The sequence below is a fragment of the Malaclemys terrapin genome, chromosome 3 (genome assembly GCF_027887155.1).
Source record: "Malaclemys terrapin pileata isolate rMalTer1 chromosome 3, rMalTer1.hap1, whole genome shotgun sequence".
Lineage (NCBI taxonomy): Eukaryota > Metazoa > Chordata > Testudines > Emydidae > Malaclemys > Malaclemys terrapin.
The window spans coordinates 28,393,139-28,537,317 of NC_071507.1; the positions used below are offsets into that span (position 1 = coordinate 28,393,139).

Below are 144,179 nucleotides of genomic sequence, written 5' to 3' on the forward strand. Positions count from 1 at the left end.
AGCACTGCTGGGATGTTCTGCCATTATCAAAGGGAGGAAAGAGCTGAGGGCTGTGTGAGCAAATTGCACTGAATAATTTATTCAACCAATGTTGCCTCTTTTTCTGTTCTTGAATTGGCTATGAACAAACTGGAAATCTGTAGAATTGATTCATTATTCTGTATTATTTGGAAAGTTCTACTGCAAATACTTTTTGGTATCCAGTTTGCTCATAAGCAGTTAATAGCAGACATTCAAAGTCTGTGTTGTATTGGTTAGTAACACTAGTGGGTTGCTGTGACATTCTATACCTTGGGGGAGTATGCTGTAACCCCCATAATCCTCATTTTCATATAATCACGATCTTACATATAAAGCATGCCTTGTACGGTATCAGGGGAAAGGTTATGATCTCCTGAAAGTCATTTCTCTATCCATATACACCTCTACCCCGATATAAAACGACCTGATATAACACAAATTTGGATATTTGAACGTGGTAAAGCAGTGCTCTGGGCGGGCGGCGCTGCACACTCCGGCGGATCAAAGCAAGTTCGATATAACGCGGTTTCACCTATAACGCGGTAAGATTTTTGGCTCCCGAGGACAGCGTTATATCGGGGTAGAGGTGTATGTATATCATGAATGCATATGAAGTTATGAGAATTGTGTAGTATGGTTATGTGGCACCTTTAAGACTAACAGAAGTATTGGGAGCATAAGCTTTCGTGGGTAAGAACCTCACTTCTTCAGATGCAAGTCAAGTGAGGTTCTTACCCACGAAAGCTTATGCTCCCAATACTTCTGTTAGTCTTAAAGGTGCCACAGGACCCTCTGTTGCTTTTTACAGATTCAGACTAACACAGCTACCCCTCTGATACTTGTAGTATGGTTGTCATTGAAACTGGCTGTAAGTTGGGGGAATCAGCCAGATATTAGCTCCCCAAAGGCAACAGCAAGGAAAGTAACTAACACCTGGGCAAGGTGTCAATCAACCCATCAACAGCCATTGTCCAGCAAGGGAGCTACAATTCAATGACTCATCTGCATGAGGCCACACCAGGGGAATTGCTCAACCTTGCTTGGAGAGACTCAGTAATGCTCACCTGACCCTGAAGGGGTGGGGGTAGGCAAACCCAAGAGGGAGGAAAGGACATGATAAAAGGAAGAGACATTTGCCATGCTCGTCCTCTCTCTCTTCCACCTACATCTACAGACACCACACCAAGCGACTGAAGCTCTGATCAAAGGGAAGAGCAACCAGCCAGCTTGTGGTGAGAAACATCTAAGTTTGTAAGGGCATTGAAAGTGTTAAGATCAGCTTAGAATGTGTTTTGCTTTTTATTTCATTTGACTAAATCTGATTTGTTATGCTTTGACTTATAATCACTTAAAATATATCTTTATAGTTAATAAATTTGTTTATTCTACCTGAAGCAGCGTGTTTGGTTTGAAGCGTGTCAGACACTTGTTTTGGGATAACAAGCCTGGTACATATAAATTTCTTTGTTAAACTGATGAACTCATATAAGCTTGCAGCATCCACTGGGCATAACTGGACACTGCAAGACAGAGGTTCCTAGGGTTCTGTCTGGGAACGGAGATATTGGCTAGTGTCATTTGGTTGCAAGTAGCTGGGAGCAGCTTATATGCCAGAGACTGTGCGTGAACAGCCCAGGAGTGGGGGTTCTCACAGAAGAGCAGGGTAAGGCTGGCTCCCAGAGTCCAGGATTGGAGTGACCTAGCAGATCACTGGTCCAGATAACACCAGAGGGGAATGTCACAGTTGCACACTTTGTAGCTTGTGTAGGATGATCTCATTTCATGCCCCAGGAGTCCCTTGCACCTCTCCATCAATAAAGTGAATTTCAAATAGTGTATTTGAGAGTAAAATCTGCCATTTGAAATTCACAGATCTAGGCTAGGTAAAGAATTCAAAACTCTTTTCTGATGACTTCTGAGCACTTTCTAACTCAGGAACCAATCCATTCAACAAACCTTGATGCCAACTCTGCCCACATATTTACACCAGGGACACCATCACAGGACCTAACCAGATCAGCCACAACATCACTGGTTCATTCACCTGCACATCCACCAATGTAATATACGTCAACATGTGCCAGCAATGCCCCTCTGCTATGTACATCGGCCAAACTGGACAATCCCTACGTAAAAGGATAAATGGACACAAGTCAGATATTAGGAATGGCAATATACAAAAACCTGTAGGAGAACACTTCAACCTCCCTGGACACACAATAGGAGATTTATAGGTAGCCATCATAGAATCATAGAATATCAGGGTTGGAAGGGACCTCAAGAGGTCATCTAGTCCAACTCCCTGCTCAAAGCAGGACCAATTCCCAACTAAATCATCCCAGCCAGGGCTTTTTCAAGCCAGGACTTAAAAACCTCCAAGGAAGGAGACTCCACCACCTCCCTACGTAACGCATTCCAGTGCTTCACCACCCTTCTAGTGAAATAGTGTTTCCTAATCTCCAACCTGGACCTCCCCCACTGCAACTTGAGACCACTGCTCCTTGTTCTGTCATCTGCCACCACTGAGAACAGCCGAGCTCCATCCTCTTTGGAACCCCCCTTCAGGTAGTTGAAGGCTCCTGAAGCAAAAAAACTTCAGGACCAGACTTCAAAGAGAAACTGCTGAGCTTCAGTTCATCTGCAAATTTGACACCATCAGCTCAGGATTAAACAAGGACTGTGAATGGCTAGCCAACTACAAAAGCAGTTTCTCCTCCCTTGGTGTTCACACCTCAACTGCTAGAAGAGGGCCTCATCCTCCCTGATTGAACTAACCTTGTTATCTCTAGACTAATTCTTGCCTGCATATTTATACCTGCCTCTGGAAATTTCCACTACATGCGTCTGACGAAGTGGGTGTTCACCCACGAAAGCTTATGCTCCAATATGTCTGTGAAATTTACTAGTTACCCCCCTTAACAGCTAGCAGCCGTTATGTCAGGCAGTGGCCATTAGGGGGAAGCAGACACCTCAAGTACACAGTAGCCTGAACTTTTCAACTGTGTTCCCTTTCAAGGCCTTAAGGTAGTTGGAGCTGGTCCCAAGCCGGTTTTCACTGACCAGATTGCAAAAGCACGGGTCTGACAACCACCAATCAAGTGTTAACACGGCAAGGGCCTTTGTCTGAATGTGTATAAAGGATCTGTGAAATTTGTGTAAGACCGAGTTTTTGTACCAAGGTGCAAAGCTCTCCTTTCTTCTGCAGAATAAAGCAACTCTTCCTTATCCCTGTCTAGCTGTTATTGGCTCTCAGCTAGGTGGACCTGATATTTTGGTGACAGTTTCTGGTGATTCCACCAGGACTCTCCTAGCTCAGACATTGGACTCCGGACGGCTGTGGCGAACTGGGAACGGCGCCAATGTGGTGTTTCGCCCCTTTTCTCTGCTTCACCGCGGCCCCTGGGGTTCGTGTTCCGATAAGGTGAGTCCTAATAGGATAAGGAGACACTGTCTGGTTCTGGTTCTGGTCTGGTTCTGTTCTGGTTAACCGGTTAATGAATTTCTGTCTTATACATTTGGGCGTTAGGTGTGTGGATGGAACTGAGCCTCTCATTAGTAATTCCTCAGAGTGGAAGCCATCGCGTGCTATGAAGCTTTAAGGTCAAATTGGGATCCTTCTGTCCCGTGCCCTGTAGCGGTCAGTATTAGTAGAAATTCCTGTAATAGGATCCTATTAGGCCATAATTCCCTCTGTTCTCTGTGTAATTCTCTGTTAGAGTGTCGGCAGGCAGATGGGTGGGTCTCTGGTAAAACCCTCTAAGGATAGTCCTTTGGATTATATGTTAAGCAAATGGCCCTTACCCGGTGTTCAAAAAGCGATGTCAAGGAAGCGTTTTTTACAACTTTGCACCCAGGATTGGCCAGCCCTGGGACTGCATGGCCCGAGTATGGCTTCTTTGATATTCCTACCCATTTAACTCCCTTGCGCCTGATATTGGAAAACCAAGCGCCGGGGAAAATGGATTATTGGTTTTTGTGGGATCTGTGTTTTATAAGTTTGAGATGAATTGGTATTGTTTAAAGTTGCAAAAACCGAGAATGCTTTTGCCAGACACAGGAAACTAGTGTTGTTTAATATGGTATTTAGCCTTTAATCCTTAAGGTGACTTAATGCTTTACAAGGTTTAAAATGTTTTAAATAAAGACCAAAGGTTGTGGCTGCAGCAGGGTAGTCAAAGCCAGGAGAATAAACTATTTGAATTTGTTTTTCCGTAACAAAATAGCAGATGAAAGATCTGGTAAAGAGAAAGAAGGACAGTGCCTCTGGCTCTATGTGGTAGAACTGTCTTACTAGGGGTGCATGGAGATTTTGTAAGCACAAAAGAAATAGTTACACCTTGTGTAAAAATTGACGTGGCTATGACGTGGCTAGTGTTGTGGAAATTGAATTGTGGAGAGGATGTGCATTTTCCCCAGAACATGTGCAGTGTATACTGTAGTAGAGGTAAAAGAAATGCAAACCTACCAATATTGGTTGTGTTGTCTTTTTCAGATCACTGTGTGTTTGAAAGCAGAAGTTAGAAGTAAAAGGCAATCAAAAGTCTGGGAAAGTTAATTGTGTTCCTTTTTAAGTAAGAATCTTTAAGCTGTGGATATCTTTGGATCTGGAAGCAAGGCAGAAAGCATCTGTATTAATGCAATTTTCTAACTAATAAGGTAGAAGCCACTGAAACCTGGGCTCCCTATGAAACAAATACAAGGAAATATGGGGTAATTCCTCTGTTTTGCCTAAAATCAACAAGAGTATGTGTATATAAAGGAAATATTTTAAGCAACGACTGACTGTCCAGAAAGGGTAGACCTCTGTTCTTTTGTCTTTCAGATCATCAGAGAAAACGGATGCCAGCTGAATAGCATTCAACGTACCATGCATTTACTGGCACAATAGAAATTATTTTTGTGTTCTATAGCCAAAATTGTTGTTAAATTTTGCATACCAACAGTCTTTGGAAGCAAGGACATGGAAGGCTAACCCACTCCCCATATTGCCCATGGGATCCTTCTGGCTACCTCAGATTTCTAGCCAGAGGACTGGGGAGGGAGGAAAGCTATTGGACACCAGAGGTTGTACCGAGTGGACTCCTCAAAAGTGGGTGTGCTTGTCCTGGTTTGTTGCTCCAAAGCTCTGTAATAAAGTTATTTTACTGGAAGGGTGTACATGGCATACATTGAATAATAAGACTAATGTACTGTATAATGGCAATGTGTATGTGTTCATTGTTGGGAAAAGGTGTATGAGTGAAGAGTGGAAGTTTCCTTTGTAGGTTAAAAAAAACCAAGAAGGGGAGAAGGAAAAAGAACAGAACAAGTTAACTGGAAAAAAATAGCTAGCAAGCTCAGTCCAAAGATAAGATGCTGGCCCCATCCAAGGACACTGCCCACAGCTAAGACTTGGCTGACAGCCAAGAAAAGGGGGGTCTGAATGTGTCCAAGCAACTATGAGATCTGCAAAACACTGCCACACATTAATGAAATGTGTTAGGTTTCTTTTCTCACAGATAGAAGAAGTGCTACCCAAAGACCCTAGTAGCCCTGCCGTTCATTGAAACAAGGAGACTGAGTCTATGTAAAGATCCACCAACAAAAGACTGCTTTGGCTCCATGCTGGAAAGGCCCTTTCCAAGTCCTGTTAACCACCAACACCGCTGTGAAGTGCCAAGGACTGCCTACCTGGACCCATGCTTCTCACTGTAAAAAGACCCCTCCACCTCGGGAGGACTCTCCGACTGATAAGCCTATTTCTCCTTCTAGCTCTGCTGTGCCTTCTGGACAGCAGGAAAAAGGAAAAAAAGACAAGGTGAAGTGCTAGTAACCTCTCCCTTGTCCACTGACAGACCTACTGTGCCTTTGAATTTTTTTAGAAGACACAAAACCATTACGGGGTGATGTGCTAGTAACCTCTCCCCTGTATGATGCTGAACCATGACTGTTTCAGGAAAAGAGAAGAAGGAACACTTGCTCCATTGAAACCACCAAAGTCCAGGTATTCCTGCCTACAAGAGACATTAAGAGGAGGTGCCGGGGGGAGGGGGAGGAGCAGGGGGCCAGGCAAGCTCAGGGAAGGGATGGAATGAGGCGGGAAGAGGTGGGGAACAGCAGGGGTGGGAAGAGGTGGGGTGGGGGTGAGGCCTTGGGGGAAGGAGTGGAGTGGGGGAGGGGCCTGGGGTGGAGCCAGGGGGAGCAACCCCCAACACAAACTTGGTGTGTATGCTATAAGGCTACATTTCTCCCTCCCCATGCATCACTGAAGAACTGGCCAAGTGCACCGGGTGCCACCATCTCCCAGATATGGAGTCGGAGGGAGTCAGGTAGGGATTTTGTGTCCTGTGGCACAGGCCTCTCCCAGTTCCTCCTAAGGCAGTCCATACCATCCATAACATGGTCCAGTCCTCTGAATGGTCAAAGGAAGCCTTAGGAAAAAGACTGTTTTACAGCTCTGTTGTCTTCATCACTTATGTAGACAATCTGCCATCTCCATTCCGTTCCTCATCATAATATTTCAGAAGAGAAATATTCTTTTAGGATTCTGCCTTCAAACATTACATTTAAAGAATCCTGTATTGCTAGATGAGAAATTCTCTGCAAATTGACATTCAGTATTTTTTTTTTAATCCTCTCATTATTTTTACTTGCTTTGGCTTATTTTTATAGCTCTGCCTTTCTTCCTCCTCACCAGATTGTTTATATTTAAAAAAAAAAGCCTTCTGCTTGTTGCACATTCAACTCTTCAAATTTTTCTTAAGTTTCCATTAGTTTCTGTTGTCCTTTTCCATGTTTAGACATAACCAGGATAAATTTCAATGATAGTCTTTCCAACTGTTTCTTAAATATTTCTCACTTTTTTGCAGATAAATTTCCATATGTTATGACATTTAAAGCAAAGTTCCATAAGGTGTTTCATGATCCCTCAAGCCATCTTTTCAACAGCCAAAGGGCTCAGTTTGCTCAGGTGGAACCCAGTTTCTATGCCCACGGAGCCAGTAAATCTGTTAGGAGTAGGAGTTCAGTGGAGCAAGCCACCCACTAACACCTGCTGTGCCAGTGGGCCTAGAGCATGGTGCCAACATTGGGAAGAACCAGCCCAGGGTGGAGGAGATGCATGGATTTCATGCCTTTCCTGGGTAGCCTCTGCTGGTGGAGCCCTAGTGAAGATCCAGTCCAATTGTAAAGATGTTATCATGGCAATTTGTACCGCTCTCGCCCGCAGACATGGATCTGACCTCAAAGTTTAGGCCTGGGCTACACATAATTTTTGTTAGGTAGCTCTGTGATTTCTTTTTCTAAAATAGTTACACCCCACCCCCACCCCCCCACACACACTCCAGTGTGGTTATAATGATAACAGTATAAAGATGTCTTATACCAGTGTAGTTTATTCTCTTCCCATATGGGAATAAGTCATACCATATAAGCACATATATACTGGTATAACTGGGTCCACACTAGGGGCTTGTATCCCCCTAACTTATACTGGCATATTTAAAGGAGTACAACTTTTGTGTGTAGATAAGGCCTTAGGTGATGTGTCATCAGGTACTTATCCTCACAATAATTTCAAATCTGTGTGAAAACTGATCCTACAATCTCCCAAATCACACTTTATTTATCATTCCACTCCTGACTTGTTTCCTCGAATTAGGCTGAGAAACTCAGACTGTTCTAGCTTTTCAGCTAAATTGACTTATCCTGCAGTGCTTTCACACGCAAAAAGCCGTTGGATAGGAATCCACTTCTAATAGAGCTGCCAGAACAGTACCAAACTGTGGGTATTTCAGAAATCCTGAAATCCATTCGTGGCAACCAGGGCTTCTCAGCCTGGCATTTGTGTATGGATTGCAGAAGGTTACAGGCATCCTGCCCTTCCCCTGTCACTAAATGGTAGGTGGACCCCATATGGAAAGGGTTGAGACTCTTTAGGTAGAACAAGGGTCACCTATTTATTTTTTTTTGCAAATGTTAATATCCTACTGGATAACTGAGAAGTTAAGATTTCATGATCTGACATTTTTATTGATCTTCCTAACCTACAGAATGTTAGGACCTTATCAAAACATGCATTTAGTCTAATGGAAACTTTTCCAGTGACTTCAGTTAATATTGGATCAGGCTCTTACTCACTTAGGGATCTGTAGCAATGTTTTAGACCTGTCTGGCCATTCACATTTTTTCTCCTCAGTTTCCTTCCACATTGTCTCTTTGAGGTCAACCAAAAGAAGTGGTCAATTTTACAAAGGTGTTTTATGAGCATTCTTTACAATTGGTATATTTTTAACAGTTTTCTGTTTCTAAAATGTTCATACAAATTGTGGATAATGTGTTGCCTATATAGTGGGTGACATGAAGACCTTAAAAGGAGGTACAGCATCTAAAGATTAGCATGAATTTACATATATTTAGGCTGTAAAGATACTAATGGCTCATGGTTTGCAACTCCTCATTTTCCCGACAATTGCTGGTGATAATGTGATCATTTTGCACTGCCTTCTATTTTCATTACTTTCTTTGTAACATAAATAAGGTGTCAGAGTATTAATATTTTGTGAATGGCATTCTGTAAATTATAGTAATGTACTGTACTTTTTTGACCTTGGCAATACTGTGTCATTTGGTTGACTGGTCATTCTATTTATAGCCCTGATGAGTTGTGTGGAAGGATGGAATGGCTACCAGCTAATGAAAATATAGACTATTGAAAAAGTCAAATGATAGTACTGTCTTACAGCATACTATAATATTTCACAAAATATACAGCATTAATCCTTACAATAAATCATTCTTGTGACAAAATGTATAATGAGATTAGAAAATTGCAACAAAAAGTTAATCCTTTCTAATGACAAAGATTGTATCTAGGCTGGGAAATGGTGTGAATTTAACTTGATCTCATTATAGTCCTAAATTTGTAATCTTATTTTCCTCTTCAGATTCTGTATTTACGTAGACATTAGATTACTTTTGTGGTGATACAGTCTACATTTGGAAAAGTTACTTAAAAAACTTGAACATCCAACTTTTCAACTTCAATGCACCAGGAACAATAAGTAATATTATACATAGGTTAGCCTGATTTAGGGTGTAGTGATAATATTAATTTGGATAATATGAGAATTTAATGTATGAATGTAATTGGGGGAGGGATAGCTCAGTGGTTTGAGCATTGACCTCCTAAACCCACAATAGTGAGTTCAATCCTTGAGGGTGCCACTTAGGGATCTGGGGCAAAATCAGTACTTGGTCCTGCTAGTGAAGGCAAGGGGCTGTACCTATGCAGCTGCACTGTTGTATGATTTCCTGTGTACCCGCACTATGCCGATGGGAGATTGTTCTCCTCTTGACATAATTAAACTACCCCCAACAAGATCTCCCTCCAAGATAGTGCTGTGCACACTAACACTTATGCCAGCTAAATTTACGTTGCTCGGGAAGGGTTTTTTCACACCCCTGAGTGACATAAGTTTTGCTGACATAAGTGGTAGCATAGACATGGCCTTAGTCAGAAACACCCTTTGGGTCATTATTCCTCACCTGCTTCCACCTTATTCCAATGAGGTGTGGATTAGGATGGTGATGGAGGGGAGGCGGCAAAATAAAGCAACAGCAAATTATACAACCTCTTTCAAGCAGAAGGATACCTGGGCTAAGTATGGGATCTAGAAGGAAGGACCAAGATTGCAGAGAGTGGGAAACCCTGCTGTCTTTCCACAACCCCCAGACATAAGGATCCAGGTCACTGTTACCGGAGAGCTCTCTATCCGTGTATCAAACTGAAACTAAGATTAATTGCAGTTAAGTTTTCTAGCAGAAGCCGTCCCTAAAACCTTAAGAGTGGGAATCAGTGGATAAAGGGAAAGACTTACATGCCTTTCCACTTTAATATTGCACCAACACTGTCAATAATGCCCTCCAATGTTCAATAAGGCTTTCACTTCTATCTCCGGTAGACATCCAAAAGCAATACAAAACCCAGTTTCATCAAATTGGCAGTAATGCAAAACCTTAACAGTGACCTCAGCAGTTTTAAGGCAGAATAACTTCCAAAGTCATGAAATGTGGGACAGTGAGATCTCCCAGTCTGGTGATCTAACTGATATGATGGCACTGTTGTTAAGGTTTTGTGTTAATGTAAAGTTCAGTGAAATTTTGGAAGTTTTTGGTTTTGACATTTAAATGAGATTTCTACAAAATAATGGTTGGAAGTTCCTGTTAAGCTGAACTTTGTAATGTAACGTTAGCTATGGTGGAGCTAAATACTTCCAAAATATGGAACAGTTGCTCAGTGGGTGAGCACCATCCTTCATGTACACCGAATGAGACAGGGGTCCAGTGGAAACAACTGAAAGTGGTCATGCAGTTAGAGTGTATCATAATGCATATGCCCAAGGGAGCTGAATTAAGGTTGAAACCTTAACTCTGGCATTTCTTAAACTCTGAGCATTTAACTTTGCAACCTTAATGTTCGTTTAACATATGTGTGTGCGTGTGTCTGGGTGTGTGTGCATGCATGTGCATGTGCATAATTTCCTAGATTTTTTAAAAAGCAAATGTTTAAAAAAATTCTATCATATAGTATTGTAATGACACCCACATGGGTCATCAGCATGGTTGGAACCTTGAACTAATTGAGTGACAGATAGCAATATCAGGTTGTCATCTTTTGTGTTGATTCTCACTAGATGATGCTGAGATACTTTTCCAGTGAACTTCACAAATATTTGCTGACAACAGAGGAATGGTGAGACTCAGGAATCTTGATCTTCATTATAGGCACTGGAGGGGAGTGTTCTTTAGTGGGCACAGATACTTCTGCCATACTTGATCCTTTCTACTCCATCTCCTCCAACCTGTCTTTGCTCCAATCATGTCTTTTCCTCACCCATTGCTCCTCATTCTAGTCCCAATCTCCTTGCCTACCCAGTCCCGATCTCTGTTCCTTAGGTTTCTCATCCCAGTCTCCTTGTCCAGCTAGTTTCAGTTCCCTTCTCCTGGCTCTTGCTCTCTCCTTCCCCATTAGCTTCATGTCTCACCCCCCTATATTCACATTCCCCAATCTCGCTGGCTCCCAGGTCCAGTCTCCCTCCCCAGCTCCTTGTCCAAATTTCAGTGCCCTCTTTCTGCCCCTCCACCATCCCCTTGTCCCAGCTATGTCTACACTTAAACTGCTACAGCAGCTCAGCTGTAGACACTCACGACAGTGACAAGAGATATTCTCAAAATTGCCATAATTAATCCACCTCCCTGAGAGGCAGTAGCTAGGTCAACAGAAGAATCCTTCCATTGACCTTGTGGTGTCAACACGGGGCGATAGGTCAGCATAGGTACATCTCTCAGGGGTGTGAATTTTTTCAGTGTAGACCAGCCCCCAGTCTCTTTGCTCAGCCAATCCCAGATCTCATCACCCTGGCTCCTTGTCAGCTCTATCTCCCTTCTTACGATCTCATGAGAAGTTCCTGCCAGTACAGAATTTGTGGCTGAGCTAGAACTAAATGTTTCTCTTTTTAGTATTTTTACTAATTCTTAAAAAAATTCTGAAGAGTGGGAAGGAGTATTGGTAGCTCAGAGGCAGTGGTGCAAGTAGAATTCATTTCTTACCGGTATGCTGCACCAGCTAAAGAGGGGGGAGGGCACATGACTCCTCACATGACCCCGCCCCATCCCCAGCCCAGGCCCTGCGCTCTCCCCATTCCCTCCCCATGAATCATCCCATGTTACCTGGGGGAGGGTGGGGCTGTCCTACTCCTGCTGTGCCAGAGACTTCTCAACCACAGGGCTCTCTAGAACTGCCGGGGCGAAAGGAGCAGATTGTGGGGTTGCCAGGCGGCCTCCATGCCGGCATGGAGGTACTGCCACAGCCCTTCTAGGCAGCTGTGTCTCCTGAGTCCTGTCTGGGGTCTGTACAGCAGCCACACCGGAGGACAGGGCTGGGGGTGGAGGGGGTCTAGGCTGAGGGCAGTACAGCCGGGCCAGAGGAGCTACCAGCATGGGATTCTGCTCCTTTTGCTGCTGCAGTTCCTGGGAACCTCAGGGCTCTCCTGGAAACCGCAGCAGGAAGAGGAATGTCAGGCGGCCCCATGCCGGCAGCTCCTCCGGCGTGGCTGTACCGGCCCTAGCCCCACCCCCAGAACTGTCCTTTGGCAGTGCTGCTGTACAGATCCCAGACAGGAGACACAGGAACGCAGCTGTGTGGAAGGGTTGGGGGTAGGGTAGGGTTACCATATTTCCACAAGCAAAAAAGAGGACACTTGGGGGGAGGAGCCCCGGTCTAGCCCCATCCCTGCCCTGCCCCCATCCACTCCCTCCCACTTCCCATCCCCTGATTGCCCCCCTCAGAACCTCTCACCCCCCCCTGCTCCTTGTCCCCTGACTGCCCCCTCCTGGAACCCCTGCCACTAACTGCCCCCTAGGACTCCACCCTGCTTCTTGTCCCCTGACTGCCCCCTCCTGAGAACCCCCCACCCTCACTGCCCCCCTACGACCCTACCTGTCCCCTGACTGGCCCGACCCTTATCCTCACCCCCACCCCATATTCACACCTCCATCCCCAGACAGACCCCCGGGGACTCCCATGCCCTATCCAACTGCTCCCCACCCCCGACAGGACTCCCAGAACTCCCGACCCATCCAATCCCCTCTGTTACTTGCCTGTCTCGACCCATCTCCACACCCCTGCCCCCCTGACAGCTCCCCCAAACTCCCAACCCATCCAACACCCCCCCGTCCCCTGACCAGGGCCACTTTAAAGAGCCCAGGAATCGGGCTGCACTCCGGCCGGCGCCGCTGGGGACTGAGCCGCTGGGGCCAGCGCTGCCGAGCCGCTGGAGCCGGGTCGGCGCTGCTGGGGCCCAAGCTGGCTGGGCCCGAGACGGGAGTGCTCAGCCAGCGCCGGGGGCGCGGCACTGGGGCCAGAACCGGGGCCACTGCCCTGGGGCCCGAGCCGGGCTGGAGCCGCCGGGTGCTGCTCGGCCCGTGCCGGAGAGAGCCCCTCGGCCAGGGCCGCGCCTCCCCGGAGCTCTCCTCCTCGCGCGCCCCACCCCACCCCAGCTTACCTGCGGCTGCCTCCCACCTGCCCCTGCTTCTTTTCAGACTTCCCGCAAAGATCTGATTCGCGGGAAGCAGGGGAGGGGGAGGAGCAGGTGGGCGGAGCATTCAGGGGAGGGGAGGAGGGGGAAGACAGCTGCGGGGCCGGCGGCGTGGTAAGGCTGCAGGGGATGTGGGGAGCCGGGAAGGGGCTTTGGCTGCCCAGCGGCGCTTGGCCGCCGCTTTTCTGTCTATAAATAGCTGACCGGGGAGAAATCCTGGACATTTTTAGATTTTTAAAAATCCCCCCCGGATGGCTATTTATAGATCAAAAAGCCGGACATGTCCGGGGAAATCCGGACATATGGTAGCCCTAGGGTAGGGGTTGGGGTGGTACAGCTGCACCGGATCTGCTACGTGTTCTGCTCCTTTCGCCACTGCGGTTTCCGGGAAAGTCCTGAGGTTCAGGGTTCTCCCGGGAACTGCAGCTGCAAAAGGAGCAGAATGTGGGGCCACCAGGTGGCCCCACACTGTCTGCTCCTCCTGCATGGCTGTACTGCCCCCAGCCCTGTTCTCCAGTGGGGCTGCTGTACAGATGCCAGACAGGAGACACAGGCACACAGCTGTGTGGAAGGGCTGGGGGCAGTTCAGCTGCACCAGAGGAGCTGCCGGCATGGGGCCACCGAGATGCCCCACATTTTGCTTCCCCTGTGTCTTTCTGGTATGCCATACCCGCTATAAATAGCTTAATGGTACGGCATACTGTACCATACTGCCCTACTTGCACCACTGCTCAGAGGATTCCTAGAGCATTACTGCCAATCCAACCCTGGTAGGTGGTAACACAAAGTTATCATATGGGAATGATTTGGTGGCCTATGTGAAATGTGTACTCTGGTCTCAGCCCTTAAACTCCTCCTGTGCAGGAAGGGATTTCCTCTATTAGGGGATGTGTGTGTGTGTGGGGGGGGGGTGTCCAATGAATTTAAAACATTCCTTTCCTGCAGAACAAGTGAAATGTTAAGGTTCCAAGCAGACCAGGGTCCCTATCACCAAAAAAACCCAAACCAAACCAAAACAAAAAAAAACAGCTCCAACTGGCACCCTTTCTGGCATTCTCAGCAGTGGTCATGGCACCTGAAATAGCCACTTGCCCCCAGAAGCTGTCAGTCCAGGTCAGAGTTGAAAGATACATCGTAGGAAAGATCACTTTACTGCTGCCACTGCCAGACTTGTTCTGTGAATAGAAGACTTCAGTCTCCAGGGCTGTTAATTATGCATATGTCAAAAACATAAAATTCATAAGTACACAAAAATCTGCGTACTAGCTCCAAAGGAAAAAGGTGAGGATGCTGTGGCAATGAATTAGCAGACAGGGTTTCCATATATGAATTTCTTCATTTTGTCAGATTGTGTTACTGTCTTACTATTATTTAAATACAGCATTTAGTCTGGGCACATGTTAAAAGGCAGATAAGCTCTTGAATTGAAGTCCCTCCTAATTTGTCATGATATGTTGCTACATGGTTGAGCAATCATAATTAATACAGTGACCTGACTCATTTAGTAGCCGTGACTTCTAAGTCTGAACTCCCAGCAGAGACACACCAATACATCATCTGACCCCCAAAGATTTGTAGAAACAGTGCCCCTCACACCTTTATTATAATCCCAACATTTTATGCATTATAAATCAGGTGTGTTTGCTTCACTTAATCTGGGTTGCAAAATCCTTCAGCCTGCATTTAAGACACAATGGTGACTTGCTCTGTTATCCAAGTTCACATTCAATTAGCCACTAAAAATTCCAAGTTCAAATAGCTTTAGGGAAATCATAATCTCTTTAGAAGATATGAGACAAGTTAAGCATGATTTATATGAACAGCAACTGCTTAGTTTAATCAAACATTGCATCTGTTATGTTATCAGATATACTGCAATGTAAGAGCAAATACTGTGTACCTGCAGAGAAGAGAGGTGATAACATGCAATAGAAGTGCACATTAAAAATCAATCTATATGTCGTTATTTAAAGAGGGGTCCCTTGCCACACTTTTTGGACTTGGTCCAAAGTGTTCTAGTTCAGCTCTGTGAGCAACTGGAGTTCCCAACCTGCTCTGAGCACAAGATGCATACACTATATATAGGCCAAATTTACCTCCTTCCTGAGGTTTGGATTTATTAGTAATTTAAATAGTGTAACCCTTCTGCCAGGTGGAGCAGCAGCAACAAGGGCCGGGTTCAGTATCTAGGGGCTCCTTTTCAACAATACAACACAAAACCAGCTTGAGCCCCCACTCAGTGCCATGAGACAATTACACACCACCCCTTGGGGCCTCTAAGAGGCAATACTTCCCCTCTCATAAGCACAGAGTCTGAGAGTAGCAAAAACTTTTAATAAAAGGAGGGAAATAACTAAGCATTAATTTGAGAAAACACTGCAACTAGGGTTCATAAACAGAAATCATGAGCAAAAGTAAAAGTAAATTGGGCAGTGTCCTTTTCCCCTCAGGTTCTTAAGTCCAGCAACCCAAAAGTCCCTTTAATGTGCCCAACCCTTCTCTGCACCCCACTCACAGTTGCTGTCCTGGGCCAGTTCAGCCCCAGAGTTCAGAGGTTCATCTTCAGAGTTCACCTCCCACCCTGTGTGGAAAGGGGGGTAAAGAGGAACCTTACATGCTCCACTATTCAGGCACCCATTTATCGCCGCAATGGCCGATTGCCGTGCCTCTCTGCGGGGCTCTGTTCTGGCCCTCTCCACCAGCTGCCCTGCTGGCTGCACCTGTCCACCAGCCTCCCTGCTGGCCACTTGCCACACCTCTCCACCGGCTGCCCTGCCTCTCTGCCAGCTGCCCTCCTGGTTACGCCTCTCCACCAGCCACCCAGCTGGGTGCTTGCCTTGCCTCTCTGCCAGCCGCCCTGCTGGCGCACCTCTCCACCAGCCTCTCTGATGGCCTGATGGCCACGCCTCTCCACCAGCCACCCTATTGACTGCGCCTCTCCGCCAGCCTCCCTGCTGGCCACTTGCTGCACTTCTCTGCCAGCTGCCCTGCTAGCCATACCTCTCCGCCAGCTGCACCTCTGTCAGTGATTTCAGTTGCTAGTGCAGAAGCCTCACTGCTGGTGCACACTGGGCAGTTTCTTGCAATAGAGATACTATCCCAAAGTAAATTAAATACTTAGATTTAGATATCAGTGATTTCAGCTCAGCAGTATGTTACAAGACTCTCAATTGAATTTAAACTAGCTCTTTTATTATACCATGAAGAGAGAAAGGATCAAATGGTGTGTGGGACCCTGAAACAAGTCCCAGATACAAGTATCTATCCCAACCCTCTCTCAATTCATTGGGCTTTGGAACCCATGTCCCTGCCTAGCGAGTGCCATTCAGTTGAGGGTGAGTCCCTCCATCAGGATATGCCAGGTACAGTTCTGCTGCCCTTGGTTCACACAACAAGGATAACAACACTTTATTACTGCTGCCCCAATAACAAGGAGATTGGGGATCCAACCCCAGCCACAAGTGATCATTTGGGCAAGAAATCCCATCATGCTGAGCAGCTAGGCAGGGTGGGTGAGTCCATGCAAATGAGATGAGCTGCTGAAGTCTTTTTCCACAGCTCATCACTAGATGTCCGGGGAGAACTCATTCAGACTCTGCTTACATCAGCAATTGCAAAACACAAACTTGATCCTAAGATTTTTCACTAAACTTGGTTGTTCATGGGGTTTTCCTTGAAGGACTATTGGAGAGAGACAGCAAAGCCTTTTGGATTCAGCAAAGAAGACATATCTGTTTGGAATTACACTGGTCTACAATTTTTGAGAAGTCGTCTGCTTTAGAGATAAAATGTGCTATTTATTATGTATTTTGATGTGCTGAATTCAAATATGACAATTAAAACAACTGATTGGCTACTGTTTCTAAGATATTTAAGTTTTTACATTTTATGTCTATGTATATTGTGTAGATAGTAGAGTTTTAATCATAAATTGTAAACCTAGGTCTTTTCATGTGTTTATAGGTGCTTTACATGATAATATTTCACCTGTCCTGTTTATGTAACACTTTAAAAATCAGCAAAAGGGTTATATAAATACAATTTATTATGAAACAAAAGGCAAAAAACTATTATGTACATAGTTTAGTCCTATTCAGTGTCTACTCAGTGCTTCTTGGCTTGTCTCTTGTATTCATTAAATGGAGCATCTCTTGTCACTGTCCAGCAATAGTCTGCAAGCATTGATGGGCTCCATTTGCCCTGATAGCGTTTCTCCATTGTTGCGATGCTCTGGTGAAATCGCTCGCCGTGCTCGTTGCTCACTGCTCTGCAGTTCGGTGGAAAAAAATCTAGATGAGAGTGCAAAAAATGTATCTTTAGTGACATGTTGCAACCAAGACTTTTGTATGCCTTGTGGAGGTTTTCCACCTACAACCTGTAGTTGTCTGCCTTGCTGTTTCCGAGAAAATTTATTGCCACTAATTGGAAGGCTTTCCATGACTTCTGGTGCAATTCATATCATGTATGACGCAATACCAGCTTCAGCTTGCATCATTCATTGTTTTGCCTAAAAAGCAAGTACTGTCCAAACCCAGTCACAGATTTATTCATAGATCCAGTCAAAGATGTATTTTAGTCATTTCTGGTTGAAATTGAGATCCTTTATAACTCACTTATCCTCCGCCATTCCCAAGTCAAGGGTCATATATATTGACCCAATAGCATATCTTGAAAACTAGAGCCAATCAACAATTTTAAGCATCATTTTCATTCTCAGTGACCCAGAATTAGTAAAGTTTGACTACATTTATTTCAGAAGCATTTTGGCTGTAGAGCAGTGTTATTAGTGAAAGGAACACACACCTGAAAAACTGAAACAAATGTTGATACCTTATTAAGCATCAGTTTCCAGATTCAGAAAATAAGCTGATAACCTGTGGGAGTCAGGAAGGAATTTTTCTGTGCCCAGCCTCTCATGTTCATTGCAGAATTGCACATTGTATGGACTTTTTACTTTCCTCTAAAGAATCAGGTATATATGAATTGTTAGAAGTGGGATGGATGAGGGTAGATGGACTATTGGACTGTGCCAAAGTAGATGAACTCTGTTCTAGATTTTAGGTTCTTAGACTCACATTGATGTTAAGTTATAGATTTCATTTTACTACCAATGTACTATAGAACAGATAATATGCCGTAAAAGAAAGACCAGTTTTGGACTCAGAGACACAGTCTGGAAATCCATTTGACCTAATTTATGTATGAGACAGAACTAGTCTGAAAATAGTTCTTTTTCCATGGAAAATTTTTAAAAAATTGGTGAATATTTGAAAGCTTTTGGCTAAAAACTAAAAATTTCTATTTGGAAATGCTGCTGGAGTGTCTTATGTCCACATTTTCCCCTATGAGCTGGAGTCCCTGGCCAGACTACATGTACCATAGTGCACCATGTTTCCCTCTTGCCAAGATGCTGTGTTGCATCACAAGTGTTCAATGGCTGCAGTGCACCCTGGGTGACGTAGTCCAGCCCAGAGGGGAAGCATGAGACACCCAAATTACAAAGCCCACATGGCATTGCAGTGGCATTTCTGAATATTTTTTTTTCAGTTTTCAGCCCAAAGTTTTCAGTTTGCGGACGTTCATTTTTTCAACAAGAAGTCAAAATTTTCCATAGACAGCCACTTTTTGAGGAAAAATTGTTTAGTTGAAAACTTAATTTTTCATTGAAAAACAGTCTTGATGGACATTTTTCAACCAGCCCCAGTATTACACTTCTAAAATAATTTTTCCGCCTTCTCCCTCCAAAAATGTGTTTCCTCTTTACTTTCTGTTAATGAATAAGGAGGATTATTGCATTAGCATTATGATGTGAGAATAAAATGAAACTAATTCCACAAAAAGGAACTAAGCTATTTCTTTCCCACCCTTATTTCCTTTGTGTTATGGGCATGTTACTTCTGTGTTATCTTTCATCAATATGGATTGGTGTTGTGAAATGAAATCAATAACCATTGTGTCTAAATTGACCTCTGGGGGAAAACCCCCCCACAAGTATTATTATTGCTTTCATTTCTTATTTACTTTGCCTTGCCCACATGTTGAAATTTCCACCTGGACCAAATGAGTGCAAATGAATATAAAGCACTATCACAGCAGAACAGCTGTGTTTGGTTGGTTGGTTGGCTGTTTTTTTTATAGCCATTTTGCAGTCACTTGGTACAGGTGTAAATGACTAAACAAGACAGAAGATAGTAAAGAATCACATCCTTTGCACTGTGAATTTGTGACTTTGCTATGAGAGAAGCATGATATTTTAAGGAAGAAGGGAGGATGCTAAAGGTGCAAATACTACCGCTCCTTGAGACTGTCTCTATTAGTTTATTTTCTGGCAGATAGTCAACTGTGTAAGTTTTAAAGTAAAAAATAAAACATCTAGACTATGGGCATTCATGTAGCCAGTGACATCACAAAAGTGCAGTTTAAGGTGAGCAAATTTCAAAATGATCATTGAGAACATCTCATTTTTGCTCATAGAATGATTGATCTCAGCTGGAGTTTGCACAGAGCTATACTAGGCATCAGATTTGTAGTTACCATTGTGCTGCCTAGGCTCAGCAGGAACAAAGATCCAGCTGATAGTGTATATCCTGGGTATTGAATAGTCTGGATATTTTGGCTGTCCTCCTTTGCATTCACCTTCCCTTCCTTCCTCACCCCCTTCCTACCATAATGTTTATTTTCCTTTAGCAAAAATGTTAGGCTTGGATAGATGAAAATAAAATTGGACAGAAACATAGGTTAAATAAAACAAAAGTGGAAAGAATCCTGATAAAATACTGTCTCCTGTTTATATCATATTCCAAAACATTAAAGGAATATACAGGCACAAGAGTTCACAGTACATACTGGTGGGGTGTTTTTGCTATTGGAAGGTACTATGCACCTTGAAGCAAAATGAATTATTAAATAGAACCTTAGGCAGTTCTTGCTTATGTCCTGAGCTTACAGAACATTTCACTATATGTATTTGTGTATTGCTTGTTATTGACTTTATTCAATACAAAAATTTAGCTAATTTTGTAAAGCGACTATCTCATAGTACTTTAGGTAACGCTGTTAACCCCATAGTAACGCTTTACTACAGTTAACTTCTATGTGTTTTCCCTGGGCAAAAGCTTCCATTTTTTTCTTTATTCTATTCCTGACGTGAGAACTATAATGATGCCTCCAATGTTATTGTTCAGTAAATGTTCAGGGGACAAATGGTTTGGTGAGAAGTGGAAAATTGGACAAATGACCATGGAGGAGTATAAAAATATTGCTCAGGGATGCAGGAGTGAAATCAGGAAGGCCAAATCACACTTGGAGTTGCAGCTAGCAAGGGATGTTAAGAGTAACAAGAAGGGTTTCTTCAGGTATGTTAGCAACAAGAAGAAGGTGAAGGAAAGTGTGGGCTGAATGAGGGAGGCAACATAGTGACAGAGGATGTGGAAAATCCTAATGTACTCAATGCTTTTTTTGCCTGTGTCTTCACGAACAAGGTCAGTTCCCAGACTACTGCACTGGGCAGCACAATATGGGGAGGAGGTGACCAGCCCTCTGTAGAGAGAGAAGTGGTTCAGGACTACTTAGAAAAACTGGATGAGAACAAGTCCATCGGGCCAGATGCACTGCATCCGAGGGTACTAAAGGAGTTGGTGGATGTGACTGCAGAGCCATTGACCATTATCTCTGAAAACTAATGGTGATTGGGGGAGGTCCTGGATGACTGGAAAAAGGCTAATATAGTGCCCATCTTTAAAAAAGGAGGATCCAGGGAACTACAAGCCAGCCAGCCTCACCTGAGTCCCTGGAAAACTCATGGAGCAGGTCCTCAAGGAATCAATTCTGAAGCACTTAGAGGAGAGGAAAGTGATCAGGAACATGGATTCATCATGGGCAAGTCGTGCCTGTCTAACCTAATTGACGTCTATGAGAAGATAACTGGCTCTGTGGATAAGGGGAAAACAGTGGATGTGTTATTCCTTGACTTTAGCAAAGCTTTTGATACAGCCTCCCACAGTATTCTTGCCAGCAAGTTAAAGAAGTATGGGCTGGATGAATGGACCATAAGGTGGATAGAAAGCTGGCTAGATCATTGGGCTCAAAGGGTAGCGATCAATTGCTCCATGTCTAGTTGGCAGCCAGTATCAAGCGGAGTGCCCCAAGGATTGGTTCTGGGGCCGGTTTTGTTCAATATCTTCATTAGTGATCTGGAGGATGCCATGGACTGCACTCTCAGCAGATTGAGGGACGTGATTATTCCCCTCTATTCGGCATTGGTGAGGCCTCATCTGGAGTACTGTGTCCAGTTTTGGGCCCCACACTACAAGAAAGATGTGGAAAAATTGGAAAGAGTCCAGTGGACGGCAACAAAAATGATTAGAGGTCTGGAGCACATGACTTATGAGGAGAGGCTGAAGGAACTGGGGTTATTTAGTCTGCAGAAGAGAAGAATGAGGGGGGATTTGATAGCAGCCTTCAACTACCTGAAAGGGGGTTCCAAAGAGGATGGATCTAGACTGTTCTCAGTGGTAGCAGATGACAGAACAAGGAATAATGCTCTCAAGTTGCAGTTGGGGGAGGTTTAGGTTGGATATTAGGAAAATCTTTTTCACTAGGAGGGTGGTGAAGCACTGGAATGGGTTACCTAGGGAGGTGGTGGGATCTCCTTCCTTAGAGGTTTTTAAGGTCAGGCTTGACAAAGCCCTGGCTGGGATGATTTAGTTGGGGGTTTGTCCTGCTTTGAGCAGTGGGTTGGACTAGATGATCTCCTGAGGTTCATTCCAACATTGATATTCTATGATTCTATGATTTTTTTTCACCCTCCTAGCTGACATAGCTATGCTGGCAAAGCTTTATAGTGTAGACTAAGCCGAAATAAAATAACAGATAGCTAAGTAAAGGAGAAGGCACACACACACAAAGCTTTGACCATGCCAAGATCAGGAGCATAGGTCTTGAAAACAATGGCCTAGCTCTCCACTACCTGTACAAAGTGGTTGCAGCATACACCTGCTCACATGGAGGGTGATAGTTTACAGTCTCTCTGCACAGGTGTAAATGGATACACAGGGTTAAAGGAAGTAAGGAATCAGGCCCAACATGCCCTAACTCTGACCAATAGTGGCCATATTCTTTTCCATTATAGTAGCTTATATTAAAAATTGCCTGGCCTTCGATTTGAGTTCTTATTCTGAACTGACACAGCCCCTGATGCAAAGAACAGGTCAGGTATTGTTTTAAAAGAAAGGGGAACAGGGAAAGAGAACTCATGCAGATGGAGGAAGCTAGATGGCAAATGATGGGACAGAATGAATGTGCTGCTCAGTTTTATCTCTCTTGAATTAAAAAGAAAATAGGGGGTGGGAGAGGAAATGAACTGTAACTGTAACTGGAGGTCTCTTGGGAGAGGGTATTTCAGGTCTCCTGATCATGTTCATATGGGGGACAAAAGTTGGCACAAACTTGCTCTCAGTTCAGGAATCATTTTTCACAAAATTAAAAAAAAATCATAATTGATTAACGTTTTAAATACTCTGTTATTGGCATTAGTCTCTTCCACAGTTCCTTCTAATGCTGAGTCCCTGGAATGCTACCTGTCTGTTAAGGCTACCTATATAGTCAGATTCTGCGGCTGTCTCAGTCCTTAGATTCAAGCACAGATCTAAACTCTGGCCCTCTCACTTCCTCTGTTGGCTGTTTTCCTTGATTCCCCTCACCCAATTGTGATCTGATGTTGTGTGGGAGCACAAAGGGTGATGGGAAAATTTAAAAAAAGAGTTCTGGAAACTGCTTCCTTCTACCATCTCTCTCATCTGTCTAGGTAAGCTTTCATACCAGGCTCATTACCATGATATATTGGAGCATCTACACAGCACCATAGTGGGCTAGGTTCCTATCTAGCACTGAAGACAGAACTATGGGCTTTTAGGCTTAGCTAATGCACTTGATGGGGCTACACTGTCCTAATGGGCGTCTGGTCTGCAGTTTAGGGGGAGTGGTCTTTTGGCTAGTGAGTAATCCTGGCCTGCTCCAGCAGGATGGATCTAGTGCCGGACATGAAGCTATGGAGCATCACTCCCCATGCCCCTTCCTGCTCTGCAATGTCACTTATGGACAAGATTTTATCCTTCATTTTTTAATAAGCTGTGTACTTATATATCCTGTTATTATTACTTATTATTTGTATTTTTGTACTGCCTAGAGGCCCCAGTTAGGAATCAGGGCTCCATTGTGCTAAGCACTGTACACACAGGTAATGAAAAGAGGGTTACTGCCCCAAATAACTTGCAATCTATGTGCAGATTAGTAAGTGGTTCTTCTTATTATTATTGTTATGTTGGAAGGTGTTAATGGCTGCTATCAGTCACAGGTCTGAGGGAAGTTTATGGGTGTACTAAGCAACTTTCATTCAGAATAAATTGAAAGAGCAATTAAATGTCCCATTGTATAGCAATAGCTAAACAATTAGAGCCACAGCTTAAGGTACTGGCCAGCAATGGCAAGGCCCTGGCAGAAGCTAAGCCATGAGGGCTGAGGGATTTCTCTGGAGGCTGATTACAAAAGCAAGGTCTGCAGAATCGATTAGTAGCAGATATATGTATTTGGGTGAAAGAGAGGCAGAAAGCCAGCAGACAGAGTGACAAGAAGTAGAGCAGGGGTGAGCAACCTATGGCACACGTGCCGAAGGTGGCATGTGAGCTGATTTTCAGTGGCACTCAAACTGCCCGGGTCCTGGCCACTGGTCCAGGGGGCTCTGCATTTTAATTTAATTTTAAATGAAGCTTCTTAAATATTTTAAAAACCTTATTTACTTTACATACAATAGTTTAGTTATATATTATAGACTTATAGAAAGAGCCCTTCTAAAAAGGTTAAAATGTATTACTGGCATGCAAAACCTTAAATTAGAGTGAATAAATGAAGACTCGGCACACCACTTCTGAAAGGTTGCCGACCCCTGCAGTAGAGAATGTGGCTCTGAGGCAGAATAGAGACAGAGTTCCTTGGAGCACAGGACCATGGGTGATGGGTATCAAAGGCAGAAGAATGCTGAGCCTTCCCAAATTGCCTGCATGGCCCCACCCACACTCCATCGCTAGGCCCCCTCCAGCTTCCTGCCACACTCTGCTGTGGCTCTTCCTTCCCCTGTGGCTGGGGCACTGGATCAGTGGCACTGAAACTGTGGAGGAGGGGCATGGGACCATAGCCCTCCCACTTTTTGAAAGTGGACGGGCCTAGCTCCAGCCATACTGGATCAGACTAATGGTCCATCCCGTCCAGTATCCCGTCTTCTGACATTGGCCATGCCTGGTGCTTCAGAGGGAATAAACTGCCAGCTTCTGGAAAACAGAGGATAGGGACACTTCAGAGCTTGGTAATGCATCCTTGCACATCCTGGCTAATAGCCATTGATGACCTATCCTCCATGAACTTGTCTAGTTCTTTTTTGAACCTTTTGGCCTTCACAACATCCTCTGGCAAAGTGTTCCATAGGTTGACTATGTGTTGTGTGAAGAAATACTTCCTTTTGTTTGTTTTAAACCTGCTGCCTATTAATTTCATTTGGTGACCCCTAGTTCTTGTGTAATGAGAAGGAGTAAAGAACACTTCTTTATTTACTTTCTCCACACCAGTCATGATTTTATAGATCTCTATTATATCACCTTTAGTCGTCTCTTTTCCAAGCTGAAAAGTCCCAATCTTATTAATCTCTCCTCATATGGAAGCTGTTCCTTATCCCTAACCATTTTTGTTGCCCTTCTCTGCACCTTTTTCAATTCCAATATATCTTTTTTGAGATGGGTCAACCGGATCTGCACTCAGTATTCAAGATGGGGCATTCCATGGATTTATATGGAGGCAATATGATATTTTCTTATTATCTATCCCTTTCCTAAATGATTCCCAACATTCTGTTAGCTTTTTTTGAATGCCTCTGCACATTGAGCAGATGTTTTCAAAGAACTATTCACAATGACTCCAAGATCTCTTTCTTGAGAAGTAACAGTTAATTTAGACCCCAACATTTTATATGTATAGTTCGTTTTATGTTTTCCAATGTGCATTACTTTGCATTTATCAACATGAAATTCATCTGCCATTTTATTGGCAAGTCACCCAGTTTTGTGAGATCCTTTTGTAACTCTTTGCAGTCTGCTTTGGACTTTTCCTCAGATTTTTCAGCTAAGAAGAATGAATCAGGTTTGGGAATCTCCCTTACATCCTCATCCATGGAGACTGATGCAAACAATTCATTTAGTTTCTCTGCAATGATCTTATCGTCCTTTAGTGCTCCTTTAGCATCTCAATCGTCCAGTGGCCCCACTGGTTGTTTAGCAGGCTTCCTACTTCTGATGTATTTAATTATTATTTTTTTGCTGTTACTTTTTGAGTCTTTGGCCAGCTGTTCTTTAAATTATTTTTTGGCCTTCCTAATTATATTTTAACACTTCACTTGCCAGAGTTTATGCTCCTTTCTATTTTCCTCAATAGGATTTAACCTCCATTTCTTAATGGATGTCTTTTTACCTGTAACTGCTTCTTTTACTTTGTTGTTTGGTCACGGTGGCACTTTTTTGGTCTTCTTACTATGTTTTTTAATTTGGGGTATACATTTAAATTGAGCCTCTCTTATAATGTCTTTCAAAAGTTCTATTCAGCTTGCAGGGATTTCACTTTTGACACTGTACCTTTTAATTTCGTTTTAAGTAACTTCCTCATTTTTGTGTAGTTCCTCTTTCGGACATTAAATGTTACCATGGTGGTCTGCTTTGGTGTTTTCCCCACCACAGGGATGTTACATTTTATTATGTGACTCTCACTATCACCAAGCAGTTCAGCTATATTCACCTTTTGGACCAGATCCTGTGCTCCAGTTAGGATTAAATCAAGAATTGCCTCTCCGCTTGTGGGTTCCAGAACTAGTTGCTCCAAGAAGTAGTCATTTAAGGATTCAAGAAACTTTATCTCTGCATCCCATCCTGAGGTGATATGTAACAAGTCAATATGGGAATAGTTGAAAACCCCCATTATTACTGAGTTTTTAATTTTTATAGCCTTTCTAATCTCCCTAAGCATTTCACAGTCACTGTCACCATCCTGGTCAGGTAGTCAGTGGTATATCCTTACTACTATATTCTTATTATTCAAGCATGGAAGATATGTCATTGGGTATTTGGGGGGTGTGAGGTGGGAGATAAATAAAAAAAACAATCAAAGGTTATATTTAGAAAACAGCTTCTATACATATACGTGCTTCTCATTTTCAAATGAAAGTTTCATACATATTTTCTGCACGGGGGCCAAGCATGATCTGCAGATTTTAAGAGTTCCCAAGTATGGTACCACCAATAGATCCCTCACAATCTATCAGCACCAAATCTTGTCATTCAAAAGATCATGAACATCTAATGGGAGCTGTTAGGGTATAAATATAATATAGGGTATAAATATAATGTGTTTTAAAGGTTATTAACTGTCACATTAATCTAATAAACCTGGAGGGCAGCTTCAAAGCCAATTAAGAGTTATTTTTAAAAGACCATAAAGACACATCAGAAGTGGAGCCAAAGGATATGCTTATTGTCTATTACAGGAATAATAGGTTAAAAAATCTCTGGACTCCCAGACAGTACAATTCCATAAATAAGATTGCATTTAGGCTAACAGCTAGGTGTAAGTGAACTAGTTTGGGCAAAAAAAAACTTTGTCCTCAAAACTCAGCCTGTGAGGTTCAAAACAATTGCATTGGACCTGTGCTCTTGTACATACACACACACCACACACAAAGACAGAACTTTCCTCCATCTACCCACTCCCTCCACTTCCCCACCAGTGTCCTAATTTTTCATAGATGATAATTTGGTCAAACAGCAGGGGAGGTTGGAGGTAGTGAAGGAGGTTGAGTATGAAATGCCAGCACTTATCTTGGGCCTCAGCTGCGACTGCTTTAGCACCATCTAGCTGATTCCTATGGCTACCACATTATTCCCTCTCTAAAAATCTATTTCTCTCAGCAGGAGCATGACATAGTAATTGTAAAAAGTTGTGTGCCATAAAAATTAACCAAAAGAGTTTCTAGTGTTAAAGCATATACCGGAAATAATATGAATACAGTAAATCATTCAGAAAGTTCATATATATATACACAGCATATGGCACATAATATACTGTCTGGTTCATACAAGTGTCTTCTGTTTCAAAGTTACGCTAACCTGGCAATAGTTCAGTCTATTGGGGAACATGTGTAGAAAACAAGTGAACATCAGAGTCAAGGTTCAGGTGTACACTTCCTCTATACCAGTGTTTTCAACCTGTGGTCCCCAGATCCCTGGGGGTCCGCAGACTATGTCTAAGATTTTAAAAGGGGTCCGCACCCCTTGAAATTTTTTTATGGATCTGCAAATTAAAAAAGATTGAAAACTACTGCTCTATACCATATACTAAATAGATGGAAGAGGTATATAATTCCTTGTGCTCCTGTTTGATGGTTTATACATATAAACCTTTACATCAAGGCAGGAATGTAGAGGAATGTGCACAAGACTGGGAGTCTGGAACTCTTGAATTCTAACCCCTCCCTTCTGCCATTATGTGGCATTGGGTAAGTCATAAATACTCTGTGTTTCCCTACCTGAAAAATAGGAATGAGAAGACTTATTTACTATACTTTCTCAGAATTGTGCTATGAGCATGAATTAGTTAATTCTGGTATAGCACCTAGAAGATGAAAAGGTTTTTTTTTTTTTTTTTAAACAATTAGAAGGGCTTTTCTGCCCTTCCTTGAAGTGGAACTCTAAACTCATTGTATTGTGCTTTTTTTTTTTTTTTTAAATCCAGGCTTGCAAATTCTTACAAAAGAAGCACCCTTGAATTCTGGCTTAGAGAATGTTAAGACTGCATTATTTATTTATTTATTTGATTTGATTTATATTGTGGTAGTCCCTGTAGGCCAGGTGCTGTGCAAACATATAATAATGAGATGGTCTCTGCTCCAAACAGCTTTAAATCTAAGTAGGGCCCTAACAGTGGTGGAACGCTCCGCCACTGGGTCAGTGGGGAATCCGGCACAACACACTGACCTGGATTCAGGCAGCAATGCAGCCAGACTACAGTCGTCTGTCCCTGGGCTTCTTCCTACCTCCATTTAGGGTGTACCTGGATCTTGGGGTCGTCCTGTGTCTCACCAGGATATACAGACAATGGTAGTCCGAGCAGCTATTCAGTGTCTGGACTGGCTGGCAGCTCTGGAAGCTTGGGTGAGTCCTCAGGGCAGCAGAAGTACTCCTCAGCATCCCACTCCAGCAGCAGAGGAGAAGCACCTGTCTCCCTCAGCAGCTCCAGCACAACTGAGGTTCAGGGCCCACCTTTTGTACTTCCTGTTCTGTCCCTCTGCTTCTGGCAGGGTGGGCGGGACTTTACTGGCTCCTCCCACCAGGGCAAGTGCGACCACCCATCCCTGTTAGTCAGAGGGTGGCCATGCCTCCTCGCTACAGTGTCTAACCTGCTTAGGTGCTTTTGAAAATCCCAATCTGTCTAAGTACTGCCAAGCATAGGTGCCCAAATACCTCTAAAAAACTGCCCCAATGTGCCTTCATTTCAGAGGGCTAAGGGACTGCCTTTACTTGCTAAATTATCTCAATTTAGCCCATTAATCACAAAACCAGGAGGTTATTTTTTATTTAAGTGGTTATGCCAAGTCATTGTGGATTATATTGATCCTTAATCCTATGGGTTTTTACGGTGGGTTCTTTAATATACAGGAACTGCCATAGTAAGAGACATAGTTAAGGACACAGTGTAAGTTTCAGATGTGAATTTCTTGGCTTCTGTTGGTGTCATGCCAAAGCATTACTTTAGCCCAATTATTTTTATATGAATTTGAGAACTGGAGCAAACTTCTTTTTCTGATCCCACTGCTCCCTGTCTTGGCATGCTGAACTCTAAAGATGGATGGTTAAGGAACTGGCCTAAGACCCAGAAAAAAATGAGTTCTATTCTTGCCAATCCTACAGACTCCCTATCTGACCTTGGAAAAGTCACATAATCTTTCCTGCCTCAGAGCACAATGTGTGAAATAGGGATAATGCCATTTCCCTACCTCACAGGGGTGCCGTCAGGATAAATGTCATTGATATTTATGGGGTGCTCAAAAAATAAGGGACAGGAGCCCCTTAAATACCTAGCCAGAGAAGGGGAACAGTCAGTTAAATGTGCACAGGGCAAGAAGACTTTGTAGAATACCCAAACTCTGCTGAATGAATTCTTTCTAATTGTATTCCATATTGTATTTTTATGAGTATCTCTGTGAAAATGGTGCATGAACTGTAATGAATTCAAGCCTATAAGGTCCCCTCTGGATTTAAATTCTAACTATTCATATAAATACAGCTCCATAAAATTATTCGATTGGCAAATCAAAAAGCATGCACAGATGTACTCCAACAGTTTAATTTTGTAAGCAAGGTGCTGTGTTCTGATCTCAGTTATATTGCTGTAAATTTACAGCAATGCAATTGACTTCAGTGGAGTTACTCCAGATTTACACCAGTGTAACTGAGAGCAACATTTGGTCCAAGGACTCTAGTACATAAAACATATAATTAATGTCTCCTGTCCAAAAGTGCAATTTACTCAGAAAATTTACAGCTACAGTAAAAATGCTGCTCCAATCAATTCTCACTATGTCTAAACATCATGTTTTTCATTTCTTTTGTTAATTAAATAACATTTGTTATTTTCTTGCTTTCATGTCAAGGAGCAAATAGAGTCCTGCTTGTTTCACATTCAAAGGTTTAGTGCTAATTTTTATTGAAAAGGAATCAATTTAGTTTAGTGAGAGATTATGTGTAGAAAGCAATAGTCTAATCAAAGACCTGAGGGCTTTGAAATATTAAGTTACATTTTGTTTCAAGTTATTTCTGTTATCTGCTTTTTCTGTGAAAACATTCAGCAGAAAGAATACGTTATGAATGGCTTAACTGTTTTGTTAAGATCACTACAAAATTTCAGGGCTGATAAACAATGTATTGTAACTGTCAATCAAACTGTAAATGAAAATATATACATGCCATAGATTAATTACTCATCAAATAATAAGGTTAGGATAGTTCCCTTTATTCCTTGAAGAAAGTTTTGTGTTGTTCAAGCAGTATCATGCAGTCACTTGCCAAAGCCTGGATCTAAGTTATCTTCTCTTCAGTCATTTAGGGGCATTGCTACCTACCATTTTCTGACCTTCAATTTTTCTTCAAACATCACTTGCCAGGACTTAAATTTTTAATTTCTTTCACTCACTGAAGCATATATACTGCTTGGAATCAAGATGTAAAGATTAAATAAAATATATAGCAAGAATAAAAAAATAACATAAAATAAAACCACCTTTAAAACCCTAAGTTGCAATTCTTTGCGTATTTTGTTAAAATATATAGTGAGTACTGCAAGCAAACTAAAAGCACTTTGCTTAAATGCCTGTAAAGAGTCCTCGGTGGAATGAGTATGATGGCCTCATTTTCTAACATATAATATTGATATTAAACTATTATATGTACAGTACATTAGCACAATCCAAAACTAATGGTGGCCTTTGCTTTAAAGCAGCCTGTACTGAACTTGAAATAACATTTATCTCTGGAAATAAGTATTGTCTTTTGTAGGGAGGAAAAATGTTCAGGCAGCATAATGGGAGTTGCTTAGGAGCAAAGGAACAAACTTATGCCATGTTGGAGCAGAGCATGGAATAGAAAACAAATCTTAATTCTGAATGTCTGTCCAGAATCCTGACTTCAGCAATGGTCTATACCTGATGCTTTTCAGGAAGTAGACCCCTGTTCGAAAATACACCTGCTTTTGAGAGAGAAAGAGAGAGAGAGACAGACAGACAGACAGAGACAGAGAAATTCCTTTCTGAAACCTATATATGATTAGACAACACCCTGAATGTTAAGGGTTGATTTTGGGCAATTTTTTCCACATCTGTAATTATACTTCTTTATATGCTGTAAACATGGAAATTTATAAACTGATTGCACTACAGTAGATGTTGAGGGGAGAGGAGAAGGTTGAAAAATTTAGCTTCATGTGCTTCCTTTCCTGATCATTTAATACGGAAAGATGTTGATGTAGTAAAAAAATAGTTTCCTGATGGATGTTTTTATGACTGTACGTGTAACACTGAAGTTTGCATAACCCCTAGGGCAGGGGTGGGCAAACATTTTGACTCGAGGGCCACATTGGGGTTGCAAATGGAGGTCCGGGTAGGGAAGGCTGTGCCTCCTCAAACAGCCTGGCCCCCACCCCTTATCCACCCCCTCCCACTTCCTCCCCCCTCAGAACCGCCAACCCATCCAAACCCCCCTGCTCCTTGTCCCCTGACTGCCCATTCCTGGAACCTCCCACACCTAATTCCCCCCCTGGGACCCCATCCCTATCCAACCCCCCCTTCTCCCTGTCCCCTGACTTCCCTGACCCCTATCCACACCCCTGCCCCCTGACAGGCCCCCCGGGACCCCTATGCCTACCCCCCGTTCCCCAGCTCCTGATCCCTATCCACACCCCCATCCCCTGACAACCCCCCCGGGACTCCCACGCTTATCCAACCCCCCCATTCCCCATCCCCTGACTGCCCCCCCCATAACCTCTGCCCCATCCAACCGCCCCCTGCTCCCTGTCCCCTGACTGCCCTCTGGAACCCCCCGTCCCTTATACAACCCCCACCCCCGGCCCCCTTACCATGCCGCTCAGAGCAGCATGTCTGGCAGCCGTGACCCACGTGGTGACATGGCTGCTGGGGAGGGGGCACAGCAGGGGAGGGACCGGGGGCTAGCCTCCCAGGCCGGGAGCTCAAGGGCTGGGCAGGACGGTGTATACATTGCCCACCTCTGCCCTAGGGGATATTGCAGCATAGAGGGGTTTAATTATTTTGCTGATGGTCAAAGGCAGTCATTAATAGGACTGGGGTTGTCTGACTCCCAGTCCACTACTGACCACTAGAGCACCCTGTCTTTCCATATCTGTGTGGCACTCCCCAGTTAAATCTTGTCAAAGTTCATGTGGGAAGAGAGGACAAACTTTCAGGCAGGTAAGCGGTGCAGCCATACATTGAGGCTGTCTTAACAAATTTAGCAATCTTGGGTCACTGACTCTTCGCTTGTCTGACTCATTGGAGTTCTTAGCCTCCATTCCCTTTTGGCACCACTCTATTATTTCTGATTTGTGCTGGGCCTGACTCCTTCATCCATCCCTATCTACTTGTGGCAAAAACAGGAGTAAATGGAAGCTGGTGACTGGAACAGCTATAGCACAGAAGGGCCACACAATGTGAGGGTTGTGACTGTGGCACTGAACACTGTGCCAGGCTACCCTAGAAGAGCTGCTGGGAATGCACTTTGTCCACCTTTAGACAGATAATAGACCTACTGCATGATGCCCATTCCCTGGAATCAGACCAAGAAATAACCACAAACAAAGGTCGAACTAAAGCAGTATTGAGGGTTGATTTATTGCTTGCTTTCCTTATTTGCGTAATTATACTCACACACACATCCCATTCATACTGGTGACAGATTGCAGACGTCGGTGTTGTTTTTGATCTTAGGTGACTGAGACTGGCCAGGTTCCAGCTTCCCAGAGATCAAACCGCTAGGCGACAAGAGTCCCAGAAGCCCTTTCATGTCTGTGGGAGGGCTCTACTGCTTCCGGTCCGGTCCTGAGTTTTTGCTGTTGTGGGTTATATTTCTCTCTGGCCTCTACTGGCATAGGTTTATATACAGTCCCATATATACCTTGATTATCCTTACACGGTAATATTTCAGTTCAAGCCTTGCGATTGGTTTCTTACACTCATACCATCTCACTCATTCCTAATATATTGATTACATATTCATAAGCATGAATTCAATTGGTAATATAGTTTTAAGCATGAATCAGGGGAGGCATAGCTCAGTGGTTTGAGCATTGGCCTGCTAAACCCAGGGTTGTGAGCTCAACCTTGAGGGGGCCATTTAGGGATATGGGGCAAAAATTGGTTGGATGATTTAATTGGGGATTGGTCCTGCTTTGAGCAGGGGGTTGGACTAGATGATCTCCTGAGGTCCCTTCCAACCCTGATATTCTATTCTGTGTGACATCAGCTGGGACTTCTGCTGTTATTTGTGGTTCAGACAGGAAACTGTGCAAACTGCACTTTAACGACATGACAGGAAGTCTACACACAAACAGATTGCATTCGAAAAAGCAGATGCAGGGGGGCCATGGGCTGCCCCTTCTCCCCTTGGAGCTTTTGCTGTCTGGGGAAGGCCAAGCCACGGATGGGGAACGTGGCCAGCGACACTGCACACCTCAATAATAAAAGGAACACTTTACTGCAGGCATTCTGGACTGGAGCATTATGACCTGGCTTTAAATCTCATGTGTGATGATAATTTAGGGCAGTGGTCCTCAACCACAGGTACATGTGCCCCGGTGGTACACAGAGGTATTCCAGGGGGTACATCAACTTTTCTAGATATTTGCCTACTTTTACAGCAGGCTACATAAAAAGCAGTAGCAAAGTCAGTACAAACTTAAATTTCATACAGACAATGCCTTGTTTATACTGCTCTATATACTATACATTGAAATGTAAATACAATATTTATATTCCAATTGATTTATTTTATAATTATATTGTAAAAATGGAAAGTAAACAATTTTTCAGTAATAGTATGCTGTGATATTTCTATATGTTATGTCTGACTTTGTAAGCAAGTAGTTTTAAAGTGAGATGTAACTTGGGAGTACGCAAGACAAATCAGACTCCTGAAGGGGTACAATAGTCTGGAAAGGTTGAGAACCTAGAGAGGGGAAAAATGAATTGAACAAAATATGTATATTTCTTATTATAGGAGGAGGGCACATACACTATTATTCCTCACTACTTGGGTACTTTCCATAACAAAAGATTTAGCGATAATATAAAGAGCAAGATACTATGCCAAAGGTGTTTTAAGATTAACCAGCCTACTTGTACTGCCAAATGGAGAAAAGCTTAGAAACAGCCTGAGATTTTTCTGACCCTGGGGTGGTGAAGGTGATGTATTCAGTCTCTGGAAGAAGCATTTGCCTTCTTCATACAATGGCTGCATCTTTATGCCTTCCCCACTCGCCAGCTTATTGATGCAGCCATGGTATTGGCATGGCGTCTGGAGGGAGTTATTTGTCTGTTTTGTAGAGATAAGATTCCATAATGGAAGCTGCAAACCAAGGGCAAAAGAATCTAGACAGAGAAATGTGGGAATCAGACAGTAGGTAAAAATAAAGTAAAATGAGAGCTATTGTTTGCTTCAGAAATGAATCACCATGTTCTCTAACTGATTAAAAGCTGAGCTGTTTTCTTTATTGGGGTGAGGAATGGGGCAAAGTGGGACTCAGATAACACAGATAAAGATTTTTGGCTAGCTGAAAATTCAGACACGATTATTATTTTGGGAGGAACATTTAGTTCATTGCTGGGAGGTGAAAGTTAATTTTCAGAAATCCTTTTAAGTTGTCCCTTTTTCTTTCAGATAAAATGTACTTCCCTATTCACCAAACAACACCCATGTGCCCTGTAATATGTCATAATACTTGTTCCTGCAAGTGGCCTACTTTTGAGAATATTCAACATCAGACTCTTTCAACAGGTAAGAGCTTAATCCTTTATGATCAACATTTAAAATGATCTTCCTAGTAACTAATGGGCACCAGATTTAGAGTAATTGTTAAAAAAAACCCCACAGTTCCTAGAAGCTTTACTCCACTGTTTAATACCTTTTAATAGTTATTTGTAGCTCGCTGTTGATTGACTGGCACTTGCAAATTTTATCATTAGAAATGAGCACACCAATTTTTATGAGATAATGCCCTCCAGACCTCTTGCTCCGTCTTACCCCCAGGGCATATGACATATTGGCAGCTGTGTTATTTTTCTGCTCCAGCCCTTCTACAGTAAATTGCATTGTGCTACAGAATTGAAGCAATGAGACATAACAGAGATGGTGCTGGAGACTATGGTCAATAAGAGGACCTGTAAAGAAAAGGAGTTGGTGCAGGGGCCGGTGTAGCATAGAGATGGGGCTGGGAGGATTGAAAGGACTAAAACATGGAATGGATGGTTGTGAGTTCAATCGTTGAGGGGGCCATTTAGGGATCTGGGGGGAAAATCTTTCTGGGGACTGGTCCTGCTTTGAGCAGGGGGTTGGACTAGATGACCTCCTGAGGTCCCTTCCAACCCTGGTATTCTATGATGGATGGGTGATGAGTGGACTTAGAAGGAGAAGGGAATAAATATTAGGGGCATTGAGGTAAAGGCCCTGGATGATAAGTGGAAGGATTTTGTAATGGAAGTAGAAGTGGAGTTCTTGTGATTTTGATGTGAAAAGAGAAGGAGGAAAAGAAAGCCACATGGATTTAGTGAGAGGGAAGAGGGACTCCATACTGTCAGCATGTCCATTAATTTTAAATTATTCAAATTAGTGAAAACCTCATTAGATGTACTATAGAATTCCACAGAAATTGATAACTTTTCCTATAGGTGTGTTAAATTCTATAGGGTGATCCAATAGAAAAAAATATCCCTGCTATAGAATTCTACAGAATGTTTTTTAAAAAGGAAATTGTTCTTGGTTAAATTCTACAGGGTTTTATAGCATTTCCATACAAACCTTTTGTTATCCTCCCTGTCAAAAAATATATATCTTTTCCATATGGGAAAATTTACATTCCCATCCAGACTTTTAGATGCTTCTCCTAAACTTTGAAATTGTTCAAACTCTTCTCTCACTAGTGAGAGATTTGTGAGAATTTGAAAATGCCCTCCTGGTAAACAAGATCTTTCTTTTCAAAAGCTCTCCAAGCTTGAGAATTAAACCTAAAGTCAGTGAAGAAAAAGATCAATTCTAGTCCTCCACACAGACCTTGTCCTTCAGTGTAAACCATGAATTCTTTATAACAAGGTGGAGTAAAAAAAAATCATGTGCCAAAAATACCTGTAACAGCCAAACAAAACATGAGTTCTGAATGCATACAGCCATATAATTCCACCCACTGCATCTCATGGGTGTAATGATGTTATCACGACATTAAATTATTCAAAGATAAGTCCTTACACACTTTCAAAAGTACCACTTTGGAATAGACCATCTTAAAATTTGACAATCAACAATTATTTGGATTTAACCATAATACAAAATGTATACAGATTAGTGAGCATATTTTTCTTATTAAGATATTTTATTTGCATTGTAAATGCACATTGATTGTCATGTGAAAAAATCAGCATTTAATCCACAGTTACCACACAGTGGTATTACTTGTAGGGTGAAATCCTGGTTCTCATTGACTGGAATGTTGCCAGGATTTCACCCATTATAACAGGGAAGTATCTGAATTAACTCTGTAGGAATTCTGGGTAAATGTTGACCTTTTTAATGATAACCAATATATGTGTTTTTCATCACATCGCTGGGAATTCACCAATGGTAATGTTTTGTATTTGCGGTACGATTGTATTTTCTATGCCTGGATCACTGTCACCCCACAGAATTTCTGTAAAGTTAATTTATGTACATGGCATCTAACTTGCACTGATCACTAATCAATGAAAATGCAGTGGGACAAATTGCCTGTTGGTATGACTCCTTTGATTTCATTGGAGTTCTACCTACAGGGAATTCAATCCACTTGCTCTAGCTCATTTTTAAAACAGAATATATTTTGGATGTTCTCTGTGAAATATGGATCAGAAATGTAATGCTGCAATTAGACCAGAATAATTCATGATTAAATATTGACGTATCATTAGCATAGGATTTGACAAATCCCTTTAAAAAAATAAAAATAAGAAGCAAGCCAAAACTTGAACAAAACCCAAATCAACCTCCTTTTTTGTTTTGTTTTGAGTTTTAAGTCAAAAAGATTTTAGTCAACTTTTTTTTTAAGTTTCACATATCAGATTTTTCTGGATGTTTGGGCAGCACCGGAAGCAGCTAATGTACTCAATGATTTTTTTGCCTCTGTCTTCACAAACAAGGTCAGCTCCCAGACTGCTGCACTGTACAGCACAGTATGGGGAGAAGGTGACCAACCCTCTGTGGAGAAAGAAGTGGTTCGGGACTATTTAGAAAAACTGGACGAGCAGAAGTCCATGGGGCCGGAAGCGCTGCATCTGAGGGTGCTAAAGGAATTGGCGGATGTGATTGCAGAGCCATTGGCCATTATCTTTGAAAACTCATGGCGATCGGGGGAGGTCCCGGATGACTGGAAAAAGGCTAATGTAGTGCCCATCTTTAAAAAAGGGAAGAAGGAGGATCCGGGAAACTACAGGTCAGTCAGCCTTACCTCAGTCCCTGGAAAAATCATGGAGCAGGTCCTCAAGGAATCAATTATGAAACACTTAGAGGAGAGGAAAGTGATCAGGAGCAGTCAGCATGAATTCACCAAGGGGAAGTCGAGCCTGACTAATCTAATTGCCTTCTATGATGAGATAACTGGGTCTGTGGATGAGGGGAAAGCAATGGATGTGTTATTCCTTGACTTTAGCAAAGCTTTTGATACGGTCTCCCACAGTATCCTTGCCGCCAAGTTAAAGAAGTATGGGCTGGATGAGTGGACTGTAAGGTGGATAGAAAGCTGGCTAGATCGTCGGGCTCAATGGGTAGTGATCAATGGCACCATGTCTAGTTGGCAGATGGTTTCAAGCGGAGTGCCCCATGGGTTGGTCCTGGGGCCGGTTTTGTTTAATATCTTTATTAATGATCTGGAGGATGGTGTGGACTGCACTCTCAGCAAGTTTGCAGATGAAACTAAACTAGGAGGCGTGGTAGATACACTGGAGGGTAGGGATCGGATACAGAGAGACCTAGACAAATTAGAGGATTGGGCCAAAAACAACCTGATGACGTTCAAGAAGGACAAGTGCAGAGTCCTGCACTTAGGAAGAATCCTATGCACTGCTACAGACTAGGGACCGAAAGGCTAAGTAGCAGTTCTGCAGAAAAGGACCTAGGGGTTACAGTGGACGAGAAGCTGGATATGAGTCAACAGTGTGCTCTTGTTGCCAAGAAGGCTAACGGCATTTTGGGCTGTATAAGTAGGGGCATTGCCAGCAGATCGAGGAATGTGATCATTCCCCTTTATTCGACATTGGTGAGGCCTCATCTGGGGTACTGTGTCCAGTTTTGGGCCCCACACTACAAGAAGGATCTGGAAAAATTGGAAAGAGTCCAGTGGAGGGCAACAAAAATGATTAGGGGTCTGGAGCACATGACTTATGAGGAGAGGCTGAGGGAACTGGGATTGTTTAGTCTCCAGAAGAGAAGAATGAGGCGGGATTTGATAGCTGCTTTCAACTACCTGAAGGGGGGTTCCAAAGAGGATGGAGCTCGGCTGTTCTCAGTGGTGGCAGATGACAGAAGAAAGAGCAATGGTCTCAAGTTGCAGTGGGGGAGGTCTAGGTTGGATATTAGGAAACACTATTTCACTAGGAGGGTGGTGAAGCACTGGAATGTGTTACCTAGGGAGGTGGTGGAATCTCCTTCCTTGGAGGTTTTTAAGGCCCGGCTTGACAAAGCCCTGGCTGGGATGATTTAGTTGGGAATTGGTCCTGCTTTGAGCAGGGGGTTGGACTAGATGACCTCCTGAGGTCCCTTCCAACCCTGATATTCTATGATTCTATGATTCTAAGCAGAAGATACTAAATAAATGGAGAGGCTGAATATATAATTTTACTGTACACATATAAACTATACACAATACATTGTACATATATTTAGTCACAATGCTTTCTTCTATAATTCAAATATATTTGCCCTGTTTTTATATCAAATATCTTTGTTTATTCATCAATGAATGTCATGTATGGAAAATGTCAGAAAATATCAAATAATGAGGAGTGGAAAAACTATTTCGTGGGTGAATACCCACTTCTTTGGATGCATGTAGTGGAAATTTCCAGAGGCAGGTATAGATATGCAAGCAAGAGTGAGTCAGGCTAGAGATAACGAGGTTAGTTCAATCAGGGAGGATGAGGTCCTCTTCTAGCAGTTAAGGTGTGAACACCAAGGGAGGAGAAACTGCTTTTGTAGTAGGCTAGCCATTCACAGTCCTTGTTTAATCCTTGAGCTGATGGTGTCAAATTTGCAGATGAACTGAAGCTCAGCAGTTTCTCTTTGAAGTCTGGTCCTGAAGTTTGTTTGCTGCAGGATGGCTACCTTTAAATCTGCTATTGTGTGCCACACCAATACCGGTTCATTCACCTGCACGTCCACCAATGTAATATACGCCATCATATGCCAGCAATGCCCCTCTGCTATGTACATCGGCCAAACTGGACAGTCCCTACGTAAAAGGATAAATGGACACAAATCAGATATTAGGAATGGCAATATACAAAAACCTGTAGGAGAACACTTCAACCTTCCTGGACACACAATAGCAGATTTAAAGGTAGCCATCCTGCAGCAAAAAAACTTCAGGACCAGACTTCAAAGAGAAACTGCTGAGCTTCAGTTCATCTGCAAATTTGACACCATCAGCTCAGGATTAAACATAACCTCCTTTTCCAAATGCAAATGGATGGACATCATACCAAATAGACTGAAGGTGAAAAATCCAATGCTATCTACATACTACACAGACCACAGTGAGAGATTTTGCCATACTCTATCAAAGAAACTGAGGAACCACCTGATCAGCATCCTATACAGCAAACAGAAAAACATCAAGAAAGAGCTCTCCAACCTGGAGACTCTCATAAATAACCAAACTTCTACACAAACGGACTTCGCTAAAATAAGACAGGAGATCTACATTACACATTTCACCTCTCTACAAAGAAAAAAGGACTGTAAGCTAAAATCCTACCTGCCACATGGGGCCACAACAGTGGTACCCCTAACCCACGCAGCAATATTGTCAATCTATCCAACTACACAGTCAGCCCGGCAGAAGAGTCTGTCCTATCTCGGGGACTCTCTTTCTGCCCTGCCACCCCCACAAACATGATACAGTTCTGTGGCGATCTGGAAGCCTACTTTCGCCGTCTCCGACTCAAAGAATATTTTCAAGATAACATTGAACAGCACACTGATACACAGATATCCTCCCACCAACAGCACAAGAAGAAGAACTCCACATGGACTCCTCCTGAGGGTCGAAATGACAGTCTGGACCTATACATAGAATGCTTTCACCAACGTGCACAGGCAGAAATTGTGGAAAAACAACATCGCTTGCCTCATAACCTAAGTCGTGCAGAATGCAATGCCATCCACAGCCTCAGAAACCACCCTGACATTATCATCAAAGAGGCTGATAAAGGAGGTGCTGTTGTCATCATGAACAGGTCATAGTGGATCACAAGTTCATATGAGTCAACAATCAATGTAACACTGTTGCAAAAAAAGCAAACATCATTCTGGGATGTATTAGCAAGAGTGTTGTAAGCAAGACACAAAAAGTAATTCTTCCACTCTACTCCACGCTGATTAGGCCTCAACTGGAGTATTGTGTCCAGTCCTGGGCGCCACATTTTAGGAAAGATGTGGACAAATTGGAGAAAGTCCAGAGGAGAGTAACAAAACATGACCTGTGAGGGAAGCATGAAAAAATTGGGTTTGTTTAGTCTGGAGAAGAGAAGACTGAGGTAGGACATAATAACAGTTTTCAAATACATAAAAGGGTTGTTACAAGGGAGAACAATTGTTCTTGTTAACTTCTGAGGATAGGACAAGAAGCAATTGGCTTAAATTGCAGCAAGGGCAGTTTAGGTTGGACATTAGGAAAAACTTCCTATCAGGGTGTTTAAGCCCTAGACTAAATTGCCTAGGGAGGTTGTGGAATCTCCATCATTGGAGATTTTTAAGATCTGGTTACACAAACACCTGTCAGGGGTGGTCTAGATCATGAGTGCAGGGGACTGGACTAGATGACCTCTTGAGGACCCTTCCAGTCCTAAGATTCTATGATTCTAGAAGGAACTCTGCCATCCTACCACCTACAAAAAGCTCCCTTCCACCCTGTCATCATTTTCATTCATTTCTATATGGAAAGTATATGTTCATAGATAATGTGCCAGTTGACAGCACTTAAGAATATGTAACGATGTTCGTGGAGTTGCAGACCTGATAAGACTTATTGTTTTTTGTGATATTGGGGACTGACCCAGATCCCTGAAGGTATTTAGACACCAAACTCCTGCAATGGGAGTTAGATGTCTACATACCTTTGAGGATCTGTGCCTGTGCCTTTAAGAGCTGAACATTCCAGAGAGAATGTGGGTAGGGTCCTGTGTTTTGCACAGCCAGTTGGAACCAAACACAGAATAAAGCAGAGCTCTTGCAAGCACCTTAAGCACTGAATGATCACTGAACACCAGAGTTACATCCATTACAAATAGCTTGATTTTCATGCAGCTCTTAACAAGAATTAGCTATTGTGACCACCACTCATTCTGTCTCTCATGCCAACTCTTAGCTCTTTGCCCACACTCTTAAAAACAAAGCGTCCCTCCATTGTTAAGATTTCACACCTGTGTTTCCAGGGCTAGGTGTTTTGTGTGTATGTTTCCCAACAGTAACATGAAACCTAGATAAACTTGTGATTTTGTGTAGCATTTGAAAATGTATTTAATTTTCTTTTTATGTACACCGTTGACTATCTCCATGCTGCAAGAAACAAAACCCATACAAATAAAACAGCATAGCCATTTAGAGACAGATTGTGAACTACTTACTCCTGCTGGTGAGCAGTTACTCTAGGAGCAATTTTATATGAGCAGAATTGACTTCAGAGAAACTACTCCCTGTGAGGAACTGCTCATCAGTAGGTATAAAGGGCTCACAAACTGGCTTTAAATGATCTCTCATTAGCCTAAAGCCAGCCATAGTTAATACAATACATATTTAATATTACAGCCCAGTTTGCTATTAGGCTACATCACCATACAAGTGGAAATGTCTGCTTTGGGGGCTGTTGAATAGTGTGGAATGATATACTGTAGCACAGAGACATGCACTGAAAAATACTGTGCTCATCCAGGGTAAAAATTCAGGGCTCAGTAGCTTCCTTCACTGTGAAGAAGGTCTAGTGGCTATAAACTGGGCTATAGCATGGAAGAGAAAATCAAGTACCGTAATTGTTCTGCTTGTTTGTCTTTTCTATTCATATCCATTTGACCTGGATGAGATAAATCTGTTCATATGAAATGAAATTGCCAACAAACAAAATAAAGAGAAGGGGCACTTTTTATTGCTCTGTGTTATACTTCTCCAGTATGATATATTGTTCTTTATTCTTTTATTTATGGGTGTTTTTTTTACTTTAAGGAAAATGTGATGTAGAATAGCTGTCCAATAAAAGCAGTTTTTGTTAGAAGAAAAAGAACTGCAATAATTTACTGAATACTAGTCATGGCAGGATACTTTTATAGCAAGTAGACAACAAACCTAATGGTGGTTGAATACCAACGGATAGCTACTAAGGGTTTGATTCACAAACAGATATGTCTGGTTTTGTTGCTAAGAGTGCCTATAGTCCCTTTGTACAGTAGGTTAGTACTGAAAGCTCTCACTGAATTACAAAATAGTTTGATACACATCTAACTGCATGGAAGTTTGGAATGTAAATGATCTGCACCCATTTGTCTCACACTTTTTCTGATGCAGGAAGAGCAAAAGTCAGATTTTCCATTGCGTTTCAGCTCCCTTTGTGCCACCTGGCTACTGGATCTGTTCAGTTCTGAATTCCCCCCATGTGGGAAAGCTCTCAGAAGGGGCAGAGCTGTGATACCTGGCTCAGGCACCCACACTTAGTCCTGACATGAATGTCATGGCAGAGATGATTGGGAAAGAGGTGTGGCTGCAACATGCTGCACTCTGGCTATGTTCAGTGGACATATGGTCTCGTAAGAAACTTTGCCATCCTTGTATATTTTATAGCAGTCCCCATGCTGTTCTAGCCTGCTCTGGGGATTTGATGGTGCAAGTCTGCCCTCAGAATCAGGGAGCTGTAACCAGGATAACTTTGGTTCCACTGGGAACAGAAAAACAGTGCAACTGAGTAGAATCCACAGTGTCTGTTCAGTTTCTTAACACAATAACCACATTTAATATTTAATCATATAACTTTAGGTAATATATAAACAAAATCTTCCAAAATATGTTTTTTCCTTCATAGCAATATGCAAAAAGCAAGACATACAGTTAAAAGATTTTTACAATTTTTCACAATTTTTATGTATACATTGAGGGTTAATTTTTCAAAATTGTACCTCAAAATTGCATGTGTGCTCTTTGTGCATACAAAGTTTCCAAATCTTTATTTGTACAAAGTAAGAGCTTGCACCTAAGAACATGGGGAGTTAGATGAATATGTACTTGATTTATAGGCTTGACTATGGGTCTGCATGATCAAATGACAGGTTTTGATCTCAAACAGATGAATATGAAATTTTGCTGAAAAAATTTGACACCGCTTCTAAAAATTTGTCAGGCCCAGATCCTCAAAGGTATTTAGGAACCTAAGTTCCATTGCAATCAAGTGAAATCATTGGGAATTAGGCACTTAAATACCTTTAAGGATCTGGGCCTTAGTCCTCTGTATTACTGAAGAAATAGAGAATCTCTTATGCATTCTGGGCTTGGGTCTGTCTTTCCTTCTGCCATTCGGGTGTAGTACAATCTTTGTCCAAGGTGGTTAAGTAGAAAAGAATATATATTTTCATTCTTTGCCTCAATGGACTTTGTGAAATCAGTTACTGGTCTCAGTCTACTTCCCAGAGGTTAAATGTCCACATCACAAAAACCATCCCACAGTTTGCACCATTACTGGCAGCCTCAGCACAATGGTCAAGACAGAGAGTGCACAAACTTCCCCTGCACCCTTTCTTAGGGTATGTCTACACTACAAAATTAGGTCGAATTAATAGAAGCCAGTTTTATAGAAATCGGTTGTATACAGCCGATTGTATGTGTCCCCACACATTTTGTGTGTGCTCTAGTCGGCGGACCGCGTCCACAGTACCGAGGCTAGCGTCAACTTCCGGAGCATTGAACTATGGGTAGCTATCCACAGTTCCCGCAGTCTCCGCCGCCCATTGGAATTCTGGGTTGAGATCCCAATGCCCGGATGATGCAAAACAGTGTCGCGGGAGGTTCTGGGTACATGTCGTCAGGCCCCTCCCCCTCCGTCAGAGCAACTGCAGACAATAGATTCGCGCCTTTTTACCTGGGTTACCTGTGCAGACAACATACCACGGCAAGCATGGAGCCCGCTCAGCTCACCGTCACCATATGTCATCTGGGTGCCGGCAGACGTGGGACTGCATTGCTACACAGCAGCAGCTGCTAACTGCCATTTGGCGGTAGACGGTGTAGCATGACTAATAGCCCTGGGGCTGGCAGCTGTAGGGCTGCATTGCACCAGCCCCTTGCCTTTTGGTAGAAGATGATATATTATGACTGGTATCCGTCGTCGTCGTACTGCAGTGGCTGTCAATCATGGGCACCTGGGCAGACATGCTACTGTGTCGATGATGATGGCTATCAGTCGTAGTATGCTATTTTCTGCCAATTGCCCAGTATTGTCTGCTAAGCACCAAGAAGAGGCCGAGGGCGATCTGGGTGTTGGCAGACGTGGGGCTGGCAGACGTGGGGCTGCATTGCTACACAGCAGCAGCCCCTTGCCTTTTGGTAGAAGATGGTATATTACGACTGGTATCCATCGTCATCGTACTGCAGAGGCTATCAGTCATGCTGCACCATTGGCTGCCAGCTTAAGATGTAAAAAATAGATTTGTTCTGTATTCATTTGCTTCCCCTCCCTCCGTGAAATCAACGGCCTGCTAAACCCAGGGTTTTCAGTTTAATCTTTGGGGGGACCATTCTGTGTGACAGTTGTTTGTGTTTCTCTCTGATGCACAGCCACCTTTCTTGATTTTAATTCCCTGTACCTGTACGCCATGTCGTTACTTGGCCCTCCCTCCCTCCCGCCCTCCTTCTCCTGGTCCATCAGATACTAGTTTCACGCCTTTTTTCAGACCAGGCACCATAGCTAGCACTGGGATCATGGAGACCGCTCAGATCACCGCGGCAATTATGAGCACTATGAACACCACGCGCATTGTCCTGGAGTATATGCAGAGCCAGGACATGCCAAGGCGAAACCTGGACCAGCCGAGGAGGCGATTGCAGCGCGGCGAAGAGAGTGATGAGGAAATTGACATGGACATAGACCTCTCACAAGGCACAGGCCCCAGCAATGTGTAAATCATGGTGTTACTGGGGCAGGTTCATGGCGTGGAACACCGATTCTGGGCCCGGGAAACAAGCACAGACTGGTGGGACCGCATCGTGCTGCAGGTGTGGGACGATTCCCAGTGGCTGCAAAACTTTCGCATGCGTAAGGGCACTTTCATGGAACTTTGTGACTTGCTTTCCCCGCCCTGAAGCGCCAGAATATCAGGATGAGAGCAGCCCTCACAGTTGAGAAGCGAGTGGTGATAGCCCTGTGGAAGCTTGCAACGCCAGACAGCTACCGGTCAGTCGGGAATCAATTTGGATTGGGCAAATCTACTGTGGGGGCTGCTGTGATCTAAGTTGCCAGGGCAATGAAAGACCTGGTGATATCAAGGGTAGTGACTCTGGGCAATGTGCAGGCAATAGTGGATGGTTTTGCTGAAATGGGATTCCCAAACTGTGGTGGGGCCATAGACAGAACCCATATCCCTATCTTGGCACCGGAATACCAAGCCACCGAGTACATAAACCGCAAGGGGTACTTTTCAATGCTGCTGCAAGCCCTGGTGGATCACAAGGGACGTTTCACCAACATCAAGGTGGGATGGCCGGGAAAGGTACATGATGCTCGCGTCTTCAGGCACTCTGGTCTGTTTCGAAAGTTGGAGGAAGGGACTTTCTTCCCGGACCAGAAAGTAACCGTTGGGGATGTTGAAATGCCTATCGTGATCCTTGGGGACCCAGCCTACCCCTTAATGCCATGGCTCATGAAGCCGTACACAGGCAGCCTGGACAGGAGTCAGGACCTGTTCAACTATAGGCTGAGCAAGTGCCGAATGGTGGTGGAATGTGCATTTGGACATTTAAAAGTGCGCTGGAGCAGCTTACTGACTCGCTCAGACCTCAGCGAAAAGAATATCCCCATTGTTATTGCTGCTTGCTGTGCGCTCCACAATATCTGTGAGAGTAAGGGGGAGACATTTATGGCGGGGTGGGAGGTTGAGGCGACTCGCCTGGCCGCTGATTACGCGCAGCCAGACACCAGGGCGGTTAGAGGAGCACAGCAGGGCGCAGTGCGCATCAGAGAAGCTTTGAAAATGAGTTATGTGACTGGCCAGGCTACGGTGTGAAACTTCTGTTTGTTTCTCCTTGATGAACCCTCCGTCCCCTCCCCACCCGGTTCACTCTACTTCCCTGTAAACAAACCACCCCACCCTCCCCTTCCCTCTTCGAGCACCGCTTGCAAAGGCAATAAAGTCATTGTTACTTCTCATTCATGCATTCTTTATTAATTCATCACACAACTAGGGGGATAATTGCCAAGGTAGCATGGGACGGGTGGGGGAGGAGGGAAGGAAAAGGACACACTGCATTTTAAAACTTTAACTCTTATTGAAGGCCAGCCTTCTGATGCTTGGGCAATCATCTGGGGTGGAGTGACTGGGTGGCCGGAGGCCCCCCCACCATGTTCTTGGGCGTCTGGGTGAGGAGGCTATGGAACTTGGGGAGGAGGGCTGTTGGTTACACAGGGGCTGTAGCGGCGGTCTCTGCTCCTGCTGCCTTTCCTGCAGCTCAACCATACGCTGGAGCATATCAGTTTGATGCTCCAGCAGACGGAGCATTGACTCTTGCCTTCTGTCTGCAAGCTGACGCCACCTATCATCTTCAGCCTGCCACTTGCTCTTTTCATCCCGCCATTCAGCCCGCCACCTCTCCTCTCGTTCATATTGTGCTTTTCTCATGTCTGACATTGACTGCCTCCACGCATTCCGCTATGCTCTATCAGCGTGGGAGTACATCTGGAGCTCCGTGAACATATCGTCCCGCGTCCTCCGTTTTCTCTTTCTAATGTTCACTAGCCTCTGTGAAGGAGAAACATTTGCAGCTGGTGGAGGAGAAGGGAGAGGTGGTTAAAAAAGACACATTTTAGAGAACAATGGGTACACTCTTTCGTTACAAGGTCACATTTTTCCTCTGCCTGCTGGTTTGGTATGAGAGATCATTCACTCAGTGCCAGGCAACAGATTTCGGCTTGCAACCAGCCATGGTAATCCACAGTCTTTTGGCTTTTTTAACCTTCTTAACATGTGGGAATGGTTTCAAACAGCAGTGCATTTCCCATATCAAGGATGAATTGGGTTGGCCATTTAAAATGGGTTTTCAATGTAAAAGGAGGGGCTGTGGTTTCCGGGTTAACATGCAGCACAAACCCAAGTAAACCACCCCCCCCCCCCACACACACACACACGATTCTCTGGGATGATCACTTCACCCCTCCCCCCACTGCGTGGTTAACAGCGGGGAACATTTCTGTTCAGAAGAGCAGGAACGGGTACCTCTGAATGTCCCCTTAATAAAATCACCCCATTTCAACCAGGTGACCGTGAATGATATCACTCTCCTGAGGATAACAAAGAGAGATAAGGAATGGATGTTGTCTGCATGCCAGCAAACACCGGGACCATGCGCTGCCATGCTTTGTTATGCAATGATTCCAGACTACGTGCTACTGGCCTGGCATGCTAAAGTGTCCTACCATGGTGGACGGGATAAGGCAGCCCTCCCCAGAAACCTTTTGCAAAGGCTTTGGGAGTACATGAAGGAGAGCTTTCTGGAGATGTCCCTGGAGGATTTCCGCTCCATCCCCATACACGTTAACAGACTTTTCTAGTAGCTGTACTGGCCGCGATTGCCAGGGCAAATTAATCATTAATCATTAAACACGCTTGCTTTTAAACCATGTGTAATATTTACAAAGGTACACTCACCAGAGGTCTCCTGTGTGCCCTCAGGGTCTTGGGTGAGTTCGGGGGTTACTGGTTCCAGGTCCAGGGTGACAAACATATCCTGGCTGTTGGGGAAACCGGTTTCTCCGCTTCTTGCTGCTGTGAGCTACCTACATTACCTCCATCCTCATCTTCCTCATTCCCCGAACCCTCTTCCCTGTGTGTTTCTCCATTGACGGAGTCATAGCACACGGTTGGGGTAGTGGTGGCTGCACTCCCTAGAATGGCATGCAGCTCCGCGTAGAAGCGGCAAGTTTGCGGCTCTGCCCCGGACCTTCCATTTGCTTCTCTGGCTTTGTGGTAGGCTTGCCGTAGCTCCTTAATTTTCACGCGGCACTGCTGTGTGTCCCTGTTATGGCCTCGGTCCTTCATGGCCTTGGCGACTTTTTCTAATACTTTGCCATTTCTTTTACTGCTATGGAGTTCAGCTAGCACTGATTCATCTCCCCATATGTCGAGCAGATCCCGTACCTCCCGTTCGGTCCATGCTGGAGCTCTTTTGCAATCCTGGGACTCCATCACAGTTACCTGTGCTGATGAGCTCTGCGTGGTCACCTGTGCTCTCCACGCTGAGCAAACAGGAAATGAAATTCAAACGTTCGCGGGTCTTTTCCTGTCTACCTGGTCAGTGCATCTGAGTTGAGAGCGCTGTCCAGAGCGGTCACAATGAAGCACTGTGGGATAGCTCCCGGAGGCCAATAACGTCGAATTCCGTCCACACTACCCCAATTCCGACCCGCAAAGGCCGATTTTATCGCTAATCCCCTCGTCGAAGGTGGTGTAAAGAAACCGGTTTAAAGGGCCCTTTAAGTCGAAAGAAAGGGCTTCATCGTGTGAACGTGTCCAGGCTTAATTTGATTTAACGCTGCTAAAGTCGACCTAAACCCATAGTGTAGACCAGGCCTTACCAAAAGAGGTTATGTTTCCAGGTCCAGGTTGATCCACACTGGTAGGACAATGATGGGAAGCTTTGTCACTATGGCCTGGGCTGAACTTGTTGTGTGGATGCAGAATGTCATTCTCCAGGAATGTCAAGAGTGCACATTTCACTGGTATGAAATTCACACAAATATACCTTTTTTTAATTTTTTTTTTAAGTGAACGTATGGGTTGACAAATAATACCAGATCTGAAGGAATAATATGTGATCTGGGACAAATGTACTTCTAATAATCCTAAAGGAAGAACTGCATAAGATAAATTTTATTGTAAAAAGAGGAGGATTTGCTGCCTAGGTTATAAGATGGGAGCCAAAAACCTTCTGCTTTTTTATTTTAAAGAAAATTGTCCTCCTTACAGATAGGGAAAGTTTAACTTGTTCAATTCCCTGCACTACATAATGTCCCTCACTCATTGACCCATGCTACTACACTTTTGTTATAAATCATTGCCAGAGTGGCAACATCAAACTGTGATATACAGTTGTATTGAAATCATACTCTGTTTTCTACCTCTAATGAATTTGCTTGTTATAGAGATGTGTGAGTTATAAATAGGACAACACATAATAAGCTTCATTGCAAACAGATGCTAGGAAATAGTTCTCCAATGGGGAACAAGACTTTTCAAAAAGACTTTCAATTTTGGTGCCACAGTATGTACTCAGGATGGTACTCAATTGAAAATAGTAATGCCTAGTGGATGTATCAGGACATTGAGATTTAATTATTCAGGACTCCTGGGTTCTAGTGCCAATTTTGCCACTAATTGTAAGTTTAATGTGTCTTTCTCAATTTACTCATCTATACAATTCCTGAGCAAAGGAATGTAGAAATTGCCCAGGTGGACCAGACCCGTGATCCATCTAGTTTAGTATCCTGCTGCACACAGTGGACAGCCCCATCAAAGGCACACGGTGCTTCACCATTCCAGGAGCAGACCAGAGAACGAATTGTGACTCAAAGTCACAATTCTTCCCCACTCTCCCTTGCCCTGGGGAAACAGTAACATTATACTGTTTGTGAAGCAGCTTATTCCCCATCTGCATCCAGCAAGTTACTCTGGCCAGTGAGTGGGAAACGCAGAGGGTTCCTCCTACTCTCCAGTCCCCACCAAAAGTAGTCCTTGCCATCCCCACCACAGCTGGTGTCAGTCTGAGTGTGTGTAGAGGGGAATGCCTTGTTCCCCTGTGTGAGTGAATACGGTCTGTGACATTATCACCCTTAATTCATAAGGATACTGTGAGGTTTAAAACTTTGAAGCACTGTCATATCATCATAGCAAAGAAGAGGCTGGGGGGGACCAACACCTCAGGAGACAGGAACCTGCCATGTCCCTGCTGGGTGGCGTCAGGCAAGTCACTCTACCTCTTTGTGACTCTGTTTCCTCTCTCACCCTTTGTCTGTCTTGATTATTAAGAAGGTAAGCTCTTTGGGGAGAAGCTCTTAGGCTACATCTACACTTGGAGCAAGGAGTGTGATTTCCAGATTGTGTACACATACTTGCAGTAGCTCTCATCAGGCTAACAAACTATAACCAGCAATGTAACTGCAGTTGCAAGGTTGCAAGCTGCCTCGCATACAACCAGCCTGAACCCCATATATACGTGCTCGGGGTAGCCTGCTTGTGGCTACACTACTCTTTTTTAGTGAACTAACTCAATGAGAGCTAGTGTGAGAATGTCTATACGAGTTGGGAATCACACCCCTAGCTCCAAGTTTAGACACAGCCTTAGTATGTGTTGGTACATTGTACAGTGCCAGGAATAGTGGATCCCTGATCTCAGCTGGGGTTTGCAAGCACCTCTGTAATACTATCTGCTGTAATAACAGCACTATATAAAGGCACCTGATATATTATTATTGCATTAATATTAATAAATTACTTACACCATTGTTATGAGCTTGTCAAATTTTCTATATGAGAGGGCAAATAGGTGATCCCATAGGATGAAAAGCACCTTTAGTTTGGATGGAAAGTAGATTAAATGAAAGTCACAGAACAAGAAATTATTAATTTTTGAATGCTTCTCATTGTCTGCTGTTGTGATGTATGTTTTTCTTTCCCTTCCCCCTAAAGTTTTATTGGGTCTTGCTTGTTATACACTGTCTCCATTAGGAGAACATACTTTGTTGCTATAGCAATTCTTTCCCACTTTGATATTTTATTGCACTTAGAGTTGCTGCAGGCAAAAAAAAAAAAGTATGACTTGCCTCCTCACAAATGGTTGGCCAGTCTCCCTGATATCCTATTTCTGAACAACTTTTAACTATATCTCACAGCAATCTATATTCTGGTAAACACTGTGTGTTAGGCACTATCTAGAAAGGTTGATCTTTGCTCTATAAGTGTTGCACAGCATGCAGTAGGATACAATGCAGCATATTGTATATCACAGCAGATATAGATTGTTAAAATAAGTTCATCCTGTTTTGCTCCAAACCCATTCACAATCTGATGTCTTGATATCCCCCTGTCCACCTAAGGATGTTATTAAGTAAACGAAGATGTATGAAAGGCTTCCTCATTTTGCTTTCAGAATGCGTTCTAGAAAAGTAAAGGAATGTATTTATGTGGAGTGAATGTAGGGCTTGTGAAAAATGCTAGATTGAAAGCCCGGGAGACTGAAATTTTCAGTCCAAAACCAGTCACTGGATGGGAGAAACGGTGAAAGGTTTTCCACCCTGCCAAAGCAATGTATCTAAACCTAAAATGCAAGCAGGGCCGGCTCCAGGCACCAGCTTAACAAGCAGGTGCTTAGGACGGCCAAGGGAGAGGGGGGGCATGTGCAGTAATTCGGGAGCGGTAGTCCCTTACTCCCTCTAGGAGCAAAGGACCTGCCACCAAACTGCCACCGCCGATCGCGGCTTTTTTTTTTCCCCCAATTGCCGCCACTGGTCGCGATTGCGATCGAAGCTTTTTTTTTTTTTTTTTTGCTTAGGGCGGCAGAAATGCTGGAGCCGGCCCTCAATGCAAGATTTGTTAATTTTCCATGGCCATTCAGTCTTTGATCTTGTCTACTGAGAATCTAAAAAAGGGGCTAATTAGGGCCTGTCCCAAAACCTGGTGAAGTCACAGAAAAACTCAGTGGGCTTTGAATCAAGCTCTTGTTGCCAGCTATAGTGGTATTGTGATGTGGACTCTTGTACTCGTGGAGCTGGACTGAGACCACTAAACTCGTTACATAGAGGGAGATCTTTAAACATCAGACAGTCACAATTTTCAGTCAAGACCAGGTTGGGCAAGCTTTGAACTGTCTGGCTGAATATGAAATGCTGTAAACCACCAGACCCCTGAGACACCCAGTCTCCATTAAATAAAAATGCATTAATAATTGTCATTTTGATCTGTCAGAAAGTATTTACCAGAAATTTGGGGTTTTATTTTTAATATTAAAACAATTAATTCATGATTCCATTTTTAAATGTGTTGTTAGATACTGTATATAGCATAGCTGGCAGTTCACTCTATGGTTACTTCCATATAGCCCTCAATTTTTAGCTACTCATAATTTTGGCAAAAATTCCTTTGGAGTGAAATTTTGCATCCTTAGACTCAGTTCAAAGGTACAGCTTTTGGGAGTTTTTAGTAAAACTGATTCAGAACCTCTTTGTAGTAAGTCAACAATGGGTGAACTGATTTGTTTTAACTGTCTTATTCTGTAGATCTTACTGAAATCTACCAAAGTAACTAATTTTAAAGGAAATTGGTTCTGATTTTTTAAAATGAGGAGTGAACAGTCTGCAATCACTCCAAATAAATACATTCCTTTACTTTTCTAGAAAGTTTCCCCCCTACCTGCCGCAGATTGAAGTTTTTTGACTCACTAGTTTAAAAAAATTATTGTGGTGTGAAGTACTGTAGCTTGATTTTGAAATTGCAGTAATTTCTGCTCTTTGTAGAGTGTGACCCACAACACTCAGAAGCAGCCTCTACTTAAAGAACACTAGCTCTCCCTGTTGCGTGATTTGCCTTTTAGAGTGACTTTTTCACAGAATGCACTTGCAGGGATTTAAATTTGGCAGAGCCAAACAGCTGCAGTTTTAAAATGCCCATTTTGCAATAGGTAACTGTTTGCTTCTCCTCCCCTCTCTTCCACTTGGTAAGTATTTTTAACTTCTATTATTTTTCTCTTGTCATTCCTCAGAGTTGGCACACTCTCTGACCTACCAAACTTTAAATAAATAGCAGAGGTGGTGGTCATGTTCAGGAAGGTATATTCCAGAGGAATAGTAGAAGGCTGGGGGCCTAGAATGAGTTCTACTCCCACTTCTCATCCTGGTTGACCTTAATAAATACCTTTGCTCACATTCTACAGCATGCTGTATGTGTTATCCATTTCCTCATATAAAACAGGTAAATATCAGTACTCCCGATTTATTCCCCCTGAAGTGTAAGATCTCCTGCGTAAGGATTTGATTCGCTGTTAAAATAATAACAATTCCTTTGCCTCTTATCTAACCCCAAACTTTCAGTTTTTCTTTTCATATGTGTCCAGTTGCTAGTTCATTCACAGAGTCAAACTCTGTTGACAGACTCAATGCTTTTGCAAGGAGTATTGTTGCCACATGCCAAAATATCAGTTTGTTCCATTTGTGTTCTGTGGGCCTGGATGCAGTTTTTGCAAGTGCAAAACTTCAGTAGGGGCAGGGAGGGTGTGTGTGTGATTTTGCTGAAGCCCTTAAAAGTTAAAAGTGGTTTTAAAGTCTCTCAAGTTGCATTCATGGAAAGGGCTATAAATGATCCCTGTGGGTGGAATCTCCACCTGGACAGTACGAGGCTTATGCCTTACTGAAGGCATTAACTTGCATGGTTCATAAGCCTTTCACTAGCCCTCTGTAAAGGTGTGATTCCACGCCATGGAAATCAGAGACGGGCTCAAACCAGAACACTAGACCTATCCCCAACTAACTGAGAAATGTAAAAGGACACCTTGGAATCTCCTCTTCATTTCCATAATGCTTAATTTATTTGATTCAATTTATCTTCACCTACAATGCTAATCACATAATATGATGCATTTCTACTCCATTTGATCATAATCAGGATTTTGTTGCCTTCTTCAGCTTTATAAGAAGATGCACATGGGGGGCGGGTGGGGAGGAATTCTTCTCTTGGAGGCACACATCCAGTGTTCCCAACTCCCATTACTTTATCACTAGGACTGTCAAGTGATTAAAAAATTAATCATGATTAATCGTGCAATAAAAAAAATTAATCACAATTAATTGCATGATTAATCACACTATTAAACAATAATAGAATACCATTTATTTAAATATTTTTGGATGTTTTCTACATTTTCAAATATATTGACTTCAATTACAACACAGAATACAAAGTGTACAGTGCTCATTTTATATTTATTTTTGATTGCAAGTACTTGAAATGTAAAAAACCCCCAAAAGAAATGGTATTTTTCAATTCACCTAATACAATGTAGTGCAATCTATTTATCATGAAAGTTGAATTTACAAATCTAGAATTATGTAGAAAAAAACCCTGCATTTTTGAAAATAAAACAATGTAAAATTGTAGAGCCTGCAAGTCCATTCAGTCCTACTTCTTCTTCAGCCAATTGCTCAGACAAACAAGTTTGTTTACATTTGCAGGAGATAATGCTGCCTGCTTCTTGTTTACAATGTCACCTGAAAGTGAGCACAGGCATTCTCATGGCACTGTGTAACTGGCATCGCAAGATACATGTCAAATGTGCTATAGATTCATATGTCCCTTCATGCTTCACCCACCATTCCAGAGTACATGCTTCCATACTGATGACGGATACTGCTCAATAACAATCCAAAGCAGGGCGGACCGACGCATGTTCATTTTCGTTATCTGAGTCAGATGCCACCAGCAGAAAGTTGATTTTCTTTTTTGGTGATTTGGGTTCTGTAGTTTCTGCATAAGAGTGTTGCTTTTTTAAGACTTCTGAAAGAATGCTCCACACCTCATCCCTCTCAGATTTTGGAGGGCACTTCAGATTCTTAAACCTTGGGCAGAGTGCTGTAGCTATCTTTAGAAATCTCACATTGGTACCTTCTTTGCGTTTTGTCAAATCTGCAGTGAAAGTGTTCTTAAAATGAACACCATGTGCTGGGTCATCATCCGAGACTGCTATAACATGAACTATATGGCAGAATGTGGGTAAAACAGAGCAGGGGACATACAATTTGCCCCCAAGGAGTTCAGTCACAAATGTAATTAATGCATTATTTTTTTAACGAGCCTTGTCGGCATGGAAGCATGTCCTCTGGAATGGTGGCTGAACCATGAAGGGGCATATGAATGTTTAGTATATCTGGCATGTAAATACCTTGCAATGCTAGCTACGAAAGTGCTGTGCACTGTTCTCACTTTCTGCTGACTTTATAAATAAGAAGAGGGTAAACAAACTTGTTTGTCTTAGTGATTGGCTGAACAAGAAGTAGGACTGAGTGGACTTATAGGCTCTGAAGTTTTACACTGTTTTACATTGTTTTGTTTTTAGTGCAGTTATGTAACAAAAAAAATCTACATTTGTAAATTGCACTTTCATGACAAAGGGATTGCACTATAGTACTTGTATGAGGTGAATTGAAAAATACTATTTCTTTTGTTTATCATTTTTACAGTAGAAATATTTGTAATCAAAAATATTATACACTTTGATTTCAATTACAACACAGAATACAATATAGAAAATGTAGAAAAACATCCAAAATATTTAATAAATTTCAACTGGTATTTTATTAACAGTGCAATTAAAACTGTGATTAATCATGATTAATTTTTTAAAATTGCAATTAATTTTTTGAGTCAATCCTGTGAGTTAACTTTGATTAATCAGCAGCCCTATTTATCACAAGTCTCAAATAGCTGGGTTTTATTTCAAAGCTTCGCTCTTGAAGTAACGTGATTACATGAGAATCTCAGTGCTTTTTGTGAGTGTCCATTTCTATCCCCCATTGTTGCACAGAAAAGCTCAGAAATGTGAGCCCAGTGTAACCTAAAGACTCAGGAACCATAAGGCACAGGGGGTAAATCTATTTTTAAACTCATTTTTCCAGTTTTTTGAATACTTGGATATGGCAGTACCACATCTCCACTCTCATTCTTCTGGATGGGATCAGAGACTATTGAGTCTGAGCTCACTGGTAAGGAATCAAATGAGGTTTGTCCACAGAAGAGAAACAAAACACAAAGGTGTTACACTCAAGGCAACAATGATTTGTATTCACCTCTCAAGGAAAGAGTAATATTGAACATAATATTACTCAGCGAACATAGTATTAAATGTATCCATCTAGATTCATCTAATGGTGTTTTCCTAACTCCAGACAGATGCTGCTAGGTTAATATGATTATCATTTTATGGATTCTCAGCACAGGAGTCACTCACAAACAGGTGTCAAGATCTAGCATATACCCTGTCCTTTCCAAATTGTTAAAAGGTGGGAGAGGGGTCCCAGCTAGATTCTAGCTAAGGATCCTGGTAAGGAAAAGGGTGAGAACCACTATTCTATTTTCATGATTATAGAGCATACATAGTGCCTCCATGTGGTCCCATAACACAGCCTACTTTTCTCTATTTGATTCAGTCACAATCAGGGGTCAGACTGGAGGGAAGAGGAAAGCAGAGTACACTTTTAAAACTTTGTACATGATCCTATGGAGCACACCAATTAGTACGGAGTAGTTGATATTTATGTTGAATGTGTAACAACAATATCTAAAGTCTCAACATTAGGCTTCAGAGTCAATTCAGGGGCAATTCATCTTCACAGAGCTGCCATTTCAATTTCTGTAGCTCAAAATAACAGAAGTGTTTTGAGCAACAGAGGATCCTGTGGCACCTTTAAGACTAACAGAAGTATTGGGAGCATAAGCTTTCGTGGGTAAGAACCATAGGAGCTGTAGTAGGAAGAGAGCCTGAGATATGAGCCTTTGTATCAGAGGCCTTGTATGAGGCAAGATCCGCCCACAGAATCTGGCAAGAACAGGGCTGATATTGCAGAAATACACATTCCTAATAAGTGCTAGTGACAGAGTACTCACACAAACACATCCCAATATCAAGTGGTAGCAAAAAATCCAGATATCAAGGATGGTACAAAAACTTTCCCCGAGAATAACAGGAACACACTGACCCCTCCTAAAAGATAAGGTCAGATAGAGATGTTTTGATTGAACCAAGATGTACAAAGTGATAGGTGATAACTAGCCACGCCAGGGGGCAGTAACTAACTATGTCATAGGGGCATTACTAACTTGTTTGTATCGGGGTATAAAAATGTATCTCAGAGGGAGTATCTTTGTCCAGCTTAGGGAGGAACAGAAAATCCTGTCATTCACTGAGATAGTCCATTGTTATGGGCATACATGTATTAGTGGTTTGGTAGAGTCTGCAGGATGCTAGTACCGTTCTTCATCAACAATAAACCTGGCTGGGTGCCTTTGTTCCTTAACAGTTCTTGTGGTCATTGGGCGGTTTGCTCGAGGTCTGCTGTGCCAGCTGTCTGCGCAGAGCTGGGGAGGAACACACACACGTAGCCAAACATCTATCAACATCTAACCACGGGAGCCAGCCATCTACATTTTTATAGATGAAAACTTAAATTCTGAACAGGCTGATCAAACCATCAACAAAGTGCTGCTATTTCTGCATATCTGCTCAATACAATCCTTGACCTCAATGGGAAAAATTCTGCTTGCCATTTTAAACATGCATTCTCACCAAAATGGGTCCAGTGACATCCATGTACCTGAGAGCAGAATTTCTCTAATCAATTAATATCATCCATCAAAACCCAAGTACATAAGGCAGGATAACAATTTGATAACCTAGGACACAACATCTATAGATAATTAATAAAATTGCATGTTTATGTGATGCATTACTTTTCAATAGTGTAAACTATATGAATCCATTAGAAAAATGACCTGATCCTCAATATCATTAGATTGCTACCAATAAATATATTGATTACTTGCAAAGCATTAATCTGAATATTTCACAATACCATTATCTCTCCCTCCCATCTTTCTGTCACCAAACACTAATAGGTCCGGTCTAAACTACAAAATGTTACTGTGTCCAAACTCGATTGTGAACACTCATGTTAGCTGGCACAATGCTGAACATGGTTTAGCAGTCAGTGCAGGCCAGGACAAATCATATTCAGCATTGTGTCTAATTGGGATTAAAACCTCAATAAAGAGAGTTTAATTGTGGTTAGTAGGCATGCTGCTAAACATTGCTGCTAGAAAGGAAGGATGGGTCAGTGGTTTGGGCACTAACCTAGGACCTAGGAGACCTGTATTCAAATCCCTGCTCTGCCACACATTTCCTGTGTGACATTGGGCAAATCACTTAGTTTCCCTGTGCAGTTCTCCATCTGTAAAATGGGAATAATAACACTTCCCAACTTGACAGGGATGCTGTGGGGATAAATGCATTAAATTCTTATGCACTCATACTACAGTAATTGGGGCTATATAAATACCTAAAATAGATAGATCCAAACATGAATTGTCTTGGTCTGTACTCACCGCTAAACCATCTTGAACATCAGGTCAACTAATTTTTCACAACCCTGTAGAGACCTGGTTTTGTAGTGTTTACCAGTCCTAAGGTCTTTCCTCTCAGGTGGAGCTCTAGGCCAAGAGCTGGTAACTTTTAGGACACTCTTCTAGATGAAAGTCCCTTTGGCCTTGTCCTCACTAAGAAAGTTACTGCCCAAGGAGGCTTACTGCTTTCAGGACGGTGCAGTTTGTTCCTTTGGCTTTTCATGATACTGCACAGAGTATTAAATGAGGTCAACATTAAAAACACAACCAACTGATGCAAAATTTGCTACCAATTAGTTAAAAGGGGTAAACTATCTTGTAATACACCTACTACATTTCCAAATGGACGACCTACCTAATTCTCAATTACTGAGGGACAATCTCCACTCATTGATATATTTTGCTTTCCACAACCAAATCTCTGCACAACTTTTCATGAGTGATGTACCCAAGTACTTGGATTCTAATATCTAAACTGTATTGTTAAATCTTTTCACATAAATTTGGGTTATTGCTGATTATGTACTCTATGTATCATCAAAAAAAGAACAGGAGTACTTGTGGCACCTTAGAGACTAACAAATTTATTTGAGCATAAGCTTTCGTGGGCTACAGCCCACTTCTTCGGATGCATCATATGACATTTAAAAACAAACTTTGTATTTGTGGATAATCTAAACACTATACTCAGATGTACAGACACTCTTTTTCCAACCTATGTATTATATAAGTTTTTTAACATTAGCGTTAATAAAAATTTTATACCTACTACAAGGGAGCAAAATAGTTCACCATAATCCTTAAGTCAAAGCTCCTGTATTATGTGGAGATGATAAATTGACCTTATTGCCTGAATAATTAAGTCAAAGACAATTGTCATATTTTTAAAAAAACCCTAATACTCACAGCTTTGAATATTGGCCTGGCACTAGCAGCTGAGCAGCGACATCATTATCTGTATCATTTCCTGTGTAATCTTTTTTGTTTAAATGTTTTTAATTCTATTTATGTCAGAGAGTGAAGGGGAAGGGAGTCAGAGGATATGAAACACACTGTATTTTACAGCATCTATACTTCCATTTATATGTGGTTATGCCTTATAAAGATTAAGTTCCTTTCTAGCTGTTAATATACATGCTGGAATATTTGGTGTGGCGTTCTGGAAATAATGACCATATATCTTCAAATACCCATGTACTATTTATATGGAAAGCAAGATAAGATTTAACACAAAGAGCTTCCTGTTGTAGCACAGAACAGCTTGGTATAGCAGATATGTCAGGAATGCTTTAAATGCTACTTACACAAAATAAGTAGATATCTTCATCTGAAAACATACAAAATGCAAATCAGTATTGCCCTCTCTAAAATCCCTCTGCTCCAAAGAAGTGATTTCAAATGAAATTTTAGATCTCAGTTCTTTAAATTCTGTTTGGCTCTCATACCATGAGCCAGCACAGGGCTGTGCAAGATAGTTTTTTTGAGAGGTAAGGGACTATTTTCCCAGTGTAAAATATTTAAATAAACTGGGAGCATATTGCTTTAGCTTTTTAAATGAAACTATTAACCTTTTAAGCGTATGAACAAAATGAAATATACATATACAAGAATGAAATTCTCTAAGTGCCATTTGTATATGTCTTTGGAGATTTTAATACTCTATATCACATGGTGACATTGCAAGTCATCATGGTACATCAAAAGCTGTGTGTTCCCAGCACGGCCTTCTTCAGTACCAGGTTCACAAACACTGGTACTGGGATACATGACTATACAGCATCACTGACAGGCCACACAGCGCTCGTTGTGAATCTAAGTGCATTACTTTTCCCATTTTAAAACCTTTTTTTCTTGTATTTCTGAGTATTGGGGCTTGACAGAGCTTTGGGTCTCTGATCTCACTCAGCAGTGTAGTGAGGCTTTAATCATAAGTATCTGTGACATGCTCTGAGATCCTCTATGAGAAGGCACCAATAGAAGTGCAAAGTATTATTCTATTAAAGTACACCTGACTTTAGGCATGGTATTAGAGCCATGCATACTGGAGCCTGGAGCCTCCATTTGCAACAGTTGAAACTGGCCCAGCCCCTCTGGGCATGGAAGTGTAGGTTGTACAGAAACTCATCTCTAGGAAATCTCTGTAGTTGTTGCCTTCCTCTAGGCCTTGGGTTTTCAGCCTGGGGGTAGTGATCTCCAAGGGAGTAGCAAACAGGTTATCAGGGTTTGTGCTCACCCTTCACTTCCCAAACTGCTTAACAGGGGGGGTTGGAGGGTCTTAGGTAGATCCTGACTAGCTGGGAGGGATCAGAAAAGGTTGAGACCCACTACTTTAGGCTGTGTGGAGCCTCTTATTTACCTTTTGATGTCTTTACAGGTTCCTGGCAGCCTACAGTCTGCCCATTAGACTATTTCTAAAGTAGGTGGCCTCCTCCACTCTCCCCAGGAACCTCTGGGGAAGCTGAATACCTGCTGCTCCAGTTTTGTTCCGGGTGCCGAATTGTTACATTCTCCTGCCCCGAATCTATAAAGTGTTCTATAGAGCAGTGTATGAGATAGGACAATTAGGCAAACAGTACCAGCCCACATTTGGGCCCCTTTCCCTAACCTGAACTTGAGGTGAATATTAATATATAATATACTGAATTGACCTTCATTTCTGGCAGGATTTGGCTTCTATATAACCTTTTGCACCTTTGTAATTCTAACATACATTTCTTAGTAGTGCAAGTATATCATGAGGCATAAACAATAAAAACCAGAACCAAAAATAGGAGCATAAAATAACTAAAGCAAAAATGAGAGCAAGGGAAGTCAGAAAGAAAATAGAGTGCAGAAGAGCCACATATGAAAAGGGATGTGATATGAGCAACCAATATCATATCATAGGGGATTAAATGAAACTAGTTCAGTGAAACCAATGCATGAAACTGTTTCCCTTTGTCAAATTCCACTTAGTGTGTAAATTCAGAAGGGGATTCCAGATTTGTTTGCTGCTGTCTAATCTAATGATGCCCACCACCAGAGTACTTAGATCTTGTAAAGGTACATTTATTATCCCATTACTAACTTCAACAAAGAATTATGTTCTTTGGCACCTCTGTGGCCTTTCATCAGAGCCTCTCAAAGCACTTTGCAAGCATCTCCATTGCATTTCATAAAACTTCTGTGACGCAGATTAGTATCAGCCCCATTTTACAAATAGTGAAACATAAGAGAAGGGCCAGGGCTTAGGATCTTACTCTATCTCTTTGGTGTTGTTCCAACAACACAAAGGGGACTGAGAGATGACCTAAAAGACATAGGGGCGATCCATGGCTGGCATGTAGCTGACTCTATGACATTAACTCATCCGACAGGCGCAGAGGACATTCTTGAGCAGGCTGCAAGGGCCTAGAAAACCACTTTAGCTGGCATAACTTAGGCTTCTTTCAGTTATACCAAAGGCTGGTTTGGTCCCTAGGTGGCTTAAGATCAGTGGAACAGAAAGATGTCTTACAGTCACTTTACCTATATCACACTAGGTCCTGTGCTGAGCACATCACACCACAACTCAAGGGTTTGGCCCAAAGAGGTTAAGGCCAAAACTTTCCAATTTTCAGGTGCCCAACTTGAGATACCAAAGGCCTCATTTCAAAGGTGCTGTGCAGCTGCAGTTGTCATCAGCTGGAGATGAATGATCAGCGCTTCTGCAAAGTGTCTTAAATATGGCCCCACAAAGTTGAGGCAAAATAATTACTGACCACTTCTGAAAATCAGGGCCTAAATGATTTTCTCAAAGCAGCACACAAAGGGAATGATGCGGGGTGGGAATCAGTCTTGGAAATTTTCACTCCAAATTCTCTGTTCTAATCACTAGACAATCTTCAGTATTTATACTGAGCATGAACTTGGTTTTCTATCATTCTGTTATGACTTTTGTGTTTGGGGTTTTGTTTTTGGTTGTTAATGTGTCTTGGAGGAACCATTTCTTCTCTTGATAACTCATAAAGCTCTGTGGTATGCACAGAAATACAAGCTGATATAAGAGTTATATTGAAGTACAGTGCAAAATCCTTTCTAGAATTTGCCCCCAAAAGGGATTATTACCTCACCCCCCCCCCCAAAGAATTTATTTCTGTGTTCCTTGCTCTTTGGAATTCTGGTATTCTATTTTTGTGAAGGCTAGCTCTGTAGTGAGGGACGGTAGTGCCATTAGGCAGCATAGAGCCTCTGCCCTAACAGTTTTCTCTCCTTATACCTAATTTGACAAACTGGAAAGAACATCTGATTCTGTGTACCATGATGGGTCTTTTATTTGAGGCTATTAGAAACTGGGACCTTGGGGAGAAAACACAACTGGTTCAGTGAGCTGGTTGTAGTCTTTTTTTTTTTTTTAAGGTACAAATGGTTCGCTAGAGTTACCAGGTTCGCGGATATGATGAGCTTAATTAAAATTATCAGAGCATTTCAATTAGGCTCTAGTCTTTCCCACTAATGGATCGCCCTTGCAACCTATCCTAAGTGAAGCAATGTGGCATGATCTGAAGATTGATTAGTGCTGGCCTGCATACAGCTGTGCATGTCAGTCACATAGGTCTTTGATCCAGTACTTGGTAGCCAGAGCTTTGAGGGAGGCAGATACTGCCCACTGTTGCTGTTGTACAGAGAGAGTAGTCTCCTGGTACTGATAAGCTGCTGCCTTTACAATGGGCTCAATGGGGAGCCAGAGCCACTACTGCAACTTTCTGTCCTGGACTGTTTCTGTCCTGGATTGGCCACTCTCTTTTACTCAGTACTTTTGGGGAGGAAATTGTTTTGGCTGGAATTAAAAGGGAACAGGTGGTATCACCTGCTTTCCAGTTCTCTGTTTATTGTTGGTGCCACAAAAGGTTTTTGTTCTTATATTTGAACAGTTTACTCAACTGTCTGTTCACCCCCTTTGGGAGGGGAGGGATAGCTCAGTGGTTTGAGCACTGGCCTGCTAAACCCAGGGTTGTGAGTTGAATCCTTGAGGGGGCCATTTAGGGATCTGGGGCAAAAATCTGTCTGGGGATTGGTCCTGCTTTGAGCAGGGGTTTGGACTAGATAACCTTCTGAGGGTCCTTCCAACCCTGACATTCTATGATTCTATGAACACAGGCTAAAACAACACAGGGCTGTTGGCACTTCGGACTTCCCAAGTTGGCAACCACAAGCACATCACAGTGGTTGAGCTGCTTTCTAGACAATGCCTGAGCACAGAGGTGTCCAGATGACTTCAAGCCTGAATTGCCATGCAAGCTCTGTCACTGTAATGTGTTTACTCTTCCACACCATCTGCCCCAGAAAGATATTAAAGCACTTAGTGAATTTAGCCTGAAAATATCCCTGTGGTGTCAGTATCTTTATTCCCATTTCACAGATGGAGAAATTAAGGCGTAGAGAGTTTGACTTACTCTAGTTTGCATAAGTCCAGTAGCAGTAAATATGACCTGAATCAAGGCTGAAAAAGGCCTGATGCAATGGGAGGGCTTTTTGACACTAGGTGTGAGTGGCCTTTCAAATGTAGTGACTGGAGCTGTGCAAAATTTCAGGGAAGTTCAGTGACCTGTGTTATGGAGGAGATTAGACTACTCAATCGCAATGGTCCCTTCCAGCCTTGGAAATTGATGAATCTATGAAAATAGATTCTGGCACTATAGTGTCACAGACCTGTATCAAATCTCAATGTCACTTCTGTGTTGTGTGCATTGTCTTAGTATGGGATGTTGCTCTGGCAACCACACCGTTAACATCAGCACAATACCCACTGACACTCACATCACATGCAGTCTTCTGTACCTGTGGGAGTAGAACCCATTAATGGTGCCCAGGGGTATTCTGCTTCCCTATAATACTCCCACCTTCACTGGTTGAGTCTTGAGTCTGAGTAAAGTTCTGCAGACTTAGCCTGTGCAATCTGTGTATTGTGTTGTTTCTGTGACTGAGCTAAGAGATGCTAACACAGAAATAAGTTTTCAAGCAAAACCTTAGCACAGACATACTGTAATGGTAACAGTGCTCTCAAGTAGATCTTGCCCCCCGTTGCCCTTACCAAAGGCTCTTAAGCAAAATAAGCAGTCATGGGATAAGAGGGAAGGTTTTCTCATGTATTGGTAACTGATTAAAAGATCGGAAACAAAGGGTAGGAATAAATGGTTAGTTTTCAGAATGGAGAGAGGTAAATAGTGGTGTTCCCCAGGGATCTGTACTGGGCCCAGTCCTATTTAACATATTTATAAATGATCTGGAAAAAGGGGTAAATAGTGAGGTGGCAAAATTTGCAGATGATACAAAACTACTCAAGATAGTTAAGTCCCAGGCAGACTGTGAAGAGCTACAAAAGGATCTCACAAAACTGGGTGACTGGGCAACAAAATGGCAGATGAAATTTAATGTTGATAAATGCAAAGTAATGCACATTGGAAAACATAATCCTAACTATACATATACAATGAGGGGGTCTAAATTAGCTGTTACCACTCAAGAAAGAGATCTGGATTCCTTGTAGATAGTTCTCTGAAAATATCCACTCAATGTGCAGCAGCAGTCAAAAAAGTTAACAGAATGTTGGGAATCGTTTAGGAAAGGGATAGATAATAAGAGAAAATATCATATTGCCGCCATATAAATCCATGTAACACCCACATCTTGAATACTGTGTGCAGATCTGGTTGCCCCATCTCATAAAAGATATATTGGAATTGGAAAAGGTTCAGAAAAGGGCAACAAAAATGATTAAGGGTATAGAACAGCTTCCGTATGAGGAGAGATTAATAAGACTGGGACTTTTCAGCTTGGAAAAGAGGCGACTAAGGGGGGATATGATAGAGGTCTATAAAATCATGAGTGGCATAGAGAAAGTAAATAAGGAAGTGTTATTTACTCCTTCTCATAATACAAGAACAAGGAACCACCAAATGAAATTAATGGGTAGCAGGTTTAGAACGAACACAAGAAAGTATTTTTTCACACAATGCACCGTCTGGAACTCCTTGCCAGAGGATGTTGTGAAGGCCAATACTATAAAGGATTTCAAAAGGGAGCTAGATAGATTCAGGGAAGATAGGTCCGTCAATGGCTATTAGCCAGGATGGGCAGGAATGGTGTCCCTAGCCTCTGTTTGCCAGAGGCTGGGATTGGGTGACAGGGCATGGATCACTTGATGATAACCTGTCTGATCATTCCTTTTGGGGAACCTGCCATTGGCCACTGTCAGAGGACAGGATACTGGGCTTGATGGACTTTTGGTCTGACCCAGTATGGCCGTTCTTATGTTCTATTCTGCTTTTCGTATATGTGTAGAAACTCCTTTTGTGTTAATTGGATCTCTTTGCCTTTGAAAAACAAACCAGTGGAAATGACATCTTACCTCTCTCTTGCTCAGCTTTGAGCAAAAGCTTTGCATGGCTTTGATGTGCATTGAGGGGTTAAGGACTCCAGGGTTGGGCCATTAATCAGCAGACTGGAATTCTTGATGGGAGGCAACAGGCAAATGGGCAGGCCTCATTGAAAGGCTCCAGAACCATTTGCAGATAGCATGGTATTAATACAGCAATGGGAAGATTTAAAGAGACATTTTAGGAATATATTTTGTACATATCCCTTTTTATATATAGTCATTCAGTAAATACAATAGTCATTTAAAAAGTGACACTGACCCACACCTTCACAAATCTTCACCACCCACCTATTAGCTCTGCCCACAAACACCTTCACACTTCCTCCAATGTGCCTTTTACATATGGGAAAAAACTCTAATCAAATCAGTCCAGCTACCTCCTTGTCCTCCTTCAAATCCCTCCTGAAAACCCACCTTTCCTGTGATGACTACACAGGAGATTGCCAGCTAGACAGGTGGAGAGCCTTGTCACTGCCCATTTTGCTAAGACATATTTTTTTACTGTTTACCTCATCCTTCATCTATGCCACAACAGTTTTGTTTCATCTGTGTCCTCTTGTAAGAGCTTTGGAGGAAGACCATCTCTTTAATTATTGGTATAGTGCCTAATGCAAGGTGGTTGCTCCTGACTGACTTATGCACTACCATAATAAAAGGCCAGGGCATTACAAGTAATCCTTGCAATTTTCTTTTAAATAACATTGCAGTTAATTGATTGTGAAACTAGATGTCAAGATAGGGATGTAGGTGGTCCAGAGTAGCAGCCACTCAAAGTCTCTCAGCTGCTTAGACAACTTTCTGTGCTGCCTCTTGGATTAAATGGTATGATGAGGCCAACTGGGGGTGTTGGTCATCATTCCCAATTAGAATCCTGCTGGTGGAGCCTTTGGGAGGGAGAGAGCTGGGAGAGCTTGCCCATTGGTGGCCAGGATGTGAGGGCTACCTGGGAATCCATGAGCCTGTGTCTGAGACCCATGGGCCATTACACTAGACTGAAATAATAACTCATCAATAATCAATTAGCTTCATAATATGGGAGGTACAATGAGTAGATGGTAAGACAGGTACTGTAACTGACTGACTTCTCAGAGGGAAAATAAGTAGCTAAGACTTATTGAATTGTTTATTTGTTCACTAGTGGAAGATGAATTTTAGCCAGAAACTGGCCACATAGAGACACTTAAAAACACTATGATTTAATGTATGTACTACAGTTAAATCTTATGTTGATTGCAGTACTGAAGCATTGAGCATTAAACCACCACTTGACATAAACAAATTGTAGAACTGTAGGAGTCCTACTGAATAGAAGTTTTAAGCAAAAATGGAGTTTGCATGCTTGGTCATTAGCCTTGTCACTGCCCATTTTGCTAAGACATATTTTTTTACTGTTTACCTCATCCTTCATCTATGCCACAACAGTTTTGTTTCATCTGTGTCCTCTTGTAAGAGCTTTGGAGGAAGACCATCTCTTTAATTATTGGTATAGTGCCTAATGCAAGGTGGTTGCTCCTGACTGACTTATGCACTACCATAATAAAAGGCCAGGGCATTACAAGTAATCCTTGCAATTTTCTTTTAAATAACATTGCAGTTAATTGATTGTGAAACTAGATGTCAAGATAGGGATGTAGGTGGTCCAGAGTAGCAGCCACTCAAAGTCTCTCAGCTGCTTAGACAACTTTCTGTGCTGCCTCTTGGATTAAATGGTATGATGAGGCCAACTGGGGGTGTTGGTCATCATTCCCAATTAGAATCCTGCTGGTGGAGCCTTTGGGAGGGAGAGAGCTGGGAGAGCTTGCCCATTGGTGGCCAGGATGTGAGGGCTACCTGGGAATCCATGAGCCTGTGTCTGAGACCCATGGGCCATTACACTAGACTGAAATAATAACTCATCAATAATCAATTAGCTTCATAATATGGGAGGTACAATGAGTAGATGGTAAGACAGGTACTGTAACTGACTGACTTCTCAGAGGGAAAATAAGTAGCTAAGACTTATTGAATTGTTTATTTGTTCACTAGTGGAAGATGAATTTTAGCCAGAAACTGGCCACATAGAGACACTTAAAAACACTATGATTTAATGTATGTACTACAGTTAAATCTTATGTTGATTGCAGTACTGAAGCATTGAGCATTAAACCACCACTTGACATAAACAAATTGTAGAACTGTAGGAGTCCTACTGAATAGAAGTTTTAAGCAAAAATGGAGTTTGCATGCTTGGTCATTAGTACTTAATTTATCCAGTATCAACAAATAACTGCCTTCTGCCCTTGGAGAAAAGAATAAAACTGCCATTTTGTGGTCCACATAATATAACATTTGAATATATACTAAATGGAGCGATGGTTCCAGGGAGGAAGTCATTTGGAAAGTCAGCCTCCACTGGCCTTCCTGCAGTATTGCTTTTCTCTTTTCATTTCCTTTATAAACAAAAAACAAACAAACAAGCAAAAACAGCCTCCCACTCAGCGACAGATGTAAAGGAATTACAATAGAATGTCACAGTCACACATTTCTTCAAAGAAAAAGGTAACCTCAATTATGGGAAAACCTTTCTTTTTTCTTGTTTAACATCTGTTAATCAATTGTCAAAGTGCTTTCAATAAAGCAGTGAGACAAAATGGGGCAATAAAGCTGCCACTAAAACATGCTATGAAAATATCACTGTTTTCAGTTTTATTTTGGGCTTTCTGGGTTTACTTTAAAAGAGATGGGCTGCACTTGCAGCCTCAGGTCTGAATACCTTCAAAGTTCAGGTATAGGGGCAGAAGTTAAACTCTAAAATCCTAGTTTCAAAACTTCCCCCTACAATTTGGTTATAGGCCAAGTCCAGTGGTTTAATTTCCAGTTCAGATGCAGCCAAAACCTCTTTAAAGAACTGTTTGCAAGACTTAACACCAAGATCATGGAAATCTTTAGAATTTTGCAAGGTTTCTGGTATTTTGGGTCAAAATCTCAAAAAATAAGTTATGAGATTCAGTTCAGTTCAAGCACAACTTTTAATTACTGACCAAAAAATTTTAAGTGAAGGTGGATACGTGTGCACAAAAATGTGCAAACTTGCACTTGTATTTGACTGACCCAATTCCTACTTGTGCATGCAAATGGGAAAATATGTGCAAAAGGGGAATCTGAATGTGCAAAATATAGTAATTCCTCACTTAACGTTAACAACAAGGAGTCTGGTGGCACCTTAAAGACTAACAGATTTATTTGGGCATAAGCTTTCGTGGGTAAAAACCTCACTTAATGTTGTAGTTATGTTCCTGAAAAATGCTACTTGAAGCAAATGAAGCACGAATGGAGGGAGGAGACACAGCATGACAGAGAGACAGAGACACACTCTGTGTGTGTGTATGTATGTGTGTGTGTGTGTGTGTGTGTGTGAGAGAGAGAGAGAGAGAGAGAGAGAGAGAGAGAGAAAGAGAGAGAGAGACGCATTGCCCCTTTAAGTACGTTGATCACACTCTAAATACACTACCCTTTTAAGTAGATCAGCAAGTTGAGACAGCAGCTGCTGCCAGCAAGCTCCCTCCGTTCTGAGCGCTGTCATGTCCCCCAACCCTGCTCTGTGGAGATAAGTTACAGGAGTGGGGGGGCAGGAGCAGGGGGAGGGGGACACCCTGACATTAGCAGACCTATTCCCTCCCCCACACAACAAGCAGGAGGCTCCTAGGAGCAGCTCCAAGGCAGAGGGCTGGAGCAGCAAACGGCAGTGGGGGGCGGGACAGCTGAACTGCCCTGCAATTGATAGTCTGCTGGGTGGCTGCCGCACAGTGAACTTAGGGAAGCTGATAGGGGGAGCTGATAGGGGGCCTGTCGGCCCACCCTGGTTCCAAGCCCTCACCAGCTAGCTCCAATGGGTTGGTCTTCTTGCAAGCAGTGGACAAAGCAGGTGGCTGCCAAACTACATTATAAAGGAGCATTGTGCAACTTCAAAAGAGCATGTTCCCTAATTGATCAGCAATGTAACAACGAAACTACGTTAACTGGGATGATGTTAAATGAGGAGTTTCTGTACTGTATTAGCCTGAGGCTGCATGATCTGAAGCCTATTCTACAGTAGAAAATGTTAGCTGGTATAGCTGCATCAGCAAACCTTCCTAGTGTAGACTCAGCTTATACCAGCTTTTACCAGTATATCTTACATTGGTTCCATGACCAAAATAAACTATACTGGCAAAAACATTTGTATGATCATATAAGTGTCTCTACAACAGGATTTGCTGGTATTGCAACACCATAAAAAAAATCACCCCTAGCTGGTATTACAGTACCAGCAAAAGGGTCTTGTGTAGACCTGGCCAGAGATGATCAGGGTAGGTGCATGTATTCCCAGGTAATATCCACTTCAGTAAGTATGCCAAACTTTTTGAGCATTTGGCCATGCATATTTGTACAGAAAAACAAATTCCTCACCTCTACTGTTCCTTGCTCCCCACTCACCTACCCATGTAACTAGGTGCCACTTTTTATTCCGTTCACACTGGGAAGATGTGCTAGAATGATGGTTGGCTAGTAGAGTGTACATTAAATAGCACACACACACAAAACACCTTAGAAATTTGGGCTTTCTTTCCAGCTTTGAATTTATTTATTTATTTCTGCCATAATTAAAAAGATTCTGATTCTTAGAAGTGACATAAAAAGAAGCCTAAATTATATGCCACCTTTTAAAAGCAGAATTCTGGGAAGAGAATAAAACCTTCTTTATTAGATGCCAAAATAAGAATCCTCTCAGTTGGGGTGCTAGAGTCCTATGAATAGTTGCACAAGGCAATGGCAGCTATAGTCACAGAATGGGATGCATAATGACATTGACTTATCTTAGGCTGAGGACTGTTACCTAGGGGGTTCAGATCGACTGGGACCCAATTCCAAACAAACCCTGGTTTTACTTTTATAAGAGCAGATCCTGACCAAGGAAGTCCCTGTGAGAAATCATCTTTAACATGGGGATACTATGGTGCTTCGTGGAGGTAGAGGAGGTAAGGGGATATTTTGATACCAGCCCATCTCTACATGTTACAATTTGTTTGAGGTATTTATTTATTTATTTATTTGCTTAGCTGTTTTTTAGGAGTGCTTTATTAAAGATGTTATAAAAGTTGCAAAAAAAATCCATCTTCAAAGTCATGCACTGAGAACTTAAGGCTATCTATAGCTTTGCTGAGAAATGGCTCATCTGTAAAATGTATAAATCTTACGGACAAAACCTCAAATAAAATAGTTGAAAATCAGTTTAGCAATCTCCATGAAGAGGAAAATGTTGAATTCATTCAAAATCTTTATGGTCTTGCTTACTTATTTGTGGAGGGCGGGAAGTGATGGGGAAAGATTTCAAAAGCACTCTGTGTTGCCCTATCTCTGCTCTGAATGGGAGTCTTAGCACTGAGTTTCATGAGAGCAGAATGAGATCAGTGCTGAGCACTTTTGAAAACCAACCCCATGTTATACAATGTGATATGTATACACTACACTGCTCTACAGCCAAAATGCTTCTGAAATAAATGTAGTCAAACTTTACTAATTCTGGGTCACTGAGAATGAAAATGATGCTTAAAATTGTTGATTGGCTCTAGTTTTCAAGATATGCCATTGGGTCAGTATATACGACCCTTGACTTGGGAATGGCGGAGGTTAAGTGAGTTATAAAGGGAAGGGATCTCAATTTAAACCAGAAATCAATAAAATACATCTTTGACTGGATCTATGAATAAATCTATGCCTGGGTTTGGACAGTACTTGCTTTTTAGGCAAAACAATGAATGATGCAATCTGAAGCTGGTATTGTGTCATAGATGATATGAATTGCATCATGTTATTCCTAGAAGTCATGGATGATGCAATCATAATGAAGCTTACATCACTCTGCTGAACAAATTGCCCTATATCAGCTCTAGAAATCATACAGTGTCGTGCTCTCTTATTTGTCAGTGTTTGATTTTGCAAAGGGACACATTTCTGTTTAGCCAAAGTGAGCAGAGATGCCTCGTACTTGTGTGAACAGTGCAGATAACTTCTGCTAGGTTTGTGGTGAAGTGACTTTTGCATCACAAAACGCAGTATAACCACTATGGTTAAGAAAACCTATCACCTTTATTTTGGCTGCAAAATTGGAGATCAGGACAGGAGGTGGGCCCCACACATATGCTGCAACACTTGTGCAACAAATCTTTGTCAGTGGTTGAACAGGAAAAGGAAATCTATGCAGTGCCAATGATTTGGAGAGAGCCAACAAATCATACCAGCAATTGTTACTTCTGCATGGTGCCTCCAGTTGGGAAAGGTGTGTCAAAGAAGAAAAAGTGGACTGTGCATTATCCAAACATTCCATCAGCTATACGCCCAGTACCCCACGGAGAAGGACTGCCGGTTCCTGATGCACCAGAATCATTCTCACTTGAGTCAGACGAGGAAGAGGAAGAGGATGAAACTTTGGTCCAGAACCATCAATGTCACAGGACCCACATTTTCTCCCATCCTCCTCCTCTGAACCACACCTCATAACACAAGGTGAACTGAATGACCTTGTCAGGGATTTGGAACTACCCAAGAGTAAGGCAGAGCTGTTGGGCTCCAGACTACAGCAGTGGAATCTCCTGGGAGGTGATGTTAGGGTTTCCATGTTCCATGACCGTCAAAAGGATCTTGTCCCATTCTTCTTCATGGGAGGTGATCTTGTAGCCTGCAACAATATGGATGGTGTGATGGCAGCCCTCAACATTGTTCATGATCCAGATGAGTGGAGACTGTTCATTGATTCATCGAAGAGGAGTGTTAAAGCTGTTTTACTGCATAATGGCAATGTTTTGCCATCAATTCCAGTTGGTCATGCAGTCCATATGAAGGAAACCTATGACAACATGAAACAACTTTTGGGGTGTATAAACTATGACCAACATCAGTGGCAGCTTTGTGGCGATTTGAAGGTTGTTGCTCTCTTGCTTGGTCTGAAGACTGGATACACAAAGTACTGCTGTTTTCTCTGCGAATGGGATAGTCGTGCAATAGATTCCCACTAGATCAAGAAAGATTGGCCACTCCGACAGTCATTGGAGCCTGGGAGGAAAAGTGTTCAGCACTCACCACTTATTGAATCAAGGAAGATTTTGTTACCACCCTTACACATCAGGCTGGGTCTGATGAAGAACTTTGTCAAGGCCATAGACAAAACACAAGCAGCTTTCAAGTACCTCTGTGGAAAATTTCCAAGATTAAGTGAAGCTAAGATAAAGGAAGGTGTCTTTGTTGGTCCGCAGATTCGTGAACTTCTTCAAGATGATGCATTTGACCATGCACTGCATGGCAAAGAAAAGACGGCATGGAAAGCCTTCCAGTTAGTGGCAATAAATTTTCTCGGCAACAACAAGGCAGACAACTACAGGTTGTTGGTGGAAAACCTCCTCAAGGCATACAAAAGCCTTGGTTGCAATGTGTCACTAAAGATACATTTTTTGCACTCTTATCTAGATTTTTTTCCACCGAACTGCGGAGCAGTGAGCGACAAGTACGGCGAGCGATTTCACCAGGATATTGCAACAATGGAGAAACGCTATCAGGGCAAATGGAACCCATCAATGCTTGCAGACTATTGCTGGACAGTTGCAAGAGATGCTCCATTTCATGAATACAAAAGACAAGCCAAGAAGCGCCGAGTAGACACTGAATAGGACTAAACTATGTACATAATAGTTTTTTGCCTTTTGTTTCATAATAAATTGTATTTATATAACCCTTTTGCTGATTTTTAAAGTGTTACATAAACAGGACAGGTGAAATATTATTATGTAAAGCGACCATAAACACATGAAAAGACCTAGGTTTACACTTTATGATTAAAACTCTACTAACTACACAATATACATAGACATAAAATGTAAAAACTTAAATATCTTAGAAACAGTAGCCAATCAGTTGTTTTAATTGTCATATTTGAATTCAGCACATCAAAATACATAATAAATAGCACATTTTATCTCTGAAGCAGACGACTTCTCAAAAATTGTAGACCAGTGTTATTGGCAAAGACTTGTCTTATTGTTTAAAGCAATGGAGGAGTAACACTGGAATGGGTTACCTAGGGAGGTGGTGGAATCTCCTTCCTTAGAGTTTTTTAAGGTCAGGCTTGACAAAGCCCTGGCTGGGATGATTTAGTTGGGGATTGGTCCTGCTTTGAGCAGGGGGTTGGAATAGATGACCTCCTGAGGTCCCTTCCAACCCTGATATTCTATGAGTCTATGAGTCCATGAGTATGCAGACACATATCAGGTCAATAATAATAATAATGGTTGTAAGCAGAAATGGGTCAAAACTGGAAGCATTTCCTGTAGGCTGAGGGCTGTTACTTCGGGGGTTCAGATCGACTGGGACCCAATTTCAAACAAACCCTGGTTTTACTTTTATAAGAGCAGATCCTGGTCAAGGAAGTCCCTGTGAGCCTAAATCAGAACCACCCTAGTTTTGCCCATATTTGTCAATGCTAAACAATACAGGGCAGAGCCTCACATGCTTTAAATTATCATAGCTCTGTTAATTTCAATAGAGCTACAACAATTGACACAAGCTGAGGAACTGTCCTTTCATAGCTAAGTACAATCTGTCTGTACCCACAACGTAATTTACAGTATTCAATGCTAACTCCATGTGTTTGTAGTTGCTGAGCAGGAGTGAAAACTCTGGCTGAGAATGGGCAGATGCATATTTAAGTAGCATTTTTTTTTTACAGAATCACCGCATAAGGGGTTTCAAAAAATAGATTTCTGCAATAGAGTTGCATGCAGCACCTGATAGTCAAAGTATGCTATCCCCAAAATATTCCATTTAGCACAATCCATCAAGTTTTACTTGCCTAATTTGACACTATATGCTTTCTGCCAACAAACACCCACGCTATGGCAACATACAGAGTTTACAGCAGTGAAGCTGCACTGATACAGCTGCACCGCTGTAGCACTGCTAGTGCAGATGCTCTAAACCAACATGAGAGATCTCTCCCATTGACTTAATGACTCCAGCCTCCATGAGCAGTGGTACCTATGTCAGCAGGAGAAACTCTTCTGCTGACATAGCGCTGTCCACACCGGCACTTAGGTCGGTGTAACTTATGTCATTCAGAGGGGTGGCTTATTCACACCCCTGAGCAACATAACTTATACCATCTTTAGTGTACACATAGCCTCAGACAATTTTACATTATCTCTGCTAATCTCTACAATGTAACCATAAAAAAAAAAAAAAAACCATTCTTCCTAAATGATGCACTAAATGGTACATGCAGTTTTATTTTTTATAGAATATGTAAGAGACAAACTCTGCTAACTAAAGCTAAGGTTGAAGAATCCAAATTCTGCTTTGAAAAGTGTTTTGGCTGAAGCAAGGTTTGTGAAAACTTCTAGTGCCAAGGTTAAATTGCAAATGTTTTCAAAGCTCCACAGACAACCTAGTTTAAAACACAGTTTCTAATTATGTAAGAGACTGTTTCATGCTTGGGTGCAAGCTCCAAGCAGAGAAGTAAAAGTAGCCAGGGGAAGATCAGTAGCACTAAAGTAATAATTCTTTAGGAATGTGTCACTGTAAGAAATCCCACTCTGCTTTGAATGTGTGTGAAGAAGCTATGTGAAACCCTGGATTTATATTGCTTGTGATAATGGAACAAATAGGATGTTTGTCATAAAAAGTGGAAAATTTGTACCTCTACATTGTTTTGCATTAGCTTGTCTGTGACTTACTCCAAGGCACTGGAGTCTGTCACTACCACATGTTAAATGTCAATGGTGTTCAACCTTTCTGACTTGAGAAAAGTTAGAGAAAAAATCAAGGGGCCACAATCAATACTTCAGAGCAGGTTCTCTGCCCTGTTCTGTTGACTTTGCACCACCCAAGGAATGCAAAGGAAGCAGAAATCACACTCAGATTTAGGACATCATTTCCTAGGTTTTTAAAAAAGAAAAATGAAAACGATCAATTCCATGGTGTGGAACTATATTGATTCATCTCAGTCCCTGGAAAAATCATGGATCTGGTCCTCAAGGAATCCTTTTGAAGCACTTGGAGGAGCAGAAGGTGATCAGGAACAGTCAACATGGATTCACCAAGGGCAAGTCATGCCTGACCAACCTGATTGCCTTCTATATTGAGATAACTGGCTCTGTGGATGAGGGGAAAGCCATGGTCGTGTTATTTCTTGACTTTAGCAAAACTTTTGATATGGTCTCCCATAGTATTCTTCCCAGCAAGTTAAAAAAGTATGGATTGGATGAATAGACTATAAGGTGGATAGAAATCTGGCTAGATTGTCAGGCTCAATGAATAGTGATCAACAGCTCGATGTCTAGTTGGCAGCCGGTATCAAGCAGAGTGCCCCAGGGGTCGGTCCTGGGGCTGGTTTTGTTCAACATCTTCATTAATGATCTGGATAATGGGATGGATTGCACCCTCAGCAAGTTTGCAGATGATACTAAGCTGGGGGAAGAGGTAGGTACACTGGATGGTAGGGATGGGGTCCAGAGTGACCTAGGCAAATTGGAGGATTGGGCCAAAAGAAATCTGATGAGGTTCAACAAGGACAAGTGCAGAGTCCTGCACTTAGGATGGAAGAATCCAATGCACTTCTACAGGCTAGGGACTGACTGGCTAAGCAGCAGTTCCGCAGAAAAGGACCTGGGGATTACAGTGAACGAGAAGTTGGATATGAGTCAACTTGTTGGTGTCACTAGGCGTAGCTACCAGGTAACTCGGGGGGGATGGAAGGCCATAAGTGCTGATGAAACTCCCTTGCTCTGGGTCTAAGTGAGCCACAGTAACTCCATCTTGTGAACTTTCACCTACTTCCATGCTAACTGCTTACATGCTGTAGCAGAAAATGTGATGGTCAGCTTTTCTAGCAGACAGCTGCAGTTTCGCTCACACTAGCAAACGTAGTGATAAGACGGAGGAGAAAGAAGGGAGGGAAGACTGCATGCGCACAGGCCTTGCAAGGCCAAAGATAAGCAGGCAAACGGGAAACTTTTATAACAAGCCACGATTTGTACATGCTGTAACTGCTCGGGACGGGAGGGGTAGAGGGAAGAGTAACAGAACAAAGCTTACACACAAACAGCTTGGACTATAAAAGGGGAAACTTGCTTGTATGTGCTGTGCTTGATTTGAGACGTGCCTATCTCCCTGCACCACTTTGAGATCTCAAATAAACTTTGTTTGCTTCTCCACCCCTGGTGTGTCTATTGGTTAGACAAACCCTGTTGCCCGCTCGGGGCCCATCTGGGCCAGCAACAAACTGAGTGCCCTTGTTGCAAAGAAGGCATAACGGCATTAGTAGGATCACTGCCAGCAGATCGAGGGAAGTATTTATTCCCCTCTATTCGGCACTGGTAAGGCTATAGCTTGAGTATTGCATCCAGTCTTGAGCCCCCCAGTACAAAAAGGATGTGGACAAATTTGAGAGAGTTCAGTGGAGGGCAATGAAAAGTATTAGGGGCTGGGGCACATTATTTATGAGGAGAAGCTGAGGGAACTGGGCTTATTTAGTCTGCAGAAAAGAAGAGTGAGGGGGGATTTGATAGCAGCCTTCAACTACCTGAAGGAGGGTTCCCAAGATGTGGAGCTAGGCTGTTCTTAGTGGTGGCAGATGACAGAACAAGGAGCAATGGTCTCAAGTTGCAGTGGGGGAGGTCTAAGTTGGAAATTAGGAAACACTGTTGCACTAGGAGGCTGGTGAAATATTGGAATGGGTTACCTAGTGAGGTGGTGGAATCTCCATCCTTAGAGGTTTTTAAGGCCCGGCTTGACAAAGCCCTGGCTGGGATGATTTAGTTGGGGTTGGTCGTGCTTTGAGTAGGGGGTTGGAGTAGATGACCTCCTGAGGTCTCTTCCAATTCTAATCTTCTATGATTCTATGACTCCCACATGGTACATCAATGGGGTTAGAATCTTTAGATCCATAGCGCAGATCTATGCAACTCAACCAACAAAGTAACTCATAGCTATAGTGGACTGGCATCATCTGTATAGGCCAGCCACTAGAAGGAGGCATATATTTTGTCATTGTTTCACCACTATTTACTGATAGAGGAATGATGAGACTCAGGAATCCTGGGTTCTGTTCTAGATTCTAAAGGTAGTGTTCTTTCATGGTTCCAGACCCTTCTGTCCTTGGCCCTCCCAGCTAGTTGTCATCCCAGTCTGTCTCTTCCACCCCACCGCCCCCCCACCCCGTCCATTAGCTCCTCCAATTCCAGTCTTTCCCTCAAGATTTAGTTCCAGTCCCCTGCCACTCATTACTCACTCTGACAAATATGACTCTTCAGCACTCTGTGTTCCAGGCAGGTTTCCTCCTTCTCCATGCTGCCTGGGCACCAGTAGGGGGAACATGAAGAATGCATGAAATAGTTTTCTTACTCTTGGATCTTGTGCCCAGGACCTCAGCAGCCCTTGGCTTGCACAGAGGAGCAATTGCAGGAAATTCCTGATCAGCCCCTGTACTCCTGAACTGGAGCCAACATTCTTATCACTTTTGGGGATGGCACATGTACAGTCTAGTTGGCATATAAGTGCTGTGAGAAAATGGAGCATGCTTAGTGCAGATGGAATGTTCAGAACATTTAGCTGCCAAACTAACAAGTTTCTATTGTATATGTGTGAACTGAGATTTTCATAGGTTCATAATTTGACCAAATTTGGGCCAATTTTTACTAATATGGTAAAAGGAACATCTCTAATACTTGCCAAATTTCAAGTCTCTGCTTCAAAGCTTGAAGGTGCTAAAACTTCTCAACCAAATGATTGTAAGAATATAACATGGGCAAAATATATTTGTCTTAATCTCATTCTGAGAAATGGCTGAACCATTTTTGCTGAAATTTTCTGCAATAATTCAGCCTGAGGCACACACCTGGCATGGAAAATTTTAGCCAAACTGTTAGTTTGGCAAAGTTATAGGTAACTGAAATCAGGATCTTATAATGGGAAGTGTCAAGCAATCTTAAATGAAAGGTTTTGCTACCTGTACTGCCTAGATATACTTTATTTTAAATCAAGTAAATGTAGCTTTTATTTAATATCACTTGCACTTACCGCCATATACTTCAGCTGGACATAATCTGCATTCTGTGTCTCTGAGCATCACCTCTCCTATTTCTTCAGCCAGGTTACTCTCAGACCAGTCCTTCCTTGCAGAGGGAAGGTGGTGTGGAGTGCCAAATTCAAGCTTCAGGTGGAAGATTTGTGGGTTCTAGAACAGACAATAGGAAGCATCTAGTTCTAGGGCTGGGCTAATCAAGTAGGTTGGATATTCTGCGGGAGTTGTCTTGTTTGAGTGATGGGCAAAAGAAACAGCGAGTGGGAATAGAGATGAGGAGTTTGTATGTTATCTATCTTAAACTAAAATTCCCAGATATCATCTAACACAAAAATAACATTAAACAAACAAAACAATATTTATCTGAAAAATTAAAATATATACGGAAACTTGCCTTAAATCCATAATTTTCAATTGTCTTTTAAGCCAAATGAGTTTCTTCATGTCAGTTCATGTCTGTTAGCAGCAAAAATGGCAGCTGCCACAGAATAAGTATTTTTTCTCCTTTGTTAACCATGTTATTTTAGAAGCAAGACAGTTTCTATTGTTTTGATACTCCTCAATAACTTTTAAATTTTTGGAAAACAAAACAAAACATATATTTTTCTTTAAGAAAGAAACTCACAAAGCTGAATAATATGTTATTAATTCATATGGAATGTCTATATTTCAAGTCTCATTCTAATGGCTATCATACTTTGCTAGCTCACTCCATGGGTGCTTGTATTGCACAAATGTGAATCCATCAGGTGAAATCCTAGCCCCAGAAAAGTCACTTGTAAAACTCCTGTCCACATCAGTGGGATCAAGATTTCATCCACAGAGCCCTCAAAAAGAAAGGAAGTCAATTCTTTGCCTTCTTGAACCTGTCACGATTAACATGGCAGGATTTAAGAATACAGAGGTAAATGAATGAGAGGTTCTCTGACAGGGATCAAGAAAATAATTTACTGCCTGAAAGATACCTTGTAACGAAAAAGGAATAGAATTTACAGAAGAAAAGGAAGAGGCCAACTGCATTGTCAACAGTGTGAAAATAACAGCTTCTGAAAATGAGCCCAGACCTCCTAAGGACCAGAGATCAGAATCCAGGTGTTCACCTTCTTGGTCTGATTATCTCATAACACTATTAAATAAAAGAAGTCCTGACCGCTGATGATAAAGTTAAGCAACATTTGCATGCTAGCAATCTATGTAAAGAGCAATCATTTAAATGCTGTAGAAGAGCTGAAAGAAAATTAAACAGCAGAGATGAAGCATTCTGAGAATACCAAGGATGCAGAACAATTAAAGATAATTAAATTATGTAAAAATAAATTAGTTGCCGTAATGGTCAGATTAGAAAATAAAACATAAAATTATAATCCTGCCAGTTGTGTAGAGCTGGAACTTTGCTTAACTGACAACTATGAGAAGAGAGATTTATAGCTTGAGCCTGAATGTACAGGCAGCAATGAGTATGAAGCTTTTACTGTCAAACCACAAACTATACAAAACTCATCTCATTTGCAGTTCGTTACAATCCCCAGTTCAGGCCCTTTCAGCAAAGTATTACACAAATCTTCTCTGATTTATGGCTTTGACCCAAAATCGTGTTCAACTTGGTGGTTTCCATGGAATTTCACTTTGAGTTTTGGTTTAATGCAAACTCAAAACACTTTTGGGGCATGAACTCATGTGAAATACAGACTCAAAGGGTTTTCTGAACACTTGTGAATTGGAACTGCTGGGTTTTTCACGGATCTAGTAATAAGTCTCCTACACAGCCTAAGCCATTATTTTGACCTAATTACCAATGGTTTTTTAGTGTGTGTATCTTTTAAAACAACCCCCCCAAAAATATCTTAAATCAGTGAGATATTATCTTGCTTTAGCACTTCTTAAAGTCATCAGGATGAATTAAATGGCTGTATTTTCACCAGCATTCAGTTGGCTTCTCTCCAACAGGAGATAATGTAATATTTACAGAAGGAATTGTTGTAGTCTGCCAACAAGTGGCCAGACACTAGCATAGACTCAGCCAATTAGAATTGTGGCCAGATTCCTTTGTAAATGCTGCACATTACTGCCATCAAGGCTTAAAGAGCATCATTCAAAGGCAGCAGCTGTACTCTAGGTTGAACATGCCTCTGGATGAGCTTTGCTAAGCTTGCCCTAGTTGAGAGACTGAGTATTAAAGATGGGCCTGGAGGGACCCTCTGAATTTTAAACAAAGAATCTGTTTTCAAGGGACTGATTCCTGATCCAGGGTTTCATTCAAAACTACATGGACTTCTAAATCTTCAGTTCATGCTCCTCAACCTATTCCCACTGAAGTCAGTAGTTTTTCCATTGTGAGAAGAAGCAGGACCTACATTATGTGAAATGATTGGACCCTATGACTTATCCCTATATCCTATGGCTTTTTTATTAATGTTTGTGAGTTTTATTGAATTGAGGCATCTTTCTAATATCAAGGTGCAGTCTTGATCTAGGACTTTTTATACAATTTCCCTTTTTCCTAGTCAATTTTGTATTTGCATATGTTGAATGAAGCTCTTATTATAGTTTAACATTACAAATAAATACCAGTTAGGAAATGATGCTCATGTTTCATTTGCATACTAAAAATCACTCATGGAGGCTAAGTAAAATTAGCAATAAAAAGAAACTCTAGGAAGGTGTATATTATAATTCTTTAATTACAGAGTATGCAAAGTGTGCTGTACAAATTAATGGTGATGTTGGGATATAATGACATCAAGTTAGCAAGTCACCACAAAGTTCTACAAATCTTTGCACCAATGTATCCAACCTTCTCCACATGGTTCTTCCAGTACCCTTGCTACTGGAGTCCTGAGAAATTGCTAATTGTGGTGTACTTAAATGTTAGTCATGTGCTAATCATACATAGGTGGTTTTCTCTTGTTCTTTTGCAGAGTATCCTTTTCATGGTGGTAGAATGCACCTATTTGGGTTTTGAGTTTTTAGACTAATTGGAAAAAAATATAAGATCCCAATTGTTGTGTAACCCTCAATGGAAAAGATCCGCAAAGATCTCAACAGAAGCATAGTATACTATGATCCCAACTGTGATAGGTCAATGTAGAGTTGAATAAAGTGCTTCCTGTTTCGAGGGATAAATTCTGCCTTTGGATATATATGCATGATTCCCCTTTATCAATTGCATACATCCAAGGACAGAATTTACCCCTAAATTATTTTCCATAATTTACTGATATCCACAAGTAACACAGATATTTTTAAGGTGTTTGTAAGTGAGACCGATATTATTATACAGGTTTGTTCTGCATTTTTTGAGGGACAACAATTATCTTCAGCAGATGAGAAGTGCAAGATTACTGTAGGTGTCCATAGTAATTGTAAGCATTACAGGGAGATATAAGTACTTAGCTTGGAGTTCCTGGTTATTCATATTATAAATCTACACTATAGGACATTACAAGACCATTCATGGCTACTGTCTGCTTCATATTTTTTGTGTCTGTTGTAATGAACTGAGAGAGTATGTACTGTACTGCATTTGGTATTAAAATAATTTTGACAGCTATAGTAATGGAGATGTTTAACATTGCAAGTGAATGGTAGTTTTTAAAAAAATACTTATAAATAAAACATCACTTAAGCAAACAGTTGGACAGTTATCACCTCCTACACATCTGAAATTATCTGTAGTTTTCAAGAGACCAAAGTTAAATCCTGAAAGAAATAGAAATTATTCTTTCCTCAAATAATGAAAAGAGGAATGTTAAAGATAATTGTTAACTGGTTAAAAGCTAGAATTAAAAAAACATCCAAGATCTGTCACCAGGAGATTGGTATGAAAATAAATGAAATGCAAGAAAATAAAAATAAAAGCAAATGAAGGCCAGATCCTCAGCTAGTATAAATCTTTGTAGCTCCACTTGCTTCACTACAACACTAGAAAATCATTGGGACTATGGTGATCTACACTAGCTGAAAATCCAGCCCTAATGGCTGAATCCTTAGGTGCACCTAAACTGAGTTTGGTCCATCTCAAGAGGTGTTGTTATACCCAGCCTTTCTGCTCCTGGAATCTTAGGTCCAGCAGAGGGTTTATGTAACCCCCGGATTACTTAGAGAAACCTCAGAGATGCTCCAATTTGTTTAATCCAGAATGTCTCCCTATAGTTTGTTCTGCTGGCTGAAGTTGGGCAGGAGCACTGCACACTCCTGCCCTGTCCTAATGTGTCACCACCTTCATACCTCTTACATGCCTCCTGCACCAAGATTGGAGAGCAGATGGAGGCTGTATTCCACCTGAAGATTTCCCCATGCTGGGAAATCCTCAGCTATCTTTAGAGCAGCTGTAAGGTCATTTTGTGCCACTGCTGCAACACATAGTGACCCTACAAGGCCGGGGCCTGACCTTCAAACCCTAAAATTTGTCCTGTTGTAAGCTTTTATACCCTGTGTTATACTCCTGGTAGAATGCATCAAGATCAATCTCAGAAGTCTTCATTGTTTCTCAAGGGCTGCATTGTGTCAGGCTCTAACACCGGTGTGTTGAGAGGGTAGGGACACAGGGAGCTTTCTGTCTCATATGTTGCATGCATAATATGCAAAGTCCAGACAGAAGAGCAGTACTTATGCTTGGAGGAGAGAGGAATCAAAATCCTAGCCCTGCTCCTTCCTCACCACACCAGTCAATGGATCTGGCTCAGAAGAGTAGGCTGCACCATCCTAAGCAATAGTGCAGTATGAACAATCGACTTCCATTTCAGGAGTGTGGGGAGGTGATAGTGTCAGGAGATACTATCTCCTCTGGAGCTCCTCATGGGATGTGCAGTCACACACTGTCCTTAGTGCAAGTCTGCATGTATCTGGCACAACTTCATTCTATTTGTCAACCCTCTGCCATATGCTATTGTGCGCGAAAACTGTAGAACTTCAGGTTGAAAGTGCTTCATGCAGTCTCAACAATAATGGAAACTGCTGTTTAGTCAGCTCTCAAGATGGTATACCACAGACTCATAATAATGTAGGGCTATAAGAGACCTGAAGAGATTACCTAGCCCATCTCCCATGCTGACTAATTAAAGTAAAAAAGTTTCTCCAGTCATTGGAATACTGAAGAGACGAGTCACAGCTATCAAATACATTGCAAGACTTTCATCATTTTTTGGGACCTGACTCATGATTTTTGAATGCTTCTGGCTGGCAATGCTATGGCCCATTTTATGTTGTCTAAAATAGTTCGATATGGTGAAAGTCTGTGGCTAGAAGTAGTTTGAATGATCAGATATCTCCAGAAATGAATACTGTTGATTTATTTGTAATACTGCAAATACCAATTTTAAAAATATGGCATGAGACAGCGTTGGTTGCTATTTTCCATCCTAATCAATGAGCAAGCCCCCATTCAGAGAACAGTAGGTAAATCAGAGTCAAATGTATGTACATTTGAACAACAACTGTATTTAGTAATCTGCTAAGTCAACAAATCAATATTTATTTGCTGCCTATATATAACAAACATCCAGAGATGTAGAATCAGTTTCCCAGAATAAGGATGTTCAATACAGTTAGGACAATACTATCAGTGAGTAGATGATGATTCATATGGCATCAGTTTGGTAAAAGCACTATTTTGTAGAATATCAGTTTCTTTTAATGGAGAGTTCTCTCATTAGACTGTTTTTAGTCTTCAGATTTCAGCTGTTCCATTTAAAGGAACCATGCCTTCCAGAATTGTTTGGGTTATTCCCCTTAATGTCAAGGCTAATTCCCCACTCTGGCATTTCAAGTGCAGAAGGTGAGGGCCCGCAAGGACTCTAAAAATTAATACTCGCCACTCCAGGCTTGTATTAAACTCCCAAGATTACAACTTTTCCCTGATCTTGAATGGGTAGATGCTGCCACCACCCAAGTGCAAAACCCCTTTGAGAACCCACAAAGGCACACTTGGGAATTCCTTCCTGTGGGGTTCCCTCAAGACCTTTCACCCCACTCCAGGGAAGAGCTGAGAAAGCAAAAACAAAGAAAATTAGCTATTGCTACCAGCTAATAAAAAAAAAGAATGTGCACAAACCTCTTAAGACACAGCACTCCAATCCTGTTCTTAGAAAAGGTAACTTTAATTAAAAAACAAAGAAGAAAATACATCTGAAAACTCAGACTATTGCTAGATTTAAAAAGAGCAAATACAAGAATTAAGCATTAAAAATAGCTCTCTTTAGGTCCACTTTAAAGGTTACCAGCAAAACAAAAGCACCTGGGGTTAGCACAGAGGAATCTACAAGCCATACAAAAATAAACGAGATAAACCTAATTGCATCTTTCTAGACATTTCCTAATCTACTTACATATCTAGGGTTTTAGATGAGTAGTTTCTAGGTATGAAACTGATGATTTTTCATACCTGGCCCAAAGCTTCGTACAGCATCGCTGTTCCCAGTCTGTTTCTCCCCGAGAACAACAACAGACAGACAAAAGAGGAATCTTGTTTCAATTTTAAAAAGATCTAGCCTTCCCATTGGCTCTTTTGGCCAGGTGCTCACTCACTTCCTTTTACCTATGCATCACAGTGAGAGTTTTAACCCTTTACAGGTAAAGCAAGTAGAGAACAGCTATTAAAAGGGATTTTATAGTTAACTAGCCGGCTGGGTCCATAAAAGGGAGCTACCCCCCACCTTCATTTATCACAGTATGTTTGTGTGTTAACTTCACTAAACTTTTGATAATTTCATTAACTTGAATTTTCTAAGGTCATTTCACATCTGAAATTCACACTTTCAGTATATACTTTTAGGCTATTAATCCAAATGTAATAATATCTACATCTGCCTTATTATAGGCCTTATACATAGTTTATACCCAGCAAATATAACAAGGGGGTGAAGGGTACAAAATTTTCAGTCATGCTCACATACAATTCACGGGAGATTTTAGAATAGAATAGAATATCAGGGTTGGAAGGGACCTCAGGAGGTCATCTAGTACAACCCCCGGCTCAAAGCAGGACCAATCCCCAACCAAATCATCCCAGCCAGGGCTTTGTCAAGCCTGACCTTAAAAACCTCTAAGGAAGGAGATTCCACCACTGAGAACAGACTAGATCCATCCTCTTTGGAACCCCCTTTCAGGTAGTTGAAAGCAGCTACCATTTTAAATAAATGTGTTCAACACAGTTAAACAATTGCTGCTTCATCTAGTAAAACAAGTATGTCCTTTCCATAAGGTATAAAGGGATGTTGAACTGGATGCTAATAATAGCTGATCTTCAATAAAAAATTAGATTGACCCAGCTATGTCACTCTGGGGTGTAAAAAATCCACCCCCCTGAGCGACATAGTTAAGCTGATCTAACCCCTGGTATAGATAGCACTTGGTTGATGAAAGCTACCACCTCTCAGGGAGGTGGATTTATTGCAATGACAGGAGAACCTTTCCCATCGCTGTAGTAAGGGTCTACATTGAGCACGACAGTAGTGCAGCTGCAGCTATGCCACTGTAGCATTGTAAATCTAGACATAGGATCAGATTTTTCCAAAGTGCTTTGCACCCAACTGTTCCCATTGAGAACAATTCTCTCATTTCGAAATCTAGTCACTTCATTTCGGTGCCTAAACAGCACCTAACAGCTCCTGTGCAGCTTAGAAGATCTGGCCCTAAATTCTAAAATATTAAATATAACACCTATGTGTAGCTAAAAAACTGATACTAATTACAGAATTACATTAATCCCCCTAAGTCCTTATTTAGGCACTCATACTTAAATTTCACACACTTTGACATAGATAGGGATAAAACACTCAAATGGGAACCATTTTCGGTTATCAGCACATAAAAGATATTATCACATAAACAATAACCTATCCCCTCTAAAGCCATGCAAAATTTCTCCGTTGCCATGCATGTTGAGAGATGTACATTAGGAGAAGCTTTGAGAGTCTTTGCGGTAATTTGGTTGTATTAACTACCGATAATGAAATCCTTTTGAAAACTAAAGTAAGACTCTAGCTTTACATTCTGAAAACTCTTCTCTTTATTAAAGTGATAAGACCCTCCAATTAGGAAGCATTATCAGTGATCAAGTCCAGTCTAGCAAAAAAGGACCAAAGACAAAACAGTATCGTCCTTCATAATTGCTTCCATATAGAGTCCTAGTGTAAGACAACAGACTAATTGTAAATCAACATTTCCCTTTCCCTTTTACTTACTGTATAATTCAGTGTTCCATTTAGCATGTTTATTATGTGCTTCATAATATGTGACCCGGGAGGGGAGGGGGCGGATGGGATGGGACGGGAGCTTCGGGGGTGGTACCCGCAGGCGAGGGCAGCTCCTCTGCCTCCCCACTCCCCCAGAGGCTGCAGGGACGTGGTGCCAGCTGCTTCTGGAAGTGGCGCAGGGCTAGGGCAGGCAGGGAGCCAGGGCAGGCAGGGAGCCTGCCCTAGCCCTGCTGTGTGCTGCTGTGACCCCGGAACTGCTCAAGGTACCCGGGGCCAGACTGGAGCCTGAACCCCAGCCCCCTGCCCTGAGCCCCCTCCCACATCCCTCCTCCACCCCAACCCCCTGCCCTGAGCCCCCTCCCGCACTCCACACCCCCTCCTACACCCCAATCCCCTGCCCTGAGCCCCCTCCTGCACACCGCACGCCCTCCCACTCTCCGTACTCCCTCCCGTACCCCAACCCCCTGCCCCAGCCTTACATTCATGGCCCTGCATGCAATTTCCCTACCCAGATGTGGCTCTCTGGCCAAAAAGTTTGCCCACCCCTGCCTTACTGGGTTCCAACTTAATTGCATCAGTTCAGGAGGAAGTCTTGGTATCACTGTGAACTGCTCAGTGAAGGCTTCTGCTCAATTTGCAGCTATGGTCAAAAAAGCAAACACAATTATAGGGTGCATAAGGAATGGGATGGAAAATATTATATTATAAATTAATGGTTTGCTATTATGTGGAATGGTTTGCTATTTAGTTCTGGTAAAACCATATTAAAAGGATTATAGCAGAAATAGAATGGCTTTGGAAAAATGTCACAAAAATGATTTATAGATGCTGAATATGTCTCCTCTGAAGGCAGGTTAAAAAGAAGGGATTATTTATCGTAGAGAGGGGATGAATATGAAGGGACATGAGAATAGTATACAAAATAACAAATGGTATAGAGAAAGCAGTTCAGGGTCTTTTGGTTCACCGTTTCTCACAATACAATAATGAGGGGGCTTTCAGTGAAACAGAAAGGAGATAAATCCAGGCCTGATAAAAAAAGGAAATACTCTTGCATATAATACACCATTAGCCCGTGGAACTGATGGGCACAAGATATTAAGACCAAGAGCTCAACTGCCTTTTTCAGAAAAAAGGATTGGACTTTTATTTGGACAGTAAGAAAATCCAGAGTTGTAGTAAATACTAATAAAATAAGCAAGAGTTTTGGAAGGCATATAAGCCCTCAAGCTTGGGGGCACAAACCCAACCTCTAATTACTGGGGGCTAGGAGGAAACTTATGTTAAGTGAACATTATACCATAACTGCCTACTGCAGTGTTTCTTCCTCTGACGCAGCTGGTACTGGCAAGAAGCAAGAGAGTGGACTAGATGGACCACTGCTGTCATCCAGTATGGCAATTCCTTTATTACTTTGCTAACTTTAACTCGGAACAGCCTGCTTCTATCAGGTTGACTCAGAACCTTATTTTTAATTTTTCTTTTGTGACATCTGTTTTGGTGAATGCTACAGTATTTTAGGATCTTCCAATGCATGGCAAAGTGCAATGAAGCCTTTGATGAATCTTCTGTTAGAAAGAAGGGGGCGGATAAGGATAAGGAGTGGGCGGATAAGGGGTGGGGACCAGGCTATTTGGGGAAGCACAGCCTTCCCTACCCGGCCCTCCATACAGTTTTGCAACCCCAATGTGGCCCTCGGGCCAAAAAGTTTGCCCACTCCTGTCCTATATAGTAAAAATATACTGATGATTCTTAAGATGTTGACAACAATCTATACACATACATTGATATTTCTACACACAGCTATTTTTCTTATCTACATTGTTATTAACATTGTTGTCTACCACATTTATATGCTTCACAGCAAGACCCCAAGATTCCCCAAGATCAGAAAATAAGTTCCCTTGAGAATGTCCTTCTCCCATTTCCCTGGGAAGATCACAGTAACACAACTTTTTTTTTCTTTTTTTGCATGGTGCAAAAAAATTGATTATTAAAAAAAATTAAAATACAATTCCCTGATTCCCTGTTACGTTGAGCTTAACTGCATGCCTTGGGGCTGCATCATTTAAACACCCTCCAAATTACAGGATGCTTGGACCCCAGCCCCCTGCCCTGAGGGTCAAATTGTGTTTGTTGTCGGTGGTGAAATGTATGTCATCATGTTTATAAAAGAAACCCTCTTAATCCACTTTACCATATCTGCCACCTGTATTTGGCTAGAGTGCATAGGATGAGAGAGCTTTCCTTGTGACAAAGGAAATCTTGCCAGGTCCACTACCCAGATGGTGCTCCGTGAAGAAAAAAACATTCCTATCAAAACATTACACAAAAAATCAATCAATCAATCCATTCTCTAAAGGCTGGATGCTCAGAGGTGCTCTTAAAATGTGCTGAGTACCCTAAAGTTCCACTGAAGATAATCATAGAATCATAGAAGATTAGGGTTGGAAGAGACCTCAGGAGGTTATCTAGTCCAACCCCTTGCTCAAAACAGGACCAACACCAACTAAATCATCCCAGCCAGGGCTTTGCCAAGCTGGGCCTTAAAAACCTCCAAGGATGGAGATTCCATCACCTCCCTAGGTAACCCATTCCAGTGCTTCACCATACTTCTAGTGAAATAGTGTTTCCTAATATCCAACCTAGACCTCCCTCACTGCAACTTGAGACCATTGCTCTTTATTCTGTCATCTGCCACCACTGAGAACAGCCAAGCTCCATCCTCTTTGGAACCCCCTTCAGGTAGTTGAAGGCTGCTATCAAATCCCCCCTTCACTCTTCTCTTTTGCAGAATAAACAAGCCCAATTCGCTCAGCCTCTCCTCATAAGTCATGTGCCCCAGCCCCCTTATCATTTTCATTGCCCTCCTCTGGACTCTCTCCAGTTTGTCCACATCCTTTCTGTAGTGGGGGGACCAAAACTGGACACAATACTCCAGATGTGGCCTCACCAGTGCTTAATAGAGGGGAATAATCACTTCCCTCGATCTGCTGGCAATGCTCCTACTAATGCAGCCCAATATGCTGTTAGCCTTCTTGGCAAAAAGGGCACACTGCTGATTCATATCCAGCTTCTCATCCACTGTAATCCCCAGGTCCTTTTCTGCAGAACTCCTGCTTAGCCAGGCGGTCCCCAGCCTGTAGTGGTGCATGGGATTCTTCCTTCCTAAGTCCAGGAGTCTGCACTTGTCTTTGTTGAACCTCATCAGATTTCTTTTGGCTCAGTCCACCAATTTATCTAGGTTACTCTGGACCATATCCCTACCCTCCAGTATATCTATCTCTCCCCCCAGCTTAGTGTCATCCATGAACTTGCTGAAGATGTAATCCATCCTATCATCCAGATAATTAATGAAGATGTTGAACAAAACTGGTCCCAGGACCAACTCTTGGTGCACTCCGCTTGATACTGGCTGCCAGCTAGACATCACTACCCGTTGAACCCGATGAACTAACCATCTTTCTCTCCACCTTATAGTCCATTCATCTAATCCATACTTTTTTTAACTTGCTAGCAAGAATACTGTGGGACATAGGCATGTGCAGCACATTTCATTAGGGTGTGCACCTAGGGAGCCCTGCCCTAGCCCCACCCCCACCCTGCCCCATCCACTCCCTCCTACTTCCTGCCCCCTAACTGACCCCCTCAGAACTCCCAACCCTCTCTGCTCCTTGTCCCCTGACTACTCACTCCTAGGACCCCTGCCCCTAACTGTCCCTCAGAACCCCACCCCCTATCTAGGCCTCCCAGCTCCTTGTCCCCTGACCACCCGCTCCAGAGAACCCCCCACCCTAACTGCCCCCCCCCAGGACTCTCCTTGCTTCCTGTCCCCTGACTGGCCTGACCCCTATCCACCCCCTGCCCCCTGACAGACCCTGGGACTCCCATGCCCCATCCAACTCCCCCCGCTCCCTGACTGCCTCCTCCAGAGACCCCCCACCCCTAACCACCCTCCCGGGATCCCACCCCCTATCCATCCCACCCTGCTCCCTGTCCCCTGATTGCCCCAACCTGTTATCCAACCCCCCCCCCCCGGACCCGGACCCCTTACCATGAGGCTCCTAGCAGCATGTTTTGCTCTGCGCAGAGCCAGACACGCTGCCCTGTGCATGGGTGACAGGTTTGTAGAAATTTTGGTGGTGCCCAGAACCTGCCCCCCCAACTCCACTCCCCACCTGCCTAAGGCTCTGGGAGGGAGTTTGGGTGGGGGGGGGATGTCTGGGGTGCAGGTCCTGGGCTGGGGATTAGGGTGCAGGAGGGGTGCAGGATGCAAGCTCTGGGATGGAGTTTGGGTGGGGGAGGGGGTCTGGGGTGCAAGCTCTGGGATGGAGTTTGGGTGCTGGGTGCAGGTTCCGGGCTGGGGCAGGGGGTGGGGGCATAGGAGGGGTGAGGGGTGCAGGCTCTGGGAGGGAGTTTGGGGGCAGGAGGGGGTGTATGGGAAGGGGGAGGGGGTGCACGCTCTGGGAGGGAGTTTGGGGATAAGAGGGGTGCAGGGGTGAGGATGAGGGATTCATGATGCAGGAGGGAGCTCAGGGCTGGGGCAGAGGATTAGGGTGCGGGAGATGAGGGCTCTACCTGGGGCTGGGGTGGGGCTCAGGACTGGGGAAGAGGATTAGGGTGTGGGGAGATGAGGGCTGGGACTGGGGATGAGGGTTCACGATGCAGGAGGGGGCTCAGGGCTGGGGCAGAGGATTAGGGTGCAGAGGGGATGAGGGCTCTGGCTGGGGCTGGGGGGGGGGGGGGCTCATCACCTCACAGTATTGGACCCTGAGCTCCTGAATATTATTCACATCAGCTTATTGCCATGAATTTTAATATATTATCCTCATCAGATATCATAAGTCAGAACATAGTTAATGCATTGATACTAAGCAGTGTGATGTTAGTGATACCCATTAGCAGCTCTTCAAGTCAAATCAAAGGGAATTTTGCAATTCCTATCAACTTGTCTGTTAGTATATAGGTCTGTATGTTAGTACAGTGGGAACAGATAAGAGCTGTTAAAGTGTTACTTGAGAGCACACTTTAAGATTGCCTCAACCCCTATCTCAAGGCAAAATCAAGCAACCAGTTGGAAGGGGCAAAGGAGATTGGAGAGAAGGTATAAAACACTAAAAGGCCAAAGAAATGCCTGTCCTTGACAGCAGCACAACCTCACTCCTTACCCCTCCCATGGGATACAAAAGAGGTGGGACGAAGATCCCAGACACAAAATGGAACATGACCCTAAGTTGTAAGGGATGGGACTGTGAGCGTGTATTGCAGATATATTTGGGCCTGCTAAGAAGGAGGAGGGGGGGAATGGGAAATGAGAATAGGAAATAGGGAATGAGGAGGGAATAGGGAATGGGTAAACAGGCAAGGCTCTGTGGCATCAGAGATGGGAAGGGGGATACATGGTAAAGGCTCTGTGATATCAGAGCTGGGAAGGGGGACATGGGGTAAATACTTTGAAGTGTCAGAGCTGGGAACGGAACACTGGGAAACAGACTCTGCTGGTGCATAGAACTATGGATATGCTTGTTTGGAACTAATCCCAATAAACATTGCATTGTCTGAACTTTGGACTTCTGCTTTCTGTCTGTGTGACAAGAACCAGGGGAGAGGGTGAAGGGAAAGCACTCTAACATCTTGGTGTCCTGACTCAGCTACATCACACTGGACAGGTAAGTAGCAGCCAGGTAAGTTCCCCTCCCCAACATTCCATGTATCTGCTTGGAGGGGGTATGGTAGGCTTTCATGATGGCAAGCTGGGGTAACGGTATTTTTGGATAAGTGGATATAGAAGAATCAAGGCCCATTCCAGGTATGGGGTTCAACCTGGGATGACATTAAAAAGGAAATGTGGACAGTGTTATGGAATCCAGAGGGATGGGGACTGGCTGAGTAGCCCACTCTCCTTGGTAAATGGGTAGCAGAAGGATGTCTGTGCCCATGGGGACAGGATGCCTTCCAGGTAAAGGAGGCACTTAAGTTCACTTGTAAGAGGTTAGAAGTAAAGACAACATTATGGAAGGCTGCCAATAATTTTTCAAGTTCGGTGCAACTCCAGCAAAGGCAACTGGAGGATTGTAAATTAGAATTAGGGGTGGCTAAAGATAATTTGTCAAAACAGGGTTTGGAGTCAGAAGCAGAGTTAACAGACCACATTAAGAGATGGGAGCTGCAACTTGATCCTAGGGGAATGAAGAAAAAAAAGTTTCAAAGTGGAAAAGTGGAGAGTGACAGGGTTAACACATGGAGTTGCTTGGAAGCAGTTAACTGCAACAGAGAAGGGCACTCCTGTAATTCACTTGGGGTGCAAACAAATGCAACAGACACTGGGGGAACAAATTCATGGTTTGCAAGAAGGGATAACAACCTCAACTCTTCTCTCAGAGCCAGGATAAAAACCTGGGGGTAAGGGTTCCCAACTGTTTAAATGTAGAGAGTCCTACCCTTTGCTCAGAGGTAACTATATCCTTTTTTCCTTCTTCTTCTTCTTAATTTGCTTAATTTGCTGCTGTTAGCCTGTACTTTAAACTAACTTCACAGGGTTAACTGGTTGCTTTCCACCCCTCCCCCCCCCCCGCCTCTCTCACACTTTTTGTTTTTCTGAAGTTTTAATGGAAGGTACTTTAGATACTTATGTGAAATGTGTGTGTGGGGGGGGGGTGCGGATATTGGACAAAGCATGACAGAGGTCTGCTGTATTCCATTGAAATTTTTGGAGTAAAAGACCCATGGGTGACCATGGAAACAAATGTTTTACTGCCTTTTTAAATGATCCCCAGGTAAAGGAAGCACAGGGAAAGGCAGCTGTGTTGCAGGGATTGTACTTAGTGGCTAAGTTGCCCCAGGCAAAATGTACCACCTTAAAGAATTGAATGCGGAAGTAAGTGATTTAAAGTGAGTGAGGAGTTACAAGTAGCTGTTGTAAATAATTAATACTACAGAGTTTGGAGGGAGTTTGGAGGGAAATAAACAGTTGGGAGTTGTGGAAATGTTAAAAAGTAACGGTTGTGAAGATGTTAAAGAGTAACAGTTGTGGTATTATGAAAGGGGAATTCGTGGTTTGATAATAATACCCAGTTATGTAAATGTAATTATATGTAAGCAGAGTCAGGATGAGCTCTACCCTGACATCTGGTGGTGAATTATGGCGAGTGTGGAAAAGAACTCCAGGGGCTGATCTTGTTTGCATAGGCACACCCACCTGCCTGGCATGAGACAACAGCAACTGATAGTGGTTACTTTGGATGGGGTGGGATCCCCAGTTTCTCTGTTATTGGGGCAGGAGGAATAAAGTGTTGTTACCCTGATTATGTGAATTAAGGACAATGAAACTGTTTTATGACAGAGTGTCTCACCATCATCTAAGTAGCACTCGCTAGACATGGGACATGGGTTCCACAACCCAGTGAATATGGACAGACTGACCCACCCTACTAAGAGCTGAAATCACAAAAGAGCTAAAGTTATTAAGAGCTGAGATCATTGAGTGCTATGTTAAATAGTGGGGGAGCCTCAAGCTATATTGCTAAGCGGCTGGAGGAGCAGCGAGTGGCGTGGAGCCTTGCGGGGACGGTTGGAGCGACCCAAGGAACGGCAAGTGGAGCCGTTTGTGGGGACGGCTGGAGCGGCTCTCAGGTCGGTGAGTGGAGCAGCTCATAGAGCAGAGCAGTTCGTGGGGTCTCGAGACGGTTTTTCATTGCGTTATTGAAATGGAACCCCTAGATACAGAACCCGGCCCTTGTTGCTGCCAACTTAGATGGGCAGAAGGGTTACATATATGTGAAACTCAGTACAATCACATTGGGTGGAACCCTGGCAGTTAAATAAATTATATAAGGGGCTCAGGTGACTACTACCACCACTATGTTTTTGTCCCCAGGAGCCTTTACAGCTATTCTGAGGGAAAATGGGCCCTTTTCCCACAGAAATGGTTTGTAAATATGATTTAATCAAAATCACTAAAGAAATATGAGCGGTTTCTATTGGAACTTAACTTGACTGCCTCCGATTGTACAAGATGAGAATGTAATTTGGTTACAGTTGTGTAAAAATAATGAAAGCAGTGCAAGGGGTGATGACAAAAGAGAATTTTTGAGTGCGAATCTTTTTGTGTAGTTATGTAAGGTTTTAAGGACCTAAAACCAAAACTCATGGTGATACCAGTCAGCTCTGTGTTCTTGGGGAACCAGGGTGCAGTATCCAGCCAGACTCATGAAAGACACCCCCCCCACACACACACCAGCCTCTGCTTAAACCAAAACCCATCAGAGGAAAAAATGTCCAGAGACCAGTCAAGGGCGTTGGGAGACACACCTAGACCCCTCCTGACAAGGGTGACAAAATTAAGACATCTCTATTAGCATACAGAATGAAGAACAGAGACAACTCCCCTAGCCTCATCTGCATGAAAGATGGGACAGGGAGACATCTCAGTTTGCATACAGAATGGAGAACAGAGAACCGCACTGAACTCTGGGACCAGAAAAATCAGGGAAGCACTGCATCATGGGAATCTCTGCTCCAGTTGTTAATGTTAATGCCTGCCCACACCCAGCTCAGGAGTTATCAGACCAATTCTAGTAATGAATCCTTGATTGATGTCCAAAATACTGAAACAGCCTAGTTGTATTGTGAACTCCCTGGAAGAAAACACCACCCATAGTCAAGAGTGATCAGCTCCTATTGTCTAGCGTAAAGAAAACCCTGGAGTCATCAGTTTACCTATAAACAAATCTAGTGTTCTCCCTTGAACCATTGTATTTTCTCTACAAAAATCCCTACACACCCCCCAGTAATTGTTCTGATTCTTAGATCCAAACCATGCATCAGTTCCACTGGGACTCCATCTTCTCCTGACTGATCGTGCTGGGGGCTCTGCCTGTCTCCAGCACTCAGGACCCTGAGCTACCACCATCACCTGGGAACCCCGACCAGATCAAGCCTCATGGAGTGGGTGAGATCCCCCTCTTTCTCTCGCTCTGTTTTCCTTTCTACCTTATGTATTAACCTTTAATAATGTATGGTTATGTTGGTTTAGCCCTCCTTGTGTAGTTATCACTATTATTCAATAAATAACTTTTATGGTTAAGCTGGTTGCTTCTCTCTCTCTTGTTGAACTTTACTCTTTTGTGTTTTTAGCTTCCCCCATTCACTCTACAGCAACACTTCTTTTACCCTGCTGCACCCAAAATACTGTGTGGTTTGCTCATCAAGTAGGTTTCTGCCAGTACAATTGTGATGTGAGAGTGGGGATAGGGACGTGCTGAATGTGGGTGACAGCTTGAAAGTGCTGCTTGACCCAGTTCATGGAGCCCAGGGGCATATAAGGGGAAGCAGCTTGAAAGTGCTGCTTCATCCAGCCCAGTGAATCCAAAGACATATAAGGGGTCTTGAAAATGCTGATTGACCCGGTCCGCTCAGACTTGCTCTGTTAATGTATGTGTGGGTGTTCATCCAGTTCTGGGGCTAGAGAAACCCAGCCATAGGGAACCTAGGTCCTGCAGGATAGCTCCATTGGGAGGGGACTTGCAGAAGGGAGAAGTAGAGCTCCATATGAAAACACAAGTGACACAAGCAGTACATTGATAGAATTACAGAACGCCCCCTCCCCCTCCCGAAGAGTAACCCGAATAAATGAGCATACCCCAGAGTAATGGGTAAATCTAGTAACAATGGTTTGTAAAATCCTGTTTGTCGATTTAAGATCAATTGGTTTGGTTTTGTTTTTTAAATAAAAAGAACAATGCCATTAAAACCCCATTTGAATCTCTCATTCAAAGTTGCAACACTGACAGATCCTTGTGCCAGACACGGGCAGCAAGTGTAATGTGGCTTTGGTATTTAGCATGTAACCCTTTGGGTACTTACATGTTTTTATAAAGTTTAATATCTTTTTAAATAAGGACTAGAGAATGTGGTCCTGGCTGGGGCAGCCAGAACTGGGAGAATGGGCAGAGATTCTGGATCCTTTTTTGGTAATAAATAGCAGGAGGGGAACAAAAAGTTAGAAGGCAGTGTACCTCTGAAACAAAGGCAGGAGTGGAATGTACAAAAGAAGCAATGTCAAAAACACTGAGCCTTGAGGTGGCTCTGAGTAATCAAACTGTCACAATGTTAAACCTTGGGATAAATGCTAGTGAATAATCCCATAACAATGTATAATGTGTATGATTTGGGGGAAATTTTTAAGCAAGTTAAAAATGGTAATTGAAAGCAAATCTCATGTCAAAAGTCTCATGGTAATACCTCTCAGCTATTACCTGTGAATAACCATAAAGCTTGGCACAGCAGAAAAACCAATACAAACCTGATCTGTTGTACAAGAGGGGAAACTGAGGTACACCACCTCATGAATAAAGAGTGGGATAATTCACTAGTCTGCCTATACAACAAAACAAGGAAAGTATGGAGGTAATTCTTCTGTTTTTCCTGCAGTCAGCGAGGAGCTTTCTAAAAGGAAGGGGTACCCCAATGGCTGGGAAATGTTTCTTTTGTTTTTCAGACACAGTATAGGCAAGCTGGCACCAGTGGAAGAACAACTGAGAATACTATGGGTCTACTGTCATGACATAGATTGTGTTGTGTGTTTTGTGTCTTTTGTCTTGTTATTATCATTATTTTGGTGGATATTGTATAAGGAGGGTTAACACATATAGCAGCAAAGGCCAGTGCATGGTATGGCTTCCTTGGAGAGCACGGTCTATCCAAGGGCGGGGCGGGGGGGAATCAAGTGATGTACCAGATTCCAGGAGAACACCATCTATTTCCAGCTTCTAAATGCAGAGGTCCTTACCTATTGAGACCGATTGAGACCAAGCCTGCTGCTATTAGAAATGGAGAATGAAGGGTGGGAATGGGTTCATTGCACGCAAATAAAAAAGCATGGAATGGGGATTATGAAGGAGGATGGATAAATTATGTTGCATGCATTTTACAGGTAGACCCGCAAAAAAAAAAAAAAAAAACAAGGACGCCCTGGCCTGAAATGGAACAATTATTGCTGCTCATCACAATTGTTGTTGTTGTAAATCCTATCTAGATCCTGCAATGTGAAGTGGCAAAGGGAGGAAACACATGGACCACTACACCACCAAATTATGGTAATAAGGCAGATGAAGATTTTAAGGAACTACCCGTAGGAAATTGTATCTCTGATCCCCCCCAGGGGAATTTGGCAGTGTTGTTATGTGGTGTACAGATTGAAAGGGGGGGTCCCAACCCAGTGGATATTATTAAATTTATCAGGAAATATTGCATGGTATTCTCTAGGCTATGCCATGATCAATGACAGTGGGAAACACAGTCTTCCAGACATGTGGTTTGTCACAAAGGGCCCAAAAATATAACCTTCTAGCCTCCTAGGGTGTTTGGGTTATGGCGTCCCACAATTAGGGTGTGATGTTACCATGGATAATCATAATGGTACCTCCACAAAGGAAAATTCCTGGGCGTACAGTTGTTATGTACATATCACGTTGGGCATAAAGTCTCCCCCGGAATGATGGGTATACGACAATTTAACATTTACATTGCAGAATGTAATCCTATAGGTAATATGGATGCCACGCTGGAAGGATCCTGATTTAAGCTGGTTGCAGCCTGGAGCCAGAAATACTTACCTACAGGTGAACGTCTGGGAGCCACTGTGCGAGCGGGTGCAACCAGTGCTTTTCAATGTGTCTTTTCAAAGTATTACATGAGTAGTACACCCCAGAGAATGGTGGGTGGACTGGGTACACCCCAACTGTAGTAAATACCTAGACGGGTTGAAGCAACAATTTAATTGGTGGGTGAGGGGACGCACGTGGAATCGTCATTGGAAAAGGGATTTGTGGGCAGTAGGAACCCCAGGGTTGAGTATATGAAATCTGGGGGACAGTTGGGTAACCAAGCAATTGATAAGCCAAAATGTGAAATTGCAGCAGAAAATCTATGAGCTACTGGCACTGCAACTGTCTGCAATCACAACAGGATGGAAAAGGGCAGCAGAGGTGAACCTGAGGTTAACTCAATAGACAGGGAACCTCATGACGTGAGTGGGGGATGGCTTTTGAAGGCTAATCTGGGGGGAGGTGTGTGTGGAAATACAAAATGCTCAACTAGGGGGTTAGCACCTGTGTAATAGTTATCATGGTACCTTGGAATGGGACAGCAATTAAGTGATCCCCATGAGCACTATGGAAATAATGGAACCACTGGGGGTTAGATGAGGAGGATGGAATAGTGTAAATTAGACAATAATTCAGTTAAGTAATTGTCCAGAGAAAATATTTGGGTGTGTCCCTCCCTGATAACCATAGAGGGGCAGAGCCAATGGCCTGTTGTCGGGGTAGATGATTGAGTGTAATGTATATGGGGTATGGAGTGCTCTGCCTGGAGTGTACACAATTCGGTAATATAACACTTGGGAGTAAAAGTGCATCAGCATCTGGCACAGTTATACACATTTACATGCTGCCATAAGGACTTTGGTGCAGAAATGGATCTGTGGAATTCGTTGTTATGAACAATCAAACAAGGCTGTCCCCACTTTGAACGTTAGGGTACAAATGTAGGGGCCTGCATGAAAACTTCTAAGCTTAACTACCAGCTTAGTTCTGGTCCGCTGCCACCATTCTCAAAAACTAATTCCCTTCCCTGGGTAGCCTTGAGAAACCTTCACCAATTCCCTGGTGAATACAGATCCAAACCCCTTGGATCTAAAAACAAGGAGAAATTAACCATTCCCCTCCTTCCTCCCACCAACTCCTGGTGAATACAGATCCAACCCCCTTGGATCTAAAAACAAGGAAAAATTAATCAGGTTCTTAAAAAGAAGGCTTTTAATTAAAGAAAAAGGTAAAAATCATCTCTGTAAAATCAGTATGGAAAATAACTTTACAGGGTAATCAAACTTAAAGAGCTCAGAGGACTCCCCTCTAGTCTTAGGTTCAAAGTACAGCAAACAAAGATAAACACTCTAGTAAAAGGTACATTTACAAGTTGAGAAAACAAAGGAAAACTAAGATGCCTTGCCTGGCTATTTACTTACAAGTTTGAAATAGGAGAGACTTGTTTAGAAAGATGTGGAGAACCTGGATTGATGTCTGGTCCCTCTCAGTCCCAAGAGCGAACGAACTCCCAAACAAAGAGCACAAACAAAAGCCTTTCCCCCTCCCCCAAGATTTGAAAGTATCTTGTCCCCTTATTGGTCCTTTAGGTCAGATGCCAGCCAGGTTACCTGAGCTTCTTAACCCTTTACAGGGAAAAGGATTTTGGAGTCTCTGGCCAGGAGGGATTTTATAGTACTGTACACAGGACAGCTGTTACACTCTTCCCTTTATAGTTATGACAGTACTACACAATTCCATACCCAGTGGTTGAGTTGCTTTGGACAATACCCCATTTTTCTGTGACTATCCAGTGGACTTATGATATGGCAAGAGCACATCAACACTACAGGGGCAGCTTGCTGCAACTGCCAACAACTGGACACATTTAAAATATATTCTACAGAATGGTGTTAAAAGGATTTTAATGCTGTCAAAGGAGGAGAAGCAATGTTTCTGGTGGTAGCCCGGGACAATGGTCAGGGCTCCCGATGATACTGTGAATTATTATGGCATCAGTCTATTGTTGAGTATACTAATCCTGCCATGTATTCTGCGGTGGTTAAGGGGGACACATACATGCAAGGTGCAACCACTAATTGTAACATATGAGTAATGTAATAGCCACTCCACCAAAGTGTGACAGATAACCTGGACATAACCTTATCAGGCCCACCATTATGCAAGTCTGACACACTAATTGGAATATACGTGCAGTGTGTCCGTACGAGGGAAGGTGCAGGGCACTATACTGTACAGGGAGCAGTGGGGCAAATGGAGCATCAACACATTCTGATACCTGGCCATTTCAAGAAATGTGCCACCATATGCCCTATGTTTTTCCCTGGACACCTGGGCAGGAGGATCCCAGAAGAAATGAAAAAAAGGGGTGGAGTGTTAGCATATAGGTCTGTTTGTTAGTAGAATGGGAATAGATAAGAGCAGTTAAAGTGTTACTTGAGAGCACACTTTAAGATTGCCTCAACCCCTATCTCAAGGCAAAATCAAGCAACCAGTTGGAAGGGGCAAAGGGGATTGGGGAGAAGGTATAAAACATTAAAAGACCAAAGTAATGCCGGTCTCTGACTGCAGCACAACCTCACTCTTTACCCCTCCCATGGGGTATAAAAGAGGAGGGATGAAGATCCCAGACCCAAAATGGAACATGATCCTAAGTTGTAAGGGGTGGGACTGTGGGCATGCATTGCAAGTATACTGGGGCCTGCTAAGAAGGAGGAGGGGTGAATACGGAATGAGAAATAGGAAATGAGAATGGGGAATAGGGAAATAGGGAATGGGGAGGGAATAGGGATTGGGGAATAGGGAAGGGGAACACAGGCAAGCCTCTGTGGCGTCAGAGCTGGGAAGGGGGACATGGGGTAAATGCTCTGTGGTGATAGAGCTGGGAACGGAACACTGGGAAACAGACTCTGCTGGTGTGTAGAGCTATGGATATGCTCGTTTGGGACTAACCCCAATAAACATCATATTGCCTGCACTTTGGACGTCTGGTCTTCTGCTTTCTGTCTGCGTGACAAGAACCAGGGGAGAGGGTGAAGGGAAAGTCCTCTAATAATGTCCTATACATTTGCAGCTCTGTAAATGCAATCAAGGTTTCACCTAATTTCTGTGAAATGATTCAATAAAGATTAGGTGAGTATTTCAAACAACATATCAGGGAAACAGGCAACAGAGAAAGTGCAGCTCCCCAGTCTGCTCAGCTTGGTGTGGGTTTTTTTTCATTTGTAAAGGGGAAGGGAGAGAAAGGAGTGTTGCATTCAGACTAGTGGTTTGATTTTTTTTAAGTCAGGGAATTTAAATAAAAACTGGATAAATAGAAAGTGTAATGGACGGGATGTGGGTGGTCCGGCATAGGGGAGGGCAGTGACAAGGAATCTTCTCCCATTCTACAACTCATCAAAGGCCAGCTCCAATCCAAGAGGGAGAGTGCACTGCTACAGACGAGGGACCGAATGGCTAGGCAGCAGTTCTGCAGAAAAGGACCTAGGTGTTACAGTGGACGAGAAGCTGGATATGAGTCAACAATCTGCCCTTGTTGCCAAGAAGGCTAAAGGCATTTTGGGCTGTATAAGTAGGGGCACTGCCAGCAGATTAAGAGACGTGATCATTCCTCTCTATTCAACATTGGTGAGGCCTCATCTGGAGTACTGTGTCCAGTTTGGGCCCCACACTACAAGAAGGATGTGGAAATAATGGAAAGAATCTAGTGGAGGGCAACAAAAATGATTAGGGGGCTGGAGCACATGATTTATGAGGAGAGGCTGAGGGAACTGGGATTATTTAGTCTGCAGAAGAGAAGAATGAGGGGAGATTTGATAGCTGTTTTCAACTACCTGAAAGGGGGTTCCAAAGAGGATGGATCTAGACTGTTTTCAGTTGTACCAGATGACAGAACAAGGAGTAATGGCCTCAAGTTTCAGTGGGGAAGGTTTAGGTTGGATATTAGGAAAAACTTTTTCACTAGGAGGGTGGTGAAGTACTGGAATGGGTTACCTAGGGAGGTGGTGGAATCTCCTTCCTTAGAGGTTTTTAAGGACAGGCTTGACAAAGCCCTGGCTGGGATGATTTAGTTGGGGATTGGTCCTGCTTTGAGCAGTGGGTTGGACTAGATGACCTCCTGAGGTCCCTTCCAACCCTGTTATTCTATTCTATTCTATGATTACATTAGGCTAGTGCCATCAATGACACACACAGAAGTTGCACCAGTCTAACTAGGGCCTTGGCTACACTTGCGAGTTACAGCGTGGTAAAGCCGCCCCCAGCACTGTAACTCACTCCCCATCCACACTGGCAAGGCATTTGCTGCGCTGTATCTCCGTGGTTGCAGCGCTGCATATACTCCACGTCCTCGAGAGGAATAGTGAGTATTGCGCTGCTGCTGCAGCACTGCAGCGCCAGTGTGGCCGCCTAATGCACTGTGAATGGCCTCCAGAATTATTCGGCAGTATCCCACAATGCCTGTTCTAGCCACTCTAGTCATCAGTTCAAACTCTACTGCCCTGGTCTCAGGTAACCAACCATGTGACCCACCCTTTACATTCCCCGGGAATTTTAAAAATCCCCTTCCTGTTTGCTCAGCCCGGCGTGGTGTGGAGTGCTATCAGCGAATCTTTCCAGGTGATCATGCCTCCACGCACCAAGCGAGCCCCAGCATGGAGCAATGGCGAGTTGCTGGACCTCATCAGTGTTTTTGGGGGAGGAAGCTGTACAGTCCCAGTTGCGCTCCAGCCGTAGAAATTATGATACCTTCGGGAAGGTATCAAAGGACATGATGGAAAGGGGCCATGACCGGGACGCCCTGCAGTGCAGGATTAAAGTGAAGGAGCTGTGGAGTGCCTACCAGAAAGCCAGCGATGCAAACGGCCGCTCGGGTGCTCCCCCCGCGACCTGCCGATTCTACAAAGAGCTGGATGCGATACTTGGGGTTAACCCCACCTCCACTCCGAGCACCACCGTGGACACTTCAGAGACGGTGTGGGGTAGAGGAGGAGGAAGAGGAGGAGGAGGAGGAGGAGGAAAATGGGAGTGAGGGTGGTGGGCCGGATGGAGACACCTCGGAATCCCTGGAGGCATGCAGCCAGGAGCTCTTCTCGAGCCAGTAGGAAGGTAGCCAGTCGCAGCAGCTGGTACTTGGTGGAGGACAAACAGAAGAGCAGTTTCCCGGTAAGCATTTTTTTTTCGGGAAGGAATTTTTTCGGTGTGGGCTCTTTGGGAGAGGAGGGTTAGGCATGCATGCCTAGATGTTGGAATAGTGTATTGATGTGGTTTATCACATCGTGGTAATCGGCCTCGGTAATCTCCTTGAATGTCTCATCCAGAATGTGTGCAATGCGCTTGCACAGGTTTTATCGGGAGAGCCACTGTGGTCCTTGTCCCAGCCAGGCTAACGTGTCCGCGCCACTGTGCTGTGAGGGGCGGGGGGACCATTGCTGCACACAGGCAAGCTGCATATGGGCCAGGGCAGAAGCCGCATTGCAGTAGAAGACCCTCCCTTGCTTCCTAGGTCACCCTCAGCAGCGAGATATCGTCCAGGACGAACTCCTGTGTAAAATGTTGGGACAGTGTTCAGTGTAGCTCCCCCCTGAAGCTGTTGTCTCTCCCCAAGGCACAGAAACCCAGAGGACAGTGCAACCCTGAAACAATCAGTCCCCCTTACTCACCATTTTGAGGCTCCCGTGGGATATGTGTGCTCTGTTTCGGACGGGAAAATTATGCAATTGTGTAGACCCTGTGTGTTTTCTACTCCTTAAGTGCGGGGGAAATCATTACTCTGTCTGGTATAAACAATGCTGCCTCTGTTAAATGTTGCATTTTGCCTATACAGCAGCATCAACCTTGAGACATCAGCCGTCCCTCTTATCGCCTGCTCAGAGACTGCAAAGACTCAGGAAGAGACCGTGAAAAAGCAAAGAAGACATGCTGCAAGAAGTGATGTGGCAATCTATTAAAGAGAATGAGAAAGCACAGAACTGGAGGGAGAGAGAAAGCAGGATCCGCCAGGAAAACGCAGCGCACCGGCGGCAAAGCACGGAGCACCGGCAGCAAAGCACGGATCGGCTCATAAGCATCCTGGAGCGCCAAGCAGACGCTATCCAGGGGCTCGTAGTCATGTAGAAAGAGGAGCAGTACCGCAAACGCAAACGCCACCCCCCCCACAGCCCTTGTCACAAAACTCTTTCCGTTGTGCCCCACTGTCACCTCCAACCCACTTTCCCCAACTTCCGTGTTCTTCATGCCACCCGCTGCCTCCAACACCAGTATCTTCACCACCCAGCCCTGAAAACCACGACCCTTACCCTCTGCACTCCACCCCCATCACCATGCAGCTATCCTGAAGTGCAGCACTCACTGCACAGCACACCAGACAGGACATACGCGAATCTGTGATTGTACCGTTCCCCACTCCACCCCCTTGTTTCTTTTCAATAAATAATTTTTTTTCTTTTCAATAAATGGATTTTTTGGCTTCGAAAACATTCTTTATTATTGCATAAAGTAAAAGACTCCTTAGCCCAGGAAATAAACAGGCACTGCAAGTCTGCTTGTCTGCTTAGCAAACACTGATTCCTAAAGATTGGAACTACTGCACTTCACTCCCGTGCAGAGCACCAGATATCACTGCTCAAATTGCTCCCTCAAGGCATCCCTAATTCTTTCAGCCCCGTGCTGGGCCCCTATAATAGCCCTGCTCTCTGGCTGTGCAAATTCAGCCTCAAGGTGTTGAACCTCAGAGGTCCATGCCTGAGTGAAGCTTTCACCCTTCCCTTCACAAATATTATGGAGGGCACAGCATGCGGCTATAACCCCAGGGATGCTGTTTTCGGCCAAGTCCAGCTTCCCATACAGAGATCACCAGCAGCCCTTTAAACGGCCAAAGGCACACTCCACAGTCATTCAGCACCGGCTCAGCCTGTAGTTGAACCATTCCTTGCTGCTGTCAAGGCTCCCTGTGTAGGGTTTCATAAGCCACGGCATTAACGGGTAAGCAGGATCTCCAAGGAACACAATGGGCATTTCGACTTCCCCTACCATGATCTTCCGCTCTGGGAAAAAAGTCCTGGCCTGCATCTTTCTGAACAGCCAAGTGTTCCGAAAGATGCATGCGTCATGAACCATTCCGGGCCAGCCTGTGTTAATGTCAATGAAATGCCCATGGTGATCCACAAGCGCCTGGAGAACCATAGAGAAATACCCCTTCCGATTAATGTACTCGGATCCTAGGTGGGGTGGTGCCAGAATAGGAATATGCGTCCCATCTATCGCCCCTCCACAGTTAGGGAACCCCATTTGTGCAAAGCCATCCACTATTTCCTGCATGTTACCCAGAGTCACGGTTCTTCTGAGTAGGATGCGATTAACGGCCTTGCAAACTTGCATCAACACGATTCCAACGGTCGACTTTCCCACTCCAAACTGGTTTGCGACTGACCGGTAGCTGTCTGGAGTTGCCAGCTTCCAGATTGCAATAGCCACCTGCTTCTCCACTGGCAGGGCAGCTCTCAATCTCGTGTCCTTGCGCCGCAGGGTGGGGGCAAGCTCCTCACACAGTCCCATGAAAGTGGCTTTTCTCATCTGAAAGTTCTGCAGTCACTGCTCGTTATCTCAGACTTCCATGACGATGTGATCCCACCACTTGGTGGTTGTTTCCCGAGCACAAAAGCAGTGTTCCACGGTGCTGAGCATATCCGTGAATGCCACAAGCAATTTCGTGTCGTACGCATTACGCGGCTCGATAGCATCATCGGACTCCTCACTCTCACTGTCACTTTGGATCTTAAGGAATAGTTCGACAGCCAAACGTGACGTGCTGGCGAGATAAGTCAGCATACACCTCAGCAGTTCAGGCTCCATTTCCAGCACACAGATCGCGCTGCACAGAAACGGTTGAAAAATGGCGCCAAAGGTGGATGGAAACAAAGGGATTTCTGGGATGCGAAGCGATGCATCATGGGGCGTTGGGACAGGACCCAGAATGCCCCGCACCCACGCCCCCTTCCCACAACCCATGGCGCCAGAATGGGAAGAGGTGCTCTGTGGGATAGCTGCCCATAATGCACCACTCCCAATAGTGCTGCAATTGCCACAAATGTGGCCACGACAGTGCACTGGGCAGCTGTCAGTGTGGACAGACTGCAGAGCTTTCCCTACTCAGCTGCACAAAGTCAGGTTTAACTCATAGCGCTGTACATGTGCAAGTGTAGCCAAGGCCTAGAAGTGTGAGGTTAAACTAGTGCAGCTTTGTTTATGGATACTTACATTTGATTGAGCAGGGTGTAGCTTGCAGCTGTAGAATAAAAAGCTGAAAGCTAAACTGATATAGGCCATGCTCAAACCAATGTCAGAGCATCCACCCACAAAGGTACACTTGTTTTACTAAATGGGTTTAACACCTGTTACCACACCTTTTGTGAACCTCTGTGCATAGACAATGGCTAGTCTTCTCAACAGGTGTGAGATGGGGTGAAATTAAGGTGGAGCATTAGGCCTTCATCCCCCTTCTAGACTTGGGGCTGAACTGGAGAGTTTAGCTGAAGTTTCCCTATGTTGATTGTTATCTGGATTGCGGTTCTGGTTCCGATCAATTATAGAGCCTGATCTTCTGGTGTAAATGGGTGAAACACAACTGCAGTTGATGGAGCTCAGCTATGCCATTTATACTAGCAGAGAGTTTGGCCCAAAAATTGATATTAGCTCTTCCAGAAGTCTATGTGGTTCAGATCTAGGGTTCTGGTTTGAGCCCATTCAGGGAAGTGTTATAAAAATAGAGACTGGATCCAAAACATGTGAATGTCTGCTCTCTAAAGATAGGGCTAAATCTTTCCTCTCTACAGGGAAAGGGCATATGTTCCAAAGGGAGCTGTTATTGTGTGTTTGCATTTTGAATAGCAACAATTAAACAAAGTGACAGTTTATTTAAATGTTTTAATTTAAATTCTAAAAGAGAGGGAAAGAGATGCCAACACTCCAGGCACCTTAGCACGTATTTAAATACTATCCATTCAGGAAATACTACCAAGTGACATAGACAGCAACAAATTACGCTTCAACCTACCCCCAAAAAATCCATCTCCTCCTTCTCTGATTTCTCTCCAAAGATCCAACCAAATGGATGGTTTTTGCAACGTGCCTAAAAGGTGCTCTTTTTTCATTGGTTCACAGAGTTGGATTTGCATTTCCCAAAGTTCTCCATGTTGTTATTACTGTAGCATCTAGGAGCCCTCCTCATGGATCAGGAACCCACTTTGGCGGGTATTGTACAAACACGGAACAGAAATATCCCTGTCCTATGGGGTTGCCTCTTACCTTCCTCCTCTTTTTTATGTTTAGGGGGATGTCTGTCTTCTGACACTCTAAGGCTGGGTCTACACTACCCGCCTGAATCGGCGGGTAGAAATCGACCTCTCGGGGATCGATTTATTGCATCCCATGGGGACGCGACAATCGATCCCCGAATCAATGCTCTTACTCCACCAGAGGAGGTGGAAGTAAGCGTCGTCGACGGAAAGCCGCAGAGGTCGATTTTGCCGCCGTCCCTACAGCGGGGTAAGTCGGCTGCGATATGTCGAATTCAGCTACGCTATTCGCGTAGCTGAATTTGCGTATCTTAAATCGACCCCCCCCCGTAGTGTAGATGTAGCCTAATACATTATGCTCAAGTAGCCTCCATTCTAAGCTGAAGGATTCTAATGGTCTCACTTTGATGTTAGTCTTTTTGATTGTATTCTTCCACTTTTTTACAAAAATCCCCCCTTCTAAAGTTTAACATCACAGGGCTGGGTTTTGGTCCAATCTCTCCCATCAAAATATTGAACTTAATTATATATTGTGCTCATATTGCTTAGTGGCTCAGTACAGGTACTTCTTGGATCAACTCCTGTGTCTCACAGAGCTAATCTTTCCTTTTGTATGCTTGGAAACTAGCTTTTCAGAGAAGAAAGCACTAAAGGTATAGAGAAATTGCTCCTCTAAACCTAGTCCTGATGTGTGACATTATGCAGGTAGTCCAAGTTATCCATGATTATTGCTTTATTAGATTTAGTTGCCTATTTGATCCCTCTCACTAATGCACATTAATTATCATTTTCCTGTAGTATAACTCTACTAGTATATTTCTAGTCTTATAACTTGAGATTAGTATCCATACAGATCTATTGAATCCATTCAGAACCTTTGTTTTATGAGATTCTAAGGAATTTATGCATAATGCTATTCCCCAGTTTTCAAGATCTAATCTGCTCATTATAAGCAGTTTAAATAGCCAGGCATTCCAGCATTCCATTGCCCTTCTTATTTACTTTATACTCTGATATTACAATATCTGATTAAAGGAGCCCAATGTAGGAGTCATTCTACCATGTTTCACTTGATGTCAGAATTGTCTTCCACCTCCAAGTTGTCTAGCTCCCTTTTTTTTTTTTTTTTTTTTTTTTTTTGCTTTTAAGCTGCTTGCTTTGGTATATTTTTTATTTTTGACTTTTTTTTATTTATCTCCTTTATCTGACACCCTGTCACTCTGCTGAAATGTACCTCTGTGATCTCAACCTGTCTTACCTCTACTGCAGCTATAATTTCTGCTTTTGCTTTATTGCTGACTATAGAGTTACTTTTGTAGTACTGACAGTCCTTGCAGATGTCTTTGTCTGACCTGAGTGCTCCTCAGCACCTGTCGGCTTTTGCCCAATTAGGCTCTTATAAAACTCAATTATTTCTCTAACTATTTATTATTGTTGCTCTAAACTCACCTCTTCAGGAAAATTAACTGATAAATAAAATGTTATCTCCAGCTGTTTTTATAACTAGGAGCTCACAACAAGAGGAGTAGAAACTGTATGGAGATTATAGCAAAGGTCTGTTAATCAGGACTCCTGGATATCATTCACATAACAGCTCTATGACACAGTTTACTCATCCATAAAATGGGTATAACATCAACTATCCTATAGTATCTCATAGGATAATTATAGGATTCTTAATGTTAAACTACATTCCTGATTCTCTCTCACACACACATACCCCGCCACCCCACCATATCTACCAACCACAGAAAAAATTAAGCTCAACACCAACATGTGAAATTGTATAAGGTGCTTGCTCCACATGCAATCTTCAAAAAAATGAAGGGGATAGGTAGATAGGCAGATGTCCTCTTCTAAAAACAAACTACCCCTTAAGGAACTAATTTTATCTTCTAGCATTAGTAAAAATACTGAACATATTTTTTAAAATTTGAGTTTTAGGACAGCAATCATTGGTATGAATACTTTTAGTGAGATTAAGACCCCAATCCTGTGGAACTCAGAGCAGGAACTGTGTTTTAATGAAATTTTATTTGACTTTTTTTATTGTAAATAATTTTTTACTAGTCTATGGTAGTGTCATTAGTAATAGATGTCTCATCCCTTTAATTTTTGCTAAGAAGCATAAATATAGTACATTTTTTAAAGTTATTATTTTCCAATTTACCCTAGGTACAAACTGATCCTCCCCTTCCCTTGTGCATAGAGCAGAATATTTCTCATTTATTAGCAGCTTTAGAGACTCCCTCCCCACAATTCTGTATTTTGTAGATATTTTTAAAAAGAATGAAAATAAAAAACAAACAAAAAACACCACAGACAGAAAAACAGAAACCAGTAATGGGTACAATTGTAGAACATCATCAGAATGTGAAGCCAAGAATGTCCAAAAATACAGATCTGAAGTTGTTCTTTCAATAAATAAATAAATAAATACTTACAACTTTGAATTTGTGGACTATATTTACCATGGCATTAATAATTTAGAATCCCTGGCATCCCCCATGAAAGAGAAAGGGCTGCTTTTAATCTTGTTTAAAATCCTCCCTTACTGTATTATACATCAGCCTAATCTGAACACGTGATGCCTGGTATCTGTCTGCAGGGCTAATTGGGCTAAAATGTGGCATGACCTAATTTTTCAGCACATACCATCTAGGTCCCAGAGTCCTAAATGCTTTAAAGTCTTCGAACAGTTTTGTTGTTTTCTATTACTTAAGACTTTGATGTATCTAGCTGCCAGCAGAGGGAGAGAATGCAATATGAAGTTTAGAAATGTAATACAACATACCATCGCTTATCCTCACTGCTGAAATAAATATGATGTGGCTTAAACCATTTTTTTCTAGGACAGGGTAGACTCATTGTCAATCCCCTAACCTACAAAGCCACCTGATTCATTTCCTCCCTCTTTTCTTTTTCCTTTTTCCTTTCCTCCTGTGCAGGTGGAATCTTTAGGGGATGACTAAAGACTGGAAGAGTTATGCAGAGGGTTTTATTATAAAGCCGGAAATCATTTGTTTGACATTAATGGGAAAGTCTATCTTTTAGAGAGGTCCACATTTCTGGATGCTATTTCCTGCTCTCAAGGTTCTCTAATGCAATGAACCTAAATATATGAACTCTCCAGAGTCTAACATCAGACTTTTGTTTGGATCTTCAGCTCACTTGCACCCGCCTGACAGGAGAGATGGTAAATACTTTACTTCTCTCATGCTTCAGAAATATGTGTATATGAGATGAGTTGCCTAAGGGCTACATTCTTTTTAAATACGATTGCTAAGTGTTTTAGATAGATGTGCTCCTGTTTTATTTAACAGTATTTGTGCCATTCAGCTTAGAAATGTAGTGTTTTAATCAGACCTTACCATGTTTTTCCCTAAATTCCAAAGGAATTTTAAAAAAAGACAAATGATACATTGTTTAAATACAGTATCTTGCTATTCTCGCTCCTCAGGGGAAGGAAACTTGCCTGCTGTAGCAGCAACAGGAGGCAGTTACCTCATGCACCCTGGCCAGTCACCGCCTCCTAGCTGCAGTGCTGGGGAAGCATGAATGGCTGGGTCAAACTTGAGTGATCGTAATTAGACCTGACACACCAGAAAAAGAGTGGGTAGACAGGGAGGTGACTGATCATCACAATCTGTCCAAATGCAACAACACAAGGCTGGGGAGGGAGGCATTTGAGACTGACTAGTTTAATGCTCTTCTGGGCAGGAACATCATCAACCTCTGTCGGATACATTAGGACATGACTATCTGCTTTGTGGCAGGGGCAGCATGTGCAGCTATGCTTCCCCAGGACTAGAATTCTAGAGTCACAATTTGTCCTCTTTCCCCTTTGCTCCTGGGGAAGTAATCTGCTCCTAGCTGGATCGCTTGGTAATAGTGACCATAATATCATTACATTTGACATCCCTGTGGTGGGGAAAACACCAAAGCTGCCCACCATGGTAATATTTAATGTCCAAAAGGGGAACTGCACAAAAATGAGGAAGTTACTTAAAAAGAAATTAAATATTTCAAGAAATAATAAACAGTGCCAAAAGTGAAATCCCTGCAAGCTGCATGGAAACTTTTTAAAGACAACATAATAGAGTCTCAACTTAAATATACATCCCAAATTAAAAAGCATAGTAAGATAACCAAAAAAGTGCCACCATGGCTAAACAAAATAAAAGAAGCAGTGAGAAGCAAAAAGGCATCCTTTAAAAAGTGGAAGTTACCCCTAGTGAGGAAAATAGAAAGGAGCATAAACTCTGGCAAGTGATGTGTTAAAATATAATTAGGAAGGCCAAAAAATAATTTGAAGAACAGCTGGCCAAAGGTTCAAAAAGTAACAGCAAAAAAAATAAATTAAATACATCAGAAGCAGTAAGCCTGCTAAACAAACCAGTGGGACCACTCGACAATTGAGATGCTAAAGGAGCACTCAAGGACGATAAGGCCATTGTGAAACTTAATGGTCTTCATGGCTGAGGATGTGAGGGAGATTCCCAAACCTGAGCCATTCTTTTTAGCTGACAAATCTGAAGAACTTTCCCAGATTGTGGTATCATTGGAGGAGGTTTTGGAACAAATTGATAAATTGAATGGTAATAAGTCATCAGGACCAGATGGTATTCACCCAAGAGTTCTGAAGGAACTCAAATGTGAAATTGCAGAAATACTAACTGTGGTTTGCCAACCTATCATTTAAATCAGTTTCTGTACCAAATGACTGGAGGATAGCTAATGTGACTTCAATTTTTTAAAAGGGCTCCAGAGCTGATCTCAGCAATTACAGGCCAGTAAGCCTGACTTCAGTGCCAGGAAAATTGGTTGAAACTATAGTAAAGAACAGAATTATCAGACACATAGATGAACATGATTTGTTGGGGAAGAGTCAACATGGTTTTTGTAAAGGGAAATCATGCCTCACCAATCTACTAGAATTCTTTGATGGGGTCAATAGGCATGTGAACAAGGGGGATCAAGTGGATACTGTGTACTTCGATTTTCAGAACGTCTTTGACAATGTCCCTCACCAAAGGCTTTTAAGCAAAGTAAGCTGTCATGGGATAAGAGGGAAGGTCCTTTCATGGATCAGTAACTGGTGAAAAGATAGGAAATAAAGGGTAGGAATAAATGGTCTGTTTTCAGACTGGAGAGAGGTAAATAGTGGTGTACTCAGACAAGTCCTATTCAACATATTCCTATATGATCTAGAAAAAGGGGTAAACAATGAGGAGGAAAAAATTGCAGATAATACAAAACTACTCAAGATAGTTAAGTCCAAAGCAGACTGCAAAGAGCTACAAAGGGACCTCACAAAACTGGGTGACTGGACAACAAAATGGCAGATGAATTTCGATGTTGATAAATGCAAAGTAATGTACAATGGAAAACATAATCCCAACTATACATATACAATGAGGGGGTCTAAATTAGCTGTTACCACTCAAGAAAGAGATCTGGATTCCTTGTAGATAGTTCTCTGAAAATATCCACTCAATGTGCAGCAGCAGTCAAAAAAGTTAACAGAATGTTGGGAATCGTTTAGGAAAGGGATAGATAATAAGAGAAAATATCATATTGCCGCCATATAAATCCATGTAACACCCACATCTTGAATACTGTGTGCAGATCTGGTTGCCCCATCTCAAAAAATATATTGTAACTCTTTGCCAGAGGATGTTGTGAAGGCCATGACCATAACGGGGTTAAAAAAAGAACGTAGATAATTTCATGGAGGATAAATCCAACAATGGCTATTAGCAAGGATTAGCAGGGATGGTGTCCCTAGCCTCTGTAAGCCAGAAGCTGGGAACGGGTGACAGGGAATAGATCACTTGATGATTACCTGTTCTGTTCATTCCCTCTAGGTACTTATCATTGGGCACTGTCAGAAGACAAGATACTGGGCTAGATGCACCTTTGGTCTGACCCAGAATGGCCGATCCTATGTTCTTATGTTTATAGCAGTAACAAATTGTTCCACCCTTGCATGTTGGCTCAGCCAAGGCTCTGACCAAACCCTGTCCCTGCCTGCTCACCTGTGCAAGAGGGAGAGTAATCACCTTTAGGAGACCTGTCTGCCTTTACATTGTTACCCACAATATAAGCAATCCACTCAAAGGAGTAAGAGGACATCTTATGCCAATCTAGAGGGGAATATCAGTAATAGTAGGAGTGACATATCCAACTGCCTGGGTTGTTGGGAGGTCAAACAACAAGTAGCACTCAGGGGATAAAGGTCTTTCATCCATACAGGTAGCTGTGGATTGGTGCTATTTAAGAATGGAAATGGGCTTTACCAAGAGCACCGCAGAATCATTGTTCTTGGAGTCTGGATATGGGCCTGATTCATCACTGTGCAACCCCTATGTTATGCTGGTGCAACTCACTGAGCCTGATTCTCAGTGAAGCCACTGGCAATGGAAAATAAAGTACAACTATGCAAATAACTGATTTTTTGTTTTGTTTTGGTCTCAGTTCTGAAAAATAATAATAAAAAATCATTCTGAGTCAATGTAAAAAGAATTTTGTCAATGTTTTTGGTGAACTGAAAAGTAAAAACACATTCATTTCAGGTCTAGCTACACATTTCTTTTCAAGCTTTTGGAAACTTTTTTAATAGCTGAAATGGAAGAAAATTTCAAAACAGAAAATAATTTCAAATTGAAAAATCAAAATGTTTCATTTAGGAAATCTGAAAACAAAATATTTCAATTTCGGAGGGTTGTGGGGTTTTGTTTTTTTTTTTGGTTGGCTGATTTTTTCTTAAAAAATAATTCAGCAAATTCTACATGAATTTGCAAAATGTTTCAGTTGACCCCTATCTCCAATTTTTGACAAAAAAATTCAGTTACAAAATTTCACCCAACTCTAATTTAAAGGCATCTTTATACTGCCACAGTGGTGTAAAGAGGCTTTAGGCTACATCTACACAGTCTGCAGTCGCAAGCCTCCCAGCCTGGGTCGAATGACGCAGGCTTACATTACCGTGTTAAAAATAGCAGTTTAGACAGTTGTGGCTTGGGCTCTGAAGCCTACCCCACTCCCTAGGCTGAAGAGCCCAAGCTGCAGCCTGACCCACAATTTCAAAGCACTGTCTAGACCATTATTTTTCGAGTGCTTGCCCTGCCAGTCCAAGTCTGTGGAGCTCGGCTGGGAGGCTGTCACAGGTGATGTAGATTTACCTCCAGCCTCCTGGAAAATAAGGTACATTGACTTCAATGGCATTACACAGGTGTAACAGCAGAGAATCAGGCCCCTTGTGTTTGAGACAGTTTTGTTTGCTTTAGTTCAGCATGGCAAGGGCTATTTGCCTGTATTATTTTATTGTTTCTTGTTTAAAGAATTTGTGGCCTTGTTTTCCTCACAAAAATCATGATTCTTACTCTCATTTGTGACATGTCAGGGACAAGTCAAGCATAAGAAGTATACTGAAACCAGGAGTCTAGTAGCCTAGCACACTTTAGGGTTACAGTGCTAGTGGCATTTGCTGCTTGCATTACCTTACAAAAATGAAGCAGGCAAAGAAAAATTGCTTCCTAACTTGTAAGTCTGACAGCTTGTTCAAATTATGCTGACTCACTTCTAGAGAGGCAAGTGTTTTTTGAATCAGTATTAGAATTGGGGACATAACATTTTGCTGTAAATGAGGCTGCAGCCAGAGCTTTCCTGCTTATTGTTAGTCATAGACATCACCAGCAAAAAAGTGCAACATAATTGATCTCCTGGAAACAATGCTTAATAAAAGGCACATAAAGGGAAAGTAATTCCACATTTTCAAATACCATTCTCAAGTTAATTTTGCCTGAGTTGTTTGTAAGCAGCCAGGAATACCTAAAATCAATATGTGCAAGCTGAAGTTGATGGACCTGATTCTGATCTCACTCACAATGGTGTAAATCAGGAGTAACTCCACCTAAGCCACTCAGGGCCACCCAGAGGATTCAGGGGGCCTGGGGCAAAGCAATTTCAGGGGCCCCTTCCATTAAAAAAGTTGCAATACTATAGAATACTATATTCTCGTGGGGGCCCCTGTGGGGGCTGGGGCAAATTGCCCCACTTGCCCCCCTCTCTGGGCAGCCCTGAAGCCACTGTGGTCGCACTGGCATAAAATTGGTGTAGATGAAAACAGTGTGCAGAGAGGTCTAGAAAAAAAAAACCTTCAATTGGCTGGTTCTTTCAAGTCAGAGTGAAAAGAGTATTTATTGGCAGAAAAATATGGAGGAACTATTACATTTTATGCTCTGCATACAAATAACAAACTATCTACTTACTTTCATCACTGTAGCTGTTAAAAAAAAAACACAGTACCTGCATCTTTAATGCTCTACAAAGGCAGCTGTGGTCTGGCAGCTCTTTGTATATAGATCATGGCTTGCTTCAAATTTGCAAAAGGCATTGTGACGGGTTGGATCACAGAAACCCCCTTGGGAGCTGCCACCCGATGTGTAAAGACTACCCCTGCTTCTGTTTTCCCTGCCAGCTAAGGACTCCAGCACCCTGTCTTGCTGAGCCAGACACTCCCATCTGGCTTCAGACACAGACCCAGGGTCTGAATCACTTGTCCCAAAGCTGCAAGTTTACCTGAAAACAGCTCACAGTAGTGTGCTTGTCTATAGCACTCAGATGCCCAACTCCCAATGGGGTCTAAACCCAGATAAATCCGTTTTACCCTGCATAAAGCTTATGCAGGGCAAACTCATAAATTGTTCGCCCTCTATAACACTGATAGAGAGATATGCACAACTGTTTGCTCCCCCAGGTATTAATACATACTCTGAGTAAATTACTAAATAAAAAGTGATTTTATTAAATACAGATAGTAGGATTTAAGTGGTTCCAAGTAGTAACAGACAGAACAAAGTAAGTCACCAAGAAAAATAAAATAAAATGCGCAAATCTATGTCTAATCAAACTAAATGCAGATAATCTCACCCTCAGAGATGCTTCAGTAAGTTTTTCTCAGACTGGACACTTTCCAGGCCTGGGCACAATTCTTTTCCCTGGTACAGCTCTTGTTGCAGCTCAGGTGATAGCTAGGGGATACTTCATGATGGCTCCTCCCTCACCTTGTTCTCTTCCACCCCTTTATATATCTTTTGCATAAGGCAGGAACCCTTTGTCCCTCTGGGTTTCCACCACCCCCCTCACTGGAAAAGCACCAGGTTAAAGATGGATTCTAGTTCAGGTGACATGATCACATGTCACTGCAAGACTTTATTACTCACTTGCCAGCACACACATATACAGGAAGACTCACAGGTAAATACAGCCATCTGCAGACAATGGGAGTCATCAAGATTCCAAACCGTCCTTAATGGCCCACACTTTACATAATTACAATAGGCCCTCAGAGTTATGTTTTATATTTCTAGTTTTAGATACAAGAGTGGTACATTTCTACAAATAGGATGATCACACTCAGTAGATTATGAGCTTTGTAATGATACCTTACAAGAGACCTTTTGCACGAAGCATATCCCAGTTACATTATATTCACTTAAATTTTTATAAAACCATATAGACTGCACAACGTCACAGGCATATGTTTAAATACTGTGGGCCAAATTCATAGCTAACATACCTGGGCACAACTCCATTGACTTCAGTGGAATTACACTACAGCAGTGGTCATAAAAATATTTTCTTGATAAATTTCGGTACAAAGCCACATAAACTAAAAGTAGAAGCTGCAAAATTTGGAAGGGCAATAGCTACCAGTAGTTTTTTACCTGCTGGTGATATAAAGAAAAGAGCCCAGAGTTTGTAAATCATTTGAGCCCATCATTGCTTGCAGAGATTAAGATAAAGAACACCAAACTGTTTTCTTGTGAACTGGTTTAAGTTATCCAAAATGAGTGAAAATTAACCATTTACTGCACTCTTCACCACTGTGTATCATTTGTATCCAGAAGTAAAAAATAAAGACCGAAAGAACTATGTCTTCTACAAATGTTATCTTCTCATGCTTAAAGTTTGCCAGTTCTGTCTCATGGTGGCTCTGGATGCAGAAAGTTCTCAGCAAAGCAGGAACATTTGTTTTTAATATTTTATACGTCATATAACGTAGCCAACCTTCATAATAAATTATTATACCAAAGGCTGAATGTGTCATAATAGCATCCAAACAGCAGTTAACAATGTATAAGAAACAGGAGAGCAAACCACAAAGGTCAACATAGAAGAAGAACAGTGGCATAGAGAGAGAGGTGTGTTACCTACAAAAATCTAGGGCACCTCACCTATACCCTACCGAGGGCTCAAGGTCTGACCCAGTTAATTTAGGTACTCCCACCCTTTCCCTACCGAGGGCTTAGGGTATATAGCACCTACCCATACCCCTGGGGCTCAGGAAAACCTGGTCAATTTAAGTACCTGCCCTCACCCATCGGGCTCAGGGCCATACGAGTCTGCAGAACCTTTCGCCAGTGAAAGAGCCTTACACAGCTGTGCTCTAAATGTCTATTTATTAGCAATACAGAGAGAATACATATCCCAAACAAATCGCTTATGCTCATCACTCCCAACGTATAGACAAACTTCACCCTATGGCCAGTCTGGATCCTCTTGTCTTGGGGTGTCAGCGATACCTCTGCACTTCAAGGTCATGCAAAGGGGTCAGAGTTCTGGCAGCTTGATGTTGAACAGCAGTCCAGAGATGGTGCACAAAGAGCATTGCTTTTTATTCACATTATATAGGCAAAACTAGCTACCTCCTTTAACTTCACTAAACCTATCACATTATTCGATACCCATAGGTACCAAAATGTAACCAGTCGTGCACTGGCACCTGTTTCCTCCTCCCTGCTCAAATCTTTATACATTTTATCTTTCATGCCCGAACTGTCACTTATTTATGACCTTCTTTGTGTGTGCAGATTGTCAGCATAAATTCTCTGGTCAGAGCTTATCTTATCTGTCTTACCATTTTGGGGTCTTTCTGTCTCCTCCCTAAACTTCCCGGGGTGTATCTACTTTACAATCCTTGGTGTTATAACTCTTGTTAGGGGCATTCCTGAGGTGGGGGTGCCTTAGCAGCAGCAGAGCATTTTTTTTCTTAATTGTAGTGGTGAAATCCCTGAGTTTCCCCCAAGGCTAATCAAGGCTAGTTTAGTATGGGGGTGAGTTAAGCCCCAGGCCTACAGGCATGCCAGCTACAGGTGCAAACTTAGCATAATGCTTAACTACAAGTATACAAGGCGATGGGGGGAGGGAGTATTGGGGGGGATGAGGGGAGCAAAGGGAACATTGATTAGTCATGGTATTTCTAACTATCATGTCTGCTACATATGACATCATAAAGACCTTGGGTAATTTATACAAATATATGAGTAAATCTGATATTTTTGTTTATTCCATATAGAATGTATATATTCTATTAATGCACAGACACAAACAACAACATCATCATAATTCAGGTTACAGAGCCAAGCATTCAAGATTTAGTAAATGCCAGAATTTAGGTTGCTCATTCAACGTTAAGTTTTCCCCATTGTACATATGCATTATTCTATTCTATTCGGGTTCTTAACCCACTCTCACCACAGTAGTGACTAAGCACTTTCCAGTAGTGCATTAAGTGATGTAACTTACATTGGTCATAATACAGTCTTTGATCATATCCTATCTTTTTCCCCACAAGAGCTCTCCTCATCCCATGAACAAGAATCTGGATCATAATTTACAATCACAATGCAAAATAATCATGGTATTCAACGCTATTTGGTATGATGGGGGTTTCTGAAGACCAAGACAAATCAGATGTATCTGCAACAAAGAGCCACCTGAATGGTCATTGTGTCAAAATAAATACACAGATCCTGATGGACAAAGTGCTTAATCCCCAAATATTTTCTCCAAGAAATTAGTTAGAATGATACAAATCTGATGGCTCATTTATTTGCTGATATTCTATTTTTGTGAACACTTTCTATTGATGTGATATTAATAACGTAAATAACTTTACAATGTCATGTTAAGATAGTAATCTCTTCCCTTGCCCTGCAGTCTTCCAGGACAACTTGAAAATCAAGTGTTACTATGCACACTGTAGCGGGGTGGTCACTCACTCCTGCCTTAAAAGGCTTAAAACAGCCTGGGGAGAGGGCTGTGGCAGGGAAGAAAAAGCGGGGCTGATTGGGGGAAGCAGCCTCAGTTGGGGGCTACACCCCAGTCAGGCCGCAGCTGGCTTAATGAGGGCCAAGATGGCTCTTATAGAGGGCTGGGGCCAGAAGCCAGAGCAGGACTCTCCCTCTAGTTCTTGAGGGAGAAGGGCCTGGCTGTCTGGGAGCTAAGAAAGAGTACCTAAAGTGGAGCAGGGCTGGGGGAAGGCTAGAAGAGCTGGGGGAGCTCCAGCCTGGAAACTCCCCAGGCTGCAGGCCTTGTTAAAGGCCGGAAAGGGTACTGGGGTTGCAGAGGGGCAGCCCAAGGGTAGGCAGAGGCAGCAGGTCCAAACCCCCTTGCTGGTGATGAGTGGCATTTACACTGCAGTCTGCCCCAGTGAATGGGGGCTAGATTGATATTGGCAGTAGCCATAGTCTGAGACAAGGTGGGGATAAAGGGGTTCCCCGGAGAGGGGAGACCCAGATCTGTGGGGGTACTACCAGGGGGCAGCACTCCACCCTGAAAGGTGCACCCAGGTCCAGGAGGGACTTGGGCCCAGCAGCAAACGGGACACCAGCCTGCAGAGGGCGCTCCAGATGATGGAAACACCAATTCCCTGGACGACCAGCAGGAGGCGCCGCAGATGTGAGTCCCGCCCCGTGACACACACAATAGCATATAACAAAGTATGCAGTGGTATAAATATATTTGTAGTATGTTTTAAAAATGTAAACCCACATAATATAAAAGTGTTAAGAATTATAAATAGATTATATACATAATATACCTGTTGTATATGGAGAATTTGTAACCCCCCATTCCATTTGCCTAAATTATCTTTCCAATAGAAACCATAGAGTTTTGTGAGACTTGCCAGCTGCTGTTCTCAAGGTTCAGACTATAAACATGTAATTTTTACGGCATGTAATTATCCATGATTTGGATCATGGCTTATGGCTTTGATCCAAATATCACATTAACATCCATTGTCTGATGGTATAGTTTCATGGCCATGAATATTATTATATACCTATGCAAGGTCTGACTATGTTTATCATTTAATTTTTATCCAGTTTTAACCTTCAACTGTAATTGAGTCATCCATAGGCCTTATAACCATATGGGCCACCTGTAACCGTAGAATGTATTTGGAGGAAACCATAGAACCTCATAATCAACTAAAACACATTTGAAGGATGTAATGTCAAAGCCTAATGCCTAAATATAGCTGAGCATATTTATTATTGGTCACAAGGCAGAGGATAAAACTAGAGGATGAAACTGTGGGATGGACATCTTTCCCTCCAAAAAAAAGAGTCTGAAGCATTATTTTAAAAGAGTGTTTTTAAAGAGCTCTGGTTGTGACTGCTGTTACTCTATGGGTTACTGGTAGATTTCAAACATGTTATTGCCTGTTTACATTCTTCTTTTTATCCAGCGCATTTTGGAAACACAAATTTCACATTGCAGGACACCCTATTTTGCTGAAAGTGGCCTCTTTTTTAAATGGTGCATTCTCATTATAAATGGGTAGATAGCTCCATGCTATGGGAAGAATAAGTTTTAAATAGTTCCAGCTGAAATCAGAAAGATGCTTAAAATGAAGCATAAAACATATAAACCGCTTTATGAAAATAGGTTTACTGCCAAACTAAAAATTAAGATCTATAGTATACTACACGTTAAATACATTTAGATTCAGAAAATAACATCTTAATTCATCTTATGAAAAGAAAAGACTAATGTGGCCTTTTACATCAAGATTCTTCTTTTACTAATCCCAGTGTGTATTCTGAATAACTCCACTGAAGTCACCAGAGTTACAATTGGGCAAAATTATTACAAATGAGAGGATAATCATACCTAATATTGCACACAGCATATGATTTGAATGATAGACTAGAACAGATCTTTAGCTGGCATAAATCAGCATAGCTCTATTGACTATAATATGACATTGTTAAGTTACACCAGCTACGGATCTGGTCCAACGTTAGCAAAACTTTGTTTAGTCTTACATTAGGAAAACTGAAAAGAAGTGTTGGAGCCAGTGCAAAAGTAGATGGAATGATTATATTGGTGAAAATCCTTGAATCAATTTACTATTTGAAAGAACATGAATGCAAATAAATGCACAAGGTTAAAAATAAAAGCTGCCATTAAAAACAGCAACCACAACTGAATAAATAAAATAAATAAAAGCGGTGGCAGTGATTCATCTTTCTTTTACAATTAAAAACTAATTATTTGTCAAAACAAATTGTCATAATTTTTATTTATTATACTGAGAAAACAGGGGTGAAAAGCCCAAATTAGGGAGAGACTCCAGTCTTTTTGCTAAAGGAAATTAACATGATAATTTTACTATTACCAGCATTTATGCCGCAGCATTAGCACAATGATCAAAATAAGTGGCTACAGCAAAGAAATTGGAACAATGACATTAATAAAACCATAGGGGCTCACCATCTTGTGAACCACAGGGAATCCAGTTTTGCACAGTTAGTGCTTTGAGACACATATGTGACACAAGTAGAAGAACAAAATAAGTTTCTCATTGCTGAGGCATTTACTGCAAATTGAGTCATTAATTTCATATATAAAATGGGCACGATGGATCGAGCAATATGATTAGCTGATGATAATTCTTCTCACCAGTGTGTGTATATCTCAATCTCATATATTTTATACTCTGGTCATTTTAGCTACATATAATGACACTACAAGCCTTGAGGTACTGGAAGGATTATTACTATTATATTTATATTATGGGAGGATCTGATGCACCCATGGAAAAAAAATAGTGGGTGCTCAGCGCCCACCAGCAGCCCAGTGGATCAGGCCTCTCCCTATCCCCAGCACCACCCGCCTGCCTGTGGCCCCGCTGATCAGCTCCTCTCCCTCCCTCCCAGCACCTCCTGCCTGCCACAGATCAGCTGTTCAGTGGCATGCAGGAAGAACAGGGTGGGAGAGGGAGGAGCGAGGGTGGAGTGCACTCAGGGGAGGGGGTGGAATGGGGCAGGGTGGGCATGGGAAGAGGCAGGGCAGGGGTGGGCAATTGTGGGAAGGGGTGGAGTGGGGGCAGGGCCTGGGGCAGAGTGGGGGTCAAGCACTCCCCGGCAACTCTTGAAGATGGCACCTATGTACAATATGCTTTGCATGGTGTCAGTGAATACAAGAGCTTGTATGGTGTAGCTGCAACCCTTTCTGATCTCAGATCCATTGTTTTATTTTAATAACATTAGTGGATTGGTTACTTTGCCCAACACAATTAGAATAATTCCTATATAAACGGGTGAACTGAGAGACATTTGCCCAGGGTCATAGAATGAATCAATAGCAGAGTAGCTAGTAGAGCACAGGTAGCCAGATAGTGAGGCCCCTTTGCTAACCTAGAGGACACTTCCTTCTCCTGTGAATAAGTTTTTAACACTGAAGATAGGTAAAAGCAAAAGCACTAAAGCAATCAGCTGTATTGCTTTTACATCTTTTCCTTTTAGTTGCTTGATTCTAAAGCCTTCCACTTTGAAAGCATAGCCAGTTGGGTGACTCATGCCATGCTTACTTTAATTATGGCATCTAATGTAATGCAATGTGACTGATATGACCAGACGTGAGCAATCACAGAACAAGCCCTCAGCTCAGGAATATGGAAGGATTCAGCCCACAAATAACAGTGTTTGAAAGGAGCCCATTAGGGATGGAGATGGGAGAGAAGGGGTCTGAAACTCTTTATTTAGCAAACCGCCCAAATCTCCATACTGGGCACTTTGATTGTTTTTAATTTAAAAAAAAAAATTCTCCTGCTGGGGTCAGGAACTGGGATTACTGGCTGGCAATAGCCAATTCAGAAATGTCAGTACAATCTCACCCCCGGAGACATCAGGAAGCATGTCCTCTACACCCGGAGGGTGGAATGAACGTGGGCGATTTAAGCTATGATATGTTAATGGCCAGTATTTGCCAATTCAGGGATAGGTTCTACCACCCTGTCCAATCTCATTAAAACTGAGGAGTAAGGTACAACCCAGCATGAGTAAGGGTGGTAGAGTCTGCCCCCCAGGATATAATTATGGATCACACTTTATTTCAGACACAACATTATTAAAGAAACAAAAAAAAAATCACATTATTAGTGGAAAGAGTTAGTGGTAAAACCTCATGCTTCAGGTCTTTAGCAAATCTCTTAGTATTTGGGATTAAGACAAGACTTTCCCGGGGGCAGATGACTCCACATCTATCTACTGTGGGGTTCTAATGTTCCTCTGAAGCAGCTGGTACTATCCACAGTCAGGCACAGGATACAGGACTAGATGAAGCGTGGGTCTGATCTAGTAGGGCAATCCTTATTTCCTCTTTCTTTCTCAGATACAAACCCAGTGAAATTCTGGGACCATGTGTTAACATGTCCAGTGTACATGAATATATCTCCCTAACAATTTACAGTCCAGCTAAAAACACAGTAAACAGAAAAGAAGGACAGAAAAGGTTAGCAGCTATGTAATAATGTATCATGGGCCTCATATCTTTATAGCATGACCAAAGCTCATAGTCAGTTTGGAGAGGGAATTGTAATGCCCCAGAGACCTGTGAGAGAATGCTGAAGAGGACTTTTAAAGCTACCCTAAAAACAACAATATTCTTAAAAAGACAGGAAGAAGTAGGCAAAAGGAAAAATAAGTCAAATACTTACCAAGCCAGAAGAGGAATTACTGCAGCTTGCTTGTATTCCTAACAAGTATCTTAGGGGCACACCTATTTGTTTCTCCTGGATTTAAGTGGCCAGCTACTAAAGCAGAGCATGTTGGGAAACTACCTTATAAAAGCTGTGCCTTCTTCCTAATGTATGCGCAACATACCTGAGGTGGCATGTGACTAGGTTCTTCCCCAAATCTGCTCCACTGGTTGGATCATTAGCTTCCCTGGGCCAGGTACCGACAGGGATCATGACATGAATGCTGATCCATGTCCCCCCAAAATGTACCAACAAGACTGGAGAAGAGAGTTGTGATGAATTAGTCAATGAGAAAATAGTTCTGGTTAGTATGAGATGATAAATTGCTAACTCCCTTGAAAATGTAGGGTTTGGTGAAAGATATCCTGATGTGTTCCACTGCTAAAGTCTGATGTTTTGACTATGTTGGATACCCAGGTCCTACTTTGATTTGGTCTTGATTGTTTGATGTTTATAAATGAAAATAGAAATCTGGGACTCCTTTTCTGCATCAAATGATTCCTGTGCTTGAGGCTCACTCATCACCTCCTCAGAGAAAGCCGTAGCATAACAGAGATAATCAGGTGATAGAGCAACAAAAATGATACAAGGCTTAGAAAATCTAATTCATGAGGACAGATTAAAAAATCTGGGCATGTTTAGTTTAGAGAAAAGTTTCAGAGTAACAGCCGTGTTAGTCTGTATCCGCAAAAAGAAGAACAGGAGTACTTGTGGCACCTTAGAGACTAACAAATTTATTAGAGCATAAGCTTTCGTGGACTACAGCCCACTTCTTCGGATGCATATAGAATGGAACATATAATGAGGAGATATATATACACACATACAGAGAGCATAAACAGGTGGGAGTTGTCTTACCAACTCTGAGAGGCCAATTAATTAAGAGAAAAAAAAAAACTTTTGAAGTGATAATCAAGCTAGCCGAGTACAGACAGTGTGATAAGAAGTGTGAGAGTACTTACAAGGGGAGATAGAGTCAACGTTTGTAATGGCTCAGCCATTCCCAGTCCTTATTCAAACCGGAGTTGATTGTGTCTAGTTTGCATATCAATTCTAGCTCTGGAGTCTGTGACTCCAAAGAGAGACTGCAGAGCTAGAATTGATATGCAAACTAGACACAATCAACTCCGGTTTGAATAAGGACTGGGAATGGCTGAGCCATTACAAACGTTGACTCTATCTCCCCTTGTAAGTACTCTCACACTTCTTATCACACTGTCTGTACTCGGCTAGCTTGATTATCACTTCAAAAGTTTTTTTTTTTTTTTTCTCTTAATTAATTGGCCTCTCAGAGTTGGTAAGACAACTCCCACCTGTTTATGCTCTCTGTATGTGTGTATATATATCTCCTCATTATATGTTCCATTCTATATGCATCCGAAGAAGTGGGCTGTAGTCCACGAAAGCTTATGCTCTAATAAATTTGTTAGTCTCTAAGGTGCCACAAGTACTCCTGTTCTTCTTTTTTTAGAGAAAAGAAGACTGAGGGTGGGACCTGATAAGTCTTCAGCTTGTTAAGGACTGTTATAAAGAGGACAGTGATCAGTTGTTCTTCATGTCAATTGAAGGTAGGAAAAGAAGTAATGGGTGTAATCTACAGCAAGAGAGATTTAGGTTAGATATTAGGGAAAACTTTCTAACTATGGGCTTGTCTTCACTTATTGGGGAATCGACACGTAGCAATCGATCCACTGGGTGTCGATATAGCAGGTCTAGTGAAGGTCTAAATTGACTGCCAATCGCTCTCTCATCAACTCCGGTACTCCACCAGAATGAGACGCATAAGGTAAGTCAATGGGAGAGTTTCTCCTGTTGACCCAGCGCGGTGTAGACACCGCAAAAGGTCGACCTGAGCTATGTCGACTCTATCTACGTTATTCACATAGCTGGAGTTGCGTAATTTAGGTCAACTGAGCCCCATACTGTAGACCAGGGGTTGGCAACCTATGGCACACATGCCAAAGATGACAAGCGAGCCAATTTTCAATGGCACGCTGCTGCCTGCCGGGGTCCCGGCCTCCGGCCCCGGCAGGCAGCAGCGTGCCATTAAAAATCCTGCCCGGCCCAACCTGCTCTTCTCCGGCCCCCACCCACTGCTCTCTCCTGAGGAGGCAGGGGGCAGAAGCTTGGTCCTGTTGGCTGCTGCTGCAGGGCAGCCTCCACTGGCAGCCAAGCTCCCTCCTCCCCAGTCTCTTCCCCCAGTGTGCTGGGTTCCTGTCCCTCCTCCTCTCCCTCCCTGCGGCCGAACAGCTGATGGCCTTGGAGAGGGAGTGAGAGAAGCGGAGCCGGAACTGCAGCTGCAGCGTGCTCACTGCTCTGGAGAAGAGGCGGCGACGGGGCCTTGGGCAAGGAGGGTGGAATCAGGGCATATCTCCTCCAACCCACTGCCATGAGCTGCTCAGGGCAGGGGGCTGAGAGCATCCCCACTACTCCAGCCCACACTCGCAGCCCCCTGCCCTGACTCCTGAACCCCACCCCCAGCCCTTTGCCCTGAGCCCTTAACTCCCACACCTCCCAGGCCCCTGCCCTGACCCCTGCACCCCCCTCATACACACCCAGCCCTCTGCCCTGATCCCTTCACCCCCCACAACCCCAGCCCTGACTCCGGTACCCCCCACACATACCCAGCTCCCGCACACTCCATGCCGTGACTCCTGCACCCCCTCACACACCCCCAGTCCTCTGCCCTGACTCCTGCACCCTCCTCAAACACCCCAACCCCCAGCCTGCTCCTTCACCCCCAGCCCTGTGCTCAGTGCACTACCACCCTCAGCTCAGTGCAGAGAGAGAGGAAGAGAATGGACTAAAACCAGGGAGAAGATAGGTACCCACTCTATGTGGGCTTGGCCGGGACCCCAGACCGGCAGTGGGTTGAGCGGGGCCAGCAGCCAGGACCCTGGCTGGCAGGAGCCGGTGGCTGGAACTGTAGACCGGCAGCGGATTGAACGGCAGCGGGCTGAGACGCTCAGCCCACTGCCAGTATGGGGTCCCGGCCGCTGGTTCCGCTCAGCCTGCTGCCGGTCTGGGGTTCTAGCTGCCGGCCCCTTGCCAGCCGGGGTCCTGGCTGCAGGCCCCACTCAGCCCACTGCTGGCCTAGGTGAATGGAACCCCAGGCCGGCAGCGGGCTGAGCGGGCCGGCGGCGTAAGATCAGCATTTTAATTTAATTTTAAATGAAGTTTCTTAAACATTTTGAAAACCTTGTTTACTTTACGTAACTAAACTTTGACAATAGTTTAGTTATATAATATATAGACTTATAGAGAGAGACCTTCTAAAAAACGTTAAAATATGTTACTGGCATGCGAAACCTTAAATTAAAGTGAATAAATGAAGACTCGGCACACCACTTCTGAAAGGTTGCCGACCCCTGGTGTAGACCTTCCCTATGAGGACAGCTTAGTTGTGGAATAGGCTTCTAAGGGAGGTTGTGGAATCCTTGTCACTGGAAGGTTTTAAGAACAGGTTGTAAAAACACCCGGCAGAGATGGTCTAGGTTTATTTGTTTCTGCCTCAGTGTAGGAGCTGGGCTTGATGACTTCTCGAGGACTCTTCCAGTCCTAAATTTCTGTTATAGAATGGCTAAAATGTCTGCTGCCCTTGCCTCTCCTCTGTTTTACTGCTAAGCCTTCTGCCTTGGCTATTTTACAATAAATATCCAATCTAAATGTATTACAGGAGATGGCATCCAAGTTCATCTATAATTTAAACTCAATCTAAAATTTAAAACAAAACAAAGCCTGTGAAGGGCTCTGAGGATTGGACAGACCAGGGCCTCTATCTTTCAATCAGATCTACTTCACAAAGGCAGAGGTTGAGGGTAACAGATCTAGCTGCAGGATCCTAATATGGGTTTAAATAAGTAGGTTGTACGATCTTTAGGGCAGGTACTGCCATTTACGATGTTTGCACAATGTCCTACACCAGTGGTGGGGAACCTGTGGCCTGCAGCCCATCAGGGTAATCTGATTGCAGGTCATGAGACATTTTGCTGATGTTGACTGTCCGCAGGCACAACTCCCCACAGCTCCCAGTGGCCGCAGGTTGCCCACCACTGTCCTACACAGTGGGGCCCAAAGTTGTTTGAGGGCTCCAGGCATTTTGGCAGTACAAATATTACATTATTATGATGAATTAATAACGGATTCCATCCTTCATCCAGAACTCAGTATTGTTTCTGGGATTTAGAAAAGTTTAGTTAACTTTTTTAATGCTGTTATTTTTCATTACCATGAACCTCCACACTTCCTGTATCCAACAAAAGGTGAAAGTGCTGATACATCACAAGAAAAGCTGTTCGTATTTCCAGCCTAAAGGGAAGCAAGAAATAACAGAACTCTCACGAAAAAAAGATTATTTCTGGCCCAGTTTTTCAGACCAATGAGAGCTGGATGATTTGGATAAAGCTCCAAGTCAGTACTATGATATTACAACTAATAATGACACTTGAGAGCAGCATTACCCTCACTTACTATGATCTTATTTTTCTGTGACCAAAGAGGCTTTCACATCTGCCTTTTCCAACTGGCACTATAAAAGTCTCATCCTGCAATCCTACACTAATGTGAAAAAAATGATGCTAGGAAGCAACCGTATTAATTCACTGCAGAATATACTAGTGTGAGTTAATGTACTACAGTCACTGGATTCCAGGAATATTATCATAATAACCCATTGTGGCATGTGTTTTTGCCTTGTGCATTCACTGCATTTCTAGTTAGTATGCATTTTCTGTGACTTAGAGTAAACACTGGAAGTCTAAACTATTAACATTTAGAACAGTTGCTGGAGTTTGTGAAATATTAGCTGACCTACTTCATCACAGCTTTAATTAGATATAACTTCCAAGCTGTTTTTGCTCCTGTGGGAATGATAAAGCTGGCAGTAATATAACTGTATCTAAGATAAGACAATCCACCAAAAAGGAAGTAGTTTTGGAATACATCATTCAAAATACAGAGGAGGACAACACTGTGTTGTGTTATCTGATCCAGACCAGCCTCTCTCTGTATCCAAAGTGCAATTCCCACAGTACATATTAAGACATGTCACATGTTAGGAAGTAATGTGTCAGAGTTGTTTTCCAAGAAAGACACAAAACATATCTCTTTGCAATTAGTCTGGATTCTTGAAGAAAGCAGACTATTCCAAGAAGGTACTGCTTTACCACTGCTTTACCAGTCACTGGGAATGATCATCTGCAGCTGTAGAATAACGACAAACTGCAAGCTTCTTGCATGTCATTTTAAAACAAACAACTACCACAATCATTGTTTTAATTTTCCAAAATGTGTCTTGTTGCTTCATGCCTGAATGAGTGAAATTGTTCCAGATAAATTATTTTTAGTTTAAAGAGAGCCTGTTGAGGAATATTTTTTTAAAAAATGCTATTTATTACCTTAAGAATCATGATATTACAGTTGTTTTGGTTTGATTTATTTCCACATTGTTGTTCAATTGTACACTGCTAGCTGGAAAACCATACTCCCTAGACATTTTTAAGGAAGAAATTTTTATTGTTATTTTGGCTTTTGGCAAGATGAATAACAGATGCATGCAAAATCTCAGTACTGTATGTCCAAAAATAAATGCCAATGTATTGAGCAAGAATATGGTTCCATGATGCAATAAGGTCCTGAACAGGGGGAGGTCCTGGTCTCTCATTGAAGTGTCCTATGGGAGAACACACCCCTTACTAGTCACTTTCCTCTAATTAGCCATAAAAACAATTCATGGGATGTGAAGAAATTGATACCTATGAAACTGCCCCAACAGGCATTCAGAAACAAAAGTGTAAGTTAAAAGTTGCCACAGTAGTATTTGAACCCCATGTACGACAGGTGCTTTTTATTATTCAAAGGGACAGCATTGGGAGTTGTTTGTTTTTATAACTCTTCCTGCAGGCTATGGGTTTCAATAGTTTTCCTTCACCTATGCTGGTAACTTTTACTTTGCCTTTACATAGCTTACTCGAGAGCAATTAAAAAGTGTCCCAAATCTTCCTTTTCCCTTCCAAATGAATGTTAAAGTGGCTACATACAAATCCAATTAAACTGATGGCTCAGGCTTACTTTTCATCTTTTGAATCAAGTCATTTTTCATTAAAGCAGCTTGAAAACCTTGAAATTTGAGGTGAGCAAATGAATCACAGAAGCTTCAGTGTTTGGTTCAAATAAAATACCCAAGAGTTTGAGGGTCTGATTCTGTACTGCTCTGTGCCTTCTGTAGTTGTTTTTCTCTGTGCAAAATGAATGCATTTTGATTTGATAGCATTCGTTTCCTGCTTTGCACAGGTGTAAATGACCACACAACTTTCAAGGCATTGAAGAATTAGGCATTGTATCTAGGACTGGCTGAGAACTTTCCATCAAACAATTTTCTCAACAGAAAACTGGATTTTCCACTAAACTCTCTCCATCCACCAGCAAACTTTTTATGGGGGTCCCATAGGGCTCTGTCCTTGATCCTCTTCTCTTTTCCTTCTACTAGCACTCGGCAATTATTTGTGCTAAACTATTTTTTGGCAAAAAATGCATATTTAGATTGACCAAAACAATTTGTGAATTTGGGTCAATTTTGGCAATTGTTTCAGACAGGAAAACAATATTCAATTTTCAGTTTCAGTTTTCAGTTACAGAAAACAAACAAAAATGGTTTTCATCTTTTGACATCATTTTAGAATTTTCTACTGAATTTCAGTTAAGATGTGTTTTTTGTTTTTTTGTTTTTTGTTTTAATTTTCATTAAAAACATTTTGGGGGAAAAATCCCCATTTGCTGACTAGCTTAACTTATAGGCAGCTGTACCTGTATGCTTATCAAATGTGTGGCCAGGCTATCTCTATATACCATTTACCTCAACAAAACTGGACTGGAAAACTTCCAAGAAGTGATATTATTATAAACAGTTCTTTGGTACTTCCTGCTTCTGAACAGGCCCAATCTATTAGAAGGATAGCATCTCTCACAATGCAAACCCATACGCAGTTGGAACCAAGGGCAGGGATACACACCAGCAAAAAGTAGTAGGTGCAAAAATTAATCAAACTTCACATTTTGTGTATGTCTATACTGCAAACGTATGTGTGATATGGCATAGATAGCCATATCTATGCTTGTTTTTTTTCTCTCTGTCCCATTGACTGTTCCCCTGTGGATAAATACTTCAATAGTCATTGGGCCAGGGACAGAAAGAGAGCAAATGGGAATGATTCTGTAGTCTAATGATTAGAGCACCTACTTCCAAGCTGGGAGACCCATAGTGTATCAGCTACAGAAAGAGAGATTGAGAGAGCCCTATATTGGAATATCCCATAGCTCAGTGGGTAGATCACTCTCCTGAGAAGTGGGAGACACCTGTTTAAATAATTTCACTTCCTCTGGTAGAGAGAGGAGAACTTGAACATGGGTCTCCCATGTCCCAGGTGAGTGCTCTAACCACTGGGCTAAAATTTATAATGTTACCACCTCTGCTTCTTTCCTCCCTCCCTCTTACTGGGGCCTGATCTTGTAGGCACCCTCTGAGCATGCCTATGTGATTGGGCCCTGCATACAACTTAGGCAACTGAATGCCTGTCTTCCCCTAGCTAATGGATTGCTCTGGGGCTTAGTCAGGAGGTAGGCCTCCAGATGCCTAGAGTGAGATGGCAAGTCATGTTCCCAAAGACAGAAACATAGGTGCTTAGGGAACTTTTATGCTGAAAAACTTAGGTGTGGGGTGAGCTTAGGTGCCTACAGCATTCAGTGAGTTTTGTGGACCACAAAGGAGCCAAAATTGGGACTTGGGCACCTAAATATTTTCATGGATCGCACCTGTTTTGCCTGAATCATGAGGGCAGGCTTGGGCCCAGTCACAGAGGATTAGATAAGGGAGGCGGCTCTCACCAAAATTTGTTCTGATGGGCATCACCCCATAAGACTGGACAATCACATTCCACATGCAGATATTCTAATACAGTGGTTCTCAACCAGGGGTCCGGGGCTCCCTGGGGGCCGCAACCAGGTTTCAAGGGGTCTGCCAAGCAGGGAAGTCATTAGACTTGCTGGGGCCCAGGGCAGAAAGCCAAATCCCCACTGCATGGGGTTGAAGCCCAGGGCCCCAAGGGCCACCACCCGGGGCAGAAACCAAAGTCTGAGCAACTCAGCTTCACAGGAGCCCTCTGTGGCATGGGGTCCTGGGCAGTTACCTTGCTTGCTACCCCCTAACACTGGTCCTGGCTTTTATATGCAGAAAAACAGCTGTTGTGGCACAGGTGGGCTGTGGAGTTTGTGATTTTGCACTCCATATGATTTTATGAAAATATGCTAATGAGTGTGAATATACTGGAATATGTTTCATGCAAAAGGTCTCTTGTAAGGTATCATTACAAAGCTTATAATCTACTGAGTGTGGTCATCCTATTTGCATAAATGTATCATTCTTGTATCTGAGACTAAAAATATAAAATATAACTCTGAGGTCCTATTGTAATTATGCAAAGTGTGGGCCATTAATGGTGGTTTGGAATCTTGATGGCTCCCATCAACTAAGACAATTATTTGTAAATGGCTCTGTTTACTTGCAAGCCTTCCTGTGTGTCAGACCAGGAAGAATGAAGGCTTGGGGTCTCACAGGACATGTGACCATGTCATCTGGTACTGGAATCCATCTTAAACCTGGTGCTTTTCCATTTAGAAGGAGAGGTGGGGAGAGAGAGACAAAAGATTCCCGCCTTGTGCCAAAGCTATATAAGGGGGTGGAACAGAACAAAGGAGGTTTCAGTCATAAGAAATCCCCTAGTTACCACCTGAGCTGGAGCTAACAAGAACTGTACCAGGTGAAAGGATTAGGCCAAGACTAGGAAGGAGTCCAGTCTGTGAAATAAGCTTATTAGAACATCTCTGAGGGTGAGATTTTATCTGTAATCAGTTTCTTAATGTATTAGGCTTAGACTTGTGTGTTTTGTTTTATTTTGCTTGGTAACTTACTTTGTTCTGTCTGTTATTACTTGGAACCACTTAAATCCCACTTGTTATACTTAATAAAATCACTTTTGTTTATTAATTAACCCAGAGTAAGTAATTAATACCTGGGGGAGCAAACAGCTGTGCATATCTCTCTATCAGTGTTATAGAGGGCAGACAATTTATGAGTTTACCCTTTATACAGAGTAAAACAGATTCATTTGGGGTTTGGATCCCATTGGGAGCTGGGCATCTGGGTGCTGGAGACGGGATAACTTCTTAAGCTGTTTTCAGTTAAGTCTGCCTCTTTGGGGCATGTGGGACAGACCCTGGGTCTGGTGTTGGAGCAGACTGGTGTATCTGGCTCAACAAGCCAGGGTTCTTGAGACCCAAACTGGCAGAGAAAATGGGCTCAGAGGTAGTCTCAGCACATCAGGTGACAGTCCCAAGGGGGTCTCTGTGACTGAACCCATCCCAGAGTTTCTACAGCATGTTGGGGCAGGGATATCAGAAAGAAAAAGGTTGACAACCCCTGTTCTAATGCACCACATTTTGAATCAGACAAAACTGGAAATCATCCCAAGCATCTACAAAGAGGATGAGCTTTCCCCCTACGCAGAGGGTCTGTACACATTTAAAACCAAGCTGAAGGGATTCAAAGGGCTTTGTATATGACTCCGGATCATCCCAATGGCATAAAGGTTATGACAAATATGCCTTATCTTATCTATAGGTAACACTGTAGCAGATTCACATTCTTACAATGTTGCGTTATACTTAAAAATGAAAATTATTAATAAAATAAAACTTGGTTATAATAGAGCAGTAGAAAAACACACAAGAAGTTTATGATTTTCTGAACGCTATAATTTAAAAATCCTTATATACAAATATCTTCCTGGACTGTAAATCATATTTTAGCTGGGAGCAATTTTTTCCCCGCAGAAATATAATCTGCTAAACCCCCAAAGTTTGTTGTGAAAGCTCTAGCTTAACTAGCATGGGCACTGTAATAATAGACACATCTGTGGTTACTCATGTTTTAATCAGTCGTCAAAGTTGTGTCATGTTCAGTGTGTGCAGCGAGATATCCTTTTCAGCTGAACATATAAGCAAAAAGCACTCAGGCAATTCCTACTGCCTGGACTCTCTACTTCTCATAAAAACGTATTTATTCTCACATTTCATTTTTATTGCTATTTGCAGCTCCAATGTTGCGTCTACTAGAATCTCACTTTGATTATAACAAAAGACAGTCATGCAACACTTAGGCTGGTCTTTGAAAACAGCATGCCATGAAAACATGTCTTCAGGGAGTTGGTGGCAAGTTATTGAAAAGGATGATGTACTTATGCCTTTAAAGCTGGGCTAGATGTGGTGAAGTCAGGGTTTGAATGGAGGCACTTTCACATGATTGGAGAAAAATGTGTTTATAATGAGGGAAAGATTAATATGTTTTGCTCTTGTGGAAATATATATAGTGAATCATTCAGCCAGTCAATTAATTTAATTTCCATGGTTATAGTGTCTTGGGTTATAAATATATTGGTAACATGCACAGAAAGGACTGTTTTGTAAATCACCACATTTCTATTCACATTCCTTAATTTTAAAAACACTTACATTAATATTCAATACCAAAAAAATAAAATAATTTGTCTAGGTCCCTCTGTATTCTATCCCTATCCTCCAGCGTATCTACTCCTCCTCCCAGTTTAGTGTCATCTGCAAACTTTGCTGAGGGTGCAGTCCACACCATCCTCTAGATCATTAATGATGATATTTGAACAAAGCTGGCCCCAGGACCAAACTTTAGGGCATGCTGCTTGATACTGGCTGCCAACTAGACATGGAGCCATTGATCGCTACCTGTTGAGCCCGATGATCTAGCCAGCTTTCTATCCACCTTACAGTCCATTCATCCAGCCCATACTTCTTTAACTTGCCGGCAAGAATACTGTGGGAGACTGTATCAAAAGCTTTGCTAAAGTCAAGAATTAACATGTCCACTGCTTTCCCCTCATCCGCAGAGCCAGTTATTTCGTCATAGATGGCAATTAGGTTAGTCGGGCATGACTTGCCCTTGGTGAATCCATGCTGACTGTTCCTGATCACTTTCCTCTCCTCTAAGTGCTTCAAAATGGATTCCTTGAGGACCTGCTCCATGATTTTTCCAGGGACTGAGATGAGGCTGACTGGCCTGTAGTTCCCCGGATCCTCCTTCTTCCCTTTTTTAAAGATGGGCACTACATTAGCCTTTTTCCAGTCATCAGGGACCTCCCCCAGTTGCCATGAGTTTTCAAAGATAATGGCCAATGGCTCTGCAATCACATCCACCAACTCCTTTAGCACCCTCGGATGCAGCACAGCCAGCCCCATGGACTTGTGCTCATCCAGCTTTTCTAAATAGTCCTGAACCATTTCTTTCTCCACAGAGGGCTGGTCACCTCCTCCCCATGCTGTGCTGCCCAGTGCAGCAGTCTGGGAGCTGACCTTGTTCGTGAAGACAGAGGTAAAAAAAAAACATTGAGTACATTATCTTTTTCCACATCCTATGTAACTAGGTTGCCTGCCTCATTCAGTAAGAGGCCCACACTTTCCTTGATTTCCTTCTTGTTGTTCACATACCTGAAGAAACCCTTCTTGTTACTCTTAACATCTCTTGCTAGCTGCAACTCCAAGTGTGATTTGGCCTTCCTGATTTCACTCCTGCATGCCTGAGCAATATTTTATACTCCTCCGTGGTCATTTGTCTAATCTTCCACTTCTTGTAAGCTTCTTTTTTGTGTTTAAGATCAGCAAGTCATTTCACTGTTAAGGCAAACTGATCACCTGCCATATTTACTATTCTTTCTACACATTGGGATAGTTTGTTCCTGCAACCTCAATAAGAATTCTTTAAAATACAGCCAGCTCTCCTGGACTCCTTTCCCCCTCATGTTATTCTCCCAGGGGATCCTGCCCATCAGTTCCCTGAGGGAATCAAAGTCTGCTTTTCTGAAGTCCAGGGTCCGTATTCTGTTGCTCTTTTTTGTGTTTAAGATCAGCAAGTCATTTCACTGTTTAGCCAAGCTGATCGCCTGCCATATTTACTATTCTATCCTGATCAATATTTTTATACTCCTCCGTGGTCATTTGTCCAATCTTCCACTTCTTGTATTCGCTGTATTCCTCTCCCAGCAGATATCAGGGTGATTGATGCAACTCCCCCACCTTTTCTGCCCTGTCTGTCCTTCCTGAACAGTTTATATCCATCCATGACAGTACTCCAGTCATGTGAGTTATCCCTCCAAGTCTCTGTTATTCCAATCACATCATAGTTCCTTGACTGTGCCAGGACTTCCAGTTCTCCCTGCTTGTTTCCCAGGCTTCTTGCATTTGTGTATAGGCACTTAAGATAACTCGCTGATTGTCCTGCTTTCTCAGTCTGAGATAGGAGTCCTCCCCTCTTGCACTCTCCTGCTTGTGCTTCTTCCCGAAATCCCATTTCCCCACTTACCTCCGGGCTTTGGTCTCCTTCCCCCGGTGAACCTAGTTTAAAGCCCTCCTCACTAGGTTAGCCAGCCTGCTTGCGAAGATGCTCTTCCTTCTCTTCATTAGGTGGAGCCCGTCTCTGCCTAGCACTCCTCCTTGGAACGCCATCCCATGGTCGAAGAATCCAAAGCATTGCAATCCCTCCCAGCTTGGTATCATATGCAAACTTTATAAATGTACTCTCTCTGCCATTATCTAAATCATTATAAAGATATTGAACAGAACCAGAACCAGGCCTGATCTCTACGGCACCACACTTGATATGTCCTTTCAGCTTGACTGTGAACCCCTAACCCCAAATGTGTCCGTATGAATCCTGTCTCTATGTTGTTTATGACCATTTAATATATAAGCTATCCAATATCCCATAAACCCGGTGAATAAGATTTAAAAGTTCCAGTCTTTGTCTTCCATTTACTGGCACTGTTTCAATCTGTTCACATATGTCCTTTCATTCATCTGCCCTGCACAATATTCTACAGTAAGATAACTTTCCCAGTTAGTCTTTATATTCTTCTTTCCAGAGCACATGTTTGTTTATTAGTTAATGATATAGATTAGTGACTTTCTTTTCAGCAAGTTCTTTAATGATAAATGGCTATTCTAATGAGTTAAACTCCAGATCCTCTTCTCATAACAGGGAGAATAGTGATTCTCAATAGCATTAAAGCCTTTACAAAGCTCTTTAGAGTTTCTTCCTAGTATCATTCTGAAACTAGTTATTAGTAGAGTGAAAAAGATTCTGTTTTAGAATTAGGGTATGTCCCTGGCTTCCTGTATTTCCTTTATCTGATGGAACAGCTGATCAAACATGAGATTATGATTTTGAGATTTTAAAATCCAACCTTAAGAGTAGAGAAAATTCCAGCATTGACATATGCTAGGATTTTAGATTCTATTATTTTAATGGTACGTGTGTGTGTGTGTGTGTTGGCACGCAAAGTTCCCTCAAATTTTTCCCATGCATATGCGGAATGAATTTTGTTATGTGCACCAATATGGAGGTGATGTATGGTGGGGTGGGGCCGAGGGGTTTGGCGTGTGGGAGGGGGGCTCAGGGCGGAGATGCAGGGGGTGAGGGCTTCATCTGGGGATGTGGGCTCTGGGGTGGGGCCGGGGATGAGGGATTCAAGGTGCAGGAAGGTGCTCAGGGCTGGTGCAGAGGGTTTGGATGCAGGGGGGTGAGGGCTCCAGCTGGGGGTACAGGCTCTCGGGTGGGGCTGGGGATGAGATGTTTGGGGTGCAGGCTGCCCCAGGGCCACAGCAGGGAGAGAGGACTCCTCCCAGCCCTCTCTCCCCGTAGCAGCACCTGGTCTGGGGTGGAGAGGCTCTGGGGCTGGGACTAGGGGAGAGGCGCCTCTCCCCGGCTGCAGCTGTGAACACCTCCATGGCCCTTGATAGACTGCTGTGTGACTGCGCAGCTTAGAGGGAACTTAGGTTGGCAGGGGTGTTCTTTCCCCATATGCACACCAACAGGACTGGCTACTGGCCACTTTAGAATCTTGAACCTACTATTTCCCCTTTTCAGGGATTTGAATTCTAAATTAATATCCTGTAGATTAGGGCCCAAGACAGATCCAGGTTTGGATGGCAAACCACCCCTAAGTTTAAAAGTTTTTGAATTTCATTATAAAGATACGGCCTAGTGAAAAAAATTTGAATTGGTTCAGGATTTTGATCCCACAAAATTGGGCAATATGACTTCACATTTTAGGTTCATGTTTCTCTGTTACCTAGTCATTACACCTCTCCTTTAGATCATCAGAATTGTCATAAATCATCTTCTAATCAATAAATTTTTCATGAGTTTGGAACTCTGCTAAAGAATCCTGCAAGCCCCTTTCCACCAGTCAATGACAATAAATGCTGCAATGACAATGACAGTCAGAAGCGGGCTCCAGGAAGATATTTAGTTCATGCCGTACTATTTTTGTACCTTTTCTTATAAAAACATCTATTGCCTGGCTGTTGAAGATTGAACACCTAAGGGAGCATAACAGAAAAGTTGTACAATTGACCAAGGAGGGAAAAGGGAGGAAGATTGCTGGTTGAGGTCTCTTAAGTTTAAGCTGTCTTGTTCAATGTTTTATTCCACAGACTCTTTCACAAGAGAAGAGCATTATCATGCCCCCTCATCACATCTTAATGTCCCACTGCTTGGTTTTACATATTCATTCTGCAGACCAGACCTGGCTGGACTGCTAATGTTGATTTTCAATAAGTCTTGGAACGCCAGGGAAATTCCAGAAGAAAGCACAAGTTGTACCAATTTTTAAAGAGGGTAAATGGGATGATCCTAGTAATTAAATGCCTGTCAGTCTGACATGGATCCCAGGAAAGATAATGAAGCAATTGATACGGGACTTGATTAATGAAGAATTAAAGAGGGGTAATATAATTAATACCAATCAATATGTATTTATGGAAAATAATTTTTTTGTCAATCAAACTTAATATATTTTTTTGATGAGATTACAAGTTTGGTTGATAAAGCTAACAGTATTCGTGTAATACACTTAGACTTCCGCAAGACATTTGATTGAGTACTGCATGACATTTTGATTAAAAACTAGAACAATATAAGATTAACATGGCACACATTAAATGGATGAAAAGCTGGCTAACTGATCAGCCACAAAATGTAATTGTAAATGGGGAATCATCATCATTGAGCAGGTGTTTTTCCAGTGGGGTCCTGCAGGCAGAGGTTCTTGGCCTTACGCTATTTAACATTTTTATTAATGACCAGGAAGAAAACATAAAATCACCAGTGATAAAGTTTGCAGATGATACCAATACCGGGGGAGTGGTAAATGATGAAGAGGACAGGTAACTGATATAGAGCGCTCTGGATTGGTTGGTAAATTGGGTGCAAGCAAACAATATGCCTTCAATATGGATAAATGTATACATCTAGGAACAAAGAATGTAGGCCGTATTTACACAATGGGGGAGTCTATCAGGAGAAGCAGTGACTCTGAAAAAAGTTGTGTTCGTTATGGTGGATAATCAGCTGAATATCATTTCTCAGTGCAACGCTGTGACCATAAGGGCTAATGAAATCCTTGGATGCACAAACAGGGGAATCTCAAGTAAGAGCAATGAGGTTATTTTACCTCTGTATTTGGCACTAGTTTGACCGCTGCTGGAATACTGAATCCAGTTCTTGTGTCCACACTTCAAGAAGGACATTGATAAAATTGGAGTGGGTTCACAGAAGAGGCACATGAATGACTAAGAGATTAGAAAACATGCCTTATAGAAATAGCCTCAAGGAACTCAATCTATTTAGTTTACCAAAGAGAAGGGGGGGTGACTTGATCACACTTTATAAGCAGCCGGATGGGGAACATACATTTAATAATAGGGTCATCAATATAGCAGAGAAAGGTATAACATGATTCATGGCAGCTGGAAGTTGAAACTAGACAAATTTAGACTGGAAATAAGATATAAATTTTGAACAGTGAAAGAAATTAGCCACTAGAACAACTGAACTTAGGTCATGGTGGATTCTTCATTACTAAGCATTTTAAAATCACGATTGGATGTTTTTCTAAAAGATATGCTCTAGGAAAAAAATTTTTGGAGGGGAATTGGTGTGGAAGTTCTATGGCCTGTGTTATATTTCCAGTCCAATTTCGGGGGTGGAGTCTTGAACATTAAGACCAAAAGAGACAGAATTTCTTTGAATGCTGTATATTGGAATATTTGATGCTGAGCAACCTCAAGCATGTGAGTAGTCTTAGAGATTTCAAGGGAAACTGCTTAACCTGCTTAAAGCTAAATATGTGCTTAAGTGCTTTGCTTGGCTGAAACCAGACTGCTCAGTACCTCACAGGCTCAAGCCCTAATAGACTTGAGGCTGATGAGTATTACAGTAAAGAGCATAGCTGAAGAAAGAAGTGAACTGTATGTAAATATTGCTGCAGATATTAACTTGCTACATGCTTCCTCAGGGCAAGTGCAGCAGTGTGTACCCTTAGCACAAAGTAAAAAAAAAAAATGTTTGCTATCGTAGTCACTGTGAAAGTCATGCACATTGTGCTCCTACTTCATCACACACTGCATTCATTTGCAAAGAAGTCCTGAACATCAAAAACAAAAGACACTGAATTTCTTTGAATGCACCAAATATCTAATTCTTTGAGTGCCACTTCACAAGCTCAAGTGCGAGAAAGGAATAAGTAATTAAGCAATAATGACCTTTAGGTTGGGCATTCCTGGCAGTTAATCCAGCCTTTAACCCAGTGGAGTTTTGCTCCTGAGAAGCCCCAATCCAGAGGTTGCCATGGGAGTCTTTAAAATAAAGTAATTACCATTTTGATGTGTTGAAAAGTTAAAAACTGAACTGCACATTGTCATGGATACAGTGTTCTATTTACAGAACTGGTCCTTCCCTAGCAGGTAAAGGTCAGTATAACTAACAGGACTTCACTCTGAATGTTTCAATTTATATACTTTCCTATACAGGAAGTACTGAGGTAAATGTTATTCAGTTATCTAAGGCTATTGGTAAGTTTTAAGGGCAAACACTGTATACCAAACTGTCTTTACCTATTCTAGTTCTTATACTGCACCCATTTCCCTAGTATCTGCCAATCAGGGCACAGGGATTCTGTACAGTAGACTGAAACCACGTGGGACCTGCAGACTTTGTGCAACGCATTGCATACCCATGCAAAAACTGGTTGAGGAGTTAAACCAGGTTTGCTAATATTTTTAGCAAACCAGTGGTGTTGACATCTAAAAAAATATGGATTTATATTATTTGAGTTAGTTAGGCATCAGACAAGCACTGGGTATTAGTGAAAAATGTGAGTCCCCAAACATTCATGAACTTTACCATAAGTGTTTATTGGTTCAAAAATTCATACGGAAGTTTGTCATCCATTATTCTCCAGTTTTAAGTGTTGCGATCATCATATCAAGGGCTAGAAACAATACTACATCTTTCAGGTAGAAATCACACACCACAAATATTGAATAAGGAATCACCAAAACAAACAACCCATAGGATGAACATTCTTTGTCAAAATTCTTTGGATAAACACTTACCAATGACAATACATTAGAAGAAATTCAAGATTTGTTTGTCCAAAATTCAGCACCTAATTAGCAAACATTATTCTTACTAAGTAGTATGAAAAGAGCTCCAGCTGTCACACATTTTCTATAAGCATTGGTTGTACCAGCTGATTACAAACCTTGGATCTTTTAAATAACTTCATGCCAGAAACCTACAAGCATTGCAATGGCACTGGATCAGCTGGGTCTCCTCATTCCATCATACAATGCAGTGTCTAGGGCTTGGATATTAGTCAAATCCCCCTTTTCTCACCAACAGTGTCAGGCACTGTGGGACAGGTGCTTCAAAAATCCCAGCATGCCATGGTACAAAGATGGATGTAAGGGAAAGTGGGTGGAGAGGTGCCATAAAATTAATTTCAAACAAACAAACTAAATCCTAGCAAGAAGAAATTAATTAATGTCATCTTATAGCTAAGGCACTGAATTGGCACTCAGCTTGTGCAGGTTTCCTTCCTTGCTCTGCCACAAGCTTTCTGTATGACCTTCGGCAAGTCACTGTGCCTCAGTTCCCCATCTGTGAAAAGGGGATAATCCTCTTTTCTCCGACCCTTTGACTATCTTGTCTATTTAGACTGTAATGTCATTAAGCCATCGGCTGTCTCTTATTATGTATCTGCATGGTGCAGAACACAATGGGGTTGGACTGGTCAGAAACAAAACCCAACCCAGAAAAAGTTTCAGAAGTTATATGATTATAAATAATAAATCAGTTTGAGAACTATCAAACTGCCTACAAAACAACACCCACCTGCTCTTTAAGCCCTATTAAGAGGAGTTAAGTTGGATCCAAGTAGTACATAGGCTTAGTGCTGGTCTTCCGCATGGAGGGAGGGGAGTTTTCTCCAACAGAAAAAGAGTCTAAGAGATCAGTGGCTCACAGCTTCCTGAGGATAGGAAAGAGTAAGCAAGTTAGTGGAAAGCAATCTATGACTCCTACCTCCTCAGGTGCAGCTCAGTCACATCAGAGGATCTCGGCTATGTCTACACTCACAGTGGCATGTAAAGTACAGACACTGCACACCCAACTAGTAGTAGGCATCCTTCAGTCTAAAGAGACCATGGATATGTACCCTGAGAAGTAAAGAATTTTGATTTTATGACAGCTGTGGCTGAAGAGATCCACTCAAAAGAGACAAACTCTGTTGCATCTGACTCATTTAAAGCCAACTTCAAAGAAGACATCCCCATTGAAATCAACAATAGGGGAAACAATTGACGACTACACCTAGCAGATGGATCACTGGGTAGAACACTACTCTGAGCTTTACTCTCATGAAAACATTGTTATGGGTGCAGCCATCAACACCATTGAAAGCCTGCCTGTTATGAAGCAACTCAATGATGAACCAACTGTTGAGGAGCTTAGTCTTGCCATAGATGGCCTCCCCAATGGAAAGGCCCCTGAGAAAGACTGCATACCATCAGAGGGGGAAAGAGAGAGAGTATGTGTGTGTGTGTGTGTGTGTGTGAGGGGGGGGGAGGGAGGGACAGAGAGAGACACTATGTGAGCTGGCTGCTGGGGAAGTCTCAGAAACGTGCACTGTCTCTTTAAGAAAGGCACTCACCGTTCAGACCTCAGATCGCAG

General features: G+C 42.6%; 1 long non-coding RNA gene across 2 annotated transcripts; it reads left to right on the forward strand.

Moving 5' to 3' along the window:
* Positions 1-3,138: 3,138 nt before the first annotated feature.
* LOC128833588 (uncharacterized) lies at positions 3,139-114,633 on the forward strand. 2 transcript variants are annotated; one of them, XR_008444285.1, is made up of 9 exons: positions 3,139-3,442; positions 5,504-6,004; positions 34,628-34,744; positions 37,132-37,424; positions 92,889-94,928; positions 96,101-96,242; positions 98,328-98,388; positions 98,839-98,913; positions 114,059-114,633. It is a non-coding gene; the product is annotated as an uncharacterized LOC128833588 (long non-coding RNA). The 2 variants fall into 2 exon arrangements; XR_008444286.1 differs by having other exon boundaries at positions 5,520-6,004.
* Positions 114,634-144,179: the final 29,546 nt, after the last annotated feature.